The sequence below is a fragment of the Macrotis lagotis genome, chromosome X, assembly GCF_037893015.1.
Source record: "Macrotis lagotis isolate mMagLag1 chromosome X, bilby.v1.9.chrom.fasta, whole genome shotgun sequence".
NCBI lineage: Eukaryota > Metazoa > Chordata > Mammalia > Peramelemorphia > Peramelidae > Macrotis > Macrotis lagotis.
Window position 1 is genome coordinate 175,605,276 of NC_133666.1, and position 144,179 is coordinate 175,749,454.

The window sequence follows — 144,179 nt, forward strand, 5'->3', positions numbered from 1 at the left end:
GCAACATGGGGATGATGATCAAATTTGATGGACTTGCTTATTGCATCAGTGCAACAATTAGGGAAAATTTTAGGCTATCTGTAATGAAAAATACCATCTGTATCTAGAGAAAGAACTGTGGAGTTTGAACAAAGACTATTACATTTACTTAAAAAAATATCTTATTATGTAATTTTGATATCTCAAATACTTTATGTTTCTTCCTTGTGGATATAATTTCTCTTTCATTACATTCAACTTAGATCAGTGCATACCATGGAAACAATATAATGACTTAACAGACTTCCTTCCATGGGAGGTGGAGGGAGGGAAGCAAAAGTAGGAGGAAAATTATAAAACTCAAAATAAAATCTTTCTAAAATGAAAAAAAAAACAAACTAGATAATTTTGATTAAATTAAATTAAAAAGCTTTTATACAGACCAAACCACTGTAACAAAATCAAAAGAAATGTTGTAAATTGGGAAACAATTTTTACAACTAGTATTTCTGACAAAGGACTCATTTCTAAAATATACAGAGAACTAAGTCAAATTTTCAAAAAAAAAAAGCCATTCCCAAATTGAAAAATGGTCAAATGATATGCAAAGGCAATTCACAGATAAGAAAATCAAAGTGATCCATAGTCATATGAAAAACTGCTCTAAATAACTACTTATAAGAGAAATGCAAATTAAAACATTTGTGAGGTACCACCTCACACCTCTCAGACTGGCCAATATTACCAGAAGGGACAATGATCAATGTTGGAAGGGATGTGGGAAATCTGGAACACTAATACATTGTTGGTGGAGCTGTGAACTCATTCAACCTTTCTGGAGAGCAGTTTAGAATTATGCCCAAAGGGTAACAAAAATGAGCATACCCTTTGATCCAGCAATACCACCACTGGGTCTATACTCTGAAGAGATGATGAAAAAGGATAAAAACATCACTTGTACAAAAATATTCTGTTTGTGGTGGCAAAGAATTAGAATTAGAATTAGAAATTAAGTAAATGTCCTTCAAATGGGGAATGGCTTAACAAACTGTGGTATATATATATGTAATGGAACACTATTGTTCTATTAGAAACTGGGAGAGATGGCAATTCAGGGAAGCCTGGAAGAATTTGCATGAACTGATGCTGAGCGAGGTGAGCAGAACTAGAAAAACATTGTACACCCTAACAGCAACATGGGGGTGATGATCAACCTTGATGAACTTGCTCATTCCATCAGTGTGACAATCTGAAACAATTTGGGGCTATTTGTGATGGAGAATACCATCTGTATCCTGAGAAAGAATTGTGAAGTTTAAACAAAAATCAAAGACTATTATCTTTAACTTAGAAAAAAACCCTATTATCTCTTTTTTGTAATTTTGCTATCTCATACTTTATTTTTCTTCCTTAAGGATATGATTTCACTGTTATCACATTCAACTTAGATCAATGTATACCATGGAAACAATGTAAAGACTAATGGACTGGGACTCCCAGCCAAGATGGTGGAGAGAAGACAGACACAATTCTAAAGTCTCCTGATCTTTCCCCATCTATCATATGAAACAAACCTCTTAAAAGAAATCTGACCCACAAAACCCAGAAAGAAAAGCCAGAAGAAAGAGCATCTACCTCAGGATTTGTGTCCTCCAGCCGCACTGGATGAATTCCGGCGGGTGAGTCTGGGCTCAGAGGAAGGATCAGCCCTGGATCAACCAGATTAACAACTGAATTGGAGCCCAGAGTCTGAGGGCCTGAGAGCCAGACCTGCTGGATCAGTGGTGGGGCTAGATGGCAGGGGCTTGAGTCAACTAGGGAGCAGAGGCACTGGTGTGGTGCTGTCCCCCAGAAGCTTGCAGACAGGGCTGGGGGGAGAGTTCTGGTGCAGGAGAACTGCAGACACCATCCCTGGGCTCCTCTGCTCTAAGGAACTCAGAGTCCATGCCTCCATCACAGCTCAGACTACTTCTGCCTCAGGTCCAGGTGTGTGAGCAGAAAAACCAGCCCAGCTGACAAATGACCTCAGGCCAGGGTAAAGAGCACCATTGATTGAAGGCAAAGGAATTCAATAGCTCCAACTCCTCCCTTCAAGCAAAGGGAGAAGGCCTCAATCAAGGTCACAGACACTCCAGAGAAAGCAACCAACACCTCCTACTGGCCAGCCAGAGAAATTGCACTCAGTGAGTAAAGCTTTTAGGGATCCCAAACCCCTGTGAACCAGCCCCTCCCCAACTCAAGGTCTTAGCAAAATGAAGAAGGGTCAGCGGAAAGGTGGATCCATAGAAAAATTCTTGGAAGGGAAAGACCCTAACTCAGAAAGACCTAGAACCTCTGAGGAGAATATGATCTGGTCTTCAGCACAGAAAGACTTCCTTGAAAGAAATAAGGAAGGAGCTTAAAATTTTGGGAGAGACAATTAATACCTTGCAGCAAGAAAACAAATCCTTTGAAAGTACAATTGGACAAATACAAAAGGAGAATAAATCTCTCAGATCCTCAATTGGACAAATACAAAATGAGAATAAATCTCTCAGTCATCAAAACTGTTTGGTATTGGCCAAGAAATAGAGTGGTAGACCAGTGGAATAGACTAGGTGTAAAAGCAAGAGATGATTATAGTAACCCAAAGAGTCCAGCAATTGGGATAAAAACTTCCTCTTTGATAAAAACTGCTGGGATAATTGGAAGTTAGTATGGAAGAAACTTAGATTAGATCAACACCTAACACCCTTTACCAAGATAAGATCCAAATGGTTACAGGACTTAGACATAAAAAACAATGCTATAAGCAAATTAGAAGATCAAGGACTAATTTACCTGTCAGATCTATGGAAAGGGGATCAGTTTATGACTAAGGAAGAGTTGGAAGAGTTGGAGAACATCACCAAAAACCAATTAGATGATTTTGATTACATTAAATTAAAAAGCTTTTGCACAGATAAAACCACTATAACCAAGATCAAAAGAAATGTAGTAAATTGGGAAACAATCTTTACAACTAATGATTCTGACAAAGGACTCATTTCTAAAATATACAGAGAACTGAATCATATTTTTAAAACAAAAAGCCATTCCCCAATTGACAAATGGTCAAAGGATATGCAAAGGCAATTTATAGATGAGGAGATCAAAGCAATCCATAGCCATATGAAAAAATGCTCTAAATCATTATTAGAGAAATGCAAATTAAAGCTTCTTTGAGGTATCACCTCACACCTCTCAGACTTGCCAATATGACCAGAAAGGATAATGATCATTGTTGGAAGGGTTGTGGGAAATCTGGGACACTATTACACTGTTGATGGAGCTGTGAACTCATCCAACCTTTCTTGAGAGCTATTTGGAACTACACCCAAAGGGCTACACAAATCTGTATACCCTATGACTCAGCAATACCACTACTGGGTCCATATCCTGAAGAGATGATGAAAAAAGGTAAAAACATTACTTGTACAAAAATATTTATAGCAGCCCTGTTTGTGGTGGCAAAGAATTGGAAATCAAGTAAATGTCCTTCAATTGGGGAATGGCTTAGCAAACTGTGATATATGTATGTCATAGAATATTATTGTTCTATTAGAAGCCAGGAGGGACAGGATTTCAGAGAAGCCTGGAGGGATTTGCCATGAACTGATGCTGAGTGAGATGAGCAGAACCAGAAAAACACTATATACCCTAACAGCAACATGGGAGTGATGATCAACCTTGAAGGACTTGCTCTTTCCATCAGTGCAACAGTCAGGGACAATTTTGGGCAGTCTGCAAAGGAGAGTACCATCTGTATCCAGATAAGGAGCTATGGAGTTTGAACAAAGTTCAAGGACTATTTCCTTTAACTTAGAAAAGAACAGATATCTTATTGTCTGATCTTGTTACCTCTTAGACTTCTTGTCTCTTCTTTAAGGATATGATTTCTCTCTTATCACACCCAATTTGATTTTTACCTTTCCTTTTTTTGATAATGATAGTGGATTTTCTGACCACATCTGATAATGATAGTGGACTTTTTGGCCACAACTGCACTCAGCACAATGTCTGCAAACATAATAGGTCTTTAATAAATGTTTCACTTAATAAATGACTCACTGACTGATCTGCAGCTACTCTAACAATCCCTTTTCTCTATTTTCACAAGACTCAGGATATATGTATAAATATACATTAATACCAAAAATGGACAAGAAAAATAGAAGAAATTCACCAATTAACAAACTACATCATTTTATTGGCTAAAATATAACATTCAGAAAATATATGCCAAATATGAAATAAACTAACATTCATCATTAAGTCAATCAGTAGTGATTACTAATTTTTAGTTAGAAAAAGGATCATTTTTACTTGTTTTTCAGTCATGTCCCACTCTCTGCAATCCCATTTGGGGGGCTTTTTCTTGGCAATGTTAATGGAGTAACTTGCCATTTCCTTCTCCAGATCATTTTACAGATAAAGAAAAGGCAAACACATTAAATGGCTTTTCCTGGAACACACAGCTAGTGAGTATCTAAGGCTGTATTTGACCTCATGAAGTTGAGTCTTCTTGAGTCCATGCTCAATGCTTTATCCACTGAACTACCTATATAATTTACTCAAACTGTCAACACTTCCTTCTCCAAATACTCAGATTTCCCTCCTTTCCTCTAGAGCAATCTTCCCACCCGCTCTCAAAAAAGGAGTAACACACACACACACACACACACACACACATTCATGTTCATGTTCCAGACTTCATAAAACATACATGAATAACAAGGGGCAGACATTCTAATGAAAAGCTTTGAAACTTGGTACTTTGCCTCCACCAACTGGACAAGTCAATGGTACCAAATAAAACTTTGTCTAAACAGGAGATAGCTAAGATGCTCTTAGAGTGACCTCTGCTGGTCAATATATAGAAGTTTTAAAATACTAACCCTATTCATGAGTAGGTTTGCCAAATAAAAGAAATTAAAAAGCAAAACAAAAAAAACAGTCACTGGGATCACTGAAGTAGGCAAAGAATTTCAATTTACAAGAGCTTTGGAATGCAAAAATCATCCTGAACATTTTAAGAAATTTAATTTAAAATACTTTTATAGGATCAGAGATGTCCCAAAATGTTAGAACCCTTTAAAAATTATATAGTCTAAGAGTATTCTTAACCTATTTTGTGTCATGGACACCATTGACAGTCTAGTGAAGCCTAAGGACCCTTCTCAAAGCAATATTTTTAAGTGCATAAAATGAATATAGGATTACAAAGGAAAATAATTGTATTGAAATCCAATTATTAAAATATTAAAAAAACCAAGTTCCTGGAATGCAAAGCAAGAACCACCAATCTTCTCAAACCACTTTTCCCATTTTCTCTTTTCTTCTCTTTCCCTCATCCTTTTGTCTCTGAAACTGAGATCCAAAGAAGTTAAGTGATTTTTCTAAGATCACCTAACTAGTTAAGGCTATCACTCAGGTTTCCAAATTGGCAAATATTTCAATAGATTTCTCTTCATTTGTTTATAGAACAGTCAAGAAATTCAAAAGGATGTATGTATTTGGTAAAAATCAAAATAATCTTAATTTTTAAAAAACTCTGGGAAGACCTTTAAGGAGATGAGTAGAGCTAATAAGCTATTAAATCTGACAGTTCAAACCTTGAGTATATTTTTCTACCAAATTATTTTCTATTTTTTTAAAAGTCTGGAAAATGAGGATAATACATATAAAGTACTTCCTACTGAACATGATTGTCAGACTATGCCTTCTTTTTCTTTCTCTGCAATAATATGTAGCATTAAAGTCTTTCTTTTCTTTCTATTTTTAAAGAAAAGAAAGACATCCTGCCAGGTAGGCTTACACATACACACAAAATTAATTGGATTCCAAAGGGTAATTCATTTGCTAATTTTGGTGATCACTCTTAGAAAATATTTCCATTAAAACAGATTTCTTTTTATGGGTACCTTCTCAAGGATCCCTGTAATAAAAGGCAAATTGCCTAGTACCAAAACCTTTACCCGTCTTTTTTTATCTGTTCTTAGATGAAATACAGGCAATGATGGCAATGAAGCTGATGTCTCTATCCAAAGATCTGAAGTTATAGAATGAAGAAAATCTTTTAGGCAAGAAAACATACCAGGTTCAGCAACCTACATATTTTCTCTTAGAAATACTTTCCCTTTGAAACCAAAATTTTATTTTATGCTCGTTATTTTGAAAAAATCTACTTTCAGATAGTTTTCCACACAGTGATAGGTGAGGTAGATTTTCTTTTCATTCAATAAACCTTCTGTCATATGCTTTACATGAAAAGGTTTATTTTCCCCTTTTGTGAATTTCTATCCTCTGCTCCGTCAATCCATCAGGCAACCGCAGATTCCAGCTTTGCATCAGAAGGTATTTCTTCTTCATCCACTCGATGTTTAGGATGCTCTGAGCCTTGTAATGTTAAAAATGTATACATCACTCCTCCTCCCATACTAAAAAGAAAGGGAGAAAATGTAAATAAATATCTGAATAAATGTAATCAGAACCAACAAAAATCCTGAAAATTTTTATATGTGTGCTGAACTCCATGGTTCCAGAATTTAACAGTTTGGTTTGTGTACCATTGCAGGTTTTTTCTCTCCTCAAATATCTTTTTGAGAATTTCATTGTAAATTTTCAGCTTTATTAGGGGAAAAAATGCTATTTTTGTTAAGAGGTATAATGAGTTAAACAGCTGATTACATACTCATTACACCATTATTTGAAATAGCAAAGTACTTTCCAGAATTAATAATAGCAGCATAAAGGAAAAAGTGTAGATTTGTGATTTCATTTAGTATTGGGTACTTTCAAAAAAGAAAATTTCTTCAGTCATCTTACAACCTTAAGAGAGTTGCTTACAATACAGAGAGGATAAGTGACTCATCAATTGTGAGATATCAGTCCAGATTTTTATAGCTCCAAAGTCAACTGTTATCTATTGGGCCACAGTGTTTTATATTTATATGCTTTATAGCTACAAAGCACTGGCCTCAGCAGCATGCCCAAAGTAACTGAGTCCATATGTGGCAGAAATAAGGTGCCAGATCTTCTAAGAGTAACTTTAGTGTTCTTTTCATTATAAGAGGCCATTCTGCCTCTTATTGGCAAGAGGTAAACCAGAGAACTCAATCATTCACTTAAAAAAAGGAGAGGCATACACAAAAATTAAATAATTTGCCTATAATTATTTGCAAAGAGAAGAGAAAGTAATTCAGATCCCAACTCCTCAGCTTCAGATGTACACTATTCTCCAAATGAAACACACAGAAGACTACAGATGCAGATAACTTGAGTAACAAACAAAATGATTGTATCTGGAGAAAGCAAAGGTTTGGTTATATTATGAAATTAAATTAAGTTATAGAAACTAGTTCAGGGTCAACAACTATAATAAACACACCCAAACCTAGCCTACAGTTGCCCAGTTTCTGTCTTTCCCTTCAATTTGCTAAGCAGCCTAGTAACCAAAGGAACTCCTTCCCATTCTGTCTTTGCTTGAGTTTTCCTCCTTTCTTGGCCTTTCCACATTAGAACTACCACTGAAAACATTTTGCTATTCCAACTTCTCAACTTGCCCAGGAGATGCAGTTCAGTATCTGAGACTGCCTAGATGAGAAGGTCCAAGGAAAGCACCAGAGGATGCCACTCTACCCCCCCCGCCATGCTCTGCCCCACCCCATCCCAGATTTTACCCAACAGTTTTCTTGACCTAACTCCTTAACATTTTTGTTGTTCTTTGTGACTCCATTTGGGGTTTTCTTGACAAAGATATTGTTTTATCTTTCCACCAGCTCAGTTTACAGGTAAGGAAACTATGGCAAACAGGTTCAAATGTATTGCCAGGTTCACACAACTACTAAATATCTGGAGGTTGGATAAATAAATCTTGATGACTCCTGACCTGACACTCTGATCCACTGTACCACTGTACCCTACTTCTCACTCTACCCTCTCACAAAGTCCCCTTCTTGATTTTTACCTCAGAATCTTCACTCATTGCACTATTTCAATTTCCATCCCAGGTCTTAGAGTTGCCAACAGTGGATTGGAACTAGGAAAGCTTCTGATTCCACTATCAAGCAATTTAGGAAGGAGATAAAGAAGAGAAAATTTTCCTCTACCTCACAGCCAGGATATATCCCTTGCATGAGGTGCAACTTTAAATGTATTTCCCAGAGACATACAGTTACAATTGGTAATGATGTAATTACTAGCTACATTATTGGTTAAATAGTGTTTTGGCGGGGCAAGCCTGGGAACTAATATGTAATTAAAAGGGAAGAAAATTTTTTTCAAATTTCCAAATAACCATTTTATATACAAACTACCAATAGAATGTAAATTCACAAAAGACAAGAATTATCTTCTTTTTTGTATTTGCATCTTCAGTGCCTAGCACAATGCCTTATATATACATATGTGTGTGTGTATGCATATGTGTATAACTTGGCAAATGCTTTTTCATTCAATTATCATTTATACCCCACATTCATGTTTCTTCTTATCCCTGCTTGTCATTTCTCCTTCTCTACTCATATACTTTTACCATTATAAGTCCACCTAATATTATACTCACCAAATATTAAGTCCTATAAAGTTTAGCACAGAGAAAATGTAGTCTCCACCAAATAACATCCCAATATAAGCAATGGATATATTCTGAAAGCAAGATAGAGAGGATTGGTGCACATTAATAATAATGGACATACACAATTCTTAAGAAACAATGAATTTAAGAAAAGACAAAATTCATTTTTTATAAATCCTGAAATTGAAAATATTTTTATTATCTTTTCCCCCTATCACTTATGGCTTAATTACATTCAAAAGCATATATTAGGCATATAAGGCACTAGACTAGGCAATGGGAATAAAAGACAAAACAAAAACTGTCCCTGTCCTCAAGGAGTTTACATTATACTTGTGAACCAAAGATGGAAACAAATTAAGGGTCGTGTTGTCAACTGGAAGAGAAATTAATTGATAATTATAAAATATTATTGATAAGTATAGAGAGGGCTAAAAGATCTCAGAAATAATGGCTTCTATCTTCTCAGTGAAGAAAAATGTGACATTATCTGTTGAAAGGATAGGGAATACTACTAAATCTATAACCCAAAGAAGGCAAAGAAGAGGGAAAAGACTCACATGCATAAATATATAATATGCATGTACACATACATAAATATGTACACAATATATCAGCTCTTGTGGTGGCAAAGAATTGGAAACTCAAGGGATGCTCATCAATTAAAGAATGGTTGAACAAGTGGAATGCTATTATGCTAGAAGTAATAATAAAGGATAAATGGGGATCCTAGGAAGACTGTATAAACTGATAAAAAATAAAGCAAGCAGGACCAGGAGTTTAACACTTTATACTTAATTTTAAGATAAGGTGATTGAATGAAATAATCAATCCAGTTATACTCCTAAGACTTTTGTTTTGTTTTTTTAGGGTTTTTTTTTTTTTTGCAAGGCAATGGGGTTAAATGGCTTGCCCAAGGCCACACAGCTAGGTAATTATTAAGTGTCTAAGGCCGGATTTGAACTCAGGTACTCCTGACTCCAGGGCTGGTGCTCTATCCACTGAACCACCTAGCTGCCCCTCTCCTAAAACTTTTAAGAAAAATCAAGCAAAGAAACAAAAACAAGCCATTTGAGATTACTACTCTTGTGTGTGTGTGTGTATGTACTAGAAAAAGTCTTTAATATCTCCCTTATTCTTTGCTTTAAAAGTTTTATTGGTTTTGTGTTTACATTACAAACATTTCCAGATTATTCCCTCTCTGTGTAACAAAGAAAAATATTTAAGGAAAATTAGTGATACAGTAGTCCAAGCAAATATAGTGATCTCACCTGAAAGGAGATGCAACATTCCACATCTGTTGCATGCTCTAACTCCCTTAATTAAAAATTGTTTTAAAAGAATAACAGGAAGCTATAGTCAAGCAAAACAAATTCTCATATTGGCTGTATTTTAAATATATATCTATATCCATATTTATATCTGTATTTTAATCTGAATCTGTGTTTCTGTCTATCTATATTCATACCTATATCTGTTTATGTCTTATTCTATATTCTTAATTGATCACTTCCTTGTCAAGAGCTGAAATAATATATTTCGTGATTGGTCATCTGGAATCATGAATGGTCATCATGTTGACCATAATTCTTGCAACTTTCAAATTTATTTGTCATAATGTTATCATATAAATTGTTCTGATTCTGCTCATTTAATTCTTCACAAATTTATTAAATATTTCATAATTTTTAATAATTTTAAAATAGTTATATTTTATCAGATAAATTGTCATTCTGATTTCTACTTCTTTATGAGGTGTCCCATAATCACATTCCTGTAATCCTCTCAAGCTGACTAAGGAATTTTCTCACATGTTGTTTGGGGAAGGAGGGTTAAAGGAAAATTCTTCAACAACCAAAACTTTCTTAGCTCACTTCAATATTTTCTAGAAATAATTTCAGTCTCTAGCTCAAAATTCCTAGGGTCACCACCAAATGAGCTAATCTATTTAATTCTTCATTCCAAGATTTTTTTAGTATCTTCACTTACCTTAACAGCACCCACCACTGTAGTTGTTAGGGCAGAATTGTAATAGCTACAGAGCACCGTGGAATACATCAACAGAAACCTGAAACAAGAAAAAAGTAAATACATGCCTGGAACTCAAAGTCAAGAATATATTCAACAATGACTTATCATCTTATCACTGCTTTGGAGGAAAAAAGTTCATGTCCTGAGATGTTTAAGATCCATTTATAAAAACAACTTAAGTAAATTCTGAATTTTTCAGGAACAATTTTTCTGTTATGTATTGTCTATATCCTCTCTTGAAAATGTTGCCTATCTTCTAAACATACAATTTCCATTAGCCCATCTACTGACAGTAGGAAAGGGATTTAAAAAAACAGAGAAGATCCTAAAAATCATTTGGAGCAGATTAAGGATGGGGTGATTTTGTTTCCTAAAAAGTGACTCCTTTTTTGGTTATTGGGAAAGTAGAGAAAGTGGAGAAGACTAAGCTAAAAACGTATGATTAAAAATGAGATCCTTATTTTAGAAGATTTATTTTGTCCACAATATGTGCCCTACATTTTCATTATCTTGTAAAATGCTGGACTGCAAGGGTACCTACCCATTCCTGTTAGCCATGATCCTGAATAAAACAAAGACAGTGATCTATACTCCAGACTTACTGATGTGATAGAACTACAATCCTAGATCTCATTGACCCATAGTTAGAATGTATGGACACTTGTTTTGAGCTAGGCCACAGAGAGATGGAAAGAATCCATCCATCATCAGAATGCACTGGAAACTATCTAGTCATTATTTCTTCTAACAAAAGAAATGTTTATGGACAAATAGAACTAGAATAGGAAATTTCAACATATATAAATGTCCTATCAAGGATGAAATCAGGTTCTTCCAGACACTCTTAGAAAGGGGAAATATATTTCCATAATGGATGAATTATTTAGGCAATTAGTGGTTAAGATTTTAGATAAGTTCTTTCAATTCCCAAACTAGTGCTCTTTCCAGAAAACAAAAACCATTAAAGAACATATTTTACATTGACAAGAAATATCATCGTGCAAACTATGCCCACACATTTACCCTCATCTATTTTAATTAGCATTATTTTTACTCTGGGCCTGAAGTGATCTTCGTGATGATGATACAGAGATAAAGAGACTGCTGGCATTGCAGGTCAGATAATTGCTCTTCCCTTTAAGTGTCAGAGAGAGAGCACATCCAGGATAGGCAGGAAGCCAGGTGACAATAGTTAGAACATCCTAAACAACTGCATGTGAGTTTGGCTGCCTTTCACTTCCTTCCACCTGTCCTATTTCTCTGACTTAGTAATCACCAGACAGGGTAGAGGGGAAATGCACAGCCACTGTTGTCTGAGAATTCTGGGTTTTCAGAAGTAGGAGACCTGCAATTTGGAGGTGTCCTTATGTCAATACCAAGTTCCTTCACTAGAACCTACTATGACTCCCATTAGGATAGGGAACAGGAGGAAAATACTGATTTTCTTACTATTCTTTGGTATAGTTTTCTCTGGTATAGTTCCCGATCAAGAATTGGGGTCCCAGATACCACCTACTCTTTTCCATGATTCCGAGGCAAGTATGGTACACAATTTTCCTGGCTACCTCTGAAGAATTGAGAGGGGTAAGCAGAAAGAATATGAGGAGGTAGATGGTTCTGTATATGTGCATTTAACTTTTTCCTTTCATGTTCTCTATATTCAACAAATTGTTTGATCATAAGTAAGTTGAACATCTGAACCCATAAAAGGGGGGAAAGGTAAAGAAGAAAATAGAGCAAGGGATTCTAGAGCTATAGATAACATTTTTTCGGTATTTTGGGAAATAATGTTTTTCATCTCAAGATATTTCTAAACCCAGCTAGTGTCACTACTTGAAACTAAGGTATCTGTGATGATAGAAAAGCAGTCTAGATATTCACAAGTAAAGGACTTTTTGGTGGTCAATGAATATACTGCAGTCTTTATAAATATTATCTCATGTATCCATCAGGGAGAAAGTGGATGGCAAGTAGGCTGCTGACCCAGGAAGAGGACTATCTTATAGGCAACTCAGATTCTCTCACTGGACAAGTAAAACATTGATACAATACTCTCATTTCGTAGTCATAAAGGCAGCATTTGAGTAAATTTGAACTATTTAGATCAAAGACTGCTACAAGTACTGTAGTATTATATACAGTGTACAAAGGTGGAAGGAGAGAAAGGGTGAATTTACTTAACTGAGAAAAGAATTAGATAACTAAAAGGAAGAAATAATAAATCATTAATAAATTGGAAAATAAAGGAGTGGTAAATTGAAGATGAAATTTGAGGATGGAGGGGAAAGAAAGTCTATGAAAATCAGGTTGTCAAGTATATTAAGTAAAAATGACTGGAGGTATATAATACAGTCTTTAAAGACAAAGAGTAATCAAAAACTGTCAAATTAACAAAAAAAGACAACTGAAGGAAAATAGAAACATAATCTCATAACTTTAAATGTCAATGGATTAATCAGTCCAATAAAATGAAAGACTGTAATAGATTCAATGAGAGAATCATGTTCATATAGAATCATGAGCTGAAAGGAACATTAGAGATCATCATTAAGATTTCTACTAAAAATTTCCTATATATATATATATATTTTTTTTCCCTTGGAAGATTGTGCTGACTAAATCAACTCTCCAAACAGCTGGAATAGCTTGTTCACTTTAGAATATAGGTTCCTTGACAATAAAGAATTTTTTTTTGCTTTTTATTTTTATCATCAACACTTGAAACAGCATGAATTTGTCAGATTGTAAGATCTTAATACATTTTTTGGTTGATTGATTGGGCCCCAGTTTCATCTATATTTATGAAGGGTTTGGGGTTAAGATCCCCTCTGACTCAAAAATTCTATTGTTTTAAATGAAGGAGAAGATTAAGCAATTTTTTCAAGGTTATGTTGAAAGCCTTTAGCAATCAAGAATAGAAGCCAAGTGTCATCTCTTACAATCTGTGATTACTGGATCATACAGTGGCATATACTGAGATTCAATTCACAAACCAAATACTAAAACTCCATTCTTTTCATCTCTCTTATGACTATAATTATACCTAAATTCATTTTTTCTACAAATATAAATTTCAGAAATTCTCCTGGTCTTCACAAGCTAAAATTTCTACTAAATGTTTTCTCTTAAGATTATTTATAAAGGAGCAGCTAAGGTGGTGAAGTGGATGGAACACTGACTCTGGAGTCAGAAAATTTGAATTCAAATCTGGTCTCAGACACTTGATACTAGCTGTGTGACCCTGGGCAAGTTAATTGACCCCAACTGACTCACAACCTCCCCCCACCAAAGGTAATTACAAAAAAAAAGACCAGGGGCAGCTAGGTGGTGTAGTGGATAGAGCACTGGTCCTGGAGTCAGGAGGACCTGAGTTCAAATCTGACCTCAGACACTTGATAATTACCTAGCAAGTCACTTAACCCCATTGCCTTGCAAAAAAACCCCAAATAAATGAAAAAAAGACCAATCAGAAAAGATAAAAATTATATGCTGTTTTCTTATTTCTGACACCTAACCCACTCTAAAAATGTGTTTTCCAGCATAATCTTGTATTTTCATTTAAATTAAAGTACTCCAAAAATACCAAGTGAGGCCTTCTTTGGCTTCTTACCCCAGCAAACAGGAAAGAAGAAACTGCACGATAAATAAAATGTTCCTCCACTGGCTGAACTCAGTAGCCTAATGTTTAGAAAGTAGACAAAAGTGATGGTTAGATGAATAAGATTATATTATAGATTATATAGATTATATTAAATAGAATATATAAATTATAGATTATATTTAAAAGGGGCAGCTACTATAAAAATTTATTCAATGTAATTATAAAATAACCATTCTGAAATGCGAAGATGTTTATATTCAGAATTATGGGTATAGCATTAAACCTTAATATGCTTTTCTACATTAACTAGAAAATGAGAGACTGTCTTGACAAAAATGATAGGAAAAACTAGAAAGTGGTTTGTCAGAAATTAGATTTATGTTGCTATTTTATTGTCTGATCTTGTTATCTCTTATACTTTATGTTTCTTCTTTAAGGCTATAATTTCTCTCTCATCACAATCAATTTGGATCAATGTACAACATGGAAACAATGTAAAGACTGACAAATTGCTTTCTGTGGGGGTGTTGGGGGGAGGGAAGTGAGATTGGAGGAAAACTGTAAAACTCAAAATAAATAAAATCTTAAATTAAAAATTAAAAAAAGAAATTAGATTTACAAACATTAAATGTCATAAACTTCACATGGTCTACACATAAAAGTTTTGAGGAAAAAGGAAGCAGTTGTTTTTCATATAACTAGAGCTTTTGTGTTGGAAAAGAAATGGAAACTTGGGAAATGTCAAGTTATGATATATGAATGCAATAGAGTACTATTATGCTATAATACAGGATGAGCAGCATTTTTCAGAAAAAAACAGAAAAGACTTACATAAATTGATACTGAGTAAAGTGAACAGAATCAGAAGAACATTGTAAACAGTAATGGTGACACTGCAATAATCAACTATGAAGTTGTTCTCAGTACTTCAATGATCTAAGATAGTTTCAAAAGACTCGTGATAGAAAATGTCATTCATATCCAGAGAAAGAAAAATGTTGTATTAATTCAGATCAAAGCATATATTTTCACTATTTTTTTCACTGTGAATTTTCCCTTTTGTTCTGTTTCTTTCTTCATAACATGACTAAGGTGGAAATATGCTTAAATTGCCATCTTGAAGAGGGAAAAAGGAAGGAATGGAGGGAGGGAGAAAAATTTGAAACTCAACATCTTATTAAAATGAATGTTAAAAAAACTATCTTTACATGTAATTGAAAAAATAAAATTCAAATATTTTAAAAACAAAAAACCTATAAAAATAAAATAAAAAGAATAGCAAATTATACATAAAAACTTTAGGGCTGGGAGCAGGGATAACTTTGATTTAAAAAAGGATAAAGATTATCATAAAAGACAAAATAGACATCAATTACATAAAAATGAAAAATTTCTACATAAACAAAATAAATGCAGTTGAGCTGAAAGGAAAAATTAATTAGGAAAATTCACAGCAAATTTCTCTGATAGAAGTCTAATACTCAAGATTTATAAACAATCTAAAGCCAGAAAGCTGTAAAACAAAAGTCATCCCCTATACATAAGTGGTCAAGGTATATGAATGGGCAATTTTCAGATGCAGAAATGTAAACTATTAATAAGGAAATGAAAGAATATTTCTAACAACTAATAAGACAAATGCAAATTAAAATTGCTGTGACTTTCCATTATATACTCAGCAGATTATCAAAATGATAAAAGAGGAAAATAAAAATAGAGGGTTTGTGGCATAACAGGGATAGAAATTCACTATTGATGTAGTTGTAAATTGGTTCTGTCCTGCAGAGTAAAATCATTCTCCTAAATATATTAGAACTTTAGAGTTATACTTGTAGCATCAATAAATTGCACATTATCTTTTGACCCTAGGATAGAGTCATTAGGCAGATATTCCAAGAAGGTTAAGGACAAAAAGGGAGGATTCACATATATAAAGAAATTTATAATAGCACTTTTATTTGTAGCAGAGAACTAGAAGTTAAATAGGCATCAAATGTGGAATAACTGAATAAATTGAAGTAAATGAAAAGAGCAGAATTTTATTATATCTTAAGAAATTATTAACATGATATGCTTAAATAAATACAGAAAAAACATATGAACTGATGCAAAGTAAAATTATCAGAAGCAAGAGAATTATTCAATGTCCAATTCTAGTTTTTAAGAAATTATTTTCTTTATTGGACTTTTGTACTATTTTTCAATCTATTTGGTCTATTTTTAAGGACTTCTATTCAGTGGATGTTTTGTGCTTCGTTTTTATCAGGCTGTTGACATTTTTATGATTTTCTTGCATTATTCCCATTTCTTTTCCCAATTTTTTTACCTCTATTACTTTATTTTTAAAATATTTTTGATTTCTTGACCAATTCACATTTTTCTTTTTTTATAAAGGTTTTATTTATTTTGAATTTTACAATTTTTCCCCTAATCTTGCTTCCCTCTCCTCACACCACCACAAAAGGTAATCTGTTAGTCTTTACATTGTTTTCATAGCATGCATTGATCTAAGTTGAATGTAATGACAGAGAAATCACATCCTTAAGGAAGAAATATAAAGTATAAGAGAGCAAAATTACATAAAAAGATAACTTTTTAAAAATTAAAATAGTCTATGGTCTTTGTTCAAACTCCACAATTCTTTCTCTGGTTATGGATGGTATTCTCCATCACAGATAGCCCCAAATTGTCCCTGATTGTTGCACTGATGGAATGATCAAGGTTGATCATCACCCCCTATGTAGATGTTAGGGTATACAATGTTCTTCTGGTTCTGCTCATCTTGTTCAGCATCAGTTCATGCAAATCCTTCCAGGCTTCCCCAAATTACCATCCCTCCTGGTTTCTAATAGAATAATAGTGTTCCATCACATACTTATACCACAGTTTATTCAGCCATTCCCCAATAAAAGGACATTAACTTAATTTCCAATTCTTTGCCACCACAAACAGGGATACTATGAATATTTTTGTACAAGTTATATTTTTACCCTTTTCTATAATCTTTTCAGGGTATAGACACACTAATGGTATTGCTGGATCAAAGGGTAAGCATATTTTTGATGCACTTTGGGCATAATTCCAAATTGCTCTCCAGAAAGGTTGGATGAGTTCACAGTTCCACCAACAATGTATTAGTGTCCCAGATGTTTCCACATCCCTTCCAACATTGATCATTGTCCTTTCTGGTCATATTGGCCAGTCTGAGAGGTGTGAAGTGGTACCTCAGAGATGCTTTTATTTGCATTCCTCTAATAAGTAATGATTTAGAGCAATTTTTCATATGACTATGGATAGCTTTGATCTCATCTATAAATTGCCTTTGCATATCTTTGACCATTTATCAACTGGGGGATTGCTTTTCTTTTGAAAATTTGACTCAGTTCTCTGTATATTTTAGAAATGAGTCCTTTGTCAGAAATACTACATGTAAAAATTGTTTCCCAATTTACTACATTTCCTTTGATCTTGTTTACAGTGCTTTTATCTGTGCAAAAGCTTTTTAATTTAATGTAGTCAAAATTGTCTGGTTTATTTTTAATGGTGTTCTCCATTTCTTCCTTGGTCATAAACTGCTTCCCTTTCCATTGATCTACATTTTGTCATAGGTAAAGTATTCCTTGATTTCCTAGCTTGCACATATTTTTTTTAATATCTAAATCCTGTGTCCATTTTGATCTTATCTTGGTATAGGGTATGAGGTGTTGGTCTAATCCAACTTTCTGCCATACTAACTTCCAATTTTCCCAACAAATTTTATCAAAGAGAGAGTTTATATCCCAATAGCTGGACTCTTTGGTTTTATCAAACAGCAGATAACTATAATCAATTCCTGCTATTGCACCTAGTCTATTCCACTGATCTACCACTCTATTTCTTAGCCAATACCAGACAGTTCTGATGACTGATGCTTTATAGTATAATTTTAGAACTGGTAGGGTTTAGCCACCTTCTTTTGCACCTTTTTTTATTAAATCCCTAGAGATTCTCAACTTTTTAATTCTCCATATGAATATACAAACAGCTTTTTCTAGCTCATTAAAGTAATTTATTGGAATTTTGATTGGTAAACAAGTAAATTTTGGTAGAACTGTCATTTTTATTATATTATCTCAGCCTATCCATGAGCAGTTAATACTTGCCCAGTTATTAAATCTGATCTTATTTTAGTAAGAAGTGTTTTGTAATTGTTTTCAAAAAAGTCTCTGAGTCTACCTTGGCAGGTAGATGTGGGAACACAGGCTATTCTAACAGACCACCACCTGGCAGGAGCTGGCAAGCCGCCCTGAGAGATAAGGTATGCCGGAGTCCTAGGGAGCTGGACATTCCACCCCACAGACCAAGGGCACAAGACACAGCTGTGTTTTACCACCTCCCCCCTAATGTACCCCCTTATCCTGTAACACAAGATGCTGCACATACACACCACTTGGGCATCCCCATTCCATTAGTCTTTGTTCTGACCTGGAAGACCTAACAGTATATATGTAATAGCTAAGCAGTAATAAAATTGAGCTGGAGGCATAAGGCAGTGGTGGCTTGACTCCTTATTCTCAGCTCCCCTCCGGGAGGGAGGTCATCACTGTGGGCCCCAAGGTGAAGCAAGCTACAACAGGTAGACTCCCAGGTATTTTATATTGTCTGAAGTTACTTTGATTGGTATTTCTCTTTCTAGTTCTTTCTTCTGCATCTTGCTAGTCATATATAGAAATTTTAGGGATTTTTGAGTGTTTATTTTATATCCTGTGACTTTGCTAAAGTTGCTAATTATTTCCAGTAGTTTTTTAGATGATTATTTTGGATTTTCTAGGCATACCATCATGTATCTGCAAAGAGTGAGAGTTTTGTCTCTTCCTTCCCAAATCTAATTCCTTCAATTTTTTTTCTTCTCTCATTGCTGAAACTAACATTTCTAATATGATATTGAATAGTAGTGGTAATAATGGGCATACTTGTTTTACCCCTAATCTTATTGGGAATGCCTCAAGCCTATACCCATAGCATATAATGCTTATTGATGATATCAGATAGATACTGTTTATTATTCTAAGGATCAAACCATTTATTCCTAGTGTTTTTAGCAGGAATGGATGCTATATTTTGTCAAAAGCTTTTTCAGCAACTATTGATATAATCATATGATTTCTGATAGGTTTGTTATTGATATAATTAATTATGCTAACAATTTTCCTAATATTGCACCAACCCTGCATTCCTGGGATAAATCCTACTTTTCATAATGTATTATCATAGTGATAACTTGCTGTAGCCGTTTTGCTATGATTTTAAGATTTTTGCATCTATATTCATCAGGGAAATAGGTCTCTAATTTTCTTTCTGTTTTAACTCTTCCTGACTTAGATATCAGCACTATACTGATGTCATAGAAAGAGTTAGGCAGAGTTCTGTCTTCACCTATTTTTCCAAAGAGTTGATATAGAATTGGAACCAGTTGTTCATTAAGTGTTTGATAGAATTTACTTGTGAATCCATCTGGCCCTGGAGATTTTTTCTTAGGGAGTTCAATAATGGATTGTTGAATTTCTTTACCTGAGATAGGGTTCTTTACGTATTTAATTTCCTCTTCATTTAACCTGGGCAACTTATGTTTTTGTAAATGTTCATCTATTTCACTTAGATTATCAAATTTATTGGATAGAGTTGGGCAAAACAATTCCAAATTATTATTTTAATTTCCTTCTCATTGGTGATGAGTTCATCTTTTTCATTTATGATACTAGCAATTTGGTTTTCTTCTTAATTTTTTTATCAAATTGACCAGAGGTTTATCAATTTTATGTTTTTTTTTCATAAAACCAACTCTTGGTTTATTAGTTCAATAGTTTTTTTGATTTCAATTTTATTTTTTCCTTTAATTTCTAGAATTTGGTATTTAATTGGGGGATTTTAATTTGTTCTTTCTCTAATTTTTTTAGTTGCGTATTTAGTTCATTGATTTCCTTTCTCTAATTTATTCAAGTAAACATTTAAAGATATAATATATCCCCTGACAGTTACCTTGAGTGAATCCCATAGGTTTTGGTATGTTGTTTTATTATTTGTCATAATCTAGGATGAAATCATTAATTCTTTCTATAATTTGTTGTTTGAGCCACTCATTCTTTAAAATTAGGTTATTCAGTATCCAATTAGTTTTGGGTCTGTATCTCCCTGGCCCAATATTGCATATGATTTTTATTGCATTATGATCTGAGAAAGATGTATTCACTATTTCTGCCTTTCTGCAATTGATCATTAGGGTTTTATGCCCTAGTACATGGTCAATTTTTGTGCAAGTACCATGTACTGCAGAAAAAAGTATATCCAATTTCCTCCATAAGTCTATCATATCTAGGTTTTCTATTAATCTATTTACCTCCTTAACTTCCTTCTTGTTAATTTTATGATCAGATTTATCTAAATATGAAAGTGGGAGGTTGAGGTCTCCCACTAGTAGAGTTTTGCTGTCTATATCTTCCTGTTGCTCCTTCAACTTCTCCCTTAAGAATATGGATACTATAGCATTGAGTACATACATACTTAGTGCTTAAATTACTTTGTCTAGGGTACCTTTTAGAAGGATATAGCTTCCTTCCTTATCTCTTTTAAAGCTATCTATTTTTGCAGGTGCTTTGTCTGAGATACAGATTGCTACCCCTGCTTTTGTCACTTCAGTTGAAGCAAAATATATTTTGCTCTAACTTTTTACCTTTAGTCTATATGTATCTCTCTGCTTCAATAAGTTTCTTATAAGCAGCATATTGTAGGATTCTGGTTTTTAATCCAGTCTGCTACCTGCATACATTTTATGTGAGAGTTCATCCTTGCCCTCCATGCTATCTTCCCTGTTTGTATTTCCCCCTTTTTTCACTGTATCCACATTCCCCAGTATTTTGTTTCTGAATACCACCACCTTCAATGTGTTTGCCTTCCTATATCAATCCCCTCCACTTTCTTTCCCCTTTCCCTTTTCACCTTCTTCCTTCCTTTCCTTCCTTCTGTTAATTCCCCTTTTCCTCCCCCCCTACCCTATCCCCCTCCCCTTTTCCCCTTTTAATACTTGAAAGGTAAGATAAGTTTCTTAATTTAACTGCGTGTGTGTAAGTTAACTTTAAGCCAAATCTGATGAGAGGAAGATTCAGGTGTTTCTCACCTCCTCCCTTCTTCCCCTCTATTGCAACAGATCCTTTGTAGCTCTTAATGTAATGAGATTTACCCCATTTAATCTCCTCCATCCTCCCATCTCTTTACTGCCCCCCCCTTTTGAAGGAGGTATTGTTTTAAATCATTCTATCTAAGACACAAAAAAGTTATGAGTGTCCCTCACTTCTGGCTAAGTATCTTCTCTCTAATAGAGTTACAGTTCTTGAGAGTTATTAAAGTCTTTCTCCCAGGTAAGGAGATAGACAGTTCATCTTATTGGATAGTAGTTCTTTTCTTCTTTTTTACTCCCCCCTTTTACTAACCTTTTCATGTATTTCTTGTGTCTCCTGTTTGAAGTGCAAATTTTCTATTAAGCTCTGGTCTTTTCATCAGGAAAAGTTGGAAGTTTCCTATTTCATTAAATGTCAATCTTTTGCCCTGGAAGAGAAGGCTCAGCTATGCCGGATAATGAATTCCTGGCTGCATTCCAAGCTCCCTTGTTTTTCACAATATTACATTCCAGGCCCTTCAGTCTCTTAATGTTGATACATCCAGTTCCTGTATAATCCTTACTGTGGCTGCTTTGTATCTAAATTGTTTCTTTCTGGATGTTTGAAGGATTTTTTTTATCTGATAGTTCTGGAATTTGACCACAAAATTCCTTGGTGTTTTCAATTTTGGGATCTCTTTCTGGAGGAGATTGATGTATTCTTTCAATAAATATTTTGACCTCTGTTTCTATGATATCAGGGCAATTTTCCATCACTAAATTCTGTAATATTATATCCAGGCTTTTTTTTCCTCCTCAAATATTTCAGGAAAACTAATAATTCTTAGTTTATCTCTCCTCAATTTCTTCTCAAGGTCAGTGGTTTTGCTGATGAGGTATTTTACATTTTCTTCTATTTTGTTCGATATTTTTGGTTTTGTTTAACAGAATCTTATTGTCTTATGAAGTCATTAGTTTCTGCAGACTCCTTTTTTTAGAGAAGAATTTTTTTCATTTACCTTTTGCAATTCCTTTTCCAGTTGGTCAATTCTATTTTTGAAAGAGTTTTCCATTTGATCAATTGAGCTTTTGAGAGAATTGTTTTCTTTTTGCATTTGTCCAATTGTATTTTCCAAGGATTTGTTTTCTTGTCAATTTTCTCTCCCAAATTTTCCAATTTATTTTTTAAACTCCTTTCTGATTTCTTCAAGGAAGTCTTTCTGTGCTGGAGACAAAATCATATTCTCCTCAGAGATTCTAGATCTCTCTGAGTTAGGCTCTTTTCCTTCTAGGAATTTTTCTATGGACCCTCCTTTCTGCTGACCTTTCTTCATTTCCCTAAGATCTTGTGTTGGGGGGGAAAGGGTTGGTTCACAGAGGTTTGGTGTTGAGATCCTTAAAGGCTTTACTCACTGGTTTTAGTAACTCCAAGTGGGCCAGCCAATAGGGGGTGCTGGTTGCTTTCTCTGGAGTGTCTGTGACCTTGATTTGAGGGCCCTCTCCCTTGACCTGGAGGGAGGTAGTTGAAGCTGCTGAATATTTTTATCTTTGAACAATGGTGGGCTATGCCCTGGTGCAAGGTAATTACTTTCCCTATTCACCATGGAGGAAGCTCTGCTGCTCATACCTGAGCCTGGGGGCGGGGTGGGGAGGTGGGCTGTAATTATGTTTGTTCTGGGAAGAGGCTTCAGCTGAAATGATGATATGGACTCTGAGTTCCTCCAGACCAGAGGAACCCAGGAATCAATGCTTGCAACTCTCCCACACTGGAACTCACCCTCCAGTCCTGCTGGTAAGCCCCAGACTGTCAGACCCACAGCCAATGCCTCTACTCCCCACTTGGCTCACAACTCTGCAACTGATCAACTAGTCCTTCTGTCAGGCTCTCACCTGGTACTGTGATCCTGGCAGAGTCTCTTCTTTCTGGGCCCAGCTCACCCACAATCCCAGAAGACAAAATTTGAGGTAGATGTTCTTCTCCTAGCTTCTCTTTCTGGGTTTTGTCGATCAGATTTCTGTTAAGAGGTTTGTTTCATATTATATATGAGGGAAGATCAAGAGAACTTAATGTAGTGCCTATCTTCTCTCTGCCATCTTGGCCAGAAGTCATTCACATTTTTCTTCGAGGTTTTTGATGAAGCTATTTTGACTTTGTTGTCTTCTGAGCTTGTTTTGATTTACCCTGCAGGTGGTGGTCAGAATCATTTTTTGTTGTTCGCTCATTTTTCCATTAACTTTTATGTTAATTTTTGACTCTGCTACCAAGAAGGAAAGGGAACTGTCCCAAGCTTTGGGTTTTTCATGCTGCCATTTTCAGAGCTAACTCTGGGGGTTTATAAGTTTTTTAGTTCTGCCAAAGTGATCTAAGAAAAGGTATGGTTACTGCTCTCCTGATCTGTGGCCTAGTCTGTGAGCAATCATAAGTACTCCTTTTCACCCTGCCACTATGACAAGATCTCCACTTTTCTGTAGTCACACACTCTAGTGTGCTAGTACTCTTCTTCACTCTAGGACTACAACTTGGACCTCTTATGGGCAACACAACAGAATCCTGTAACAATAGCTACAGAGGCATGCCTTTAGACCAGGTGTACAATCCTCTTACTATCTGTGGGAAGCTACAGCAGCCAATTCATTCATTCCCACAGCCTGCTACTAGCTTACCCCATGGGACATGGCCTACTCTAGGCTGCACTCCACTCTTACCCTAGTGAGTGAGACAAGCCTTTCTTGGTAACTTTTTAAATTGTCTTGGGCTAGAAAATTGTTTCATCCCATCTTTTTTCTTGGATCTGATTCAAAATTCATTTTTAAGTATTATTTTAAACTTATTTGGAGGAGAATTTGGGAGAGGTTCAGGTTATTCCCAGCCTTTACTCCTCCTTGGGTTAAATTTTAAACTATATTGTACATACATCACCACCTCACACCTAGTTTGTTGTTAAGCATTTCCCAGCATATCCTGGTTATAAATAACAACAGCCAGCTTTTTTGAAAGAACTGTCTACACATGTTTTCCTCTCAAATCTCTTAAATTCTCTGCAGTTTGCTTTCTGAATTTATCATTTAAATGAAACTGAAATACACATATATACCCACATAAAAATTTATTTATATCTATACATATATGTAAAATTATTCTGTACATACTTTTATTTATCAATTCTTTCCTCTAGATGCAGGTAGTGATTTTCTTCATATGTCCACTATATTAATTTGGGTATTTATAATAGTAAAAATAACCTATTCACTCAAAATCCTTCTTAAAACAACATTGCTGTTATTATATACAGTGTTCTCTTGGTTTTGTTCATTTCTCTCTTCATTATTGCATGCAAGTCTTTCAATATTTTTTGAAGATCAATGAGTTTATCATTTCTTATAGAATAATAGTATTTCATCACAATCATGTACCACAATTTGTTTAGTAATTCCCTAACTCAAGGAATAGACAATATATTTTGATTTGCCATTTTACTGAGAGCTCTGTGGTAGCTCAACTTCATTTACTAAAATATTTAGTAAACCTACAGGGGGCCACATAAAATCATACTATGGGATGCATGAGCCCTCAAGTCGCATTTTGGACAGCCCTGCAATTTCCAGTTCTTTTCCACTACAAAAAAAAGAGCTGCTATAAACATTTTAGAACATATAAGTTCTTTTTCTTTTTCCCTAACCATCTTTGGAAATAGACCTTGTAGTGGTATTGTTGGATCAAAGGGCAGAGGCAGTTTAGGACATTGGTAGCTTAATAATTCTTTGGGTATAAATGCAGATTGTTCTCCAAAATAGGATCAGTTCCCAATTCCAATAATGAATTAATGTCTCAATTTTTCTACATCCCCTCCAGCATTTGCCACTTTACCCTTCAGTCATTTTAATCAATATGGTATCATTTGATTCTATTATTCATTCTCTCCTCTTGGATTTTTTTCATTCTTGAGGTTTGCTTAACACCTTTTTCAACAATTCTAACAAATCAATAATTCTGACTGTCAGAATTTCTACTTCCATCCCAACTGCCTTCCCATGCTAGAGATACCTCTAACCCAGTGGTATCTTTCTCCAACTGGTAAGTTTCTCCCCAGAAAGGAAATGAAGAGTACCCAATACTCACTTCTAAGCTGCCTCAGCTCTTGCTCATGGATTTTTCCACCTTTCCCTCCACAATGGGCTATCTCTTTTGTATTGTCCTTCTCTATTACAATATAAACTCCTAGAGAGAAGAGCATGTGTTTCTTTTGGCTTGCATTGTCATCATTTAGTACAATGCCTAGCACAGTCAACCTAAGTAAAAGCTTTATTTAATCTGCTTCATCTCATCTCTTGTGACTGTTCTCTTGATTCTACTCTGAGCTGTCTGGCAAGTACTTCTTAAGAGTCTGTGTTGAATTATCCTTCTCTAACATGTCCTGGTACTTCCCTTTCCTCTTCAAACATTCTTACTTTGTGATCTAATCAGTTCCCAAGAGTTCAATTACCATGTCTATACTTATGACTCCCAGATTTCTATATACACTTCAATTCTCACTCCTGAGGTCTATTCCTGAATCACTGTCTATTGGATATTTCCATCTGGAGGTTCTCAGAATAAATCAAATTCAATGTATCCCATAATAAACTTAAAATATTTCCTACAAAACCCCACCCACTTCCAAACCTTTTGATATCTGTTAAGGGTACCAATACCCTTCTAGTCACTCAGGTTTACAAATTCTACTCTTCATTAATCTTTATACCACACATCCACTCACTTGCCAAATCATGTTGTCTAACTCCAAAATATCTCATATTCATCTCCTCTTTTTCAACACAATCATATCCTAGTTCAAATCCTCCTCAGCTAAACTACTGAAATGGTGTCCTTAATTAGAATCCATATCTGAAAATTTCCCCTCTGCTATCTACCCCTCACACAGCTGAAAAATTTTCCTGAATTGAAGATCTGACAATTTATTGTAGTCATTAAATTCTTATTGTTACCTATAACTTTTATTATTAAATATATATTCATCTATTAGCTTTTAAAGTTCCTCTCAACATGAAGAGAATATATATTTCCAAACTTGCTTTTCATCATTCCTCTTCTCAGCCAAACTGGCCATCCTGTTCTTCCTCAATGATAACATCCAAACTCCCATCTCTGAATCTTTGTACTGCCTATATCCAATACCAAGAATCCACTCTCCTTTCTCCTCTCTTAGAATTCATTATTTCATTTAAAACTATGATAAAATTACATTTAAAAAAATTCTTAGTTCCACCAGCCATTACTGTTCTCATCACACACATAAAAGTTTTATCTTGTATTTATCATGAATATACATATTTATCTACATGGTGTGTTTCCCATAGGATGTAAGCTCCTTGAAGGCATGAACTATTTCAACTATTTCATTTTTTCTTTGTAATCCTATTGCCTAGCAGAATATAAGAACATAAGAAATATTTAATAAATGTTTATTATAGGATGTAACAGCAAGGGTGACAGATAAGAAATTAGATGGGAAAAAAGAACATAATTGGGTCTAGAGCAATGAACTATAGTGTAGACTCCCCCCATTAGGTTGGCAGTATCATAGATAGAATGCTGGAATTGAAGTCTGTAAGTTCCAAATTCAAATCCAGACATTTACCAGCTCTATTACCCATAGTAAGTAATTTAACCTGCTTGCCTCAGTTTCCTCAACTGTAAAGTTGGGATTGAAACATGTACCTTGCAGTGGTGTTGTGAGGATCAAATTAGATATTTGTAAATCATTTAGCACATCCCTTGGGACACAGAGATATATAAATGCTCCATCCCCTCCATCAGCACATCCCATCTCATAGTTCCTAAACTCCTACAGAGATTGACTCTGGAGGACCAATCAGAAGATGTAGCAGTAGTGGCAAAAAAGTCAAAAAATAGTTGGTGACCTTGGGTTTGTCATCTTCTATACTTTAAGTTTTTCAACAAAATGTTTGGTACCACTTTATCATTTAATTTAAGCTCTGGCACTACTGGGTTCCCTTGTTTCATAATTTTATTGGTGAGGTTATCAATGATTTTCCCAAAGATTCTCAACTTTTTCTTCTTCCAAATGAATTTTTTATTTCATCATTATTTCATTTTATTATTTTATTATTATTTCATCATCATCATTTTTATTATTTCATCTAATAGTTCTATAAAGTAAACTTTTGTGGTTTGTTCATCAAGGAAATGAATAAATAAATTAATTAAAGTAACAATCACTTTTATTAACCAACACAGATCAGTTTTGAGCAATCACTTTCTCTCCAATTATGTATGATGTATTTTTATATTATGTAATTGTTTTCATATGATTCCTTAAAGTCATCTTTAAAGTAAAAGGATTGAACTTAACTGAGTTCCAAATCTAAATACATATCTAAATCTTGGTCATATTTTGGTAGGGGGATTCTCATGTATTTTATTCATCCTACAATTATTCTGAAGAGAATTTTTCTGTTTTATATATTCCTACTCATATTTGCTGGTAATATAAAGAAAGACATAATTTTGTAGGTTTGTTTCATATCTTGCCATTTAAATGAAATTATTAATGATACAAATTACTTAGTTGAATATTTAAAGTTTTCTAAGTAAATTGCAGTTTCTACAAATAATAATTTTGTTTCTTCTTTTTCAACATCATGCCTTCAATTTCTGTCTCAATCAATAAACAAGAATTTTAAAGCATATATGTGTTAGACCCTGTGCTAAGTGTTGGGAAAATAAAGAAAAGACAAAACCGCTGTCCCTGTACTCAAGGAGCTCACATTCAAATGAAGGAAAAAACATGACAAGAATTGTACATAGGACATAGATATAATGTAACTGAAAGAGATGATACCAAGAGGCATAGATAAGAAAGGAACTATTATGTGTAAAGAGTTTTATAAATGTAAAGTGTTGCATGATGGTGACTCATCATTATTGCAATAATTATTATTGTTATAATTCAAAAAGGAAAGAAGCAGCTTGGTAAAGCAGATAAGAGTGCTAGATTTGGAAGCAAAAATATCTGAGTTCAAATCTCATTTCTGGAATATAGTAGTTGTGTGGTCATGAAAAATTCACTTTACTTCTAAGGAAACTCACCAAGAAAAGTGATAAACAGGTTGTGATTTGTATTATTGGAAGAAATTCTACATAGAGAAGTCCTGAATCCTTGATGGATCAATGTATTCAAAAAGAAATGAGAAGAATTTGATATATGGTTAAGGCATTATTTAGATATGTGTAGGTTTTATTTGTATATTAATAAAGTCTGCTAATTGAATAATATTTACTTAAAGGAATATCATACATTTAAATATTCAAAAATTAAAGACTCAAGTTGCTCAATTGAGGAAAATTTATTTGCTTCAAATGATACTATAAGCTGTGATCAGTATCCATCTGCTTACCTGTTGAAGGTCTCCAGTGAAAATACTAAGAGCAAATGTTGGAATGATCATAAAACAGGCATTGTAGAAAAGCACTCCATATTTTCCTAGCTCCTGTGAACAAAAACACATGTTCAATTCTAGAAGCAACCTACTTCAAGACTCCCCAGTCTTATCACTTAACAAGTTATTTATTCAAAAATAAAATAGCATTTTCTTCATAATAACTGCTTTCTTTTCTTGTTGTTGTTATTGGCTTTTTTTTGGAAAGGAAATGGGGTTATATGACTTGCCCAAGGTCATACAGCTAAGTAATTATGAAGTGTCTGAGGTTGTATTTGAACTCAGGTTCTTCTGACTCCAGGACCAGTGCTCTATCCACTGTACCACCTAGCTGCCCCAATAACTGCTTCCTTACTATAATTTAAAGTTCTGACATTTCTATCATGAATTAGTTGCAAGCATATTGTCATTTCAAAATAAATATGATTTTAAACATAATTTCAAAATAAAAATCTACATCAAGATCCCAAAGGATAAGATTGTTGAAATAATGGGGGAGGGAAAGAAAAAACTAACTTTAATTAAGGGAAGGAAATTGTGTAGATGATTTATTTTCAGGGGGTTTGGATTAGTGAAGAAAATCAGTGGTTGAATTTGGGAGGTATAATTTAGAAGAAAATGGGAAAAATTTAAAGAACAATCCCCAGTTACAGATACTAGTTTAGATTCTATTTTGGTATTCTGTGAAAGGGTGAAAGAGAAAAAGCAGGAAGAAGGCAAATTAAGAACTAAGAACTTCAAAAGGAAGACTCAGGAAGGCAAGGCAAGGCAAATAGTGAAACATTTGGAGGGTCAGGCAAGTTGATAGAGCTAATTGAAGAGAGGTACCAGTCAATGCAAAGAAGATTAGTGTAAAGCAAAATAGGAGGGCGGGTGGCTGTGGAGTTGTTCCAACTAAATAAAGAAAATTGAGTGAATTGTCAAGTAATTAAGAGATAACAAATGTTGTTAAAATTATAATAATAATCTTGTGCTTAAGGAACAAATACCCAAAAATATTCTTTAAAGGTTGAAAATCTCCACAAGTATGATGAGGAAGGAATATTGTGTAATGACTTGTATTTAGTTTGTGATGTTTGTACTTCTACCAAAGCCAGGTACATGTTATCTGTGTTCTGTGAGTTGATCTTCCTGGAGAAGAGGTGAATGCCTTTCTATCAGCCACACTTAATTTTTTTCCAGACAATGAAACATTTTTAACAGGAAAAGAAGCAAGGTCTTTGGGGGATGGGAATCTGAAGTAGAAGAGGAAACAGGAGATCTTGTATTTACATTAAGTAGAAAGGATGGGAAAGGACAGTTATACAATGAGAATTCAAAAACAGATTTGAGGTTCTTTTTTTCCACAGATAATTCACATCCTATTTATTTGTAAGTTCTTAGAACAGATATAGCAGAAGTTGAGTAACAAATACCATGATCATGTCACATGCTTCTCCTTTGTTACAATAATTATTATTATTATAATTCAAAAAGAAGAGAAGCAGCTGCTGAGCACTGCTGTCCATGGAGAGCATGGATAGGTTCTCTTGTCCTTGAGTCCAGATCTGGTGCCAGTTGTTACTCCTCCTCATATTGGTTCTTTTTTTTAGGTTATTTTTGCAAGGCAAATGGGGTTTAAGTGGCCTTCCCAAGGCCACACACAGCTAGGTAATCACTAAGTGTCTGAGAGTGGATTTGAACCCAGGTACTCCTGACTCCAGGGCCAGTGCCTTATCCACTACACCACCTAGCCGCCCCTCATATTGGTTCTTTATCAGCTTCCATGTCATGCCATCATAGATGGCATTACTACCCTCATTGAAGGCACATTTGAAGAACAAAACACCCATGGCAATGGTGAGAGTAAAAGTGGACATCCTGTGTAAGAAGAGTGAGTATACTTGCCCCAGCACTGTCAGGGATGCCACCTTTCACTAGTCTAACTTGCCTGCTGAGGCTCTTCTTAAGGAAGAGGGAACAGGATAACTCCTCAGAGAAGAGAAAACAACTGCTACTTTCCTAAAGTATGATATAGAAGAACCACAGAACCTATCATCTGACAATAGCAACAGGATTGTTTATTTTCTTCTCAGAGCATATGTCTTGGACGTAATGGAGAATCTCCCAAGATTTGTCATGGTTGAAGAACTGCTCAAACCTGGTAATTCACATGGACAAGAATGATTCTTCAAGCTAGATGGAACTTTTTCTAAAAAGTATTGCTAGAGATTACAAAGTCTTCAGAGAAGATGAAGACCATCAAGGTGTAGGTTCTTTTTACCTTTATCCAGATTAGAATAGCTAAGAATTTAATAATTCACTTTAATGATAATTCCTTCATTGAAAAGGTGAAAGAGGGGCAGCTAGGTGGTGCAGTGGATAGAGCACTGGCCCTGGAGTCAGGAGGACCTGAGTTTAAATCTGGCCTCAGACACTTAATAATTGTCTAGCCTTGGGCAAGTCACTTAACCCCACTGCCTTGCCAAAAAAAAAGAAAGAAAAGAAAAAGTGAAGGAGCCAACAAGGGTAAGTTCTATTCTGATATGATTTCTCACTGAACATGGAGGAAAATGGTTGTGAAATTGGATGGAAGTGATGGAAACTTTGGGGAGAAATGACCACTCTCTTTTTTGGTTTGAAATAAAAAAAAGAAACTCTAGGTTCTATTGGACCTGCACTCTAGATTTTGGGAAAAAAAGTTTCAAGAATTTCCAAGGGAAAAAAATAAAGTCTTACACACTAAAATTCTACAGGGGAAGTCAGACTGAGAGGAATGAGAGATTCTTAAGAATTCAACTCTGAAGACAAAAACAAATAATTCTAATAAGGGAAATGGAATTTGGGAAAAAACCAATGTAGAAGCATAGGGAACTAACTGACCAGTTTAAATGATTAAACCAAAATGTACAGAGGATGGAAGTAAGGCCATATGAACTGATATGATAACATGGCATAGTAGTGTAAACATACCATCAGGAGTGCTAAAGTTCAATATGAGCATGCAAGGAAAGCTAAAAGCAATAACAAAAAAGTGTTGGATTTTTAAAATTTATATCCCTGACTCCTCTCAAACTAACTAGTTAGATTTCCCTATGGTTGGCTACCTCTTCAGATTCTAAGGGTAACCCTTTAGATTAGTGCTACTACAATTGTAGCTCTCAAGCCTTCAACAAGATGCTACCCATTACCTATCAGTTGGTAATCTCAATTCACCCTTATCAAAAGTATCTACTCAAATGACATAGCAATCCCAATTGATTCAAAACATATTTCCCCCAAAAATCCTGGGGATGCACTTTCTCACAAATACACAGTCTGTGGTGGTGGTGGTGAAACTGGTTACAAAAGAAGTAAAATGGGAAGCGAGGCATATATGTGGGGAAAACATATGACAAATGAACTTCACAACTCTAAAACTTTAGCCCCTAAATGTCTTTTCTGTCTCCAGATAGTACATACAATGTTCAATGTGAAAAGAGGCATTAGTAATGGATAGGTCACACTGCTGTTAGGACTTACCTTCCAGGATTGTTGTGAGGATCAAATGAAATGCTATTTCTCAAGTACTTAATACAGTACCTGGACAATAGAAGGAAGCAATATAAATATTTATTCCCTTCCCCCACCCTCTCCCTCTGCTAGGCTGCAAAGTATCAGTCAATGAGTTTGACTTTTATTCCTGAGACAATAATAGAACAGTTTTGTAGCTTTCTGGGTTACAGTTTCAAATTGTTTTCTAAATACTGTGCTGTATGAAATGACGACCAGGTTGATTTTAGAAATATATGTAAAGATTAGCATGAAACAAGGAAGAATGAAATGAGCAGAACTAAGAACATTGTAGACAGTAACAGCAATTTTGTTTGATGAAAAACTGTAAATGAATAAGTTATTCTTAGTATTATAAATACATAAAATACAAAGAACCTATGAAGAAGAAACTATCTACCTCTAAAAAAGGAACTTATAAATAGAAGTATGCATAGTATAATTTAGATAATAGATAGATAGGCTTATATATGTATGCCAATATAGATTTAGATATGTCTATGATAAATGGTGGCCTTTAGTGTGGGGTGGGAAGAGAAGGAAGGGGATGGTTCAAAATTTAAAATGTAACCAAGAAAATAAATTAAATTAAATTTTAGAAAGAATTATTAGACTCTATAACAATATAATTTTTAAAAGTCTGGAAAATATATTTCAATAAATCTTCAATAAAGAAATAATTGTTTTCTAAAGTAGATTGAGTTTGACTTTTATTCCTGGGAAAATATAAGAACAGTTTTGTAACTTTCTGGATTACAGTTTTAAATTGTTTTCTAGATACTGTGCTCATAGTATGCCTATTTTTCCATAGTACCTCCAATATTTATCATTTTCATTTATTGTCATCTTTGCTTATAATCACACTACTTATCTTAAGTGAGATTCAAATCTAAATTTCTTGCTTCAAGTTCAATACTTTTTACTGAATTGCAGTATCCCTCATTGATCACGATGTGGAAAATTAATGCCCCCAAAGGAATGTATCTAGCAGAGGAGTATACAAATGCAAAATTAAATAAAAGTAATTGTGTGCTATAAATATAATATTATGACTATAATTGGAAAATCTATAATGCAAATAGTAATGATATCATCAAAATATGCAAGGCTTAAAATTTTGTCTCCTTTATTCATATAAGTTCAGCTACCAGGCTATGATACTTAAGATCTAAGTAAATTAAGGTCATGTTATTACCTTTGGATCCATTTTTTGCTTGGTGTAAACTCCATTTGCTGCTGTGAAGATATCATTAAGGAATACAAAAATGTATCCTTCCAAATTAAAACTTAGATCAGAGCTGGTAGAAGAATAAAAGGAGATTATTATTATTTTTAAAAACCTTAAACTGTCCCTTCAAAGCCTTTTTAAAATTTCTATGTTTCCTCTAATGATCAACAATCAATGTTTCCTACTTTTCATTATTTTAGTGTGTAATATGCTTGTCCAAAAATTAAACTTAGATTAAATAGATAAAATTAAATTTTATATAATCTAATGACTAAAACTATTTCAAATGCAAGTGAGTTGTCCAGTTATATAAGAGCTTTGCATAACATCATTAGCAAATTCACCGTTGGATTACTAATAACTAGAAAGTTTTGCTTCTTTCTCAACCCACTGTGGAAACTACATGAAAACTCAAAAAAGGAAATGGACTCTAACTCACAATATTTTGTGAATTCTGAAAAAAAAGAAGACACATATTAAATATGATTAGCCTATGAAACACTCATATCATTCTACTCTCTTTCATTAGCCTATAAAACACTCATATCATTCTCTCTTTCAAAAGCATTAAATGTATCTTTTTTCACTTTTAAGGCAACTTTTAATATCCATATTTTGGCCAATTTCAGCTTTTTAAAAATGTACATTGTAATGAATAGAGTGATGTGTTCTGGCATGAGATCCACTACCAATGATGGTTAGAGAGTCAGAATCAATTAAAAATTAATAGAATCATATACAAGTTAAGATCTAACAAGATGACAAGCACTTCATAGAGAATCATGCAAAGTTAGAGGTAGAAGTTATCTTAAAAATTATTTAAGGCAGTTCTTTCAGTTAATAGTATTTAAGAAATAAGAAGTCCAGAAAAATTTGACTTTTCCCAGTCAAAAGTGACAGAGAAAGACCTAAAACTCAGTTCTCTTGAATACTAGGTCATTGTTGCTTCCATTATACCAAAGCAGATTTTGTTTTTATCATTTTGTTATTCATTCAGTTAGTCATGTATGATTATTCATGACCTCATGGACCATACCTGTCCATGGTATTTTCTTGATAAAGATGCTAGAATTATTTGTCATTTCTTTCCCCAATGAATTCAGGCAAAAAGAGGTTAAACAAATTGCCCAGGATCACACAACTACTGAAGTTCTGAGGTTGGATTTCAACTCAAGTCTTCTTGACTCTAGACTCAATGTTCTAGCCACTAAGCCATCTAGATACCTCAATGCTTTTTCTGATAGGCACTGCCAATAATTTGATCTTTTAAAAAAAAAGGATATTCGTAGACATTCACATCAACCTAAATTTGAATAAATAATTTAAAAGTTTCTGTTTGGGGGGCAGTTAGATGGCACAGTGGATAGAGCACTGTCACTGGAGTCAGGAGGACCTGAGTTCAAATCCGACCTCAGACACTTAATAATTACCTAGCTGTGTAATCTTAGGCAAGTCACTTAACCCCACTGCCTTGCAAAAAACAACAAAGAAGTTTCTGTTTGGAATTTATTGTAAACAACTGCAAATATTTATCTTCAAATATTGGAAACCCTCTCAATTTTCATGTGGAAGGAGAATGCGCATACTGTAATTCACTGGAAGCATCAACCATTATTTTTTTTGAAAGATTTTATTTATTTTGTTTTACAATTTCCCCTCATTCTTGCTTCCCTCCCCCACCCCCACAGAAGCCATTCTGTTAGTCTTTACATTGGTTCCATGTTGTACATTGATCTCAGATCAACAATTGTTTTTGCCTGTGAGAGCATAAAAGTTCAGAGTTCCAGAAAAAGAGAAAAGCAGTATGAAAATACTAAATCCTTTGGAATACCTGCCTTCATAGTTATCAAGATACTGTTGTTATCAAATGACTAGTAGAATGCCAAGAGGCAGAGATCCTCACCATGTCCCACTAACCCTCCCACCCACATCATATGCTTTTTTTAAAAGTGCTTCAGCTACTTCCTCCAAATTCAATTTGCCAGAAGTTCCCTTGTGGAAAAGTTTAGTCAGGATTTTTTTTTCAAGTATATATCAATGCTATTTTGAGGGGAAGAGTAGGAGAATGGATAACACAATATCTGAGTATGGCTTCTACCATGACACAGCTCAATTACAAGTGCTAAGATGCCAGGCCTGGGGTGGGGGCAGTGCCTTGAATTTGCTTCAAAATATGAGCAAGAATGAGATTTGTTATTGCTATTCAGTCATGTCTCACTCTTGGTAATCCCAATTGGGGTATTCTTGGCAAGAATACTGGCATTTTCCATTTCCTTCTCCACTTCATTTTACAGATGAGGAAATAGAGGCAGAGTAAAGTGACTTGCCCAGGGCCACACGGTTAATAAGTGTCTGAGGTCAGATCTTAATTCCTGAAAATGAGTCTGACTCCAAAGCTGGCCCTCTATCTATTGTGCCAGTTAGCTGCCCTAAGCATGAGATAAAACAGAATTAAAGAATATGAGAACTAGAGAAAACTGAATATTATTTAATCCAATTCCTTCATTCTATCCATAGGGAAGTCAAAGTCCAGAGAGGTTGTTTGATTTGTTCAGTCCACACAGCTAATTGTTGAAACAGGACTAAAGTCAAGATAATGAATTGGAATTCTTCTATCTTGGTCTCCACTACTGATATCTACTCTTTAAAACTGTATTCTGTTGGGAACACTATTCACCCAAACTGGCAGCTAAGTGTTTTATAAAAGAGATGCATTTCTTCTCAGTCCTCTCAAGAATCTGTGAACACACAGCTAAAAAAAGGAAGACATACTTTATCATAAAATCATAACCATTGTTATACTTTAGTTTTAAAAATCTGGGAAAATTGTAATTCAATTTAATTCAACAAAGGCTTATTAATTGCCTACTTCTGAGAAACATTATGGGTAGCAAAGGGACAGACTTTGAATAATAAGTTACTTAATAAGTATATGTCTTTGGGAAAGTCAAAACTTAATAAGTATATGTCTTTGGGAAAGTCAAATAACCTCTCTGGGTTTCAGTTTCTTCATCTGTAAAATGATGACAAAGAGATAGACCTATCTCACAGGGTTGCTGTAAAGAGTAAATGAGATAATGGATGTAAAAGGATTTTATTTGCCTTAAAGAACTATGTAAAATGCCAGCTATTATTATTACTTGTGAAAGACACTGTGCTAGGTATTACAGATACAAAGAGAAATATAAGACCAACCCTGCTCTTGAGGAAGTTATACTCTAAAAAGTGTACATACATTTGGACCATTGCATTAAACACACTAGAGAAGAATATAGTACTGTACTGAAAGTGAAGGTGCCCAAACTCCTCAGAAGGGAGCAATCAAGTTGAAGATAAAGACCACAAATAAACAATGGGCCTCTTGCTAGGCTTCTAGTCAAGTTCTCCTCCAGAGCCTCATTGGGACTCAGAGGTGATCATGGAAACCTTGAAGGTTATGCCAACAGATGACAAGTTCTGCCAGATCCTACGAAGTTGGAAAGACTTCAAGTGCTGTTTTAGGAATGGAAAATATCTGTCAGTCAAAAAGTGGAATAGTTAATCCTACTATAAAATGGGGATTATAGCACCTACCTCAGAAGAGAGGTGTGAGACTCATTTAGAAAACATTTAGATAAAGCTTAGCAGAGTGCTTGTCACACAGTGGGCTCTTAATAAATGCTTGTTCTCTCTTACTTCTCTCATCCCTCCCTCTTCCCTGAGCTTGAAAAGGCTCATCATCAGAATGTTGGTCACTGGGTGAAGAATGTTTTGGTCTCAGTAGTTCACCAAGAGCTTGAAATATTATGGATATCATGGAAGGAGTGCTCATTCTGATGGTTTCATTGATCACTGAAAAGTTGGAATCATTATTTATTAAATACTCTAATTGATACCTAAAGGAATCAATTTATCTAGTTGTAACTAAACTTTGTGCTCAACCTTTTGTTGGTAGTATGTTGCTAGTAGGAGTTTTGACTTTCAAAAGAGAATGTGGGGAATAAAACCATACATAACCTTTGATCCGGCAATACCACTACTATGTCTTTATCCTAAAAAGATTTTAAGACAGGGTAAAAAAACTCACATGTACAAAGATATAGCAGTTCTTTTTCTAGTGGCAAAGAATTGGGAACTGAGGGAATGTTCATCAATTGGGGAATGGATAAACAAATTGTAGTATATGAATGTGATGGAATAGTGTTGTTCTGTAAGAAATCATGAGGGACTGGACTTCAGAAAAGCCTGGACTTTCAAAAACTGATGTTGAGTGAAGTGAGTAGAATGAGAAGAACATTGTACACATTAACAGCAACACTGGTGATAATCAACTATGACTTTCTCAGCCCAGCAGTACAATAATCAGAGTCAATTCTAATGGATTTGTAATGGAAAATACCCTCTGTGTCCAGAGAACTATGGAAATTGAATGCTAAATTGGATAATCTGTAGACATCTTAAATGAAAGCTTGCTGCTTTCAATTTTTTGTTCTGATTCTTCTTTCACATGATAAATATGACAATATCATAGTTATTCATGTATAGTTTATATTCAATTGCTCTTTATCAGGAGAGGGAGAAAGGAAGAGGGGGAAAGAAAAATGTCAACCTCAAAACCTTACCAAAAATGACTGTTGAAAACTATCTTGGCATGTAGTTGGAAAAAAATTATTTTTTAAGAAAGAGAGAATGTGAGTATAATATCTTGACTTAAAAAAAGAAACAAAAACTAAGAATTTGAATAACTGGCTTCAATTTATAAGGTTCACTGTCTTCATCTTCACTTCTTAAAAATCTCTATTTTCTTCAAAGCTCCATCATATGCTACTTCTTACATTCAAACCTTTCCTGAACCTCTCAGATGATAATGCACCTCCCTACTAAAATTATTTCATTTTTAGTTACATATATTCTTGTATAATTTTATATGTAAAAGTTTGAAAGTAAAATTTTTGCAAGTAAATTCTAGGGCAGGGATGGTATCTTTTTTTCTTTATTCTTCTATCTATTTCCTAGTACTGGGGACTAAGCCTGTGATTTCTTTGATATATGGAACTCTAGGAAGAAGAAATATGTGTTAGTGATTAAATTTGACAACTTTTCAGAAACTTAAGTTTAAGAGAGCTTCTTGTGGTACTTGAAAGATGAAATTATTAGCCCAATATTTGCCAGAGGTCTCACTCTGACCTCAGGCCTTCATAGCTCCAAAGATAGCTCTCTGGTTATTATACCACATAAAACTCTAACCTGGATGGTAATAATTAATTAATAATAATGGCTGTTTGATTCTTTCTGGACCAATAATTATGATTTGAATATTCAGTATTAGACTTTCTCCTAAGCATCAGCTATATTTCAAAATTATTTAATCACACTATTTCACATAGTGACCTCATCAACTCTCATGGATTTAATTATGTCTATGCTTATGATTCTCAAATCTGTTTATCCTACCCAAAATTCTGCTGACCTGCAGTCTCATATCTCCAATTGCCTGATATCTCAAATTGGATAATCTGTAGATATCTTAAATTCAACATGTCCAAACCTGAACACATTGTCTTTTATGTCATAATGCCTACCTCCCCTTCCTCCCCCTCTAAACTTCACCATCACCCTTTAGTGTACTACCATCCTCCTAGTCCCCCAAGCTCAAAACCTAGGAGTCATCCTCAACACCCTACTCTCTCACCCCTCTTATTCAATCTGTCATAAAACCTATAAATTTCACTTTTACAGCTTTTCTCAAATATACCCCCTTCTTTCCTCAGCTATGCCATCACAAACCCTCATCACCTCAGGTCAGGGCTACTACAAAAAAACCTATTGATTGATCTACCTTTCTCAAGTCTCTCCTCACTTTATTTTATTCTCCATTCAGTGATATCTCCCAAATTTAAGTTCAACCATTTCAAACTTACCCCCACTCAATAAACTCCAGTGGCTCCCTATTACCTTCAGGATTAAATATAAAATTCTATTTGGCATTCAAATCCCTTTATAACCTATCCCTGACTTCATCTTTTGAGTTCTTATACTTTATATCATCTCTCCCATCATCTTTGATACAATGATACTGACCTCATTGCTGTTCCTCTAATAAGATATTCATTCATCTTTCAGCTCTCACTAGTTATCTACCATGACTCTCCCTCCTCATCTCTACCTATTGCCTCCTTTGGTTTCCTTCAGAGTCCCCCCAAAATCCCACCTTCTACAGGAAGTCTTTCCCAATCTCTCTTAATTCTAGTGCCTTCTTTCTGTTGATTATTTCCTATTTATCCTGTCTATGAATAGTTTGTATATGTTAATTACATAATGTGCCCCCCCCCCCGCCATGAGATCATAAGTTTTTAAAGGTTAGGAATTGTTTTTTGCCTTTCTTTGCATCCCAGAGGTTTAACACAGTGGCTGATAGGTAACATATTCTTTTTTTTTTTTTTAAGGTTTTTGCAAGGCAATGGGGTTAAGTGGCTTGCCCAAGGTCACACAGCTAGGTAATTATTAAGTGTCTGAAGCTGGATTTGAACTCAGATACTCCTGACTCCAGGGCCAGTGCTCTATCCACTGCCACCTAGCTGCCCCAGTATATTCTTTATAAATGCTTAATTATTTACTGAAGCTGACTGTAGGAATGTCATACTCCATACCTCATCAAATTAGCATGGGATAAAAATATATTCATAAATCCTGAATGTTCTTTAAATTTTTCTTAATTCCAAAAAGAAAATCAAGAACTTTTCAAGTAAAATTATCGAGACATTCTCATATGGAAACCCACAATTTATTCTGTTTATAAAGAAAAACTATTAATATCCTAGAACAGGGATTCTTAACCTTTTTTGTGTCATGAACCACTTAATTTAGTTGGTAAATCCTATATATTCCTTCTTAAGATAAAATATAAATATATGAGATAAATATAAAAAATATAAGATTTCAAAAGAAACCAATTGTAATGAAATAGTTAACAAGTTTTTTTAAAAAAAATTCATGGGCCCCAAATTAAGAATCTCAGATCTATAATATCCCTCAGATAACAGTGACTCAATTACAGCACAAATCTGACATTTTACTTAATTGCTTATTTATCTGAGCAGATATTTGGACAGTTACATGTAAAAATATTTTGGTAATTAGGAACAATGTAGCTTCAACAGACTTCATTAGATTTAAAGCTGTAAATGATCTTAGAGGACATCTAACTCAAATCTCTGAATTTTCAGGTTAAGAAACTGAGGCTAGGGTTTTTTAGTGACTCCAGCAAAGTCACTAAGATAAAGATAGTTAGAATTTGAATCCAAGTCTTCTAGAATCAAATCTACCCCCCCCTCTTTTTTATTCTTATATATGTCTATCTCTTTCTCAATTCAGCTGTGGCTTTTTTAAATGCACATTCGGCTGGAGTATTTGTATTGTAAATTATCCTCCTTTAGGTAACCATAAGATGTTCTATTTTTCCATGCCCAGGAAAATAACGGTTCAATTATAGAAGGTGGATCAACCTAAATGATGCTTGCAACAGCCTGCTTTTTATTTTTGCTTCAGCAACCACAGGTCCCAATTTTAGTATTAAGGAAAATATTGACCTCAGTGAGCATCCTGATACAGATTACTATCATTTGTGGTTCTTATTTCCCTTTTTACATAAGTAAAATAGTATTTATGGTACTGAAACACATTGAATAGCTTTGTAGAAGCTGATTTTCCAATAAGTCCGTTATCTAAGCAATCTTATCCATCAACCATAAAATCTCTTTATTCTACAAGACAAACAATGAATTTAATATTGTCCCTCAATGTCAAAGGAAAAAATTATATTACTGAATGAGAAAACTGAAAGTCTTACCTAGCAGCTATAAAAGCCCCAAGAATGATGGCAAAGACACTAACTATGATGTTCAATGAGTATTTTTTTCTGTAAAATAAAAGAAAAAAAAGAAACATGTATTACTTTTAGAAGAAATGTCTCAGAAGAAAATGCTAAATATAGAAGGCTAGATGATGGATAATTCCCACTACACCAAACAAACTCATCTTCTACCATATGCAGTCTTCTGAAAGAAGATCTTTGTTCATACTCAACAGATGCTGTAATAGAGCTTATCAATGGTGGGTCTAGGTGGCATGTATCTAAAATAAAGGTCCAAAGGAAAGTATTACTGTTTCAGTTCTGCTGAGTAGCAGAAATTTTTTAAATGATCAATATCAAATTAATGATCCAAAATTAATCTACACAGTAAAAATCAAGAAATATATGTTGGATATTACCTGATTATTACAATGCAAATTTTATTGCAATTATTTTAGCTTTACTTTGGGATTAATATAGCATGAATTCCTGCTACTGTGGAATTAATATATATTCTAATAGGCGTAGAAGACTGACTCACTGAATTCTGTCTCAGGTAATGCAGTTTAGTGTTGTAGTATAGGTTTTTAAAATTTTGTGAATAAATTAATTCTTCGATTAACAAATTGCATATTCAGAGGAATGGTATTGATTCTACTAGATAAAACATAATAATAACAGTATCATTCTACTTTCTTTTACATAGAGAGGGACTATGAGTGCAGAATATTTGTTATTTATGGTTACTATATTTGTTGGCTATGCTGAACAGCTTTGTTAACTTTTTTGCATTGTTACAGTGGGTGACTTGCTAGGTAGTTGAGAGGGAGGGGTATATATTCATAAATATTCATATGCACATACATATATATGTATGGAGGTTCTAAGAAAGAGGAAGAAAGAAAAAAGAAAAGAAATAATATAAAAATCACCTGAGTATGATAACTTCCAGGAACAGTGTAAGTGGAATGGTAAACTTCCTGAGAACTGTAAACATGGGCAAGCTGTGAGTAAAAGATTCAAGTATATCATGAGATACAAAACATTTGTATTTGTTTTACATCTAATTTAACTATTCACAGGAAATTAATGAATGAACTGCAAAGAATTAACAACTTTAACTTTTAATACTACCTTTAATATTTATGAATCTTTATTTGGGACTGAGCAAAATATTTGAACAGAGATTCTATGACAGTTCAATATAGTGGGAACTAAGCTCTTAGGACCACAGGACGGAGGTTAAATTTCTCCAAAAAAATGGACAGGAAATATTGATTACCAGTTGAGAACAAACCAAAGCACCAAAGTAAAGACCAACCAGTTTTTCCTCACCAGGAATGAATGTGTATTATGAACAGAATTGGAATTTGGATTCTGTTTACAAGGCAACTCTATTTAATTAGAGATTTTGGATTTTTAATGAAAATTAGCTCAATTCAATTTCAGTTTGGCAAACAATTATTAAACATTTTCAATGATCTAAGTATTATGTGTGTACTTTCATTCTATAAAAGCAACAGGGAAGAAAACTAGTTATCAAAGAGGTGGAAAATAATTATAAAACACTCTCTTTTAAAAGTCAGTGCTTTAGGAGACCAACCATGGTTGATTTCTTTCCTCTACAAAGTATTTGAAATACATTTTTTAGGTTTTTTTGTAAGGCAACAGAGTTAAGTGGCTTGCCCAAGGCCACACATCTAATTATTAAGTGTCTGAAGCTGCATTTGAACTCAGGTACTCTTGACTCCAGGGCCAATGCCCTATCCACTGTGCCACCTAGCCATCCCCTATTTGCAATATTTTTTAAAAAGCAGCAACTAAGAAGGCAAAAAATAAAGATTCTAAAATTAAGCTTCTTTTTATGTGAATTATTTTAAAACATGTTCTTTATTTCATTAAAATATAATTTTTAAATATTTTAATTCTTGAGAAATGAAGTTTCAAATTTTAAAATTTGTTAACAAAAGACCAAGTCTGTGATACTGCTAAAAGTCAGATCAACATTATCACTGGAAACACATATATTCGTGTTTGACTACAGAGATAGATGTCTCAATTATTTGAACTACCTCTATCATAAGGGATCAGGGCCATGGACAGACAAGAATAATATTTATTTGGTTTTTGAATGTATTAGATTGCATTTTTCTTTCAATTATGTTGTGTTTAGCATATTGAATTTCTTAGACATGGTGTTATAAAGACTAGAGACAAACAGAAAAGAAAGGGAAGATAATAAGAGAAAGTTAGGCACTGTGTAAGAGCTTTGCAAATATATTTTTTCATTATTGCTGTTATTAAATATATGCTGATATTATCCCCCTTTTACAGTTGAAGAAACTAAGGCAAACAGAGGTTAAAGGGCTTTTCCAGGATCATACAACTAGTAGGTTTCTGAGGTCAGATTTGAACTCAGGTTTTTCTCACTCCAGGGCCAATACTTTATCCATTGTACCATTTAGAAATAAATTGGGTGACTAGGAAAGTGGTTTTTAGCATCAAAATTCTACCACAAAGTGAATAACTCATGTCTTTCCCTTCTTAGTAAAGAATTATTCTGAACTTTATTTCATAAGGATGCCCTATTCATTAATTAATTTTTGTTTTTGCTCAAAAAAGATACAACCTTTGAATGCTCAGGATTTTGTTTTCTATTGAGTTGAGTCTGACAAAATATTAGTCTTACTTTGTAAAAGTCCTTTGGAGAACTCACACAAATACATCAAACCAAAAGTTCTTTTACAATGGATGTTAGAAACAAATAATAAAGAACAAAAAGGTATGAACACTTCATTCTCAAAAGAACTGTAAACAATTAACAACATATGAAACCTGCTCCAAATAACTAATAAGAAAAATAGTTAATCAAAACAACTTTGAGATTTCCTTTAACACCCAGAAAAACTATCAAAGTTAACAACAAACTTGAAATGATCACTTTACAACAGTTTATAGGGAAACAGGTACAGTAGTCTGGAATTATGAAAATGTTGATAAACCATGATACATAGCTTCCACTAATAGGCCTATGCCTTAACAAAGTCCAGTGTAGACTAAGCATTTACATCAGTATGTTCTGTTATAATAGAAAACCAGAAGCAAAGTGGATACCCACAGATTAGGGAAATGGCTCAATAAATCTTGAGATATCAATGTCTTCACTGTGTCATCTCTCAACAAAGAATGCAAAGAATTTTGAGATGCATGGAAATGTAAATATAAAGACATACACATATAAAGAGTGGAATAAGAAGAACCAGAAAAACAATATGTAAAATGATCAAAACAGTAAAAATGGAAAGAATAAACAACAAAACTAAAAATCAATTACAATGACCAGGTATGATCCAGAAAGAGATAAAAATTCACCTCTTTCTTTGAAGAGATGGGGGACCTCTTAAATATGAAATACTGCATTACTGGCTTGGCAGGTATGTTGCTTAGTTTTGATTAATTGCTTCTTTTTATTTTTAGTTATGAAGTATGGTTTTCTAGGAATGACAGAGGAGGATATATGCAGAAATAAAGATGATATAAAAACATCACTCAGAGATAGAATCAAGATGTCAGAGTAGTCAAGAAAATTACACCTGATCTCTCTCCTATAATTTCTTTACAATGATTTAGAATATATGCCAAACTAAATCCTAATTAGAAAAATCCAAAGGAAAAAAATCAAAGAAAAAAATTCCAGCCAAAAGGAAATAGACTTAGGGATCTAGAAATATAGGAAAGGGGTCTGGGCAGAAATGGCCAATGTGTGACTTCTGGCTAAGATGGTGGAGAGAAGACAGGCACTGTTCTAAGGTCTCCTGGTTTTCCTTCATATATGATATGAAAGAAAGCTCTTAACAGAAATTCGATTGACAAAACCCAGAAAAAGAAGCTAGGAGAAGAACATCTACCTCAAGGTCTGTCTCTAGGGATTATGGATGAGCTAGGGGCAGAGAGCAGAGAGCCAGTGGAGGCAGGGTGAGAGCTGGAATAGCCTAGGATCATCCAAGGAGGCTTTGACTATGGGACCCGGGGTCTGAGGCCACAGAGTCTTTAGCCTTGGGAAAAGAGGAAGGGTTGGGGTGGGGGGGGAGTGCCAGCTGGACTGGATGGTGAGTTCCAGCACTGAGAATTGTATATTTTGGCTGGACGTTGATCTGCTGGGTTCTGTGGCCTGGAGGACCCTGGACTCCTTACATTTCATCCAGGTAATCTTCCCAGAACAAACACAGTAACAAAAAATAGCCCCTCCACACCACCCCCCCCAGGCTCAGACAAGGGCAGCAGAGCTCCCTCAGTTGAACAGGGAGATTAACATTCTCACCCCTGGGACAAGTACACATTGTTCAAGGATAAAAGTATACAGCAGAAGTCATCCATCCCCTCCAGACCTAGGGAGAGGGCCTCAAAGCAAGGTCACAGACACTCGAGAGAAAGCAACCAGCACCCCCTACTGGCCAGCCCACTTGGAGCTACTAAGTTAAGTGAGCAAAGCCTCTAGCACCCCCTACTGGCCAGTCCACTTGGAGCTACTAAATTCAGTGAGCAAAGCCTCTAGGAATCGCAACACCAAACCTCTGTGAAACAGCCCCTCCCCCAAACCCAAGATCTTAGGAAAATGAAGAAAGGCCAGCGGGAGAGGGGAGGGGGTCCATACAAAACAACCTAGAAGGTAAAGACCCTAACTCAGAAAGATCTAGAACTTCTGAGGAGATTATGATTTTGTCTCCATCCCAGAAAGGGTTCCTTGAAGAAATCAGAAAGGAGTTTAAAAATCATTTGGAAAATGATTTGGAAACTCAAGGGAAAATGAACACCTTGCAACAAGAAAACAAATCTGTGGAAAATACAATTGGACAAATGCAAAAAGGGAATAATTCTCTCAAAACCTCAATTGGACAAATGGAAAACTCCTTCAAAAACTCCTTCCAAAAATGGAAAAGGAGTTGCAAAAGAGAAATGAAGAAAATTGTTCTCTGATAAAAAAGAATGGAGTCTGCAGAAACTAATAACTTCATGAGACAATAAGATTCTGTTAAACAAAACCAAAATATCAAAAAAAAGAAGACAATGTAAAACATCTCATCAGCAAAACCACTGACCTTGAGAATAGAACCAGGAGAGACAACTAAAGAATCATTGATCTTCCTGAAAATAATGAAGAGAAAAAAAGCCTGGACTTAATATTACAGGATTTAGAGATGGAAAATTGTCTTGACATAATGGAACCACAGGGCAAAATAGTTATTGAAAGAATACATCATTCCCTTCCAAAAAGATATCCCCAAAATGAAAACACCAAGGAATATTGCAGTCAAATTCCAGAACTATCAGATAAAAGAAAAAATTCTACAAGCAGTAAGAAAGAAACAATTTAGATATCATGGAATCACAGTTAAGATTACACAGGACCTGGCTGCAACAACATTAAGGGAACAAAGTGCCTGGAAAGAGATATTCTGAAGAGCAAGGGAGCTTGGAATGCAACCAAGAATTCACTATCCAGCAAAATTGAACCTACTCTTCCAGGGGAAAAGATGGATGTTTAATAAAATAGGAGACTTCCAACTTTTCCTGATGAAAACTTGGACTTCAAACAGGAGACTCAGGAGACACATGAAAAGTTAAAAATGGGGGGGGGGGCAAAGAAAAAAAGCTGTTATCCAATAAGATGAAACTGGCTATATTGCCATCTGGGAGAAAAACTCTCAAAACTCTCAAGAATTGTAACTCTATTAGAGAGAATATACCTAGCCAGCAATAATGGGCACTCAGGACTTAACCATGACTCTGAAAGAATGATTTAAAAACAATATCTCCTTGGGGGGGGGGTGGAACATTAAAGAGACAGAAAGATGGAGGCGATTGAATGGGCTAAATCACATTGCATAAAGAGGTACAAAGGACCTATTGTAATAGAGGTGAAGAAGGGAGGAGGTGAGAACTGCCTGAATCTTACTCTCAAAAGATTTGGCTTAAAGTTAACATACATACACTCAATTAAGTTAAGAAACTTATCCTACCTTTCAAGTATTAAAAGGGGAAGGGGGAGGGGGAGGAAAAGAGGAACAGAAGGAAGGGAAAGAAGAAGAGGAAAAGGGAAAGAAGAAGCAGAAAGGAAAAGGGGAAAGAAAGGGGAGGGGGGTTGATATAGGACAAACATATTGAAGGTGGTAGTATTCAGAAACAAAATACTGGGGGAATATGGATACAGTAAAAAAAAGGGGGAAAATACAAACAGAGGGAAGATAGCATGGAGGGCAATAAAGACTTAATAATTATAATTTTGAATGTGAATGGGATGAACTCTCTCATAAAATGCAAGTGAATAGCAGACTGGATTAAAAACCCAAATCCTACAATATGCTGCTTACAAAAACTCATTTGAAGAAGAGAGGTACATATAGAATAAAGGTAAAAGATTGTAGCAAAATTTATCTTGCTTCAGCTTAAGTGACAAAAAGCAGGGGTAGCAATCCTTATCTCAGACAAAGCAGCTGCAAAAATAAATCTCATTAAAAAAGATAAGGAAGGAAACCATATCCTCCTAAGAGGTACCATAGACAATGAAGCAATTTCAATACTAAATATGTATGCACCAAGTGACATAGCATCCAAATTCTTAGAGGAGAAGTTGAATGAGTTACAGGAAGACACAGACAGGAAAACTCCACTGGTGGGAGACCTCAATCTCCTGCTCTCTGATTTAGATAAATCTAACCATAAAATAAACAAGAAGGAAGTTAAAGAGGTAAAAAGACTGCTAGAAAACCTAGATATGATAGACCTTTGGAGAAAACTGAATGGGGATAGAAGGGAATATAGTGTTTTTTCCTGCAGTAAATTGCATTTACACAAAAACTGACCATGCATAAAAAACCTAAAAATCAAGTGCAAAAAGGCAGAAATAGTGAATACATCCTTCTCGGATCATAATGCAATAAAAATCACATGCAATAATGGCCCAGGGAGAGATAGAACTAAAACTAATTTTAAAGAATGAGTGGCTTAAACAACAAATTATAGAAAGAATTAATGATTCCATCCTAGATAATGACAATATTTTTTTTAGGTTTTTGCAATGCAAATGGGGTTAAGTGGCTTGCCCAAGACCACACAGCTACATAATTATTAAGTGTCTGAGGTCAGATTTGAGCTCAGGTACTCCTGACTCCAGGGCCAGTGCTCTATCCAATGTGCCACCTAGCCACCCCAATAATGACAATATTGAAACAAAATACCAAAACTTATGGGATACAGCTAAGGCAGTTATCAGGGGATATATTATATCTCTATATGCTTACATGAATAAAATAGAGAAATAGGAAATCAACAAACTAAACATGCAACTAAAAAAACAGAGAAAGAACAAATTAAAAACCCCCAATTAAATATGAAATTAGAAATTCTCAAAATTAAAGAAGAAAATTGAAAGCAAGGAAACTATTGAACTAATAAATAAAACCAATAGTTTGTTTTATGAAAAAACCAATAAAATTGATAAACCTGATGTTAATTTCATTTAAAAAATTAAGAAGAAAATCAAATTGCTAGTATCATAAATGAAACAGATGAACTTAACACCAATGAGAAAGAAATTAAAGTAATAATTTGGAAATATTTGGTCGAACTGCATGCCAATAAATTTGATAATCTAAGTGAAATGGATGAATATTTACAAAAAATATAAGTTGCCCAGGTTAAATGAAAAGGAAATTAAATACCTAAATAACCCTACCTCAGAAGAAGAAATCCAACAAGCCATTATTGAACTCCCTAAGAAAAATCTCCATGGCCAGATAGATTCACAAGTGAATTTTATCAAACATTTAAGGAACAATTCATTCCAATTCTTATATAAACTCTTTGGAAAAATAGGTGAAGATGGAACTCTGCCAACTCTTTCTATGACACCAATATGGGGCTGATACTTAAAGCAGTAAAAGTTAAAACAGAGAAAGAAAATCATAGATCTATCTCCCTGATGAATACAGATGCAAAAATCTTAAATAAAATCATAGCAAAATGATTACAGCAAGTTATTACTAGAATAATACACTATGACCAAGGAGGATTTATCCCAGGAATGCAAGGTTGGTTCAATATAGGAAAACTGTTAGTATAATTGACTATATCAATAATAAATCTAACAAAAATCATATGATTATATCAATAGATGCTGAAAAAGCCCATGACAAAATACAGTACCCATTCCTACTAAAAACAATAGAGAGTTTAGGAATAAATGGATTGTTCCTTAGAATTATAAGCAGTATCTATCTGAAACCATCAACAAGCATTATATGCAATGGGGATAAACTAGATGCATTCCCAATAAGATCTGGGGTGAAACAAAGATGCCCATTATTACCACTGCTATTCAATATTGTATTAGAAATGTTAGCTTCAGCAATAAGAGAAGAAAGAGAAATTGAAGGAATTAGAATTGGGAAGGAAGAGACAAAACTCTCACTCTTTGCAGATGATATGATAGTATACCTAGAAAATCCAAAAAAAATCAACTAAAAAAAACTACTAGAAGCAATTATCAACTTTAACAAAGCCACAGGATATAAAATAAACCCTAATAAATCCTCGCTAGATACAGCAGGAAGAGCTAGAAAGAGAAATACCATTCAAAGTAACTTCAGACAATATAAAATACCTGGGAATCTACCTGCCAAGGCAGACTCAGAAACTTTTTGAAAACAATTACAAAACACTTTTCACACAAATAAAATAAGATAAAAATAACTGATCAAATATCAACTGCTCATGGATAGGCCAAACCAATATAATAAAAATGAAAATTCTACCAAAATTTAACTACTTATTTAGTGCCCTACCAATCAAAATTCCAAAAAATTAGTTTAATGAGTTAGAAAAAATTGTAAGTAAATTCATATTGAGAACTAAAAAGTCAAAAATTTCCAGAGATTTAATGAAAAATGTACAAAAGAAGGTGGTTTAGCCCTATCAGATCTCAAATTATATTATAAAGCTTCAGTCATCAAAACTATCTGGTATTGGTTAAGAAATACAGTGGTGAATCAGTGGAATAGACTAGGTGCTGTTGAATCCCCCTTCTGGACTCCCTCAGCCTTTCCCCAGGCAAGTGGGGGGGGGGGAGACAAGGAAGACAACTTCTCCCTTTGTACACCAAGGTCTCCATTTATCAAACCAAATACAAGTGCTTAAATATCCTTCCCATTCCCTTAATCCATTCCCACTCCCATGGCATTTAGTAAAACAAGGCTCTAGTATTCAAAGACATCAGATGATGATGATTTACAGTATTCCCACACACAACAGTCCCTAACATATCCCCCTTCTTTTATTTAAACAAAATTTTTACATAATGAATGCCACATAAGTTGCAAACAAAAGTTCAAAAATAATATAAACAAGTCAATTAAAAATAGTAAAAACAAATATTCCTAAATTCCTTGTAATACATTTTATCCCCAACTTAGATCACGAAGTTTTTTCTTTTACCAACAAAAAACCTTTCAAAGCAATCAAATTCAAAACTCAAACTAGGAGGAGTAACTTTTAACTTTAACCATTTCAGAGTTTAGACACTAACACAGACACAGAAAACAATTCTCTTTTGTCACATTTACCAAGCTGAGACTGATACACTGATAAATACCAGATCTCAATATATAGAAATATTTTCCCACCTCTCCAGGCCAGTAGAGAGATGAAAATATCCTATAGCTGTTTAAATACATATATACACACATAACACACCAAAATATTAGCCATAAGCACAGACTTCATTTGAAAGACAAAATCTAAATTTCCCAATCCCAGAACAAAAAAGTTGCCTTCCCCTTTCTCTAACTCATTGAACCATGAAGCTTCCCAATCAATAACCTATTGAAAAACATAGTCACTGCCTACCCACCCCCCTCCCCAAACCAGGAAGAAGGAGAAAATTTCCCCGTTCATGTGCTTTACTAAAGGTATAATGTGAGTATACTCTGAATTAGGTGGAGCCAAAATTGTTGTAAACTCCTCACATGTTATTCATAAAAAGTGACTAGGTACTTCAGTAGAAGCATATGAAGGCACCCTAAGCTTCCCAGCACTTTTGACCATCAATAGTTTGATATGGGTCAGCTTACTGCCAAAGCTGCATACTGGGTTTTCCATTCCATCTCCTGCTGGTCCTGAACTGTCATACCCCATGATTGCTTTTGAGGGGGGCCTGGGGGGGCCCTTTCCCCATTTAAATTTCCCTGTCTATATTCTAATGCCCAGTGTCATGACTTTTCATACTTTAGGCAAGGCATTTTTGGATGATGTGCCCTGACCTTTCTGGGTTTTGCTCCTTGGGCACTCCAATAATCTTTCTTTAAATGCCCAGTTTTGGGGGGGCTGGGTGGTACAGTGGATAGAGCACCAGCCCTGGAGTCAGGAGTCTCAGAGTTCAAATTTGGCCTCAGACACTTAATAATTACCTGGCTATGTGGCCTTTGGCAAGCCACTTAACTCCATTTGCCTTGCAAAAACCTAAAAAAAAAAGTCTGAGCTTTCCACAAACAAAGCAAGTCCATTTCTCTTAATTTTTCATGTATATATTAGCAAATGCCTCTGCCATTAGTTCCGTATGATATACTTATGACCCTAATCTGTAACATCTTTGAATCACTTCCTCAATGGTGGCATCCCTTCCTAAACCAACCCTTGCTTTCTGACAATCAGCATTTGCATTAGCTAATTGTTTTATTACTACATCTGTTCCTGCTACATCTCCTAAAGTTCTTCCTACTGCCTCCTATAACCAGGTCAAGAAATCTACAAAAGCCTCATCGTTTCTTTGTTTAATAAGTGCAAATGGTACTTTCTTATCATTTTTGTATTAGAATACAACCCCAAGCATTCTTTACACAGGTAGCAATTGTTTCATATGTCTCTAACCCATAATATAGTTGGTCTGCATTGTTGAAAAATTGACTTGTGCCACTTAATTGTTCATAATATGCGGTGGCATTGGGACCTTGTGCATGCTTCAAAGCCATCTGTCTACATTGTTCTATAAACTCCATCATCCAAAAAACAGATTGTCTGGGTGACAAACATGCTCTAACTTTCTGCTTCCAATCATTAGGTGTTAATATGGAGCATGCAAGAGTATCCAATTGTAGCTCAACAAAAGGTGATCTTGGCCCATATTACCCCAAAGCCTTCTTTAAATCTCTGACTGCTTTTATATCTAGTGGCTCATGTCTTTGCCTAAGGTTTCCTAGATTAAAAAGATCTGGCTCCTCAATAACAGAGTATTTGACTGAAACTCAGTTCCTAGATCCATCAAACTGTCTCCCTGATCTTTTGCTTCTTTGATGGTCTTTTGTTCTGCTGAAGTCTCTTCCCTAGGTGCTGTATTCTGATCCCAGGCTTTTCTTGATAATATTTCTTTATTTCTTCTGCTTCATGCTATGCATGTGAATACACTTTCTCTTTACCTTCGCTTTCCTCCACACCTCCTTGTACCAACTTCCTGAACATCAGCCCCATGGTAAACTTGTTACTTTCTCCAAAGTCTTTTGGATGTTCCCTGGAATTTTTCCTTGCTTGTATCTGCTGGTTCTTATCCCAGACTTAACTCAAATAACTCTGCCTTCTTGTCCCTGTACAGGTGCCATATGTTGAATCCCTTTCTGGACTCCCCCAATCTTTCCTCAGAGGAGCACTGAAGGGGCAGGAGACAAGGAAGACAAGTTTTCGATTTATTGAACCAAATACAAGTGTTTAAATATCCTTCCCAGTCCCTTAATCCATTCCCACTCCCATGGCACTTAGTTAAAAAAAGGCTCTGGTGCTCAAGGACACCAGGTGATGATGATTTACAGTATTCCCACACACAACAGTCCCTAACAAGGTACAAAAGAGATAGCAGAAAATTATTATAGTAATCTGCTGTTTGATAAACCCAAAGACTCCACACTTTGGGGGATAAAAGCTCTCTCTTAAATAAAATCTGTTGGGAAAGTTGTAAGTTAGTATGGCAGAAACTTGAATTAGAGCAACACTTCGCACCCTATACCATGATTAGGTCAAAATGGATACAGGATTTAGACATTAAAGATAATATAAGCAAACTAGGAGATGAAAAAATAGTTTACCTGTCAGACCTATGAAAAGGGAAGCATTTTCTGACCAAGGAAGAAATGGATAACATCATTAAAAAAACTAGATAATATTGATTACATTAAATTTAAAAGCTTTTGCACAGACAAAACCATTGTAACAAGATCAAAAGAAATGTAGTAAATTGGGAAAAAAATTTACAACTAGTATTTCTGACAAAGGACTCATTTCTAAAATATACAGAGAACTGAGTCAAATTTAAAAAAAGCCATTCCCCAATTGACAAATGGTCAAATGATATGCAAAGGCAATTTACAGATGAGGAAATCAAAGTGATCCATAGTCATATGAAAAATTGAGCTAAATCACTACTTATAAGAGAAATGCAAATTAAAACATCTCTGAAGTACCACCTCACACCTCTCAGACTGGCCAATATGACCAGAAGGGACAATGATCAATGTTGGAAGAGATGTGGGAAATCTGGACACTGGTACATTGTTGGTGGAACTGTGAATTCATTCAACTCTTCTGGAGAGCAGTTTGGGATTATGCTCAAAGGGCAAAAAAATGTGCATACCCTTTAATCCAGCAATACCACTACTGGGTCTATACCCTGAAGAGATCATGACAAGAAGTAAAAACATCACTTGTACAAAAAATATTCATAGCACCTCTATTTGTGGTGGCAAAGAATTGGAAATTGAGTGAACGTTCATCAAGTGGGGAATGGCTTAACAAACTGTGGTATATGTATGTGATGGAACACCATTGTTCCATTAGAGACCAGGAGGGATGGGAATTCAGAAAAGCTTGGAAGGATTTGTATGAACTGTTGCTGAGTGAGATGAGCAGAACCAGAAGAACATTGTACACTATTATAGCATCATTGGGTTGATGATCAGTCTTAATGGATTTTTCTCATTCCATCAGTTTCACAGAAAATTTGGGGGTATCTGAAATGGAGAATACCATCTGTATCCAGAGAAAGAATTGTGGAGCTTGAACCTAGACCAAAGAGTATTACCTTTAATGTTTTTTTTAAAAAGTTATCTTATGTAACGTTGCCATATGTTATATTGCTTCCTTAAGAATATGATATCTCAATGAAGAAGAGATTAAATACCTAAACAACCCTATCTCAGAAAAAGAAATTCAACAAGCCATTACTGAACTCCTTAAAAAAAATCTCCAGGGCCTGATGGATTCACAAGTGAATTCTACCAAACATTCAAGGAACAATTGTTCCCAATCCTATATAAACTTTTTGGAAAAATAGGGAAATATGGAACTCTGCCTAACTCTTTCTATGAAACCAATATGGTACTGTTACCTAAACCAGGAAGAGTTAAAACAGAGAAAGAAAATTATAAACCTATCTCCCTGATGAATATAGATGCAAAAATCCTAAATAAAATCTTAGCAAAACGATTACAACAAGTCATCACTAGGATAATACATTCTGATCAAGTAGGATTTATTCCAGGAATGCAGGGTTGGTTCAATATTAGGAAAATTTAATTATACTTAATTATATCAACAACAAACCTATCAGAAAACATATGATCAATAGATGCTGAAAAAGCTTTTGACAAAATACAGCATCCATTCCTATTAAAAACACTAGAGAGTGTAGGAATAAATGGACTGTTCCTTAAAATTATTAGCAGTATCTACCTGAAACCATCAACAAGCATTATACTCAATGGGGAGAGGCTAGAGGCATTCCCAATAAGATCAGGGGTAAAACAAGGGTGCCCATTATCACCACTACTATTCAATATTGTATTAGAAATGTTAGCATCAGCAATTAGAGAAGAAAAAGAAATTAAAGGAATTAGAATTGGGAAAGGAAGAGACAAAACTCTCACTCTTTGCAGATGACATGATGGTCTACCTAGAAAATCCCAAGAAATCATCTAAAAAACTACTGGAAACAATTAGCAATTTTAGCAAAGTTGCAGGTTATAAAATAAAGCCTCATAAATCCTCAACTTTTCTATATATGTCTAGCAAGAAACAGCAGGAAGAGCTAGAAAGAGAAATCCCATTCAAAGTAACCTCAGACAATATAAAATATTTGGGAGTCTATTTGCCAAGACAGACTCAGAATCTTTTTGAAAACAATTATAAAACACTTCTCACACAAATTAAATTAGATTTAAAAAACTGGGCAAATATCAACTGCTCATGGATAGGTAGAGCTAATATAATAAAAATGACAATTCTACCAAAACTAAACTATCTGTTTAGTGCCCTACCAATCAAAATTCCAAAAAATTACTTTAATGAGTTATAAAAAATTGTAAGTAAATTCATATGGAGAAATAAAAAGTCAAGAATTGCCAGGAGCTTAATAAAAAAAAAGTGCAAAAGAAGGTGGCTTAGCCCTACCCGATCTAAAATTATATTATAAAGCATCAGTCATGAAAACTGTTTGGTATTGGCTAAGAAATAGAGTGGTGGACCAATGGAATAGACTAGGTGTAAAAGCAGGAGATGATTATAGTAATCTGCTGTTTGATAAACCCAAAGAGTCTGGCCATTGGGATAAAAACTCGCTCTTTGATAAAAATTGCTGGGAAAATTGGAAGTTAGTATGGAAGAAACTTAGATTAGACCAACACCTCACACCCTTTACCAAGATAAGATCCAAATGGTTACAGGACATAGACATAAAAAACAATACTATAAGCAAATTAGAAGATCAAGGACTAGTCTACCTGTCAGATCTATGGAAAGGGGAACAGTTTATGACTAAGGAAGAGTTGGAGAATATCACCAAAAACCAATTAGATGATTTCAATTACATTAAATTAAAAAGCTTTTGTACAGATAAAACCAATGTAACCAAGATCAAAAGAAATGTAGTAAATTGGGAAACAATCTTTACAACTAATGATTCTGACAAAAGGACTCATTTCTAAAATATACAGAGAACTGAGTCATATTTTTAAAACAAAAAGCCATTCCCCAATTGACAAATGTTCAAAGGATATGCAAAGGCAATTTACAGATGAGGAGATCAAAGTAATCTGTAGCCATATGAAAAAATGTTCTAAATCATTAATTATTAGAGAAATGCAAATTAAAGCTTCTCTGAGGTACCACCTCACACCTCTCAGATTGGCCAGTATGACCAGGAAGGATAATGATCATTGTTGGAAGGGATGTGGGAAATCTGGGACACTATTACACTGTTGATGGAGCTGTAAACTCATCCAACCCTTCTGGAGAGCTATTTGGAACTATGCACAAAGGGCAAAAAAAATGTGCATACCCTTTGACCCAGCAATACTACTATTGGGTCTATACCCTGAAGAGATGAGGAAAAAGGGTAAAAACATTACTTGTACAAAAATATTTATAGCAGCCCTGTTTGTGGTGGCAAAGAATTGGAAATCCAGTAAATGTCCTTCAATTGGGGAATGGCTTAGCAAACTGTGGTATATGTATATCATGGAACACTATTGTTCTATTAGAAACCAGGAGGGATGGGATTTCAGGGAAACCTGGAGGGATTTGCATGAACTAATGCTGAGTAAGATGAGCAGAACCAGAAAAACACTGTATACCCTAACAGTAACATGAGAGTGATGTTCAACCTTGAAGGACCTGCTCATTCCATCAGTGCAACAATTGGGAACAATTTCGGGCTGTCTGCAAAGGAGAGTACCATCTGTATCCAGATAAGGAGCTGTGGAGTTTGAACAAAGTGCAAGGACTATTCCCTTTAATTTAGAAAAAAACCAGGTAACTTATTGTCTGATCTTGTTACCTCTTAGACTTCTCTTCTCTTTAAGGATATGATTTCTCTCTCATCACACCCAATTTGGAACAAGGTACAACATGGAAACAAAGTAAAGACTGACAGAGTGCTTTCTGTGGGGGGGGAGGGGGGAGGGAAGCAAGATTGGGGGGGAAATGTAAAACTCAAATAATATCTTTAATAAAAATAAATTTAAAAAAATAAATTCATTAAAAAAAGAATATGATATCTCTCTCAACACATTCAACTTAGATCATTGTATAGCATTGAAACAATGTAAAGACTAACAGGCTGCCTTCTGTGGGGGAGGAGGGAAGTGAGATTAGGGGAAAAATTGTAAAATTCAAAAAGAAATTAAAAAAATGAAATGGTTAATGTGATCTAGTACAAGGTACATCATGCAAAAAAGTAGTCCCAAATCCAAAACTTGAATAGAGTTCTGTAGTTGGAGCCTATTAGCAGCTCTGTTGCTCATCGGAAAGTTCTAGATCTGTCAGAGCAGAACAAAAAGAAATTCTATAACTAAAGCTAACATTCCAAAAAGAGGAGTTGTGGTCTATAGATTGTGCATTGTGCAAGACAGGAATAATCAGGGCAAGAATCCTGGCCCACAGGGAAGCCTGCAATTCTATGATGTTGTACCAGCAGAGACTTTCAGCTGGCTGATTGTGCCTGAGTCCAGCAGCAGTCTACTAGAACTCCAATCTGAGCAAGCCCGAAGTTTTGTTGCTTAGACCCAGAAATTTGCTGACAAGGAGGTCATAAATCAGACTTTGTCCTGGACCAGACAACTTTGGGAGCACTGAATGCTTATAGATCCCCAGCATGACTGGTTCCTGAGATCCTGGAATAAAAACATTCAATACCTCAAGAAAGCAGTGAAAAGATTAGTGCACACATTTTCCAAGCCAGATATAAACAGTCAGGTCCTAATATAAAAGAACAAAGTAAAGATGAAAGTTGAAGAACTAAACAGAATTTTTTTTGCAACGCAATTGGGTTAAGTTACTTGCCCAAGGTCACACAGTTAGGTAATAATTAAGTGTCTGAGGCTGGATTTGAACTCTTGACTCCAGGGCTGGTGCTCTATCTACTGTGCTGCCCCTAGCCACCCCAAACAGAATTTTTTTTAAAAAAATACACCATTAAGGGGCAGCTAGGTGGTGCAGTGGATAAAGCACCAGCCCTGGAGTCAGGAGTCCCTGGGTTCAAATCCGGTCTCAAAAACTTAATAATTGCCTAGCTGTGTGGCCTTGGGCAAGCCGCTTAACCCCATTTGCCTTGCAAAAAGACTAAAAAAAAATACACCATTAAAAAGTTTTTGTGGGACTATTCCCTTTAATTTAGGGGGAAAACTGCTATCTTATTGTCTGATCTTGTTATCTCTTATATTTTATGTTTCTTCTTTAAGGATATGATTTCTCTCTCATCACACTCAATTTGGATCAATGTACAACATGGAAACAATATAAAGACTGACAAATTGCTTTCTGTGTGGGGGTGAGAGGAGGGAAGCGAGATTGGGGGGAAAATTGTAAAACTCAAAATAAATAAAATCTTTAATTAAAAAAAAGCTTTTTGTGGTGACAAGGACACCAAAGATACAAACCCAGAAGAAAAGAAAGATGTTTTAAATAGCTATAAACAAAACTTCAAAGAAAAATGGAATTTGAGTAAAAGTTCAACTAGAATTCCTGGAAGAGAAGAATCAAGCATTTTTTAAATGAGTTTAAAATATTTCTTAGAGATTACATGAAAGTGCTAATGGGACAAAATTGGAAAATTAATGACAGCCATGGAAAATTAACAAGGAATTAATGACTTGGAACAAGAAGTGTAAAACCTTTTCAAGTAACAAAATCACTGAAAACTAGAATGGACCAAATAGAAGATAACTCCATGAAACAACAAGAAATATTAAAACAAATTCAAAAGACTTTAAAAACAAAGAAAATAAAATACAAGATATCTAATAAGAAAAAATAACTGACCTGAAAAATAGTTCAAAAAGAAAGAACTTAAGAACTACACACAACCTGAAAGCCATGAACTGCACCCTGCAAAAGAGTATGGGCATATTTAAAAACTCTTACAAGAAAACTGCCTAAATCTCATAGAACCAGAAGGCAAAAATGGAAATAGAAATAATCTACCGGTACACATCCTGAAAGTTATCTCAAACCAAAATCTCCTAAGAACTGTATTTCACTTTATGTATATGTATTTTTCCATCTTCTGAATGGTTTAGAAGAATATGAGGATCATCAACTCTTCCTTCTCTTTGTGCATATGGACTGCTACATGTCCACTCTGAGTGTGTGATTCCCAAGAACAACATAACCAAAATCCAGAGTTTCCAGATCAAAGGAAAAAACTGTAAGAAGTCAAAAAATTTAAGTAATGAGAAACCACAGTCAGTATCACACATTATTATATAGTAATCACCTCTGTAAAGGAGAGAACGTATTAGACTATAATGTTCCAAAAGGAAAAGAATATGAAAATATATTCAAGAACACCTTACCCAGTAAAAATTTGCATATACTTAAGAAGGAAGAAATAGACTTTTAAAGAAAAAGAACTTCCAAGTATTCCTGAAGAAAAAGTTCAGAGATGAATAGAAACTTTTAAGTGCAAACACAGATAAGGGAGGGATTAATCCTAAACCAAACAAACTCTAACAAAGGATGTTCAAAAAATATTTACTGCAGTTCTTTTTGTGATGGCAAAGAATTGGAAACTGAGGGGATACTTGCAAACTGAAGAATGGTTGGACAAGTTACAACATATAAATGTTATATTTATTTTATTATTATATACATCAAAAACATATAACAATTACATCATTAAGACATGAAGGTAATGGTTTCAGAGAAAGTGGGAAAAATTTGCCTCCACACCTCTTAAAGATAGAACACCTTGTGATTTGCATCACATAGCCACTTACATGTGGGGATCTCATCCTTGGAAATTCATTTTTGAATGGCTAATTTCCCTGTTGTTTTCTTGCCTGTTACTGGGATTTTTGTTTTTATTATTTTTGAAAAGTTATTTCAATCTTTTATTTGTTAAAGAGTTTGAACTTTTATTGTTATTTTGAACTTTTACTTGTTAGTAAAGAATTTGAACTTTTATTGATGCTATCTGGAAGACATTTTGTTCCATTTACTTTTATTGTACTTTTATTTCTCAGTTATTTAATTTCAAATGTTTCTAAATTTAACATTTTAATTTTTTCCATCCTGAAATTTAAAATACTGTTTTAGTTTTTTGCTTTGTTTCATATTTTGTATTTTTTTGCTTCCAATTAGATTTTCACCTCTCCACACCAAAAATTTTATTTTTTTTTCTTTGCTATAAAAAAGCTATTATTACTATACAGCTCCTTTTGTTTACAATTGCCATTCATTGTGTTTTCCTTTTGGGAATGCACACATTTCCCATGCTTTTTATTGATCTATTATATTTCCACTATATATTTATTTTAGAAAAATTCTACTTCATTACTAATTTCATTTCCAATTTTATTGGATGTTGTTCCTAGCCTCTTATGGATAATCATTTCTCCTTTAACTTTATAAAATTGATGTGAAAACTACCATATGCTATTGATGCTACTACTGTTAATATATGTATTATATTATGTTAAGATATGTATTATATTATATTAATATATGTGTTATATTATATTAATGTATTATATTAATAAGCCTTCAGGTTCATATGACTAAAAATGAGCAAGTGTTGTGATTTATAACAATGTTTGGATGGTTATTTGCTACATTTGGATACCATGTTACTAAGTTTCTGGTGGTTTTTGTTTGGAGATTTTGGGGGTTTTGTATGAACTGGCTCATAGAGCTATTTCAACTTTGACACTATAAATTTGAGTAAGTTACAAAATACTTTCCAAATGTACCTTCTTCACTCTTTTGGTCACATATCTCCAATTCTTCAAATTTTAGATCAATATTTGTTTGCTTTTATGTTCACTAGAGTTATTCTGTACCTTTTTAATTCCATTTTCTGTATCCTTGTTCTACATTTCTATTTTCTTTCTTTTTCTTTTTCTTTTTTTAAAGGTTTTTTTGCAAGGCAAATGGGGTTAAGTGGCTTGCCCAAGGCCACACAGCTAGGTAATTATTAAGCGTCTGAGACGGGATTTGAACCCAGGTACTCCTGACTCCAAGGCCGGTGCTTTATCCACTGCTCCACCTAGCTGCCCCTACATTTCTATTTTCACATTTTCTTTCCTTTATTCTTTCTACCACTATCATTTTCACATATAGAAAATAGTCTGACATAGTGGATAGTGCACTTATCTTAGACTCAGGAGACCTGGGTTTAAATACGGTCTCAAACAATAATTGTTTAATCATGAGCAAATCACTTAATTTCTTAATACCTCAGTTTCCTCATTTTATACTCCCTACACCTTACCAACTTCCTAGGAGATCAATACTTTTTAAATCATAGTTTAAGAGTTGTAAGACCCTTATCATGCCTCAGTCATTTTCTAAGATTATAATCTATAGTTTATCTTTTTCAGTAGAGGAAACTAATATAACAGCTATTTCCTATGCCACTGAAATCATAAGTCTATATCCCCCCCACCATGCAACTCAAATAGAATTGAATTTTGATTATTTTTCCTCCATATCTAAAAAAAACACATAAAGCAATCTCAACTACATTTAATCTTAACTGTACCTTAATTTTCTTGTACTTGACAATCCACTTATGTGATTTCCAACATAAAGAAGAGGCAGAGGAAACAGCTGCAATTTTAAAAATATGAAAATGTGGTGGTTATTACAGCTCTAACACTTTTACAAATATAAATATGATTTCATGACACACCTCACCAGTGGAGAAGTTGTTTTTCCAGGAATGAGGATGGATTTTCATTAGTCCATCTTATTCTCTTTCCCACACTTTGCTAGTCAGTCAAGGATGTGCATCTGTGAAATTGCTAGCTAGAGTTAAACTTGCAACCAATGGGGAAAAAACTAACTACAAATTGAAGCCATGTCCTTAGTCACCTTAGCACAATGTCTAGACAACTCAGTCTTCCAAATCTGAATATTTATCCTTGCAAGGTAAACAATGAGGTATATCCTCGAAACACTCATTTACAGTTTATGATTTGCCACATTTTTGAGATGGGGACAAAAGGTTCTAACCATATTAAATGATATAAGCAAGGTCAAATAGACAACTAGAAGCACTCTTCTGACACACTAGGCTTCAGTCTTCTAAATCCACTAAGTAGTGCATAAAACTTTTATTTAAAAGGTACTAAAATGTGATGTATAATAAATCATGGACAGTTTTTTGAAGACTAAATATTTAGGCTTTCTTTTGTCACAAAAAGCCAATATTAGAAATAATGAGGCAATATGAAGCTTAATGGTATGGAGGACAGAATATCAAATTCAAGATATGGTTTCAAACCCTGATTCTAAATAGCTACTAGCTGTCTGCAAGGCAATTCTTATACCTACAGGTATGTGACTGTGGGCAAGCCACTTGAGCCATCTAAACTCTTGTTTCTCTGTAGAATGAGGATAATCACACCTGTAGGCCCAAGTCTACAGGTTACTGTAAGACTCAAATGAGATAATGTATATAAAGCTTTTTGAAAATTTTGAGGCTCTATACAGGGTGTTCTAAATATCTTAAAGCAGCTCTAATAGCATAACATTTCCCCAAGACAGGAGCTGAAGGCAACAGAGACAACATAATCCTTCCTTTGCAATTCATTAAACAATGTCCTACAATTTATGGAAGATATTTTACTCTAGAATAATAAATATAATCACTAGAACATGTTGCTAGCCTTATTTGAAAATAATTAATGATTACAACAAAGAGTGATAATTTTGCAAAAAAGATTGCCTTTAAGATTTGAGTATTAAAAGAAATTAGAACTAAGAATTCTATTATCATCAATAGTCTAGTTATTATTACACAAATCAATTTAGCACAATATCATCTAGATTCCAACTGCAAAAGAGTACCAAGCTCACCCCCAGGCATAACAACTAGAAGTAGAGTACTGAGACTTAATATACACAAGCTGAAGGGAGATTCAGTCATGATATCATGAACTCTGTCCAAAGTACTTTTTTAATCAAAAAAAAAGAAAATTCACATTCTATGGGACAGAGGAAAACAGGTGGTACATTTTTTTAATGCAAGAATGCAGAAATTTGTTGATAAAATGAATCTGTCAAATTAATAGAGACATTACAATGCAAAATGACAATTAATATCAATGAAAATCAAAATCCTTCCATAATTACAAATAAAAACATTCTACACAAAATAAATGAATTTCAATGGATTATTCATTTATATGCTAAGCTCCAGATTTCCCTTCTTCACTTTCCACAGTGTTAGTGGTTTGAATAGAAACTGGTCTAGACCCCAGGAATCTGTTTTCACCATTACATAACTTAAGGAAGTCTGCTTTTGTTTGTGTCTGATCTTTAGAGATTCCCAGAATTCCCATGTGAGTGAAGTGATTCCACTGAAAAATAAAATTAAGGAATAGGGACAGGGACAAGATCTATGATTTCATTGATATGAGGAACTCTCAAATGATGAAACTTCCTATACCACTACAGGCTAGCCACAACTCTGCAACTTGAAGTCTTAGGGACTTACCTAGAACATTGAGAGACTGAGTAATTTGCCAGGATCAGACTGTCAGTATGTATCACAAAATGGGATTTTAAACCAGGTCTTTCCATCTGTGAAACCAAGCTTTCTATCCTCTATCAAAGACTTCCATTCCACTCCCAGGTTCATTCCCCCCCCGCCAGTCCCTCTCCTCTAATTCATTTTATATTCTCTGACATTTTCACATGTGTCCACAATAATTATATGTATTTTTAATACATACCTTCACAGGGATGTTTTTGTTAAAATCAGGGAACTGAATGATTTTATTTAGCTTAGATACATATAGTATCAATATGGTGGTTGCCATCTAAAGAGAGAGAAATACCAGTAACATGTACAGAACTTTTAAGAATTAAAAATCATTAAAGTAGATGTCATAATAAACAAACATTATAACAATTCTGAGATGCAGAAGAATAATGAATTAATTATTGAGATTTTTTTGGTTCTGATGATGCCATTGTTACTATAAATCATTTGATAGAAAATAGAAAATATTTTTTAAAATCCTTTATTTCAAGCAGCTTGTTTTATATCAAATAGAAAGCATGGTTTTTGCCCTTAAGAAAAACTATATTATTGCCATTTATTATCCAGGGAGGTGATACTTGAAAGACTTGCTCATTAATAAACAGAAAATCAATATACTTTTTTAAAATACTAAATACTAAAAAATTTCCCTCCAAATAGTGTGTGTGTATATATGTGTGTGTGTGCATATATATATATATATATATATATATAATTTCTTTTACTGTGCTCATCTTAGCCTAAAGAGAATTGTTTTCAAATCCAGAGTGCACAATGTTTAAAAAAACTATTGACATATTAGTATGATAGGTTTCCATCAATAAAAACATGTGCTTATTTAGCACTTTAAAATTTATAAAGTGATCTATCCCTACACCCTCTCATTCCTTTTTTTCTTGCAGAGTTGTGAGAGTAAGAATCTAGAAAACTGCATATAATGTCAGATTTATTTGATCTGTTGATTAAGTTTGAGAAACTTCTCCCCCTTCCCTTTTTTATTTTCTGTCATAAGGGATCATTTTTGTTGAAAGGAAGCAGGAAGACATATGGTGGGAAGAATATGTGATGTAAAAACAAACAAAAAATCAATAAAATGTTTTTTAAAAAATTAAGTGATTTCCTAATAATTAATTAACTTGTGAGATAGATCTTAGAACTAAAAGAGATATTAAAGTTAATTATAATTTTGAATATTATATGACATTCTAGAGTTTGAATATGCTTTTTTTAGAAAAATTATTTCATTTTAATGCCAACAAGAACCTTGTGAGACAAGTACTACAGATAAGATTCATATTTAACCAATTAAAAAAAACAGAATAGAAGTCATGAAGAACCTTGTTTCAGTTCATAGCTAGTAAGAATCTGAAGTGGGATGTTAAAGTCTGCCTGACTCCAAAGTCAACACCTTCTATATTCACTGTGTCTCAAGATAGACTGTTCATGGAAAATGAGATCTCCATAAAAGAAAAAGAAGTACATATAAATTTTTCCCTTTTAAAGAAATCTCTTTAAATAAGTGGATGAAAGAAAACTATTAAGTGCTATTAATGTACCATGTTGTAACAATGCTATGGCTAGAAAATAGGAATTGAAATCTCACCTTAAGGTAGCTTTTTGTTCTATGGAATAAAATGCTTTTTAAAATAATAAAGGAAAAGAATGGTAGGATTCTGTATTTTCTCTCCCTCTATATCTTTCAATCAATTGTGTGAGGATAAAGATATGGTCTATTGTAGAATGTCACTTGTGAAAATCTGCTTGCTCTCACAAAGGATGCTCTTGATCCCTATACATTATAATGGATTGGAGAATAAGGACTAAAAGCAAAGAGGCTAATGTGGTGACAATTGTTATTGTCCCTGCAAGAGGTGATGAGGACTTGAAGGATTGGGACTGTGTTAGTAGAGGGACAGGGATATATGTGAAAGATGTTATAGAGATTGAAAGTAAAATATCTGGCAATAAATTGGATATAAAGGGTGATTCTGAATGAGAACTTGAGCACAACAGGAAGATTGCAAATGTGGATATATGGAAGGATGATAGTGGTAATAGGGAAAATCAGAAGAATGGTGGGTTTAAGAAATATGTCTTCTGTACTTAGTTCTTTTTCTCTTTGTATTATTTTTGTTCTTTTGCTTTGAGAGGGGTTAAATGACTTGTGCAAGATTATACAGTTCATAAATATCAAGTGTCTGAGATCACATTTGAATTCATGAGTTTAAAATGCCAAGTCATTTAACATTGCATTGTCTCAGACAATTTTCTAGGAAAAGCTGTAAAGAAGATGGTGCTCTATTTTGATAGAGGAAGTTCTTCGCCAGGATCTAACTCCCTATATATTATTAAAATCACAATGTCTACTCCAAAATAAAGTTCCTGATAACATAACCCTCCTAACTCCAGGGTCTGTGCTCCATCCACTGTGTCATTAGCTATCCCCATATTTAGTTCTACTGGTCCTTGGAGTTCAAGCTCAGACTACTGTCAGGACTATATAAGATGGATTTATAAGACATATACATATATATATATGTATATATATATATATACATATATATATATATATGACAAAAGTTATAGTTAACATAGTACTGGACTTGGAGTAATGGAAAACCTGGGTCCAAATACTGCTTCTGATTCTAGTTGTGATCATGAGTAAGTCACAACTCCTCTGAACATCAGTTTTCTCATCTGTAAAATGAGAACAATAATAACTAACTTATCTCAAATTTGATGTGAAGCCCAAAAGAGAAAATGTGAGTTAAGTATGTTGTAAACTTTAAAAAAACTATTAAAATCTTATTATCATTGTGCTTTGAAAGTGAAGTAAAGACTATCAGACTGCCTTTGTGGGGGGTGGGGGCAGGAAAATGAGATTGAGGGAAATTGTAAAATTCAAAAAGTAAAAAAGTGGAATTAAAAGAATTAAGAAAAACAGATACTTTATTCAATTTTATCATTACTTTCATTAGTGTCTTTATTACTAAGTAATAAGGACACAATTCTAGGATATAATCAAGTTTTGTCTAAGTCAGATTCTCAGAGGAAAATACAACTGAGGATTCAGCACAACTATTTTATTTGTGTATAACTGGTTTATGGCTATTTTTATGCCAGCTAGTATAGCAAATGAGTAGTCTCACTCAGACCTAGTTAATATGCAATCCTGAGATTTAGATGTAGGGGAAAGGGGGAGACTAAGATAATAAAAGTTTTATCTGGGACTCAGATAAAAAAGTTCTTGAATATCTTAAGATTTTACAACAAATTCTATTTTAAAGATTTTTATTTAAATGGATTGCATTTTAATTGTTTATATTATAATTGCTTGTCATAGAGAGACAGTATAGTATAGTGGAGAGAGGAAGATAGACTCAGAGTCAGGAAGACCTAAATGATCATGGACAAGTCATTTAACATTGCATTGTCTCGGACAATTTTCTAGGAAAAACTATAAGAAGATGGTGCTCTACATTGATAAAGGAAGTTCATCACCAGGATCTAACTCCCTATACTATTAAAATTACCATGTCTACTCCAAAATAAAGTTCCTGGTAACATAGGCATATCAGGATTTAAGTATATTGAATAGTGTTGGTATTAAAGGCAATATAGAAAATGGAATTCCAATTTATCCATTAGGACACTTTCAAAAAAATGGTTCCAGGGTGGCTAGGTGGTGCAGTGAATAGAGCACTGGCCTTGGAGTCAGGAGTACCTGGGTTCAAATCCGATCTCAGACACTTAATAATTACCTAGCTGTGTGACCTTGGGCAAGCCACTTAACCCTATTACCTTGAAAAATCCAAAAAAAATGGTTCCTCTGCCTAATATTTATTTATGATTTTATCCCAGAATTTTAGGAGTAGAAGACACTTAAAAACCATCTATTCCAAATGCTCCATTTCAAAATTCACTCTAAAATCAAATACTTGTTTTTTTATTATCCTATAAACAAAAGAATTTAAGATTTTGTCAGTAATAATACCAATAAATAAGAAATTGTTTTGTTTCACTTACCTGTCCAATTCCAAGTACTAAAGGTGATGGGAAACTATAAAGAACACAGAACAATAAATACACTTAGCAAATAATAAAAAATTGGTGAAATGACAAAATATGCATAATGAAAATAATGTGAATGTAGCTAGTATTTTTCAGTCAATGTAAATGCAAATATTTAAGGGTATCAATTAATTTTCAAATTGAGAAGACTAATATGTTCAATATTTTAATGCTATTTATACAAGTCTCAATATTTGGTTAGATATAAAATTATGTTTCCTTTTTTCCAAAAAGAATTTTGCTCTTGCTCAAAAAAATTCAGAGCCCCTTATACTCAGATTTATAAGGGATCTCAAAGGGCAGCTAATACAGCCCAAATCACTGGAAAACCATTTGTGAAAAGTATATTATGGAAGGCCTTTTAGGTAAGGGTCAGTGTATGTAGGTGATAAGGTCCCATCTAAATGTAAAACTGTGATTCTATGATACTCAATAGCTAAAAATAACAATAAATAGCAATAAAATAGTTAACATTTACATAAGGCTCTAAAGTTTGCAAAACACTGTGAATATTAACTCATTTAATTCTCCCAACAATTTTGGGAGATAGGTGCTAATTTCATTCTCATTTTGCAGAAGAGGAAACTGAGAGAGAGTAGTCCAAAGATTTAGCCAGGGTCACACAGCTAATATGAGGTTAGATTTTAACTCAGGTCTTCCTGACTCTAACTAGGTCTAGGATGCTATCCACTTCTCTATCTAGCTGCCTCATTAAATACATCACTGCGGGGAGTGGGGGGGGGCGGGGAGCCTCTAGGTGGCTCAGTGGACAGAGAACCGGCCCTGGAGTCAGGAGTACTTGAGTTCAAATCTGGCCTCAAACACTTAATAATTACCAAGCTGTGTGGCCTTGGCAAGCCACTTAACCCCATTGCCTTGCAAAAGCTAAAACACAAATACATATATATATATATACATATATATATATATATGTATATATATATATATGTATATATATATATACACATATATATGCATATATCACTATGAATGTGGTCTGATAATTCCCAGTGTTAGATAAAATGCCTTTCTTAATGCAAGCTCAATACCACATTATTTACTTAATATTGAATTTTCAGTTTATCAAAACTCCTAAATCTTCTTTAAAAAATAAAAAATAAAAATGAAGTTGAGATTTTTAAAACACAAGTATAAAACATCACTTAAAAGTCTTATTTTTATTCTGTTAAATCTGGACCAACATTCTAGCCTATTAGAATCTTTTGTGTTCCTGAATCTGTCATCCAATACATTAGTTACTCCTCTCAACTTTGAATGATCTACAAAAGTAATATTTTCATATATTTAATAAAGTCAATAATACCCATAGGTAACTGTGACCCCACTAAGTTGAGTATTCCTCCAATGATCACAGTGTCTGGCACATAATAAGAGTTTAATGACTGTTTAAGTATTCATTCATTCAGTGATATAGCCTTTGAGGTAAGTCATACATGTCCAATTTGTACAACTCTTATCCATGTCCTCTCATAAATTAGTCACAGTAGATCTATTCAATATGCTAAAAGCTTTCCTATACTTTTTCCTTCACATTTTGAGAATGCCAAGAGTATGCAAGTTGTTGGTTCACTGTCACTAATTCTCATTAAGTTTTTTTATTTCCTGGTCATGCCTTTCCTTTACATTTTTTACATCATTCCTTCTGAGCAATATCTTACTTGTGATTTGCTGTTAATTCTTTGGAAACTATACCATTCCATGAATCAGGCATATAACATGATCAGAATAACACTGAAATTTTAAAAATGAAATTTTATTTCAAAGATAAGATTGAGATCACTAATTTCCCTCAGTCTAGTCTATATAATCTTCCTCTTGGTCAATTCTGAGCTCATCTTATTGTCCATCTCCAGTTTCTGTCCATGATATGTGTGCCGATGGGTGATCTTTGTAGGTTAGGTTGTACATCCAACTGTATATCATAATCCTAAACAGTCATTCTTCAGCTAATAATCTTCATTCCTGTGTGGTTAGTTAAACAAAACTCCCTTGAATGATCAGGGATTTCATTTAAGATTTGAAATGTTCTAGGGGGTTTGATACAATCAGCATGATATCATCTACAAATATAGGCATCTGAAGGATGTCACCATCTATAAAATATCCTTATTTAACTTGGACTCTGCATTAAATTTCCTAAATAATCAGCATATATCTCTCTGGATTATGCCTTGTTTGATATTAATAGTCAGAGGATCAAATATAACTCTCATTAAATCTTTCCAGGTATTTAAAATGATACATACATACATACATATATACATACATATATATTTTTTTTTCCATGGGAAACCACATGTTGGAGGAGAACCTTAAAAAGCATTTTGCTTCGCTTTTTAATAGCCAACAAAAAATAAGCACAGTAGGGATCTTATATTCTCCAAAGCTTTCATGGGTTATAGAATATGTTCAAGGAATTCTAGTGCCTCTGGTATGAAGACTGCTGAACCCCTTTTCAGGGCTGCTTTCCACCTTTGATGTTCATCTGAGCCACCTAACTCTCCCTGGTGGCTCCAAGAAGCTGTTAGCAGACAGAGGTCACACCCAGTAAAACATTTCAACAGGCAGTCAGGTGAAGGATAACTGAGGGAGTCTCAAATCATCAGTGAGTTGTGAGAAGAAGGGTATCTACCCAAATATGTGAAGTCTTCCACTGATGAAATGGTCAAATGAAAATACTTCATTCCAATGGCCATGAAGGCAGATAAAGCAGGCATTGTGTAGTGCTTAGACTTGGTTAGACATCGAAGACACCAAGAGCATCTGCATCTAGAACCCTGCATCATCATGTGTCTTGACTCTGTCTTGCCACTGAATCATGAAGACTTTGGAAAAGATAGAGGTAGAGGTAGAGCAGTAAGAAAGAAAAAATGCTTATAAGTTGGAAAAAAATAAAATTTAGGAAAAAAAAGCATGAATTTTTTTCAAATGCTCTAAGATCTAGCTCCACTTGATTTGTATTTCCTTGATCTACCACTCTGATAACAATATAAAAATGATATGAGCTTAAGCTTATTTGGTTTAATAAAGACATTGTGATCACTTTTTTCTTACATGTTTCCTCAATTTTGCCTTAATTGTACATTCTAGAATTTTGTCTGGAATCACAATCTTATAGTTTGAAAATTCTATTCTCTTAATTTTCTACAAACTGGGACAATATTTGCCTTCCTCTTTACTTTCTTGCCTTCCATCATCTTCCTAAGATGGATGACTACAACTAAAATCTTTAAAATAGTTTAAGACTAGTAGAGTTCATATATCTTTCCCTAGAACTTGCCAAATTGCTAAATCAGCTCTAGATATACATAATAATATCCTAACATTTACAATAAAACTATTGTTTTAAAGTAATTTTTAAACATGATTCATCGGTATCCAATATCTTGAATTCATCAAGGATAACTAGATGCTGTTTTCTTATTTCCCTACTTATCTAAGTTGAAAATAATCTAAATAAACTAAGCTGTCTATACTGATCAGAATGATAAGATTTAGTAATCAAAGTTCTTTTTTTTGGAGGGGGGGAGTTCTACATTTAAGAACTCAATAGTAAAGACAGTTATCTTGGTCTCCATTTTATGTCCTCTTGGATTATAGCATTTATGTACTTAGTGAAGAGATGCGTATCCAAACCTATCCTGTATATCCAAGCCAAGAAGAGTCAATTCTGGTAGACTACAAATCAAAAAAAGAGTCACAGCTGAGAGAAAAGACATTCTAAGATAGTTCATATGAGTATTGTGCAAGTTGAAGGAAATATCTTGGAAGAAGATTCAAAAATAAACAAGCAAGTTTCCTACCTAAGGAATCAAATGATGATACCCTGAAACATGCAAAAGACAGGGGTCAAGAAGAGCAGAGCCAGAAGATGATGAAAGGAATGGTTTCAGAACACCGTAAAAGGATTTATGTGAACTGATTCAGAGTGGAATGAACAAAACCAGAGGAACAATGAACATGACAATGTACACAAATGACAAGATTGCTTTAAAAATTGTTTTAAAAGATTTAAGAACACTGAAAAACAAACTGACCGATCATGAATATAAAGGATGGATAATGGAGCATGTTAATTACATTCTGAGGGAAAAATTGATGGAGCTGAGGTGCAGAAAGTGATATATGCTCTTTGATCATGACTAATTTGGGATTTTTCTTGCTTGATTTTGAATATTTAGTGTTAGGAATTTTTTGTCTAATTGTGAAGGAAGAGAAAATCAATTTAATTTTAAAAATAAAATTACATTATAAAAGATAAAATTTTAATATACTTATCATGTTCCTATTATGTCTTTGCACACTTTGTATGGCTCTGGACAAATCATTTAAATGCCCACTTTTCTAGGCAACATTCTGGCATTATAAATTCAGGGAAGGTGTAGACCTGTGTTGGTAGTTTCTCATCAAGGATTTCTCTGTTCCAATGAAATTAAAAGCCCAGTCCCTGTATCTTTCCCTACATAATTCTCTTAAATCACTTTAAAAAAAAAGGGGGGGTCTGATTTATTTCCATGATACAGATTTTTGAACAGCAAAGTTATATCGATAATTCTTTGGACATAAAAGGAGGAAAAACTGTGTGTCTTTGTGGTGTGTGTGTGTGTGTGTGTGCGTGCGTGCATGCACATAAGATAAAATTGTTTAATAGAACTGGCATCAGAGTTAGAAAGACCTCGGTTCAAGACCTGACATTATTTAATGAAAAGGGCTTTCTCTAAAGTTACAAATGATCTCAACTGCCAAATCTGGTTCTTTCTCAAGTCATACTTCTTGATCTCTCTGCAGCATTTAACACTGTTGGCCACTTTTCCCCACTTACTTTTGTTTCTCTCCCTGGAGGTGTTTGTGACTGTTCTTTTAGTTCTCCTCCTTCCTGCATGACTACTCCTTGGTTTCATTTGCTTATTATCCATTAAGTGTTGGTATATCTGTAAAGCTTTATCCTAGAATCTCTTCTCTTCTCACTCTGTAATCTTTCTTGGTGACTTCATCAAGGATAAAGCATCAGATCTAGAATCAGGAAGATCCAAGTTCAAATCCAGTCTCAGACAGTTTGGTCAAGACACTAGACATTTGCCTCAATTTCCTTATCTCTAAAATGAAGAAATTAGAATTTATCTTTGAAGGTGAATATGAGGATAAAATGAGATAATATTTATAAGCACATTGTTAACCTTAGAGAATAACATAAATGTTATTTTTATCTCTAGGCTGATGATTCCCAGTTCTTTACATTTAGCCCTACTCTCCCACTTGATCTCCACTTCCAAATCACAAAAATTTTGTTGAACATTTCCAATTGGATGTCCTAAAAGCGTCTCAAACTTTCAGCTTTATTGTACATTACTCCCTTTTTATATATGCAATCCTGTCCAACTGATATTACTGTTCCTCATAAAGCATTTCGTCTCTATCTCTGTACCTTGAGAATGATTGTCCTCCATGCCTGACACCTTCTCTTTACCTCCATCTCTTAAAATCCCTAATTTCTTTTGAGACTTCACTCAAGCATCATCTTATACCTGAAACTTTTCCATTCCCACAGCCACTAGTGAGTTCTCCCACACATTATCTAGTATCTGTTTTGTTTCTATCTATAACATGTCTCCTCCAGCTACAATATAATCTCCTTAAGGAAAAAGACTGTTTCATTTTTGTCTCTATATTTCAAAAGTCTAGCACAATGTCTGACACATTACAGTAAGGGCTAAATTAATGCTTATTGATTGACTGTTTCTGACAGATAATAGCTGTTTTACCTTGACAAAGTCATGTAATTTCTCAGTACTGAGGACCTAGGTTAACTAGGTAACTCTCCGAATCTACTCCACAGAGTATGTCAAAACCAGTATGAATTCTTTTCCCAAAGCAATAAAATTATAGACTCAGTACACGTATGCATGCACACACACAAACATATTATATATATACATACACAAAACATAAGTATTATATTTATGTATATGTGGACATATATGTATATTTATATATAAACAAATATATATATTCTTGAAAATAAGTACACACAAATCCTCACCAAAATAGCATCAATTCATGTTTTTCCTCTCATTTATTCTGACACCCTAGGCTCTGATTAGTATGCATTAGTATGCATTTATCCTTATTAACCTGCCCTGGTCTCAGGCCTATTTCCAGGCTATCTCCATGTTATAGGGCTTATAACCTGATTTGGTCCCTTCTATCTCCACATCTAGGAAAGTTATGAAATCACCACTACTATTCTTGGGAAAGAACAAGTCAGTCAAATGCCCCCATCATAACAATCACTGCTCTCTGACTCCCCAGTCCTAAACATTCACCTCCACACCTATAAGTGCTATTTTCTACTATTAGAATGTAAGCTCCTTGAGAGCAGGGGTTATCTTACTTGCTTACAACTATATCACCAGTGCTGATATAGAGTGGAATGAACAATGTATATAATGTACATGATAATGTACACAAATTTCCCAGACTTGGCATAAATTAAGAGTAGAAAAATGCTTTATTTATTCATTTATTCATTCCTGACTACAAAATATCAAATCATGATAATTTATATCTGCTAAATTCCTTTTTTTGAGAAAAAATGACTTTTTACAAATTTCAGTATAATATTATATACTTTTAATGTTTAAAATATCACATACTTTTAAAAAGTGAATAGAAGGAAAAAAGCAGAAAATGACATAAAGCAACCTTGTTACTATTTTGTTAAAAATTAAATACATATAGATATTTTAAAACACTGTAACAGAAATCCAGTTTCGTATACAATCATCTCTGTCCATATTTTTTTTTAGGTTTTTGCAAGGCAAATGGGGTTAAGTGCCTTGCCCAAGGCCACACAGCTAGGTAATTATTAAGTGTCTGAGACCAGATTTGAACCCAGGTACTCCTGACTCCAGGACCAGTGCTTTATCCACTACGCCACCTAGCTGCCCCTCTGTCCATATTTTAAAAAGGTTTTATTTGTTGATGATAAAATAAATGTTAAATAGGTAGAGCTCATTCAAGTTTTTAATGTCTACAGACCCATAAGTCATTCTACTCCAAAAATTAATTAAGATTTGAAAGTTCTCTCAATTAGGAAACAGAAACTTAAAGGGAAGCTCAGGGATTTTGAAGCAATAGACTTAGAGGGAGGATAGTTCATAGAATCACGGAATTTAAGAGTTAGAAGGCAATAGCATTTAATCCAATGGAAAGGAATCCCCACTAAGTGATCATTTAGCCTCTTCCTGAAGACCTAGAAAGAGAGAGAACCCACCCCCCACTTGAGGCAGCTCATTCCAGGTTTCAAAACTTCTAATTATTAAAAAAATTAATCTCCTCCCCTCCCTCCTAAAGAAAAAGCAGAAAGAATATTATGCATAATAGAGACAACAGTGAAGATAACACTAAATGATATCAGAGTTTGGGTTAAGTACAACAACCAAAGATTTCATCTGCCTGATATGAAAATTCATTTTCTTCTTTTCTGGTAAGAAAAGACAAACTAAAAGAACGCATGGGGAATGCATAAGAGAATTTATATACACTGATGCAAAGTGAAGTAGATCCAGGAAAACAATAAACACATGATGAAAATAATATAAATGGAAAAAGAAAGCAAAAATCCCTGGATGTTGTTTGATTAAAACATCAAAACTTGATTCTGAAAAGATAAGAATATGGACCTCCCTTGCTTCTTTAAATAGTTAGGGAATGATGAATATGGACTACTGTTGCTTCAGTTAATGCATTCATTAATTGAGCTAAACTGTCTTTTTTTACCCTCTTTTTTATTTTGTTATAGAAGGGAAATGGCCTTTTTAAAGAAAACTCTAGGAAGGACAGTCCCTAAACTTTGGTAAACTAATTCAATGTTAAAAACAACCAAAAAAAACCCCATCACTGCTAGAATATTCTTCTTTATAACCTGCTCCAAGGTCAAAAACTTCTGAGTACCAGAAAACTAACCAACCTGGGGAACACTGAAAAAAACTAAAATAATCAGGGAAGGAGGAAATGGAAAAAGGAAAGTAATGAAAGGGTAGCAAGAAAAGAGAATAGGGAATGACATTTTAAATAGCTAATTACTCCAAAAAATGTGTTCCTATAAGTCACATACATTTCTTTCCCAATTACCCTGTGCGGTTGATAGTACAATATTTGTATTTTTATTTTAGAGAAAAGGAACTTGAGGCCCAAGGAAGTTAAATAACTTACCCAAGGTCACACATGTAGTAAAAAATCACAAGTAGAATTTGAATCCAAGTCCTCCAGATCCAAAGATCCTTTATCAGTCTTCCTTCTCAATATGTTCAAATAATGTTTTTATTAGGCAGAAAAATTTATCTAGAAGACCTAGAAGAGTGCTGGTATACTCAAATTTTATGGTCTAGTCAATCATAAACAAATATAAAATAAGACTTAGATCTTAGGAGTCTCATCTATGACATGAACAGCCATGCAGGAAAATCCATCCAGTGAAACTTATTGAAGAAGAGTATCACTGGTCACATCCAATGATGATGAAAGAAGGTGTCAAAGTATCAGATTTATTAATTATCCACTATGTGCCAGAAACCGTGTTAAATGGCAAGAAAGTAGACAAGAAAAGAAAAAACCACAATTCCTTCCTTAAGCATCTCACATTCTAACAGGAGAGATGTGTAAATAACTATTTCATACAAAACACATATTCACACAAACACACACACACACACACACACACACACACACACACACACATTCACTAGCTTCAAAATAATCTTAGAAAGAAGGCATTAGTTGGACCATGGAAAGCCTCCTGTAGAAGTTGGAGTTTGAGCTGAGTAAGGTAGTAATTCCAGGAAGCTAATGGAGGACATAAGGGTCTGAATAAACCAAGCAAGGCAAACAGCCAGTACAAAGGTAAGGTGCATGAGTACAAAGGCCAGGGATCAGGAGGTTACACCTCCTTATCTTTCCCCTGCTTCAACACTGCGAATATTTTTTTCTAATTAAAAAAAGTTCTTATTTTGACACAATAATTTTGCAGTAATGAATTGTCTTGTGAGAAGAACAGTGAATAGGCTGGTGAATTGCATCATGTATAGAGGGGAGGGAGCTAAGTGTAAGACCAGAAAGGGGTAAGTCAGCAAAGGGCTTTCAGAGATTTCATATTTGATCCTGGAGGTAGCAGGACTCCACTAGTGATTTCTGAATAATGAGTAAAGTGGAATGTTCAGTCCTACAGTTTGGACTATTTGGTAGCTAAGTGGAGGATGTATCAGAGAGAAGAGGCTCAGAAGACAATAGTCTTGAGTAAGAGGAGATAAGTGCCTTTATTAGGATTGTGGTTGAGTAAGTAGAATGAAGAGGACATGTAAAAGAAGAAATAACAAGATACAACAACAAAATGACTATGTAAATGAGTTTGAATAATGAGTTGAGAATGATACTGAGGCAAAAATGAGTAACTAGGAAGATGGTAGTGCCCTCAATAGTAATAAAAGGTTGAAAAGAAAAGAGGGGTTTGGGGAAAAATATGAGATATGCTGAAGACATTGATCACCTAACACATGTTTAATAAAGTCTTATTTCTCCAAAATGTCTGGGAAAAAATGAACAGATTGAGGAGGTGACTTGAAACAATGCCAAGATTATAATTTAAGGAAAGATAAGAAATCTCAGCTAGTTAAAAAAGACTGAAGAAAGATGATGGTTATTTTTCAAATTTTGGAAGGTTGTCATGCAAAAGAGAAATTTTAGGAATGCATTTTCCTTGACCCAGAAGGATAGAAATAGGAACAGTGAAAGATATTACAGAGGGATTTTTGGTTGTTTTGTGTTTTGCTTTGGATAGAGAAAAACTTCCTATCAATTAGTCTCATCCAAAAGTGGAAAAGGGTACCCTGAGCAGAAGTTTCCCCATTGATAGATTAAACAGAGACCAGGAAACAACTATTTAAAATATGTTTTAGAGGGTGTTCTTGTTCTATTGTGTCCAGGACAAGATGGTCAGAGATTTCTTTATCTGGCTTTAAAATTTTATGATCCTGATCGAATTAAAATCTGGCTAAGAGATTATTTGAACTGTTATAATTCCTGGTTCACTCAATTGTCAGTTACTTTTTCTTGTCTCAACCAGAGTTCCTTGGTGGAAATGGGTTATTCAATTGTCAGTTACTTTTCCTTGTCTCAGTCATGAATCTTAGTAGCCATGGGACACCCAAGGCTGTTGCCATCATTATCTAGAACTGTTCACAATTACATAATAGTATTTCAATACCCAGAAAATGAAGTTTGGGCTACATCTATGGAGGTCATTGTATTTTGTATTCTAGTAAACCAAAACTCCAGTTTTGTTTTGTTTTTTTCCTCTCACCTTACCAGTATTAGGGACTGGGTTATTAACAACATCAAATACTCCACAAAGATTAAGATGGATGAGGACTGGGTTTAGCAATAAATCACTAGCAATCTTCATGGGAACAACTTTCAATGGTGTGGTGGAATTGAGAGAACTTGATAGTAAAAGCAGAGCCTCATCTTTTCAACTCCTTTTTGTCTATCTGAAAGTAAATGAACTAAACCTAATAAACAGAAAAACTGCATATAACCTTATACCTTAATCTCTACTAATATGCCATAAAGAGAACAAGGAGAGAAATATTTCTCTTGGATTGGGTTTCCATGATACTTGTCAAGGGTAGACAGTTTAGAAAGGTCATTCTATCCTATAACAAAGTTTTGTTGAACACAATAGGAAACTAAAATCTCTCAAGCAGCTAAGATGAGGATCACATTTCTCTAAATAAGCTTTCCTTTATAACTTATAATAACCAATTGCTCAACAAAAATAAAATGTGGTTCCAAAAGAAACCCAACCTTCTCAAACAAGACAAATTATGATTAAGATATCTTAAACATGTTATACAATTATGATATATCAATATATTATATATTTTGATTTATTACATGAAAATTCTAATTTTATTTCCATTAGCTTACTTTCTTTTTTTTTTTTTAGGTTTTTAGGGGGGGGTTTTTTTTTGGTAAGGCAAATGGGATTAAGTGGCTTGCCCAAGGCCACGCAGCTAGGTAATTATTAAGTGTCTGAGACCAGATTTGAACCCAGGTACTCCTGACTCCAGGGTCGGTGCTTTATCCACTATGCCACCTAGCTGCCCCCCATTAGCTTACTTTCTTGAGGCACAGTGCTAATTTCTACAATTTAATTTTAATTTTTAAATTATTTAGTTTTTATTATTATTTTAATTTATTTTAATTTAATTTAAAAATTTTTTCCTATTACATGCCAAGATAATTTTCCACATTTGCCCTTTTGTAAGCTTTTATAGAGAAGGTCCTGTTCCTTTCTCTCTTAGAATTCTTTCATGCTTAGATATCTAAGGTACTTTTCCTTATCAAAATTTATGATTCTGTGTACCACATGATCACCTTTTTGCCTTCAGAACATAATTGGTATTAACTTTGAAATACCTACTGTAAGAAGTAAAATGTGTATAAGACAGTGCCAATTTATTTGGCCAAATAAGCAGAGACTATAGAAAATTTTCACAAAGGAACAAGCTTTACTTTCTTCAAAGCACAAATAAGGATCCTTCTTGATCCCCCTACTCCTTCTAAACCTAGAAGTTTCATTACAAATGGGGAATGCACAAATTAAGTATACACTAAATAATACAAAGTGAGTTCCTTGAGGGAAGATACTCTTTGGTTTTTAATTTGCAACTGTAGCATCTTCCACAGAGACTGAACAAAATTACTAATAATTCTTAAAGGGATGCATGTTATTTCACTTATTGATTTTTTTTTTACAATGAATTTGCTACTTAAGATTCAGGCTTGAGGGTAAATTAGCTTATATTCTTCCTAAAGGCATACATGGCACATGTTACCTTTCAACGAAGGATCATGGAATCTAGAAGCCAGAACTGGAAGGGATCATAAAGACTATATAGTTAGTTCAGTCTTTACAAATAAGAAAACTTGGGTCTAGAAGTCTGACCCTTGCCTAAAAGTCACGAATATAGGATCTGATACTCTACTTTTTACCTAGAGGATTTCAGATTAAAAACTCACACTATTTCACTATGCAACACTTCAGTTTATCTTACTTTGCCAAGGGGATGTTCCTTTGAAAACTTTTTAGACTGGAAACTTTGTATCTAATGCCAACCTCCTCAATGAGAACCGCTGGGGAGGGAGGAAAGGAGAGAATTTGGAATTTGTACACATTAACAACAACATTGTGACGATCTACTATGATAGATGTCACTGTTGTTAATAATACAGTGATCAAAGATGATTCTAAAACTTGTGATAGAAAATGCCATCCTTATCCAGTGGAAAAAAAATCTATTACTTCTGAATGTAGATCACAGAATACTATTTTTCTTAAATTGGCAATTTTTTTTCTCCTTTTATTCTGATTCTTCTTTCACAACATGATTAATATGGAATTATGTTTAACTTAGAGAAAAAAAGACTGGAAATTTTTAATCTTTTGGGGGGGTCATGGATCCCTTTGCCAGTGTGATGAAGCCTATTAGAATCCTTCTCAAAATAATATTTTTGAATGCATGACATAAAAATGCATAGTATTGCAAAGGAAATTATATTGAATTATATTATATTGAAATAAAGACGTATTTTTTTCTTCAAGTTGACAATTTCACTATAGATAATTCTAAGACAGCTCTCAAACTTTGTATGGTATATGTGTGATAGGAGTACAAAAGGTTCATTAAAAATGTTCACATCATAAACCAAAAGAAGCCTGGTTTCTTTAATTCTGTGCCTCATAGAACCCAATTTGGGGCAGAAATTCAAACTGTCCATGCCCCTCAGGGGATCCTGTCTGAAATTTTAGTTCACTGTTTTACTGGACTTCTTTAGTGACTAGAGAAAGAGAAGGAAACCACTTGGTTTAATATGCTGATGCTAATTATATCAGAATAAGTCAGAAACACAATAGGGAAGGAAAACTGAGGAAAAAATGTCTCCAAAACTTTTGATCCTAGAATCAAGGATTGGCAAATTTGTTTGGACCACACTAATCAAAAAAAAAAAAGACTTATGTGCCAATGTGGTTATCTTTCTCAAGATTTCAGTGAATATGCTGGTAACATGAGAAAAGTACATTGATACCATTTTCCCTAGCTATCCACTTTTAGAGATCATATTTATATGGAGGCAAGTGCTTCAGCTATTTTTTTCCTTTTTAAAATTTCAAAGAGGCTGAAATTGAGAAAACCATCTTAGAGAGATTAAGTGACTTCCTGTGGTCATATAGATGGGGGGGGAGGAAGGATTTAAACTCTGATTTTCCTGATTCCAAGTCTATCAACCACATACCCTACATCAATAAAATATGACTTATTATCACACAAAAGTTATGAATGAGGATTCAAAGTACAAAAGTATGTGTGATTGCAATCCTGTGAAATGTCCAATTAGTACATTTTAAATATAAATGTAACTGGATGAATTTTCTCCATACAATTTTTAGGACACACCTGCTTCATAAAGGGACAAGTGATATTGATTGCATTCACTAAGCATTCAGTTCTTTTGCATGGTTAAGGATTTTTTCATTTTTTATTAAGGATAAACAGAGATTCTAGTCTGAATAATTCTATAAAGTGTCTAGCATAAAGTCAAACATACAAAGACACTGAACAAATACTTTAAAATGTCAAGGACTTTCCCCTCAACTATTTTGAATAATAGGGAAAGGATCCAACATCACTTTAAGCCAAAGAATGTGAACAAAGGTTTCAATTAGCCTCTTTGGCTCCCTGGTATTACATTTTTTTCTCCACCTCCCTCCCCCAACCCCCCACATTCATTCTAAAATCCAGCTAAGAGAATTTTTTAAAACCTAGTAAGTCGGTATCAAGTCACTGGGAAATGACTAGATAAACTATAGTACGTAACTGTAACTGAATATTATTGTGAGGGGAAATAAGCATTATTAATTATTTGCTATGTGCTAAGCAAAAGCAGCTTAACTTCTCAATTCCCCAAGTTTATATTCAAGACTATAAATTGTAAAAATAGTTGCTGTACTGAACTGCAGGAATAGAGTGAATTCTCTCACCAGAAAAAAGGTTCCTCACAAAGTTGAAAGCATAGATAAACTGTTCAACAATCATTTTTAGTGCCTACTACATTCCAAATGCATTCTAGGCAGTGACTGGGACCCCCTTCCCAACCCTCCAAACAGAAAAAAAAAGATAAAAACTATCTAAATAATTTGATGGAACATAGGAAGATTTGTATAATGTTATGGTTCTGCCGAATCAGAACAATATACCCAACAATTATAACAATGAAAAAAGGAAACACTGAAAGACAACCTTGAAAATCACCTTTTCAGAATTGGGAAGGATCTCAAAGTCATCTATCTAGTTTAACTACCTCATTTTATGGAGGAGGAAACTGAATCATAAAGAGATTGAGTAACTTACCCAAGGTCAGATAAGTGGTGGAGCTAAAGTTTGAACTTAGTTACTTTGATGCCAAAAGCACACCCTCTCCACTGAACTACATTAAAGCTGTTTCTGAAAAGACCCAATCTCGGTCGGAGAGAACTGATGATGAAATACACCTCCCTTCCTGGGATAGGAAGTTCCAGTTGGGAGATGTTGGATGTTGTGTACAGTCAGACTATTTCTGCCCAGTAGCTGAGACTCGTATTAGTTTTGTTTGTTTTCTCATTGAGGGTAGGACTGAGGGGTAGAGAAGGCTAAGAGGAAATGACAGATGTGCAAACAAAACGTGGTTAAAAAAAAAGAAAACTTGAAAATAAAAATCTAGCTAACAGCCAGCCCATCACTTCCACGAATAGGGTGCCTTATAGATGGCATCAACCCCCCCCCCCCAGTGGGGGAAAGGATCTCCTGGGCCAGCGGCAAGTCAATTTCTTGTGGGTGGAAAGTTGTGGAGATTCATCAAAGATTAACTACACCACTGTCCCGCCTGGCACACCTGCCAGCTTCCCTCGTGGTTACCATGACAACCCCAGAGGAAGGAGTAAGAAGGTCGAAAGTTTAGTCTAAGGTTCTGGAGCGTCCCAAAGAGACAGGGGAAGTAGGATGGGGTTGTGTTAAGTCCCCCGGAAAGGAGACTGCCGATCCCCATCCCCTGGGTCCCCTGAAGCCCCGGGGCCGTGGACACGGGCTCACGCCCGCATGCTCCCACTGCTTCCAGTCTCGCCTCACCTGTAAGTGGTCAGCACGGTCTTGTTTACCAGAACGATGAAAAAAGAGCAGGTCCCGTAGAAGAGGGCGGACAGGAGCTTGACCAGCCGCGAGTGCACGGAGGAGATAGGCTCCCCCTCCTCCGCCTTGGAGGCGAGAGGCATCCTCCTTCATGGACCCCAACGCTTGCCAGCCGGTCTGAGACGCGAGAGCCCAGAGCAGCACCGCCGAAGCTTGCTCTGAGGATCCGGCCACATGCCCCAGGCGGTAGCGGGAGGGTGCGGAGAACCCACCCAGCCAGGAATCCCAGAGCCGGGGAGCGAGTGCAACCCAAGCTCCAGTTCCGTCTCCGCCTCCTATCCGTAAAGGGGGTGTAACGAGCAAAACAGGAAGAGACAGAGTGTGGACGACTGGAGTTCCCCTCCCTCTCTGCCCACAACAGCAGCGGCCGCAGCAGCACTAGATTCCTGCCTGCTGCTGAGAAGACTGAAATTAATTGCCTTACGTTCTCAGTTACCAGGTTGAATTTCTTTCCCTTCAAACAACTCCTCCCCACCCCCACCTTCTACCACCTTTCAATCCAGGATCCCCAGTCGCCCTACAGAGTAGAGTGAGTGGGGTGATTTAGGGCGGGGCCGAGGGACAAGGGCTCCACCTCTCAGGACAGAACCCCGTCCTCTCCTCCACCTCCACCTCCACCTCCACCACCACCACCACCACCACCACCACCCCACCCTCATCCCCAACGTAAGGGTGGTAGAGTCTATTTTTAAAGCGCAAAAAATCTAGAAACGGAGTGAATACTCAGTCTTTGGCAATGGCTGAACAAATTGTAGGCACATAAATGTAATTAAATATTATGGTGGATTATAAGTCTGGGCAAGTTACATCATCTCAATGCACCCACTGAAAAGATGCATCCTGTCCTCTTCTATATCTCACAATGTAAACTGTAGCTGGGAAAGGGGGAGGGAGGGAAGATGGGACGGATGTCCAGCTCTGAAAGCATTTTGAGTCCGAATTCTTCCTGGGAAAAGCGTCCTCCATAAGGAGGGAAGTCTCTAAGGGAAACAGAAAAAATAATTAAAACAAAGTTTAGCTTTGGTTCATGTCTAGGTTCTTCCAAAAAGAGATTAAGGAGGATATGATTTCTCTCTCATCACATTCAGCTTAGATCAAAGTATACCATGGAAACAATGTAAAGACTAACAGACTGCCTTCTTTGGGGATGAGGGGAGGGAAGCAAGATTAGGGAGAAAATTGTAATATTCAAAATAAATAAAATCTTTCTTTTACTAAAAAAGAGATTAAGGGGTCCCTCTAGAAAACATACTCAGTTTTCAAAATAAGTATTGGGTAAAGCTTTTTATTTCCTTCACCACAAAAGAAAGCCTTAAATACAAAAGACTCAAACTCTCAGAAGAAATACTTAAAAGACAAAGCAATAATCCATCTGACCTATTATATTCTTCCAGAAACGTAAAGGCAACTTTGTAGGACTGCTAAAGAAATACATCACCTACACCCTAAATGTGGGTCCAGATCTCCTGGTCAGTCAGGGTATAGCTTGGGCTTTATTAGTCTTGCAGGTTCAGGTTGATCCTGTCAGGATCTCCTTGGAATAACAATGTATTTGCAGGAAGCACCTCCCTAGGGGCAGCTGCATCTCCTTATGGGCGCCTGCCCCTTCTCAAGTACGCAAGATCTCCCAAACTCAGCCACGTAATCTAGAAGTTTACTCTCAGCATTGAAATCAGAAGATATTCAAAGACTCTGGCTTAGCTAGGAAAGTACATATTCAATATACTAGTAAGCTGCCACTGTTGTTAGGGCGGCAGGAGAGATTTCCCTTCCTCTTTCCAAAAGCCAAGCTAGAGCAATGAGAAGGAAGGAAAGAAGAAAGGGAAAAGGGGAGAAAAGGAAGAGGGAGGGAGGGGTGGTATTTATTCTTTAGCAACACAGCTGAGTGTATTCTCACCAAAAGGGGCACAACTCTGTAGGAAAAGTCCTGTGGCATATCATTTATCACCTGACTTTTCTCACCATTAAAATGAGATGATCACTTCTAGCTCTAGCTCTAGATTATCTAATCTAAGCACAAGGAAAGAATATTTCCAATTAGAAAAAGTGGTTGATATTGTTTGGGGGATATTATTTGTTGTAATATTCTGTATAATACATAAACTTTGGTTCTCCATTGCTACTAAATTTATTTTCTATTAAAAAAACAGGCAGTTATTGGTACAGCTCTATGACACACAGAAAGGAGAAAGAAATTACTCAGGTAAATTAAGGAAAAACTAGTTCTTATAAAAACTTGGACCATCATTTTTGAGACTTTTTGATTTGTCATCCTTAATTCCTCAGTCCCATTCATCCCTATTTTTCAATCTGGTGTCAAGTCCTTATTCTCATATTATCTCATATATGTTCTCCTCTGACACTGACACCAATCTGGTACAGGCTTCTATCATTTTATGCCTAAACTATTGGAATACCCTGCTAATGCGTATGCCTGTCTCAAGACTCTCCCCAGTCCAGTACATCCACCATTCAGATGTCAAATTAATCTTCCTAAAATACAGGTCTGATGATTCAAAATTTACATGACTCCCTATCACTTTCAGGATCAAATATAAAATACTCTGGTGGTGAATGCTATTTAAAATCTGGGCCACTCCTACCTTTACAGTCTTCTAACATCGTTCTCACTCACATATTCAATCCATGGATGCTGGCCTTGTTGCAATTCTTTGAACAAAAACTTTTCCCAGTCCCCCTTAATGTCTTCCCTCTTATCTCCATTTTATTCTATAGGTATCTTTTTGCACATAGATTGCACTTTTTATTTCACTAGACTGTGGGCTCCTTGGTAGCAGGTTTACTTGCATTCCTAGCCCTCATCAGCCTGGCATGCATAACCCCTTAATAAATGCTTTGTTAACTCAAGTGCCAGTGCCATCTCTGGGACATGTGACTCTTGACTAGTGCCCGAGTTAATATCTTAGTGCCTGGATAATTAAGACTGAATTTCAGGGCAGTTGCTAATCTGTATTGGCAGAGGTAATCTCTCCTCCAGGAGTCTCTTATACTAAGGAAATCTCAAGTTGGGACACCCTACTACCTCCATAAAAGACATTAGGCTTATGGCAACTTATTTCTTTAAAATTGGGGCTTGGAGGGGAACTTTTGAAATTGTAAACTTAATGATACCTCTTCTTTCAAATTGTGGAAGTATGTCTACCTTTTAAATCCTTTTTAATCATCCTTGTATTTGCTCAAATAGAGAAGAGGTGTGGGTCAGTGGAAAGAATGCCTTGATTCAAATCCCATCTTGATATTTATTAGGTGTGTGATGGTAAGCAAATTACTCAATCTGTCTGAGCTCCAGTTACCTCATCTATAAAATGGGGTAATTGTTACAATATTTATCTTACATGGTCATTGTGATGATCAGATGAGATAATGTGAATGAAGTATTTTAAAACCATAAAGCTTTCTATAATGATCAGCTAGGATTTATGGATGACCAGGAAGGAAAATAAAGTAAAAGGAAAATAAACAGTTTATGAATTTTTTTGAGAGGCCAAAAATGAATAAATACATTGTGTATTTTTCCAGTTGAGGAAATATGGGTTATACACCAAAAAGTCTTTTCTAAAAATTTATAGTTGAGCAGTTTTTTAATCCATTTGGCTTTTCTAAATTACTTTTAATGATACTTTCAAGCATTGCTAGAATAGTGTTAACATAGTAAACAAAAGTCAGCTTAATAAGTTTTAATAATAAACCATAGAGGAAAACCTACCTAGCTCAAACTAGATAAGAATGGCCATATGCTTTAAATTTAAAGTGAAAATGAATTTTTATTCGAACACCTATTAAAATTACAGCATATTTTTATGCTGTTAACTCATGCTAAAATAAACTTTGCCATGTGAAGCATAAAAAAACTTCAAAAAGTTTTAATGTAAACCATATTTTAAAACAAAAAAGCAGACTTAATACACTTCCAATTTTAGACCTCAATTTAATTTTGTGCCAAAGAATATAGCTTATATCAAAAAAAGGAAGATTTTAATGTTATTGTAGTCAAGTGCTTAAAATAATTTATTAAAATGTTCCAATTATACAATTAAAATATAGTTGCCAATTAACTATTCAAATTAGCAAGAACTGATTGGAGAAACTATAGAACAAAAAAAGTTTAATTTTGAAGGCTTTAAATGTTATTTTCCTATGCAATGTCAGATACTGGCACCAGGGTTTAAATTACTACCCATGCTCTGCCAGATAAATGTGTTGTAGTTTAAATGTCCCAAAATAAACAAGAGTGTTGCTCTTCAGTTCTTTTAAAACTTATTCTCAATTGGCCAATTTTAATTTTTTACTTTGAGGGGAAAATTCCAGAGGTAACATTTGAGACAACAATCTTCATGACTTAGATGATACAGCCTCTCTTATTACTACTTAGGTTAAGTGCTCCAACAAGTTAAAATTCTATGTACCAGATTACAAACAAAATCTCATACCATTACAAATATAAATTTCTCTATTACAAAAAACCCCCACAACCTCAAGATTTGCAATCTACTGTACAGAGGAATTACATTTTCAAAATATGTCCTCATCATAAACATTATTTGCTACTATCACAACTCCTTTTGTATTCTTTAGCTACATGTCTTAACAATTAAATGCATCCCCTTCCCCATGGCCACATGTCAGGATGTCTGTGTACTGCAACACAATGGGATTTTTGAAAAAAAGAAGCCTAAAATGTTTAAACTACAGTTGCAAGATATAGCATTTCAATTAAGAAAAAAAAAAGCTGAAATAGCCCAACTTTATCTATTATTCTGATGCTTACTCTGTTAACCAGTTAAAGCAATCTACAAATTATGGTGCTATACTTGTTAGTCACTGCTTAAAAACAAAAGCTAAAGTGATCAGACTTATACAAGAGATGGACTGCTTAGCTTTAGTTTTTTTTCTCTTTAGCTTAAAGTGATGTTTCATAGCCTAATCTATTTGGGGAAACGGCATAAAATCACTATATAATTTTAATACACTTGCAGTAATGATTATCCCTGGAAGCCTACTTATTTGAGAAATTAATATTTTTCTGCAGTGTTTAACTGGTAGCTAAATTTAGTGAACACAAGATAACTTGGCATGTTATTCTGAAGTAAAGCAATAAGGTGACTTAATGCACTGAAAATGTAAATATGGAGGCTTCTATTTACTAATATCTCTAAATAAGCAGTACAGTTAACATTTAGTGTTTGCTAACAGATCTAAATAGTTCACTATGAATCAAAATAACCCTGTAAATATTCCCTTTTATTAACAAAAGCCAAGTGCCAAATCTTATTACAGGGCCTATAATATGAAAAATATTACCAATTGTTTTCACATCACCTAGACTTTGCAAGACTAATCATTCAGTTTTAGCAAATGAGAATTCTGGTAATGTGCAAAAGTTCCCAACTTAACAAGTGCTTTTCATGCCTAGAAATATGACTGAGTTCTAAAGCCCCAGACAAAGCCAGACTGATTTTGTTATTACAGTGAAGATCCTGAACTGTTAATCCCACCCCCTCAAATAACTAGTTGTTTCCTAGCAGATAAATTAGAACACTTTTTTCAAAATGGCCCAATTTTTCTTCCCCTAATAGGCACACTATCTTTCAATTAAAAATATATCTTACATGTATATATAAGTATATATATATATATATATATATGCATACATATGTGCATATATATGGTACTATCTTGTCTGTTTCATTGTTTACAGTATTTTTTAAAAATACTAATATACATTTTTAAATGTTTTGATAAATAATCTATTTCGACCTTCTTTGGCTATGTGTACCATTTTGTTCTTCAGACAAGTGTCATACTTGGAAAGTGCTTTTTGTGAGAACTGCTTAAAATGAATGCATTAAACTTGCAAAATCTAGCTTCCCACACTATGTGGTTTTTAACACTGCACTGTGCAGTCCCATATTTACAAAATACTTTAAAACTTTACATCTAATTCATTTCCATACAAAAAAGTGCAATTCTCTCTCACCCCATGTTCTGGGGCAATAACATTCTTCATAAATTCTACGGAATAGCAGCCTATGATAAGCAAATTAAGGTGCTTAGCTTATGCCCAAGGATCTACTTGTTAAGTAAGCTGGGCAGTAGATTTTGTACATTGAATGATTTAAGTTCTTGATGCTACTGACGAAGCGGTGCTCCAGTCAGATTTGCAAGCTCTATGAGAGCAAGAGCTCCATGCAGGCGTTCCCGCTGCTCTTGAAGGAGTCGGCGAGCCCCATTTTTCTCATCATCCTCTTCATCAGACTGAATGTATTCCAAGGGATCTTGCTGTTCTTGATCTGCTTTCTGAATGGGCTTTCCTTTCAAGGTTGGGGTACGCTGTTCTCTTGTTTCCCAATACCTTAAAAAAAGAGTATATATATTGATTTCCCAGGATACCTTCAAGATGCTTAATTTATTTTAAACATATTTAAAGTTGTAATCAACATTCACTCAATACTCTCAATGCCTACTACAAAGAAAGACTAGTTCTTGGCACTGGAGGAAAACAGGTACTGTTTTTCTTTTTAATCTTTCTTATACCCCAAGTGCTTAGCATAGTACTTGATAGAAAGTATTTCCTCTTTATTATCTGTACACTAGGTTTCAGTCTGTGTTATGAGGGGCAAAATATGATATATACACAAATAGAGAAATAAATTATAAATACTATGAGTGAATTGTGTTATGTGTTGAATAGCAAAAACTCCTGAATGAGATGATTCACTCCATTAACTCATCAGCCATTAATTAAAAATACCTCTAGTAAAGTCATCATATTAGACCCTCTGGAGTATCTATACTAAAAAACCTTAAAATGTAGCTGTTTAAGGTATCATGGAAAGGTTATTTCAACTATATTTGAAAGATGAAACAGGATACTGATCATCTAAGGTTAGTGAACAATTTTAATAAAGCTATGTTTAGAAAATAGTGAGCAGATCAATTTAATTAAAGCAGAGGGTAATATAGGGAATTGGTAAATAACACTAAAAAGGTTGATCTTATTATCTTGTAGCTAGAAGCAACTTAAGAGATCTACTCTGGGGGTGGCTAGGTGGCGCAGTGGATAAAGCACCGGCCTTGAAGTCAGGAGTACCTGGGTTCAAATCCGGTCTCAGACACTTAATAATTACCTAGCTGTGTGGCCTTGGGCAAGCCACTTGGGCAAGCCCATTGCCTTGCAAAAACCTTAAAAAAAAGCAATTTACTCTATTTCCTTCACAGATGAGGAAATTCAGTTGTCTGGAGGGATGAAGTGACTTGCCTGAGACTAGAACCCAGTCTCCTAATTCCTATAGGGTTCAGTTATCTAGACAAGAGAAGTCTAGGCTAGTGACTCAATTATCATCATTGTGGATAATTCTAAATACCAAGCTATAGAGTTTGAACTACCTTCAAGGTCTATTACATAATTAAAACAATGTTGTAAGAAATGTTTGATATGTAAAGCAGATTTTTTTGGTCTGATTTCTGTGATTTCTTTTTAAAAAATTCCCTTCTACATTTTTCATGTGAGCAATGATGTAGAATCTTAGAGTTGGGAAAAAAAAGATTAAAGTTTAAAAGACAAATTTTCCAACTTTTGTATTTCCTTCCACCCCAATTTTAAGATTTGAGCATAGTTGGTCAACTACCAAAACTGCACTGACATTATGTGTGTAATCCCTGTGACTGGGGAGGCCAAGGCTGGTGGAACTCATGAGCTCATGACATTTGGGGATGAGTAGACTAAAGCCAATCAGAAATCCAAATTTAAGTCTGACAACAATATGATGAACAAAGAAGAGGGATACCAAGTTGGCCTAAAGAAAGGCAAACTGATTCAGTTCAGAAACAAGTCAAAGTTTCTATGCCATTTAGTAGTGAGATTGTATACATAAGTGGCTGCTGCACTTCTAATCTGAGAAAAATATGGAGACCAATCTCAAAAAGACAAAAGACAAAAAAAACACAAAAATTCTAGTATCAGACTAATAAAAACTACTATCAGACAAAAATGGTGAGTCAATTCATGTAAGAAAAATAGAGATAACTACAAAGTCCCATAGAAAGGATCAACTTTTTAAGCAGTTATGGCTTCTACGTCTCGATTTTTGGTTTTGATAAATCAATGGTTGGCATAAGAAATTAAACATGACTTTTGGGGGAGTTTTTCAGACACTGTGGATAACAATGAAAATATATATAGTATTGTTTAATATCAACATATTTAATTCTTTAATACCATAATAATTCATATTTCTTCTCTGATATGAAAGACCAAAAAATTTTATGTGGATTATCCAAATGTTGAGGGTGCCACACCCCTAATCCATGAGATGTGAAAGGGATAATTCTATAAGGAAGAGAGGAGAAGTAGCTAGGTGGCAAAGCAGATAGAGGACATGAGTTCAAATTCAGCCTCAGATACTTGCTAGCTGTATGACCCTGGGCAAATCAATTAAACCCAATTACCTTCAAAAGCAAACAAATAAACAAAAAATATAGAGAGGTGAGTTAGACAATATGAAAAAAAAATCATAGGAATTTTAAGAGCACTTTAGGTTCAATGTGTCAGTGGAGCAAACTACATCTTCTATACAATATTTGATTCTGTGTACTGTGTTTTAGAAGAGACATTGACAAATTTGTAGAGCATCCAGAATGGTGACCCAGGATAACCAGGAATCTCAATATCATGTTTTGTCCTCATATTTCTAATACTGGTTTAAGGTACAAGGGATATTTAAACTAAAAAAAAGATGAGATAGAAAAGAAGAAATGTCATCAAATAATTTAAAAGTTTGTACTATGGAAAAGTCACTTGACAGGGATGAGAAGACAGTAACAGGAACAACGGGTAGAAGTTAATCAAAAGTAGAATGTGCTGTCTCTTCCTCCTAATGATCATAAAGGAATAGCTACAAGACAAGACCACTTCTAAGAGTTGTTATAAAGGGGATTTCTGGAAGGTATAACTTGGACAAAATGATCACTTATATCCCTTTCAACTCTTTAATTAAAAAAAACTGATAGGATACAATGAACTGATCACTAATTTTTCAGACTTTCTATTACATTGAAATTTTAGATAACAAAGCATAAGAGAAGTCAATATAAGATTTTTAAAAGAAACGATTATTGATGAATTAATGATATTAATGTTACATACCTAATTTCCAAGGGTGCTACCATTAAAGGGAAACTACCATAGAATCCTACCTCAAAACATCAATGACACCATCAGAAACAAAGGACTTTTTAAAAATGTTCTTAAGAAAAGGTACCTAACCTTTAGAACCAAAAACTGATGTTTAAAATCTTTAATTTGCCAGATAATCAGGAGTTTCTCTCTACAAAAGGAGGATTGTTAATCTTGTAATAATATGTTAAGATTCTTTTTTGCTATAAAATAAGTTCTGAGAAGGTGCAGTTCAATTTTAACACTAGTTAGATATTAGAGAGAATAGTGTGTTATCATTACAGTAAAAAGAGTATTAAATGTGGAGTGACAGGACCCAAATTTGTGTGAATTTGGACGAGACATTTATCTTTCTTTGAGAGTTTTGTTTTCTCAGATATAAAATATGGGGGATGGGATTAGATAACCTCATCTTTTTCAGCACCAGAGTAGTGTTCTGATGAATATTTATACTATATCCTTCATAAAAAATAACTTTCTATTTTATCTGTTAATACCTGATATTTCAGTTAACTTAAATAGCATTCAGATATCTATTCATACATATTTACCCAATTAGAATATAAAATCGTTACATGTCAATATTTTTGGATCTCATTATTTTAAATTTTATAAACTTCAATATTCAATAGTAATTTGACATACTTGTTTTCCAATTATTTAAGTTAAATTATTATAAATAATGCTTTTAATAAAGATCTTTACAGTTGTTTTTCAGAGCATATTTCCAAAAATGGAATTGTACAATATCTAGCACATAGATATTTTTGAAGTATGTGTTAATGCTTTTGAAATCGACAAATATAAATTCATTTAAGCATTATTGAATTCATAGGAATCTTTTGTCATTATATATTTTCTCAATTAGTGGAGACCAATGGCATAGATATTATCAAATAAAATGTTTTTTGAAATTTTTTGATATTAAAAATGGGCCTTCATATACAAAAAGTTATGAACTGTTGTTCTAAAGTATGAATTTTTGCTGTTACTTAAAAAGGAAAATATTTCTTTTACCATACACTTTATTGTACATTATGTTGAATTTTAGGTAACTTACTTTGCTAGCCACTCAGCCACAGCCTTGTTGTCAGCAGTCTGATTTTTACTTAGTCCATCTGTTGGTTCTTCTCTCTTCAGTCTTGCATAAGGATGCTTAGGACAATGGCGATTTGCATGTGTAAATCGACTTAAGCATCCTTAAAAAACAAGTTTAGGGAAAAGTTGTCAGAACCAGAATTATGCAAATTCAAACTTCGAGAAATGAGAAGAAAAAGAAATCTTTAGCACCCTGTTTTTGTCAGAATTTTCCTATATTGGATTACATAAAATTTAGTAATAGAATACTGAACTTGCAATCAGAGGGACCCAAGTTGAAATCCAGCTAAAATGTATAATAGGTTTTATAACTGAGGAAAAGCAAGTAAACCCCTTTCAGCTTCACTTTCCTTGGCTGTAAAATGTATACGACATATAACTATTCTACATAACTCACAAGGTTGTTATACATATCATAATAAATATGCTTATATAAAGAGTGATTTGATAATTTAATGTTTTCCTTTAATATCAGCTATGATTATTATTATAATCACCTACAATTGAACAGTTTTATAAAAAGGAATTATAAGCTTAATTTTAAATATTTTAAAACCAAACATTCCACAGAAAATATGCACATATTAAAATGAAATGAAAACCAACATGTTTTTTTTTAATGTTATTTATTTAAGGCAATGGGGTTAAGTGACTTGCTGAAGGTCACACAACTAGGTAATTATTAAGTGACTGAGGTCAAATTTGAACTCAGATCCTCCTGACTCCAGGGCCAGTGCTCTTGCGCCACCTAGCTGCTCCACAATGTTTTTGATAAAGCTAATAAAGACTATAAAAACTACTTTCTTTTAAATGAGAAATGTTTTAAACCTTAACTCGCATGTAATCCTACCCACTCCCATGAACATTCTACCAATTTAAGATCTAAGAATATAACATACCATTTTCAGAACAAACAAAAGGTTTTTCTCCTGTGTGAAGACGCTGATGTGTTTTGAGCTGTCCACTTTGAACAAAAGCTTTCCCACAGTCTGGGTAGTCACACAGATAAGGTCTTTCACCTATAAAACAAAGAAAACTTTTAAACAAATAATTGCTAAATAAGCATAAACAATATTGATTCTTTTCAGCCTAAACAGACACCAGAAGCAGAAGTCCAAAGCAATTTTGTAATGTCAGGTATCTACCTATGAACATAGCAATATTTTGATTAGGGCTTAATCTTCAAATCACCAAGACTCAAAGTCATGAGTCATCTTTTCTTTGTTCTTCATCCATTCTCTGTATCTGTCAGCCAATACATATTGGATTGAACCTTCCTAATGTATTTTTTCTCTATCCATCCCTGTCATCACCCTCTTCTAAATCCTCAACATCTCACATGAAAATTTTAGCAACACACTTGCTTCTGTGTCTCTCTATACTCACTTCTCAAACTCATCCTGCATAATCATGCCAGGAAAATGTTTCTACATCACCAATCATATTATATGCCTTGAATATCCAAACATACTTTCTCTTCTCAATTCTAATCTCACACATTTCCAACTGTGTATTGGACATTGTCATTTGGATATCTGATAGACATCTCAAACTTTCTGACACAAAAGTAATTCTTGTTTGTCCTTTGACACCCACCCCCCACTCCCATCCTCTGTCCCTGAACTTGCCCTTCCTCCAAATAAGTTTGTTTTCAACTTCATCTCCCAGCATCCAGGCTCAAAACCTTATAATCATCTTTAACTCTTCTTTCTCCTTCAAACCTCATGTTCAATCAGTTGCAGATTCTAAAACCCCACTTTATAACTTCCATCTTCTCTCCACTAATAGTCTGTATCATACCAATTAATGCTTTCACTATTTTCAATTATTTAATGTCTTAGTCTTTACCTCCTTAAGCATATCATAAGCCCTTAAAGGAAAAGACCCCATCATTTACTTTTTTACAATTTGTTGTTACATAGTATTTATAATTGTTGTTACACAGTAGATCTTTCATAAATACTTATTATTTGAGTATACTAGCGTCATTTCAAAAAGAATAATGTTTAGATGGAATAGTGTATCAAATAAAACTGGTACTTTTATTGTTTCATTGGTCATGCATTTTTTTAAAATCATTTTAAAAGTCATTAATAATACTTCTTAAAATCTTTGATAACTCAAGAGCAAAAAATCCTTTTACCTAAAATCTGTGTGTGTGTGTATATATATATATATATATATATATATGTATATATATATATATATATACACACACACATAATGAAAATAAGGTTATGTAGAAATGTTCAAATTGTTGAGAGAACAACTTTTATAAAATTAGTCTTACCTATTTAACAAGAGAAATGGTATAGTGGAATAAGCACTGGATTTGGACTCAGGATATGGATGGGTCCTGGCTATACTACTTTACCACCTACTAGCTAATGCCTGAGTAAGTTGCTCAACCTATCTATGCCTTAGTTTCTTCATCTCTAAAATTAAACTAGCAATATCTGTACTATTTGTTTCATAGGATTATTATGTCAAAATGCTTTGTAAGCTGTAAATGCTACATAAATGATTATTACAAAAGAATGAACTTAGCTTACTTTCTTGTATTTGCCTCAAAAGAGTGACTATTCATTTTAAAATATGATATAACTGGCCTTTTAATTAGTGATGTTTTTACTGGAAAGTACTTGTATACTTCGAGAATCTGGTCCTTGCTCTCAAGAAACTTTCCTTCTATTGAGGAAAACAAGATGTACAATATAAGAAGGTAACAAAATATATACAAATACTTATAGCTAATATTCATACAGAGCTTTAAGGTTTACAAAATACTTTACATATATTAGCTAATATAATCCCTACTTGAACCCCTATGTAGGTTCCATTAGTATCCATATTTTGTAGATGATGAATCTTAAGTCAAACCCAAAGTCTTATAATTAGAAAGGATGTGTGGTAGGACTTGAACCCAAGTCTTCCTGACTATAAATCCAGAATTCTATTTACTATTCCACGCTAGCTCTAAATCTGTGCTTTGATAGCAGCCAATGGTAAACAGAAAAGATGTCATGCTAGGCAGTAGCATTGGTGCAAAGTTTTAAAGGAAGCTGGGTATTCTACAAAAGTGAAGTGAGAGAAGTGACTAGTACCTAGAGGTAATGGGGAACCATTGTAATTTTCTGCAAAGGGGCAAAATGCTTAGACCTGTATTTTAGCAACATTATTTTGGCAGTTACATAGAACTTAGAAGGAGAGATTTGAAAAAGGAGATCAATTAGAAGACCATAAAAATAGTCCAGGTGAGAGAGGATGAGGCCCAAAACCATGATAGCAGCCATGTGATTGGACAGAAGAGAATGGATAAAAAATACATAAAAGGAGAATTAATCAAATTTGGCACCTAAGGTGAAAGAAACACTCCACTGTCACAATCTGCATGACTGGAATGGTTATGACTGACAAAAATAGGAGAATTGGAGTTTGGGGAAGAGTATATGGATGTTTTAAATTTGAGAGCCTAGGGGACATCCAATTTGAAAGATTCAAAAGGCAATTGAAGAGAAGAGACTATAGCTCAAAAGGAAGAAGAGGGTTTAGAAACTACAGCTAGGAAACATTTGTTTAGAGATGTTAACTGAATCCATGGAAACTGAAAGAGTTCGATAAGTACAGATAGACAAAAGGGTCCATAACACCTCAGGGTATACGCACTGTTAGAGGATAAGGTATGAATGACAACCCAGTAATGAAGACAGAAAAGAAATAGTAAGAAAGATATGAGGAGAACCAAAAAAGGTTCTCAAAAACCCAAAGAGCCTCTTCAAGAGGCAGAGTGGTAAAAAACTGCCAAGAAGTTTGAGTATATTTGAGGTTTGAGAAAAGACCATTAGGTTAGACAGCTAAAAGTTCACTGGTAAACTTAGAACATGTAGTTTCAGTTAAGGAATAAAGAATACCAAAATAGAAGAGTTTAAGATACCAGTGAGTAAAGAGTGGAAATTATAACTTCTTTTTTTAAAAATTATACATGTCCTGAATTAGAGAGAAGTGTACCATGTAATACTTTTAATTTTGACCCTACAAATTGACATACAATAAATGAATTCTTTCCTGTGGTACTGAGAGCTCTCTCTCTCAAAATGACATTTTCAGAAGGACTATCCAACTTGTTATCCATTTTCTTATTTTAATCACAAATAAATAAGTCTCTGTAACAAGCACAAACAGATGAATTTAACATAAATACATCTTTCCCTACTCCCATATTTGTAAAAGCTTTACAGTTTTGAACTGGATATGCAGTTTTGTTGTAGTAGGGAGTTGTCTAGGGAAAATAAGAGGTTAAATCACTTACCCATGGTCACAGAGTTAATGTACATCAAAGACTAGACCTAAATTCAAATTTCCAAAACTGGTCCTTTGGTCATCTGAACATACTATCCTTCACTTAACACACCAATATAATGGTAATAAATACAAGAAAGATGTAGTTTTCAATAAAAAGTTTATTCATATGCCTAAACATTTTTTAAGAATTTCAGCTAAAATATATTTACTACTTTACAAACTGTTTTACATACCAGTATGAGTCCTTTTATGTGCCTGTAGAGATTTTTCCCTTGGAAATACTCTATTACAGATGTTACAACGGATTCTGCTAGAAGAATGTTCTCCCTCATTTATCAAATCCCGGACCGTATCTGCTCTGGGTCGACCACGTCTGATCCCATCCTACATTTAGAAAAGGGGAAAAAGTCTTGTAAACATCATTGTTTTATGCAACTTATATGGAATCTCCTACCAGGAAAGCCAACACTCCTCCCTATCTCCCACAAAAAAAAATAACATGAGGCGTTAAATGATTATACGTAATACTGCAATGATAAACCCTTCAATCACAATGCAATATCATAAAACACTTAGGTGATTTCAAAAAATGGTTAATTCAAATAACAAGTTTGGTTAAAGCCCAAAGTTACTAAAACTGGTTCACATATAATCACAATTGTGATCACAGTAAACTTGTGGAACATATAATTTTTCTATGATAAAGGATTTCAATTATCTATTTAATCCTAGGACAATTAAATTGACTGTATATTTTTGATTACTGATTGAGTCTATCTACAACAATCCACAAAAAGTTTTTGAGTATTTTTTCTCATGTCTAATTTATAAATGGTCAATATCTAAAAATCTATTTAATTGAGATAATTTATTAACTGAGAATGGGGGTTAAAAATGACAATATAAATCATCGTCAGCTCTGGGAAAGGATAAAGAAATCATCAACTCATTGTGTATACCCAACTTCCCTACTAGACAAGTTACATAAATGGTACATCGGTGGTTTGTTAGGAGTAAGAATTTTTTTTTAGGTTTTTTTTTGGCAAGACAATGGGGCTAAGTGACTTGCCCAAGGCCACACAGCTAGGTAATTATTAAGTGTCTGAGACCGGATTTGAACTCAGGTACTCCTGACTCCAGGGCTGGTGCTTTATCCACTGCACCACCTAGCTGCCCCAGGAGTAAGCATTTTTAAAAATTATTTTTAACATTAAAAACTTTTTGAATTCCAGATTCTTTTCCTCACTACGCCCTCCCCACTCATTGAGAAGGCAAGTTGAGAAGGCAAGTAGAATATCACTCATGCATGTGAAATCATACAAAACCTTTCTATATTAGTCAAGTTGCAACCTAAAATAAAAGAGAAGAAATATAAAATGAAAAGATTCAGTTTTCACTCAGATCATCAGTTCTCTGATTGAATAGCGTTTTTCATAATGAATCTTTTGGAATTGCCTTCAATCATGGTGATGATCACAGTAACTAAATCCCTCACAATTTATCTGCATCACAATATTGCTGTTATGGAACAAAATGATTTCCTTGATCTTCTCACTTCATTCCACATCGATTCATCTGAGTCTTCCCAGGTTCTTCTGACAGGATCCCTCTCAACATTTGTTGTAGGAAATTAACATACTATCACAATTATATACCACAACTTGCTCAGCCATTCCCCAAATGATAAACATACTTTCAATTTCCAATTCTTTGCCACCACAGAGTTACTAAAATATCTTTTCTAGATCTCTTCCTTTTTCTTTGATCTCTTTTTGGATGCATACCTGGTAGCAGTATTTCTGGGTCAAAAGATATGTACAATTTAAAAGTCTTTCAGCATAGTTCCAAATTGTTCTTCAGAATGGTTGATCTAGTACACAGCGACAATTCACAATAACTAATTCAGAACAGTGCATTAGTGTCCCTATTTTTTCCACATACCTTCCAACATTTGTCATTTTCCTTTTCTGTCATATTAGACAATCTGATTGGTTTTAATTTGAATTTCTTTTAATTTGCAGAATTGTTCTAATTTTTCTAATAGTGATTTAAAGTGATTCATGAGTGCAGATAGCTTTGATTTCTACTGAAAACTGTTCATATCCTTTTGACCATTTATCTATTGGGAGATACTCTTTTTAGAAATTTGGTTCTCTATAAATTTGAAAAATGAGGCCTTATCAGAGAAACAATGTAAAATTCCTCCCCACACCCATTTCCTGCTTTCCATCTAATTTTGGCTGCATTGGTTTTGCTTGTGCAAAAAATTTAACTTCAGGTATTCAAAATTATCCATGGGGATCCTCTTCCTTTGATTCTCTTTTCTTTGATCATAACCTCTTCTCTCCTTAGATCTGACAAGCAGCATTTTCCATGCTTGCCTTATCTGCTTATGCTATCACCCTGTATTTTTAAAACATGTACCCACTGTGATTTTATCTTGGCAAACTATGTGAGATGTTTGTCTATGCCTACTTTATTTCAACCTTCTTTCCAATTCTCCTAGCAATTTTTGTCAAATAGTGAAGCCCCAAAAGTTTGGATCTTTGGATTTATCAAACACTAGTTTACTATGGTCACACACTGTGTGACTAATCTATTCCACTATCTACCACTATCTCTTTAGCCAGTACCAGTGTTTTGATGGTTCGCCACTTTGTAACAGAGATTTAAATGTGATATTACCTTGCTTCTTCACATTTTTTATTGATTCTATTGCTATTTTGAATTTGTTATTCTAGATGAATTATTTTTTTTCTAGCTGTATAAAATAATTCTTTGGTAGTTTGATTAGTATTATACTAAACAAGTAAATTAATTTTGGTAGAATTGTCATTTTTATTATATTGACTCATCCTTCATAGGCAATTAACATTTCTTCAGTTGTTTAGATCTATATTTGTGTGAAAATCGTTTTGTAATTGTGTCCATATAGTCCCTGGTTTTGTCTTGGCAGATAAAACTCACAAAAATTTTATATTGTCTATAATATAAAATGGCATTTTTTAAAAAATGGTAGTTATTTTAAATGGCATTTATCTCTTCCTTTTGGGTTTTTTGGTAATATACAGAAATGCTGATGATTTATGTGGGTTTATTTTATATACTGTAACTGTGGTGATTTTTTCCAACTTTTTTTTAGTTGGTTCCCTTGGAATCTCTAAATATACATTCATATCTGAAAAATGGCAGTTTTTTGTTTTATCATTGACTATTCTTATACTTTCAATTTCTTTTTGTCTCATTGCTGTAACTAGCATTTCTAGCACAATACTGAATAGTGGTGACACTGGACATCCTTGCTTCATCACTAATCTTACTGAGAAGCTTTTAACTTATCCCCATTACAGATAATGTGTGCTCTTGGTTTTATATAGACACCACTTGTTTTAAGGTAAGCTCCATTTTTTAATAGGAATGGGTGCTATTTTGTCAAAAATTTTCTCTTCATCTATTGGGTAATCATGATTTTTGTTGTTTTTGTTACTGCTTGTTACATATAATCAATTATATGATTATACTTTACCTAATATTGAACCAGGCCTGCATTCCTGGTTTAAATTCCACTTGATCATAGTGTGTGATCTCTGTGATATATTGCTATAATTTATTTGCTGATATTTTATTTTGATTTTTGTATCAACATCCATTAGAGAAATTGGCCTACTGTGTTGTTTTGTTTTTTTCTGTTCTCCCTTGGTTTAGGCATCAAAAACATTTTGGTATTATAGAAGGAATTTGCTAGGACTCCTTTTTATCTATTTTTGCAAATAGCTTAAATAGTATTGAAATAAATCATTCTTTAAATGCTTGGTAGAATTAATTTGTAAATCCATCTTATCTTAGGAATTTTTCTTAGGGAGTTTGGGCTTCTTCAAATTCTTCTAAGATGGGGTTATTTAAATATTCTATTTATTCTCTTGTTAAGCTGGAAAATTTACATTTTTGCAAATATTTCATCTATTTCACTTAATTTAGCAGTTTTATTGGCATATAATTGGGCAAAATAACTCCTAATAATTTCCTTAATTTTAACTTTATTAGTGATATATTCCTTTTTCACTTTTGATACTGCTAAGTTAGTATTTTCTTTAAATTAAAAAATCACCTATGGGTTACCTATTTTATAGATTTATATAAGGGGCTGCTAGGTGGTACAGTGGATAAAGCACCAGCCCTGGAGTCAGGAGTACCTGAGTTCAAATCCGGTCTCAGACACTTAATAATTACCTAGCTGTGTGGCCTTGGGCAAGCCACTTAACCCTAATTGCCTTGCCAAAACATATACATATATATAGATATATATCTATATCTATATATATAGATATATATCTATATATATATAAAATCAGTTCCAGGTTTTATTTATTAGTTCAACCTTTTTTTATTTCAATTTTATTCATCTCTCCTTTGATTTTTCAGGATTTCTTTTCTTTTTTTTTAAAGTTTTTTTTGCAAGGCAAATGGGGTTAAGTGGCTTGCCCAAGGCCACACAGCTAGGTAATTATTAAGTGTCTGAGACCGGATTTGAACCTAGGTACTCCTGACTCCAAGGACGGTGCTTTATTCACTACACCACCTAGCCGCCCCTACCCCACCTAGCCGCCCCCAGGATTTCTATTTTGATGTTTAAATGAGGATTTTTAATTTTTTCCTAGTTTTTTAACTGCATGCCCAGATTCATTAATCTGCTCTTTTTAAAAATTGTTATAAATATTGAAATTTAAATATTCCCTAAGCACCATTTTGACTGCATCCCACAAATTTTGATATTTTGTCATATTGTTGCTACTATCTTAATGAAACTATTGTTTCTTTTACTTCTTTGACCTGCTAATTCTTTAGGATCATTTAATTTCCAATTGATTTTTTTAATCTGTGCTTCCAAGACCCTTTATGGAATGCAATTTTTAATGCATTACAGTCCTAAAGGGGTACATTTAATATTTCTGCCTTTCTCCATTTATGAGGTTTTTAAGACCTTACTACATTGTCAATTTTTGTGAAGTTGTCATGCACACCTGAAGAAAAGCTTTACTCTTTTCTACTTCCATTTATTTTTTTCCAGAGGTGTACCTCTAACTTTTCTAAAATTAAATGCATCTTCTTAAATTTGTCATCATTTATTTTGTTGGATTTATCTAATTCAGAAAAAGTAAAGTTGAAGTCCCCCCCAGTGTAGTTTTATTTTCTTTTTCCTCCTGTAACTCATTTAACTTTTCCTTTAAGAATTTAGATGCCATGCCATCTGGTGCATATATGTGACCCGCTGTCAAATTTCCTTTTAGCCTCTGGGCTGAGACTCCCAAAGGTATTCAAAGTCCACTGCTGGTGTTGCCACTATAAGCAAATAAGTGTCACAGAGTTCTCCTGATAACCTTCTAAGGTATCTTGGCCTAGAAAAATATCTCACCTTGATATTTTGTTGGCTATGGAACTCCAGGACAAGATTTGACAAATTATTTTAAAGTTATTCAGAAAAGAATGTTAAGAGAGCTCTACTCTTCCATTTTGAATTCATTTTTAAAATTCAAATAATCCCTCATTTTGCTAAGGATGGGAGAAATTAAAATCTTAACTGGTCCTGTAATTAAATCAGTGTTGATAAGAACTCTTTTTTTAGCTTTGACACAATTTGGAATGTGCTTGATTTTTTTCAACTGCTTATTATATAAAATTTCACAGTGAAAAGGTATAAATTTTCCAGTGATTTGATAATTTTAAACAGAATCTAATACTCATTGGTATAAGCATTCTTAAAAATCAAATGTTGAAATTACTTAGCAGTCTAAAAATATCTATCTTGTCTAGATGCTTGTACACATGTGATAAATATGTATAGTAAAAGGGCAGCTAGGTGGTGCAGTAGATAGAGCACTGGCCTTGAAGTCAGAAGTTCAAATCCAGCCTCAAGACATTTGCCACTTACTAGCTGGGCAAGTCACTTAACCCCAATTTCCTCAAATCCAGGAACATCTCCAGTTGCCTTGTTTTTTAATCTGGTCACTGGACCAAGATGGCTCTAAAGGAGAAAGTGAGGATGGTGACTTAGCACAGCACCCCCCCAACTCAAATCCAATTCATGTGTTTGTCATGGCATTCCCTGATGTCATGGTGCTCTTCAATAATGAAAGACAAATATCATCATGTATAGTAAAAATTCTCATCAGGAGTGCAGATATATATAGTTCAAAGGACTTTAATGTTTTTATGAAGCTTCTCAAAATTTCCCAACAAAAAGGAGAAAGACATATCCTTACAGTAGGGAAGTCATGTCATGCTTTCACAACATGAAACATTGTCAGTTCATTGTATCAAAAAAATAAGTACAGTATCACTTAATGAATTTTTTCCTTTTTAGTTAGAATAACAAAGCTGACAATTACATAGTATCAAATAGGACAACTGGATTCATTATAGTATAGAGGGCTCTCCAAAGAGATGCCAGTCAAGTACAAGTTCTGACAGTTCCTAACAAGATGTAAAGGTTTTTAATATGGGCCTAGTACTAGACCATATTTGAGGCTTTCCCTAGCAAGGTTTAAACACTTAATTTCACTAAGTTGGCTGAGGTTTGAGAAATTTTCCCTTCAGTGAATATTCTGAAATATGAAAAGGCAACCATGATTTTATGCTATATGGCCTCTATAAGGGATGGGGGGGAGAAATCTAGATTGAAATATAAAGACAGACACATTAGGAAAGGGAAGAAATCAGTCCTAATTGGTTTAACAACAGAAAAAAGGAGACATTCATTCATAGGTACAACCAGATCCTAAGTTTTTGTTACTATTTTGTCATTTTTTTAAACAATGCCAAAAGCCACCACCATCCATATCAAACACAGAACCCTCTTCCAGTCTCCAACCTCTACCCTTGTGCCAAAGTCTGAATTCTCATGTTTATTTTGTTTTTTTTGGAGGAGCCTGAGGAATTAGTGGGTCACTACAGAATGGCTAATCAATCAAATCTACTATTTATTGAAGTTGATTTTAACTAAACACCAATCTGAATAAAAGCAATTTACTAAATTATGGATGATTCAGAGGCTTTACCCAACCAAAGTGTTTGTATACCTAAGGGAAAGCATTTAAACCAAAAGAATATAAATTGCATCTTCTATCAAGAATTTGAGATGATAGTATAGTGAAGGGGCAGTTAAGTGGCAGGAGGACAGGAGTTCAAATCCAGCCTCAGATACTTGCCACTTACTAGCTAAATGACTTTGAGCAAGTCTCTTAATCCCTATTGCCTCACATCAAGGGTCATCTTCAGTCATCCTGATTCATATCTGGCCACAAAGATTTTCCAATCTCTCCAAATAATAGTTTTCCTAAACTTAAAATTTTTGCCACCTTTACATGTAAATTTATATGCCTTTTCAATTCTCAATTCAACAAATATTGAACAAAACCTTTTTCTATTTTTATCTACTATACTGCTGTTTCATGTGTATGTGCTTATCTCTGTTAAGATAATATTCTCAAGGCGGCTAGGTGGTGCAGTTGACAGAGCACTCACTGGCTCTGGAGTCAGGAGTACCTGAGTTCAAATCCGACCTCAGACATTTAATAATTACCTAGTTGTGTGGCCCTGGGCAAGCCACTTTTAACCCCATTGCCTTGCAAAAAACAAACAAAACCTAACATAATATTCTCCTATGAAGTGTTATACCCCCCAAAAGTATTATATTCATTAAAGACTATGTTGATAAAAATAAATATACATAGTTACAAGGCAAAGCACATATCCTTAAGAAGTAAAGCACAACATACAGAACTTCAATGAACAATACTAAACTATATTAAGTTTTTAAAGGATGGATTTCACTCATAGAAAAGTTTAAATGGACTTTCACCTGTTACCTTCTTGGAGATTTATTCACCAGATCTTTTAGTTTGCTTTTAACTACTCTGGAAATATAATCAATACTCCCCAAAATAACTCCATTGCTATACTTATCCTGAATTTTAAATTAGTTTTATGCTTGAAATAAGTTATTCCTAGGCTGAAAAAAAAAGCAGGTAGTACCAGAGATAGAACTTAACCAATTAAACAATAGTCTTTTAAAAATATGAGTAGGAGCTCATAGTCATAAGATTCTTCAGGGACTGGGTGACAGAGGAAGGGGGAAAAATAATGACTCTCATTACTGCAATTTCCATTGCTTGCTCCAATCATCTTGATAACAAAGGACACTAGGTTACAATGGCAAGGGATTAAGCTGAGGGAAATTTATTTTCTGCTATTATTAATATTTACAGTTATATATAGTCAATGCTGTAAGTCATAGTTTCTTCTGAATTCCAGTGATAAGTGAATAAACACTGATAAAGTGACAGGTAAACCAAAATAAATTGCTTCCTGGCAAAGAAGAGGAAAACTAAGAGTGGGAAGCAGATCTGTTTCATAGCTGAAGAGAGATAAAATAGTGTGGACCATTGATTTTTGAAAAACCCATCTCCTTTCAAGAGGCCTTTCTGATACCCTCCCCCTACCTTGTTAGTACCATCCCCCACCCCATCACTGTATATTTTGTATATATTCTGATCCTTTAACAATGAAAATGTTATCTATCTCTAGTAAAATATAAGTGCCTTAAGGACAGGAACCATCCTTTTTCTATCTGTATCCCCAGCACCTTGTCCAGTGCCTGCCACAGAACAGGAACTTAATAAAGCCTAGGTAATGAATTTTATTAATTAATTGTTTGTTTTTATTATACTTGAGGTGGTTTAAAAAGAATTGAGTTTAGCTGGAAGCTTTCAAATCACCAGGACATCATCTTTATTCCTAAGGAAGTAAGAGAAAGGGGGAAATTTAAACTTTATTATGGATATTTAATAGAAGCACATTTTACATCAAAGAACTAGAAACAAAGTGAATACCTGTCAATTGAGAAATGGTTGAACAAATTGTTGTATGTGAACATATAGAATATTACTGTGCCTTAAGATTCCAGAGAACTTGGGAATGCTGAATGAAATGAACAAATTAAAATGAAATACTTAACATAATAACCACAATAATGTAAAGGAAAATAAGATATTAGATCTCTTATCAATGCAATGACTAATGGTGATAAAGGTGGTGTATTTGCTTTTCTTGTCTCAACAGGGAACTAGTGGACAAAAGTAAGAAATGGTAAAACGGAAGAAAGAAATGAAGTGTGGACATTAAACATAGCATGTATGTTGGTGTTTTATTTAACTGCACTCAATTGCATTGATAGATTGGATCACTGAGCTTAACATCAGAGGGGGGAAAAAAGAAAAAGTACTGATAAAACTTATTTTTTGAAGGAAAGTTTTGTAGAAACTAAAGTATAATTGGTATTTGAGGGCTAATCACCTTCCTTTTTGAAATAATGAAACAAAATGTTAAAAGTAATATATTAAGCAGTCACTTAAGGTGTTTAATGTACATGAAATGGGTTGCTCTGACAGTTTATCAGGAAAATTGTTTTTACATCAGTCTTTATGAAAACTTCAGGCTTGTATCCTTTGAGCCTTGTTCCCAAAGATTTCCATGTAGACTAGAAAACCTCCTAGGACCCTTCTAATACTGAGTTTTATTATTCTAAAGGATTGTATTTTTGTAAATGAGCTTGTAAAAATGTTTTTAAAGTATATGTTCTGGGGGGGGGGGGCGGCTAGGTGGCGTAGTGAATAAAGCACCAAGCATCGGCCTTGTACCTGGGTTCAAATGCGGTCTCAGACAATAATTACCTAGCTGTGTGGCCTTGGGCAAGCCACTTAACCCCATTTGCCTTGCAAAAAAAAAAAACCTAAAAAAAATTAAAAAAGTATATGTTCTGTTTTTCTGATACAATGTCAAATAGCTTTCAAAGTTCTCTCCTTTAACTCTCCACATGAGATACCATAGATGAACTTATATGCCCAGCAACAAAAATTTACGTGTCCCTGACCTAACCCAACATCTCCCTAAAAATATTCTTCTGTCACCACACCACAACTCACGAAAGTCACCCAGACTTGAAACGTTTCATTTTTCCCTTTCCTATAACATGCATCCAATAAAAGAGCTGCCCTATACACTCTGAAATCTTTCTCCAATCCCTCAACTCCCACTCATCACTTGTCACCTCAATTACTTGTTGAAATTACCCTCCTTTCCTCAAATCTTCAGGTTGCTGCCAGACTAATATCTCTAACAGTTTATATCATGCTATTTTCTTGAATGAATCTCCGGAGTGGCTTCCTGACATTATAAGATAAAATCCTAAGTGCTTAGCCTGGGATTTAATGTCTTTCACATTTGATCCTAATATGCTGTTTCAGCCTTATCTTCCCATTTCCCCCCCTCCAAAACAACCTTTTCAGGAAACTGCAGGATATTCTTTCCCAAGCCCCACACTTTTTCAGTTATTCCCTTGCTCAGTTCCATGTTTTAAAAAACCCTACCCATTTTGTTTTAAAGAAGCTAAATATTATCCCATCCTGAAGCATGGTTGGATAATCCTTTCCTTCCTCCACGGCCACAGCTACCACGTCATTTCTCCTGCTTTTGAAATTCCCCAGAATTGATTATCTTTCCTTGCACTTCATTCCAGAAAGTGTAATCTAGACCGTGTTTCCTACAGCATCTAGCGCTTAACACATAGTCTTCTCTGAACAAGTTATTTCCGGAAAACAACTAGTAAATCTAAAATAACTGTTACACTCTGAAAAAAAATGTTGCGTTTTAAAAGTGCTACTTTTGAATATCCCATCCGACCCGGCAAACATTGCCACCATGTGGCAACATAGTAGCCCGAGTGAGTCCTTTAGTTTCAAGATCACATTTCACTTCTTAATTGTAACGGAGAATCCGAAATCCCAAAGCTCCGGTGCGTCTCGCCTCCAGCAGTCGGGAGACCTGTGTTTTCCAGGATAAAAGCGGCGAAACGAAAGCTAAGAGAGCCCGCGGGGGAGGCGCCTTCAGGAGTCGGTGGAGCTGGAGAGAGCAAGGCAGCGGGGCCCTCCCTCGCGGCCCTGCGCTGCGCTCCCAGGCCTGCCTCGGGGTCTGCTCGGGCGCAGCAGGCCGAGCCTGGGCAGCCTGCTGACCGCGGCGGTCCGGAAGGGAGGGCCCGGGCCGGAGCCCGGGGCGGCCGGCCAGCTCCACCCGGCGCCGCGGCCCCGCCCCGCCCCCGCGCTCCCGCGGCGCGCCCGGCCCCGGGCCGGCCCCCTCCCTCCCCGCCCCCAGGGGCTGGGGGCGCGCGGCGGCCAGGCCCGTTTTTTGGCGCGCGGCTGTGACGTGGGCGCCCCTGACAGCCGCCGGGGCAGCTGCCGCCGGCCCGGGAAGCGAGCCCAGCATTTTAAACTCCTCCCCGCCCCGCCCTGTTCCATTCCCGCGGTGGCGGGCGCTGGGAGGAGACTCGGCCCCGCTCCGCCCGGGCCTCCGCCTCCCGGCCCCAGGTGCGGGCCAGTGTCACCCCGCGCCCGCCCGCTCCTCCCTCCGCTTCTCCGCCGCCCCGGCCGCTCCTCCCCTGGGCCGGCAGGCATCGGTTGCCCGTTAACGGGCCCGAAGCCGCCCCCGTTCGTTCCTCCTTGCGACGCCCCCCCGCTTCCTCCCGGCCGCTCTCGGGGGGGGGGGGGGACTCACCCTCAGGTGGCTGCTGTCCGGACTGCCCGCCTCCTCCTCCTCTTCTCCCCCGGACACGGCGGAGGCCGGGAGGCCCCGGCCCCGGAGCGGCTGCTGGGCGCTGCTCGAGTTAGAGGCGGGGGAGACGGCGCCCCCGGGGGCCCCGCAGCAGCCGCCCCCGCCGGGCCCCCCGGGGCTCAGCGTCACGTTGTGCGCGTTTTCCCCCCAGCGCCAAGGGTACACCATGAAGTCACTGAAGCCCGGGCTGGTGGGGATGAGCGGCGGCGGCGCCTCCTGCTCGCTGCTCCGCTTGGGCTTGATCGGGGTCGTCTTGATGACTGACACTAGGACCCGCTTGGGGGAATCGTGGCAAAAGATGACGGGGGGCGGCGGCGGCTGCTGCGGCTGGAGCAGCGGGGACGGGTTCTCCGCCATGGCCGCCTCGATCCCCCGAATCATCCCCTCCTCTCCGGCCAGCCCCCCGAGTCCCCGCGACGCGCACACACGCCCGCCCGGGGCCCACTAGCCGGCCGGCCGAGCTCAGCAGCCGCGGCGGGGACTGCGGGCCACGACGGCGCGGGCTTTGCTTCCCCGGCTGCGGAGAGTCGGGGGAGGGCTCGGAGGCGTCCGGGCTCCGGCCCCAGCAGCACCGTCCGCGCCGAATCTGTCACTCCAACAGCCGCAGACTCATCGCAGCCGAGGCCGCGGCGCCGATTCCCCGGATCCCTCCGGTAGCTGTCGGGAGCGGGGGGCGGGGGGGGGGGAGCAGAGTTTACCGCTCAGGAGGTTCGGGATCCTGAAGAAGCCGAGGCGAGGAGAGACCCCCCCACCCCCGCCAGGACGGACCTCCTCCTCCTCCTCCTCCTCCTCCCCGATGTCCCCCCGCGACGGCGGGGTGGAAAGGAAGCGCAGTCGGCTCGGACCTCTCACGCTGCCCCGAAGTGACAATGAAGCCAAACTCCCAAGCCCCGGAAAATAACAACCTGCTGCTACCACCGAGGTCCCTGCTCCGGCTTTTCCCGCGTTACATTTCGCGCCTGGGCGGAACCAATCACCGCAATGTTCCAGGACCCAATCGGCTTTCGGCTGAGTGACAGGCCCTTCCAACCAATAGACAATCCCCGAAGCTTTTCCTGCTGGAGCGAGGCGAGGCTAGAGGAGGGCCTGGGGGAGCGCGCGCGATTGCTTTGCGCTTTGCTATTGGCTACTGCTCTTAATTTTGTCCTCTGCCTCGGGCCAACAAGGTTCGAAACTTTGGGGGAGCGCGCGGCCCTCGGAGACCCGCCCCTAGGCAAGCCCCACCCTCTTCTTTCCTCTGGTTCTGTTTGTCTGGTTTTTGGGCCGCGCGAGCGAAGAGGGGCCGGGCCAGGACCGGGGAGGTGATTGGTTAGTGCTGATGGGAAAAGGTGGAGTCCGGGTGGAAAGAGCGAGGCGGTTGTACCCGGTTGGCTCTAACCCGCGCGCCGGGGACCCCGCCCAGTCTAGAGCTCGCTGCTGTTGTGCGTGGGAGCCGTTCCCGCGCGAACCGTCTGCGTCACGTGCTGTTTAAAGGGACAGAGGCAATAATGGTGATGGAATCCTCCTTTCATCTGGCTTCGGTCCTTGTCCCCGCCCCGCTTCCCCACCCCCTTCCGCAGCCTGCCAGAGGAATCGCTTCCTCCTGAATCTCTGGAGGAGAGCGGATTTTAAGCCTTAAAGAAATTGCCGGGCTGCAGTCACGGCAGAATTCATGGCCGGGAGCCCATCCGTTTGCTTTGGAATCTCTCCCGGGTTCACCTGGCTGGTTCTGGCCTCGAGAGCGCGCTCGAAGCCCCTTTCCATCCCTAGCGTCTCCCCGAGTTTTCCCTTCATTAGCCAAACCTTAGAGAACACGGGCTCAGCACCGAGGACAAATCCTTCATTTTCAAACTGGGACCAAACTGTCTAACCGTGGGATTTCGCCTGCATTCGCCAAATTTCCAGCATTTTACTTTACTTCACAAATCACACCTTCTATATGTCCACTAACTCGAATCCATGATTTATAATCTTTCCCCCTCAGGTATTGGAATAATTTCCTAACTGGAATTTCTCTTCCCTCTCTAATCCGTTCTTCACACGGCAATCAAACTAATAACCTAAAACACAGATCTTACCTGTCACTTTCTCGTTTAAAAAAACCCGTGATTCCCATTTGCCTAAATTAAAATTCAAAATCCTAAACCTGGCACAATCTGGCTTCAACCTTGAAATGACACTGAACTCCTGACTGTTTTCTGCATATGACATCACCTACATCTATGCCTTTGCACAGGTTGTCCTCAGTTCTGGAATGTATACACACCGCTATGCCTAGCAGTAGAATCCCTTTCTTCTAAAATCAAGCTCGGATACTTTCTGAGACCTTTCTGGATTGGCTTCGGTTTTCAGTTTTCTCTTTCTGCCTCTACTGTATATTTGTCTTTCTGTATGTGTGTGTGTGTGTGTGTGTGTGTGTGTGTGTGTGTGTCTGTGTCTGTGTGTCTGTGTGCGTGTAAATGAATGTACTTTGTTTATTTCTCTATATAATTGTATCTACCACCATTCCCCCCCCCCACACACACACACACACTCTCAGTAGAAAGCCAACCAGCAAAATTCAGGGAATGTTTTTGTATACCTTAGTGTCTAGAAAGGATGCCTAATGAGAGAATTGTGGGCAGTCAGAAGGATCTAGGTTCAAGAACCTAAAAGACTGTGGACCGTGGACAAAGCACTTAACCCCTAAATGTATTCTAGGTCTAGGCTCTTACTACCAGAGTAGCAATAAGAGACCTGAATACTTAAGGAATGTTTATTGAATTGAAATGTTGCAATTATACAACTTCTGTCAGAAATGTTATTGCTGAAGAATTGGAAATCAAGTAAATGGCCTTCAATTGGAGAATGGCTTAGCAAACTGTGGTATATGTATGTCATGGAACACTATTGTTCTATTAGAAACCAGGAAGGGTGGGAATTCAGGGAAGCCTGGAGAGATTTGCATGAACTGATGCTGAATGAGATGAGCAGAACCAGAAAAATATTGTACACCCTAACAGCAATATGGGGGCAATGATCAACCTTGATGGACTCACTCATTCTATCAGTGCAACAATCAGGGACAATTTGAGGCTGTCTGCAATGGAGAAAATCATCTGTATCCGGAGAAAGAACTGTGGAATTTGAACAAAAACCAAGGACTATTACCTTTAATTTAGAAAAAAAAACACCCATATCTCATTGTCTGATCTTGCTATCTCTTATACTTTATGTTTCTTCCTTAAGAATATGATTTCTCAAGAGTGGCTAGGTGGCACAGTAGATAAAGCACCGGCCCTGGAGTCAGGAGTACCTGGGTTCAAATCCTGTCTCAGACACTTAATAATTACCTAGCTGTGTGGCCTTGGGCAAGCCATTTAACCCCATTTGCCTTGCAAAAAAAAACCTAAAAAAATATGATTTCTCTCTCATCACATTCAATTTGGATCAATGTACGCCATGGAAACAATGTAAAGACGGGCAAATTGCCTTCTGGAGGGTGGGGATGGGGAAGTAAGATTGGGGGAAGGGAATTGTAAAACTCAAAATAAAATCTTTAAAAAAAGACACCAAAAAAATAGAAATGTTATTGCTAGAGGTGGAAATACTAAAAGAGAAATTGTTATAAAGTCAAGAAATTATCATTGCATCTGTGGAATATTCCATCCACCAAGGTTAATGGCACTCTGTATTAACACTGTACATTAATGATATTTGCCTGAATCTCAGAGAAATTGTTATGTGACCATCACATAGCTAGCAAATATAAGTAATTTTTGAACCCTTGATTTCTTAACTCCAACTTCAGTAAGCTTTTCACACTATTCTACTCTGCCCACTCATGAATGCATTACAGGTCATGAATTCTAGTGCCACCAAAACTACAGAGTGAATTCTCTTAAGTTCTGTTTTATCCTTCATTTTCAAAGAAGACCATGATTTCAGGGAAGGGATACCATGACAAACTTGTGAATTGGATTTGAGTGAGGGGGATACTGTATTAAGTCACCAGTCTCACTTTCTCCTCCAGAGCCACCAGGATCCAGTTGGTGACTTGTCCAAGGTCAAGTAAGTGGCAAGTGTCTGAGGCTGATTTTGAACTTCTATCCTCCTGAATCCAAGGCCAGTGCTCTATCCACTGTGCCATCTAGCTGCTTCTCTAATTGACCTATTTGGGGACACCTTGGTATTGTCAAATGGATATGGTTTTAGTAACAGAAATAATAGTTAAAAAAATAAGGACCATGGGGTACTTCCATCTGACTTATAGCAGAAATCTCCTGTAGGTATCCTTTGTTTCAAGATGAGTTGCTGGAGAGCAGGCACTATTTTGGTTTTCTATTTGTATTTCCAATGCTCAATACAGGTTTGATAAATTTTTTCATTTAGGCAGTTAACAAAAGACTGTTTCCAGACAAACTCCAAGAGGCAACTCTCCCCCTCATTGTAACCAATTAATCAACAATCGTTTATTTATGCTGTAACTAGTGATTAGATACAAAGACAACTAAGAAGACAAGTCAATAGAAAGGCATATTCAAAATATTTGTAAAGCAAATACAAAGTAACCTTGGAGAAAAAGGCAATGGTAACTTGGGAACCAAAAAATATCTTCTACATTTATTATCTGAAGGAAACCAGGGTTTTCAAAAGACAGAAATAAGGCAGGAGACCATTCCAGGAAAAAGGGACAGCTGATGCAAAAGTATGGTGTCATTTGTGAGGAACTCTAAGAATACCAGCATGACTGGATTGTAAATAATTTGGAGAAGAGTAATATGTAAAAAAAGCTAGAATACAGTTGTAGAAGATTACTTTGGTGGCTGGGGATGGATTGAAGTGAGGAGACACCAATTAGGATTCTGATGCAACAGTCCAGGTTATTATTCTTGGTTTGTCCTTTATTCTCAAAGAATTGAGATAGCATTGACAACAGGAAGTTGATGCCATGACTTGCAAATGATTTAAGTGAGGAATGGCTGAAAAAGTCCAGGTGAAAGATCAGAGACAACTGATAATATATATAATACAAATTAATATATGCATGTTATATATGTGTATGTATATATGCATATGTATATGTATTATATATATATATTGTATGCATATGTATACTTATATGTATATAAACACACATATGGTGAGAGAGCTTAAGGAATCAAAGATGATACAAAGGTCTCAAACCTGGGAATTGGAAGAATGTTGGGGTTAGTATCAGTTATGTCTGGCTCTCCAAAACACTATTTTAAGGGTTTTCTTAGTAAAATACTGGAGTGGTTGCCATTTATTTCTCTGGATCATTTTACAGAGCAGAAACTAAAACAAACAGGGTTAAGTGATTTATCCAGGATTATAGAGCTAGTAAGTTTCTGAGGCTAGATTGAAACACAAGAAGATGAGTGTTCTTGATTTCAAGTCCAGTGCTTTATCCATTATGCCACCTGGCTGTCAAGGATGGTGCTACCCTCAACCATCGTTCAGAGTTTTGAAGAGAGTTAGGTTCTGTTTTGGTCATGTGAAACTATAAAAATAATGAGTTCTATTTGAAACAAGTTGAATTAGAGGTGCTTATTGGAGCTATTGCCTTGGGAGACATCTGTATAGAAATAGCAATTGTACCATGGGAGCTGATGAGGTCATTAAATAAGAGAGTAAAAAAAAGAAAAGAGAAAGGTCATGTTATGGATGATGACTAGAAATGAGGATTTGGTCTCTGGTCTCTTTTTTCAAGTCTAATCCCTCTTTTTAAGTGCATGTATTGTTAGTCTTATACTAGTTTTATACCAATGTTTTATCAGGTTATAGAGATAATCTTTGTTCTAAAAGGCTACCATTGCAGTTAAGATTCTAGCAGCAAATGGAAAAAGCTAGAAAGATTTGGAGTACTGTCTCAATGGAGAAGTATATGTCTATTTTCTTTTTTTATATATTTTTCATTTGATATTTATTCTCATTTTGTACAAATAATGTTTTTTACATTAATAAAATATTCTTGTTTAAGAGTAAATGAAATACCCCCTCCCCCCCATAAATAATAGACTTTCTTGAGTGATAAAGGGGAGAGAAAAAATTAACATTAAAAAAATAATAGTAATAATTGTAGGTATGGCCATGTAGTGCAAATGGATGGAGCACCAGCCCTGGAGCCATGAGCACCCAAGCCCACATCTGGCCCTGTACACCCAACTATCACCCAGCCATGTGACATGCAAGCCACCTGAACCTCACTGCCCTGTAAAAACCAAAAAAAAAGAAGAAAAAAGACCCAAAATAAAATAAAATAGTAATAGTAGGCTGGGTGGTGGACAGAGCATTGGCCCTTGAGCCAGGAGCACCTGGGTCCAAATCCAGCCTCAGACACCGAATGATCACCCTGCTATGTGGTCCCAGGCAGGCCACCCAGCCCCATTTGCCCTGCAACCCCCCAAAAATAATAATAAAAAATTTCCTTGAGTCTTTGTTCCAACACCAACAAATCTGTTGCGGGTGGATCACATTCTTTATGATAAGTCCATGGCAAAACTTACTTCCATATTTTTCCACCATTGCCATTGCTGATTGCAAGTCCCTCCTTTCGTATTTCTCCACTACCATGTACTATATTTTCTATCTCCTTTCACTCTGACTCTGCTGTAGGGTAGCTAAGTGGTGCAGCAGACAGATCCCTGGCTCTGGGGCCAAGAGGCCCCGAGCCTCCACACCACCCCTTAGGCCCAGCATCCACCTGGCCCTATGGTCCTGGACAGGCCATCCAATCCCAGCCCCTTGCAAGAAGTAAAAAAGAAAATGTGTTATATCTGACCACTCTCCCCCCATGGTCCATCCTCTCCTCCATCACTCACATCCCCCCCTTCCCTCTGTCCCCCCCTCCTTACTCCAGATGCCTATACCCCACTGAAGATATATGCTGTTTCCTCTCCTAGCCACCTCTGATGAGAGCAAAGATGTCCTCATTCCCCTTTGCCTTCCCCCTTCCATATCATTGCAATAGCTCATTGTAATAAAGAAAAATCTTATTATATGAAATATCTTTGCCTATTCCTCCTCTCCTTTTTCTTTCTCCCATTACATTTCCCTTTTTTTCTATTGACTCCATTTTTACTCCATATTTTATCTTCAAACTCAGCTTTCTCCTGTGCTTCAACTATAAAAGCTCCCTCTACCTGCTCTATTAACTGAGAAGGTTTATATGAGTATTATCAGTGCCATTTTTCTATGCAGGAATACATGCAGTTCATCCTCATTAAGTCCCTCATATTTCCCCCCCCTCCTCCAATCTCCATGCTTCACCTGAGTCCTGTATATGAAGATCAAACCTTCTGTTCAGCTCTGGCCATTCCAAAAGGAACATTTGAAATTCCCCTGGTTCATTGAAAATCCATCTTTTTCCCTGGAAGAGGACATTCAGCCTTTCTGGGTAGTTCATTCTTGGCTGCATTCTAAGCTCTTTTGCCTTCTGGTATATTGTATTCCAAGCCCTACAAGCTTCCAATGTAGTTGCTGCTAAGTCCTGTGTGATCCTGACTGCAGTTCCATGATATTTGATCTGTGTCCTTCTGGCTGCTTATAATATTTTTCTCTTTGACTTGGGAGTTCTGGAACTTGGCTGTAATATTCCTAGGGGTTGGTTTTTTGGGATCTCTTGCTTGGGGGTATCAGTAGATTCTCTCCATTTCTATTTTGCCTTCTGCTTCTAGAATATCAGGCAATTTTCCTGTAGTAATTCTTTGAAAATGATGTCAAGGCTCTTTTCCTGATCATGACTTTCAGGCATTCCAATAATTTTTAAATTATCTTTCCTAAGTCTGTTTTCCATATCAGTTGTTTTTTCAATGAGATATTTCACATCTTCTTCTAATTTTTCATTTTTTGGGTTTTGAAGTATTGATTCCTGATTTCTGGTAAATTCATCAATCTCCCTGAATTCTATTCTTTGTCTGAAGGATTTGTTCTCCTCAGAGAGTTTTCTTACCTCTTTTTCCATCTGGCCAATTTTGCTTTTTAAAGCATTCTTCTCCTCAATAGCTTTTTTGAACTGTTTTATCCATTTGACCTAAGCTGAGTTTTAGCATGCTATTTTCTTCAGCATTTTTTTGGATTGCCTTGACTAGGTTGCTGACTTCATTTTCATGTTTTTCTGTATCTCATTTCTTTTCCCAGTTTTTCTTCTAACTCCCTCATTTGATTTTTCAAAGTCTTTTTTGAGCTCTGTCATAGCCTGAGCCCCATTTCTGTTTTTCTTAGAGTCTTTAGATGCAGGAGCTTGTGCTTCCTCATCTTCAGGCTGAGTGTTTTGATCCTGCTTGGGCTCACAGGCAAATATTTCTCAATGGCGTTCCTCTTTTTTCCTCTGCTTGCTCATTTTCCCAGCCTAAGCCTGTTTTGGGGGAGCTTCCTGAGCTTTTAGGACACTCCCACAAGGGTCTCAGTGTGTGAGGCTCTGTCTTCCCTCCTGGTCTGTGAATGACCATATGTACCCCCCTCTGCCGTGGGGCTGAGGTGGGGGGGGCTGCTGTTCTATGGTGGGGCCTAGACTATGATCAGGATGTGAATGTGTTCAGAAGCCCAGAGTCCTGTTCCAGGGACAGAGGACAGAACTCTGCAGTTTCTCTCTCTTCACTCCCCTTCCTCAGCTCAATGGGCTCATGCCCTGGGGGCTCCTGCTTTGGGGCTTAGCTTGCTTCTGTTCCTGGATCTATACTGTGGTGGCCATGCTGCTTGCTGTGTTCCCTGAGGGCTGGGCTCCACGTGCTCGTGCTCGCTCTGGCAGAGTCCCCCCACCCTTCCCCCAATTTGTGCCCAGTGCTCCCCAGGGTGTTGCTCAGGAAACTCCCCCACTGCTGTGAGCCATGGCTCCCAGCACCCTGGGGCTGCCTCTGGGAGGCTGAAGTTCTTTCTCTCTGGTGGGCCACCCCTCTGGCCAGCCGCCCTGGGGAGCAGAGCCTTTCTGCTCTTTTCCAGGTTACCTTGAGTAGGAGAACTGCTTCATTGGGTGTCTCTGTGGGTTCTGTCTCTCGAAAATTTAGTTAGAGTCCTTAGCTTATGAGTTTTATGAGAGAGTATATAAGACATGATCCTTTCTTGTCGCTATCTTGGCTTCACCCCCAGCCCCATGTATGTCTATTTTCCAGAAACTCTCTAGTCAAATTAGGAAGAGCTGAACACCAAGTTGGCTGCAATCTTATTGATGTGATGGAATAGAATCCAAAATACTCTTTAATCTATCATATAATCACTATTACTCCTCTCTTCATGCTCTTCATGACCCTGTTTTTGGGGTTTGCTTGACAAAGTTAATGGAATGACTTGCCATTTTCTTCTCCAGTTCATTTTCCAGATACGAAAACTAAGGCAAATAGTCTCAATTCAATTACCCAGAGTCACATAGTAAGGACTGTTTGATTTAAACTCAGGCCTTGCTGGCTCCAGGTCTGGTTCACTACCTACTAGACCATCTAGCTGCAATATAATCTATTAAATCATGGAGGGTTTGTGTTTGCACTGGTAGAGTATCCAAAAGAGGAAGGAAATAAGTGGTACATAGGAAAATTCCCCCCCTTTCCTTTTTTTTAGCGCTGATGATGGTTATCTTGTACCACTATTTATTTGTCATACTTTATGTATTAAAAATAAGAACATAAAAATAAGTATACTTCTAGTCACATATAGTGTTATGAACTATGATCCATATATGTTTTGTGCTTCCCTCTTCTCCTACTTCCCTTGGAGATGTACTCTGCACTTAGAGTGAGAACACCTGAGGTTAACTACTGACTTTATGACTTTGGCCATTTTATTTCATATTGAATGTTTTCTTACAGTCATGTAAAATGAGAATTATGATTATAAACAGGATTTGTAGTGAATAGAGCATTTCTGTATACTATAAAGTTTACAAGATTTTATTACAGCAGTTCAGTACTTCAGAATTTTATAGCTTCATGTGTATAGATATTTTGTCTCCTAAGGAAAAAAATCCACTGTGACTAAGTGAACAACAATAAAGAGAAAAAAAATTATTTAGTGGCCAACTTTCAATCATGAACCTCTTCAAATTTATTTAAAATAGTCCTTATGTAATAATATTAATAATAGAAAAGGATTATAATAATAATAGCTGATAATTATATAATGCTTTGAGATTTGCAAAGTTTTGACCATATTTTTTTCTCATTGAATCCAACTATAAACCTATAAGGTAGTTACTATAAGGTAAATATTATTATACTGATTTTATAGGCTTATGGGAATTGTGACTTGTCCATGGTCATCTAGTGTCAGAGGAAAGATTGTTATTCATGTCTTTCTGAAATCAAGTCTATTACTCCATTATGCCCTGATGATCTAATAGACTGGGGGTGGGGGAATTTTTTTTTTCTGCCAAGGGTTATTTGGATATTTATAACATCATTCAAGGTCTATATTTGATCAACCATTTAATTAATTTCCACTTAAAAAGCTCCCGTATTTATTGAATTTTGAGTTCAAATTGCAGAATTTACAGTTGCTTTGGCACCAGTCAGACCCTCAGGTCCAGAGGTTTCCTTTCCTTGTAATAGGCATAGTCACTAGGCCCATACTTAACTTGATGGAACATGCTAGACTTTGTGTCCCTTTGGCATAGCTTCTGAGGATCCACAGTAAGTAATAAGACTTTGGTAGAGGGAACTATTATTGTAACTGTAATTTATATGATCTGAAAACATGCTTGTTTTCTCCTAATACCAAAGTCTTTAATCTCCTCCATTCAATGAGCCAATAAGAAATATTCAATTTTCCAACATGTTCCCTGCTAACTCATCTTTTCTAAATGTGACTTCTTATGTTTGGGATATCATGGTAACATCCTACCCATTCCCACCTGTTAACATTTACCCTTCCTCTAAGATAAAGCTCAGATTTCACTTCCTTCATGAAGCTTTCCTTTATTTCCTCTTAATTAGAACAAATTCCTTCCACATCTGATCTCAGCACATTTTACTCCTCATACAGCTACCATACTATAATTTGTATTGCACTCGTTTCTGTGCTGAAAACCAACTTTGTTTCCTCTTCTCCTATTAAATTAAAAACTTAAGTAGGGACTCAATTATCTATTATGCCACCTGACTGTCAAGGATGGTGCTATCGTCAACCATAATTCAGAAGTTTTGAAGAGGGCTAAGTTCTGTTTTGGTCATGTGGAACATATAAAAATAATGAGTTGTTGAAACAGCTTCCTGCTTTGAATGAGTTCAAAAAGCTATAAGGAGTTGTAGCAGAGCCTTGGAGGCTTCCAAATAGCAGATCAGCAGGAAGCTGTGCTTAATAGAATTTTCTGTACCCTTGATCCTTCCCCTATTCTAAATGTCCTTTCATGCTATAGCTAAGTAAAATTGCCTTTGCTTAACTATTAAATGGATTACTGAATGCCTCATTTTTTTACAATCTCAAACCTAAAATGCCATTTTGATCTAGTCAGTTGCAACTTAGGACAGTACCTCTATATCACCAAAAGTCCAACATAGATCATTTATATTCTGGAAAGAAATATTGACATATATGAGTTACTACAGAGATAAGCTACCAAATAGCCACATGTTTACTTCTGGAAAGAACACACTCTTCCAAATCCCATAGTGGTTTTTTTCCTGATCCTATACAAGTACCATGAAGATGTTTCTTTGTCTACTCAGTAATGTGAAATTAGATTGTTCCTATAGTCATAATCAGAAACTTTTCTTTTGAACATTCCTTATTGGTGAGGTCTCTATCCTTCAAATGTTCTTGATCATCTAAAAGCAATAAATAGTCATACAGTACATTCCTGAGCTGTAAGATATTCTTAGTGTCAATTGACCAGAATGCACCAACCTAGCTCATAGACAATCAATTCTATACTCTTGATTGATGATTTTCCATACAGTCATGACTGGTCATTGGGGTAACAGATTTGACTAATTATCTCAGCAGTTCATAGGCACAGAAAGCTTATGATGAACTAGTTCTCTTAAGTTAGCCAAAGAAGAAATTGGTAGGTAACACAGTAGATGTCAATTATTTCAGGATAAGCAATCTATTCAGCTTGCATAACTCAGAAATAAGCTGAGGGTGATCTTGATAGAAGCTACAGAGGGGAAGGATATAAAGCATTTTGCTGAAATTCAAGGAAAAAAATCTGTTAAATTTTGTAGCAAGCAAATTGATGTGGTTGATATCAGCCATACTTCAAAGAATACTACTAACCTGATATGTATGCAAATAGGATTACAATAGATCTTGATACATAGAAAATTATTTTTCTTTTTTAAAATTTATTTATTTCAGGGGTGGCTAGGTGGTGCAGTCAATAGAGCACCAGCCCTGGAGTCAGGAGTACCTGGGTTCAAATCCAGTCTCAGACACTTAATAATTACCTAGCCGTATGGCCTTGGGCAAGCCACTTAACCCCATTTGCCTTGCAAAAACCTAAAAAAAAAATTATTTATTTCACATTACTACAATATTCTTATTGCAAAAGTAAACATAATCATCTCCCCCACACACACAAAGATAGAGGAACTTCAAGAAAAATAAAGTGAGAGAGAAAAAAGTATATATACTTCAGTCTGTTTTCAGATACTACTGATTCTGTCCCTGGGATGGGCTGTATTCTTTATAATAAGTCTATCAGAGAAATTGCTTCAATGTTTTTCTTCCCACAGTTGCTATTGCTAACTATATTTCTCTCCATTCTATTCCTCCCCATTCACATTTATTCTACTCTCTCTCACCTTTCACTCTGTCCCTTCTCAAAGGTGTGTTGAATCTGACTACCCTCTCCCACGATCTTCCCTTTCTTCTATCACCTACATTCTCCCTTCCTCTCCCTCTCTGCCCTTTCTCCCATCCCTTTCCTCTCCTTTTTCCTCTAGGTAAGATAGATTTCTATAGCCTATTAAGTATGTATACTATTTACTCTCTGAGTTACTTCTGTTTAGTTTTTTTTAAGGTTTTTGCAAGGCAATGGGCTTAAGTGGCTTGCTCAAGGCCACACAGTTAGTTAATTATTAAGTGTCTGAGGCCCGATTTGAACTCAAGTACTCCAGGGCCAGTACTCTATCCACTGTGCCACCTAGCTGCCCCCTTCTGAGTCACCCCTGATGAGAATAAGGGATCCCTCATTTCCCCTTTTCCACTCCATTACAAAAGCTTTTTCTTGACTCTTTTATGTAAAATATCTTAGCTCATTCCACTTTTCCTTTCCCTTTCTCCCAGTTCATTCCTTTTCACCTATTGACTCCACCTTTATATATATATTTCCTGTGCCTTGTCTATATATGTTCCTTTTAACTGCTCTAATAAATGAGAAGGTTCATATAAGTTATCAATACCTTCTTTCCATGCAGGAATACATGGAGTTCAACATCATTAAATTCTCATATTTTGCCCTTCCTATCAACCTTCTCTATGCTTCACTTGAGTCTTATACTTGAAGACAAACTTTCTGTTCAGTTCTGGTCATTTCAACAGGAAAGTTTGAAAGTTTTCTATTTCATTGCATTTTCACCTTTTCCCCTAAAAGAAAATTTTCAGTTTTGCTGGAGAGCTATTTCTCAGTTATAATCCAAATTCTTTTGCCTTCTGGAATATCATTTTCCAAGCCTTTTGAGTCCTTAATGTAGATCCTGCTAAATCCTATGTAATCCTGACTGTAACACCAAGATAATTTAATTGCTTCTTTATGGGTGTTTGTAATATTTTTGCTTTGACTTGGGAGTTCTGGATTTTGGCTATAATATTCAGGACAATTTTTCCTGCAGAATTTCTTTAAAAATAAAGTCTGGGGCAGTGGATAGAACACCATCCCTGGATTCAGGAGGACCTGAGTTCAAATCTGACCTCAGATATTTAATAATTAACTAGCTGTGTGATCTTGGGAAAGTCACTTTAACCCCCACTGCCTTGCAAAAATTTTTAAAAAATGAATTCTGGGCTATTTTCCTGGTCATGACTTTCAGGTAGCCCTGAAAATTATCTCTTCTGAATCTGTTTTCAAATCAGATGTTTTTCCAATGAGATATTTCACATTTTCTCCTAGTTTTTGGTTTTGTTTTATTGTTTCTTGATTTCTCACAAAGTCATCAGCTTCCCTTAACTTCCTTCTACATTTGAAGGAGTTATTTTCTTCCAAGAGTTTTTTTATCTCCTTTTCAATCTGACTAATTCTGCTTTTTAAAGTATTCTACTTCTCACTGACCTTTTGAACTCCTTTTTCCATTTGACCTAAATATATTATTTTCTCCAGTTGTTTTTTTTTTGGTATCTCCTTTACCAAGCTGCTGGCTTGATTTTCACGATTTTCCTCCATCACTCTCATTTTTTCCCAATTTTTCCTCTATCTCCCTTATTTGCTCCTCAAAGTCTTTTTTTGAGCTCTTCCATAGCCTGAGATCAATTCCTGTTTTTCTTGGAGGCTTTGGATATAGAAGCTTTGACTTTGTCATCTTTTTAGTGTATATTTTGATCCTCCATGAGGACCAAAGTAATGTTCTATAGTCAGATTCTTTTTCTTCCATTGTTGACTCCTTCCCCCAGCTTATGGCCTGGTTTTATCACACTTCCTACGCTTTTGAGGGCTTTTGGGACAACCCCCACCCCAGACCTTAATTCCTTCAAGGTGTTATGAGAGGTTCTCACTGCTCACCAGCCCTGTGCTCTAGCCTGTGGATGATCAGAAGCACTCCCCTCTGCCCTGGAGCTGTAAGGAGGGTCCCTGCTCCATTATGGCATCATGGACCCCAGACTGCAACCTGTAGCTGAATATGGACAAAAGTAGCAGAGTTCTGCCCCAGAGGTAGCAGAGAGACATCTGCAATCTCTCCTGACCACCTTACTGTCTATGGAATGAGTTCTCTGCAGAGCTAGGCAGCTCTGCAGTTTCCCAGGGAGGGGCTGTGCTGAGGCTCTGCTGAGGCCTATGAGCTCACTCTGGTACAGTAGAGTTTTCCTGCTGACCTTTTGTCCTTGGAAATCCCTGGACTGCGAGGTCTGAAAACTGCTCCCATTGCCACAGACCCGGGTTCCCCCAGGGACTCAAGAACCCTACAGGTTGTTCCTGGAAGGCTGTAGCCCAGGCTGCTCTGTGGTTCTTTCCAACCCTGGTAGAATAGGCCTTTCTCATGGATCTTCCAAGTTTTCTTGGGCTGGAAAATTGTTTTACTCAGTCTTTCAGTGAATTTTGACACTAGAATTAGGTTAGAATCATAAGTTTATGGCATTTGGAGTGTCCTGGGGAAGAACTTCCTGCCAACATGCAATCATCTTGGCTCCACCTCCCCAAAATTTATTTTTCTTAGCAAAGGAGGCTCTGAAATTAAAGGAAGCACAGCCAGTTTCCTTCTTTTTTTTTAGGATTTTGCTAGGCAAATGGGGTTAAGTGGCTTGCTCAAGGCCACACAGCTAGGTAATTATTAAAGTGTCTGAGGCCAGATTTGAACTCAGATACTCCTGACTCCAGGGTCGGTACTTTACCCACTGTGCAACCTAGCCACCCCTCACATCCAGTTTCAATATACAAAAGATAAAAATTATAACAATAACATTAACAACAATTGTAATTTTGTTGGCTTGATCCATCACTTTACTTCACTTTTTTAGTTAAAATTCTTAACTCATTAGCGCCTTGAACACTGATGTAGATCTCAGAGTCAAAATAAGGCACTGACTAATGAAAAAAAAATCCAGGTCAGTTGTATGGATAACTGCTGTAACTGAAATAGGGATTCAAAAAAAGGAGATATATCTATGTCTACTGGAGGATTCTAGGAAGACTTCATGGAGAATACAATATGCCCGTGTATCTTGCATTCTCAAAAAACCCTCACTTAGTCTCATCCTATATTTCTTTCTTCCTTTGTGGCTAAATTCCTCAAATAAGCTATCTACAGTGGATTCCTCCCTCCACTTTCTACAACAGGCACCTTCACTTTCTCTCCTCTCATTTTCATGTTAACCGCCTATAATTCAGCTTCTGACTTCATCATTCTATGAAAAATGGCACTCTCCAAAGTTACCAATGATCTTCCAAATTTAATGGCAATTTCTCATCCTCTTCTCCCCCTCTCTACAGCTTTTTATACTAATAATCACCCTTTATACTAATAATCACACTTTTTTTTCTAATTTTTTTTGAAGGGAAGATGCCACTCTCTCCTGATTCTCTTATCTCCTTTGCTAGATCCTTATCTAGAAGATACCCCTAACTCTAGTATCTAGAATTCTATACTTGGTCCTCATCTCTTTCTATATAACTTCACTTGATGATCTTGTCATTTAATCAACTCCCATGCCATCTCTATGCAGCTAAGTCTCAAATATCTTGCCATAATCTCTCTCTGTTGATCTCCAATTTTACATTTCCAACTCCTTTTCATACATCTCAAACCAGATGCCCAGTAAGCTCAACATATTCAAAACTTAACTCATTATCTTCCCCCCTAAGTAGTCCCTCCCTCCTTAGCTCCCTATAAACTAAAAAGAATATCATCCTCTCAATCCCTTGGGTTTATAACTTAAGAATTATCCTCTCTGCACCAATCTGTTGCCAAGGACTGTTGATAATCAATCTTATATCATCTTTCAAATATGCCTCCTCCTTTTCTCTGCCACTGCACTTTTGGTGTAGGTCCTCATCACCTCATTGCAATAGCTTGCTGGTGGGTTGACCTGCATCAACACTCTTCCAGTCTAGTCCATCCTTCCATTGAAACACAAAAATGATTTTCCTAATACAGGTTATCTCCCTCTTCCCCAATACTCAAAATCCAGGAGCTTGCAAACATCTCCAAGTTTATATAGAATTATAGAATCCTCTGACAGTCCTTCAGAGGCAATTATCACCTAGCTCTCTCTCTCTCTCTCCTATCTTTTTTTAAAGCTTTTTGCAAGGCAATGGAGTTAAGTGGCTTGCCTAAGGCCACACAGCTAGGTAATTCGAATTTGAACTCAGGTCCTCCTGACTCCAAGGCCTGCTCTATCCACTGCACCACCTAGCCGCCCCCTAGCTCTCTCCTATCTTTCCAGCACTTTATACCATATTCTCTGATCCAGTGTGATTCTGGAATCCTTGCTGTTTCCTAAGCATTGCAATCCATCTTTCAGCTCTGGACATTTTCTCTGGCTGTCCCCCATGCCTGAAATGCTCTACCTGCTCATCTTTGCCTACTGAGTTCCCTGGCTTCCTTTAAGTCACACCTGATAGCCCATCTTTTACATGACACCTCTCCCAAACCCTTTTAATTCTACTGCCTTCCCTCTTTATTTCCTATTTACCCTATATGTAGCTTGCTTGTACATATTTGTTTTCTTCTAGTCTCTCCTGTTAGATTGAGTTCCTTTTGTGAGCTATCATTTACTTTTTGCTGTAGTGTTTCACATAGTTCCTATTACATGGAATAGTTCTACAGCCTCTACATTAATTTCTAGTTAAAATTCAAAGTTGCCTGTAATTTAAATTATTGGAAAAAGATTTTTTAAAAGACATGACTAATTTTAAAGGTAGCTAGATATTAATATCAGCAGGGTGTAAAGCAATTCTTGTCATCTAAACATCAAAATATTAACTTGATTTTTGGGAATGGATTATAGCTAAATATTTTGATATTTAGAGTATGACCAGTTCATTCAAATTTTTGATTTGTCAAATGCAATAATTAAAAAAGACATGAATACTTTACTGTTGGGAGGAAAAGGGATGAGGAAAGAATGATATCATCCCTTTGAACAAACTTAACCAGACATTACTCCTTTCTATATATCAGTATGAATACAGAGATAAGAAGCTGAATTGCATGTCACTTCATTGAGCCTCTTTCCTACTAAAATCTATATAGCAGGCAGTTTCCTCCCTTGAATTAGTTACTACTTGAAGAGGCTTGAGTCTCTTAGGCAATTTTCACAGGAGTCCCATCAGTGGGTTGACCCTCTGTTATCTGGGTTCTGTACTTCTCTGGCAGAGGAAAGACCTCACAGGGTCTTTCCCATATCTTCATGGATTTTAAAGTCTTTAAAATTGCAATTAGCTCTTATCATCATCATCATCATACTTTCTATATGCCAGGCACTGTGATAAATGCATTATATATTTCTTCATTACTATTATTAGCCCCACTTTGTGTTGAGGAAACTGAGGCAGAAATAAGTAAATTGTCTAAAGTCACATAGCTAATGAATGTCTGAGGCTAAATTTGAATTCAGTTTTTCTTATTCTAAAGCCAGTATTCTATCCACTGTAGCATCTTATCTAGCTCTCTGTGTTACAGAGGTCTAGTTAAACCAAGTTAGGCCAAATATTCCAACACTAAAGATAGGAAAAGGAAAAAAAAGTTCGAAATGGAAAATTTTCACACATATACCCACAACTACTTTTTAAACTTTTTGTTCCTTAACTATGTTAGATATATCCTCCAGTGTGTATGTATTTGACTTTCAACAGGCTTCAGGCATCTCTCTTCCTTTCATTTTTAGATTTGTTTGCCCTTCTTTTGGCTTATTTTTATATTTGACTAATGAGTATTGTCCTACAGGTTTGGGAGTTTGGATATAAATTTCTACTACAGACTATAAAGGTCTACTGAGATAAACTAAAGATCCTCCTATAAAATTTTAGCTAAATCTCTTGTATTGAAGGATTAAATTAAAATTGACAATACACAAACTATTATTACAAAATATGCAACCTTAAAGAGAACTTTAAGATGAAAATTAGATCAAAGAATTCACAAGGGAAATATTAGCAATACAAACTATTATTATGGGAATCGTCTGTTATTTAATCCCAAACACATCATAAGTCAAATTTATGTATCTGAGAAGACACTACAACAATTTTAATTTATAAAAGGGGACTTTAATGTCAAAATACTATATTATAATCTAAAAAATTTAATCTGAATCTAAATAAAACTATAATAAGCAAATATTTTTAAAAGGAATTACTTAATATATCTATTCTGGTTTAGAATGAGAAATATTTTATTTAAAGTAATATTTTGAAAGCACAATTCTATGTAATTATATGGTAGTGAGGAGTCATAGTGGAGCAGTAGGCCTGGAATAAGGAAAACATGAGTTCAAATTGGACTTCAGGTACTTTCTAACAGTGTGACCCTGGGCAAATCATTTAATCCTGTTTGCCTCATTTCCCTCATCTAGAGAAGGAAATGGAAAACTAATCCTTTATCTTTGCCAAGAAAACACCAAATGGTGTCAAAAAAATTCACATAAAGCTAAGACAACTGAATAACCACAAAATAGGAAATCTGATTTTTTCAAAATAATATTAACCTTATTTTATTTTAATCCTGCATATTATTTCTAGCAACATAGAATTACTATTCTTTAAAAAAAATGACAATATTTCAGTGAACTGGTCTCACAGAATACAAACATTTCCATTAATGACTCATCTAGTATATTACCCTGATAAAAACTCTAAATCCATTGCAAACTATGTGATACTATTTCTTGGAAGAAATATTTTCTGACCAATTAATGCCTGAAAGAGGAAACAATAGGCCTTGACAATTTTTTTTTCTTTCTAAAATCATTGCAAACTACAACATCAATAGCTTCTCCTGAAGAGAGATCATAGATACTGTTGTTATACATGTAGAAATCAATGGAATCTTAGATAGTTACGGTTTAACTGTCATTATTGAGGAGTCTATTTGGGAGACTAACAATTTAACTGTGATTCTGTACAGAATGTCAATTGTGATACATTGAAACTGAAAGAATAGAAAGAAAGGAATTAAGAGAACTTTGTTCTTAAGAAAACTGTTTTAAACATCTTGTAAAGAAGCTTGGAGAGGATACTGAAGAGACTTTGCTTGCTCTCTTGAGAAAACTGAATGGTAGGAATGTGTTTCCAGAATCAAGAAGTGAATAATAATAATAAAGATGGTTAGAAATGATGTTGAAAATAATCTTTCTCACAAAAAATACTATTTATTTGTGTCTCTTATTATTTGTCATGTTATTAATAAAGTGTATAGCCACTTTATTGTTTATTTAAACCTAGTTGATGAGGACAGAGTCAAAATAGTAGAGGGAAAGATCACAGCTACCAAAGTTTTCCCAAAACTTCTGCTACAAAATGTCTACAGAAAACAGTAATCACAATTCTGACTGGGAAAGATTAAAGAAAAGTCACAATGGGTCTTTTTTTCTGGTGCAAAAGAGTTTAGAAAGACAGAGAGATCTGCAAACACTGAAGTGGGGGCTGCTTGGAGCAGAAGCATCTAACTATGGGCTATGGGGCAGCAGCACCCAGGGATAGAAGAAGGATTAAGCACTAGACCAGAAAGAGATCCCATGGTAACCATTGTACTAGCACTGAGTGCCATTTAGGAGCTCTGTCACTTATTACCTTGTTGCTGGTCACAGTTCTAGGGCAAAGTGGAATAATCACAGTTAAAGGGAGCAGAGGCCCTACCAGAGAAGACCAGGACACAGTGACCAGACCTCTCCCTAGATCACACCATATTAAAAGGACCAAAAATTTTTAGGACCCCAGATTAAATGTGAAAAATTTCACTAAAAAATGAGGTGAGGTGAGTAGTGCCTATCTCTAATGTAAAGTCCATCATCAAGAAGTAGACTAGCCAAAAGAGCAATAATAACTGCAACAACAGAATTTTATCATAAAAAGCTACTATGGCAACAGGGAAGATAAAAAATACAAACTCAGAAGAAAATGATTTCTTGAACACATCTAAATGAAAAACCTCAAAGAAAAATGCATATTGGGTACAAATCCAACAAGCATTCCTAGAAGCACTTCAAAAATCAAATGAGTGGTAAAGGAAAATTTGGGAAAAGAAATGAGAGCCATGAAAGAAAATTATGAAATGGGAATTAATAGCTTGGAAAAAGAGATACAAAAAAATACTAAATAAACTAACTACTTAAAAATAAGAACTAATTAAATGGTGAAAGAGGTGTGAAAAAATACTGAAGAAAATAACTTCTTACACCTAAAAGATTAGAGAAGTTGAGATTTACAAACACATATGGGTTCAAATTAAATATATGTTTGTATGTGGGTTCTATAATAAATTGGGGTCTCAGCTGATTAATGAGAGAAATTGCATTTTAGTCATTAATAGAGAAGTATAAAAACCTAACTTTTAATTGCCTGTATAAGAAATCAATAAGAAAACTAAACTGCTAGCAATTAAATCAAGGTAAAATGGAACTTAAAACTCTGCCTAATAAGAACAAATCTTATGAATCATATTGGAGGGAGGGGGAGAGAAAGCTCATTTGGCATTTTACTTGGCTGGTTAGCATATCGTAATGTATAAGTAATGAGTTTCTTAACTTAATTATATATTACATTAGAAAGTATTTCCTTTCATCTCCTTAAATCTGAGGTCACTAAATTTCACTAAGTATACGAAAGATAAAAATAGAGGAAATGATTTTTAGGATTGAATCAATTTTTCAGGTAAGAACTCTGTATCTTAACTTAGAAGATTAATTTTATAGAGAGACATTTCTTCAGCAGCATAAAGCATAAAGTCTCTTTTTTACATATGCCATTTAGTATTATGGTACAGAGGGATAATGTGATATAATAAAAAGAGTGTTGTACTTGAAGTCACAGACCTTAAGGTAGAATCTCACATCTGCCATCTGCATGACTTTGGACAAATCATTTAAAAGAATCCAGAATAGGAGGAGCCAATATGAGAGTACAAACAACAAGGAAGGGAGTTTCCACTGTCTGTACTAGAATAGTTTATAGCTATTCTCTTTACTTCTAAAAAAAATACTGTTCTATGAGCTAATTGTGTTTAACAGCTGTTAATGCTAATGGGGTTCAAGAACTGTATAGGACTAAGTGTTTAAACATAGGATTCCCCTTGACCCTCAAAGTCATAGCTAATCTATATGTACAATAAATAGGTAGTATTATCATATGTCATGTCAACTGGCCTTTAACCTGAATGACCAGAATTGAATTAAGCAGGTTCAACATAGGAGAGTCAGGAACCAAACAGAATTTTAATTTCAAAGTGAGGAAAAATGCTTGCAAGTGGAAGTCTACCTTCCTGGAGCAGGAGAGAGATTTATATGCATGAAAAGTACAAAGAACTTGGACCATAACACAATCATCTCAGTCTTGAGCAAACAGTTCCCATAGCAAACCCATGCATGGACAATGCAGACATTTCTGGATCCTAAGTGAACAGTCTTCAAGTTGATTGAATCAAATCTTAAGGGTCATTGAGCCTTGTGATCAGTCAGCAAAGTAACCAAAGTCAGTGTAGCAAAAACAGGAGTGCAATACCTAATTTGGTTCATTTAGCAGTAATAAGAAACAGGAATTTATGAATGTATCACAAGATCTGATAGATTGTTTTCTCTTGCAGCATGTTGGCTGCTTCTGGCTATCAGGTCCCTAGGAAACAGAGAGAACTCTTGGTACAGGTCAAAGCAGTACATTTTGCTAGATTCACGGGGTAAGTGCAAAAGACTGTTGTTATATCAAACTGATGGCACAGTCTGATTGCTGGGTCTTAGTTCTAGAAACAGGAAATCTAATATCTTAACAGTAATAATAATAATAAATTATATTATTCTTTTTTTTTAGATTTTTTAAGGCGATGGGGTTAAGTGGCTTGCTCACGGCCACACAGCTAGGTAATTATTAAGTGTCTGAGGGCAGATTTGAACTCAGGTACTCCTGTTTCCAAGGCCAGTGCTCTATCCACAATTATATTATTCTTAATATGATTTATTTTGCTCATTGGTTTCCTAATGTTGAACCATCCTTGCATTACTCATTAAATGAAATTTTTTGTTACTGTATATACTCACTTTAACCAAGAAAATATTTTTAACACCAATTATTTGCCAGTTATTGCACTAAGGTGAGAAATCAAAAACAAAAAACAAAAAAGTCCCTGTCCTAGGGAGCATTATTCAATTGGAATAAAACAACATCTACACAGATAAATAAATACAACATATATACATAGTAATTTCTGGGATGAAGGGAGAACAGTAACAATTAGGAGGCTAGGAATGGAACTTATGTAAAAAAGTGATACTTGAGTTAAGCTTTGAAGGACTTGGAGTCAGGAAGATTTTTCTTCCTGAATTCAAATTTATACAAGCTGTATAACCCTGGGAAAATCACTTAATCCTGTTTGCCTCAGTTTTCTCATCTATAAAATGAACTGGAGAAGGAATTGGCAAGTCATTCCAATATCTTTGTTAAGAAAGCTCCAAATGGGGTCACCAAGAGTTGGACATGATTGAAATGACTCAACAATAACAACAAAAAGGACTAAGGGGTAGTAATTAAGAGAAAATGCATTCCAGGCATGAAGAACAATTTTATCTTTACAACACTAGGAGAAGGAGGGTGGACCATTATGAGTAGAAAACAGCACTTAAATCAGTTTGAGTAGAACAGAAAGTGGGAAAGTAAGAGAAATGTGAGTAAAGCTCAGAAAGGTAGGCTGGAGGCATACTGAAAAATTTCAAATGCCTAACAAAGGCATTAACATTTCATTCTAAAGTCAATTAAGAGTCACTGTAGCTTCTTGAACAATGGGCTGATATGCTACTTTAAGAATATCAATTTGGCAGTTGTATAGAAGATGGATAGAGAGGAGGAAATTTCATGGGTAGGCAATTTCAATATTCAGGTTGACAGGTGTATATTGCTTGAATTAGGCTGGTGGTCCTGGGAGTGGAATATAGTGACTAGTCTGGGGCACAATATCATCAGAGTAAAATGCAATATAATGCTGCATAAATGATTCAAATTTATGTATTAATGGTGATAACAGATTATAAATGCAGTATATAAGGGTGTTCAAGAAGGGCTAGTACTTCTGGTAAAAGGGTTTGCAAGCCTTTTCAGGGTTGCTCATCCATATTTGGTGATTACCTTTCACTCCTCACTTGTGGCACCAATGTATAGCAGTCACACCCCCAGTAAGACCATTCCAGCAAATGGGCTAAACTAGGTTGAAGGTAGCCATCAAGTCTCAAACCCATGGATGAGTAAGGGAGATGTCTACTCCAGGTATGTGAAAACTTCCTCTGGCACAAAGGAAGAATGGAAACAATTTGTTCCAACTTCCATGAAGGTGGTCAAAGCAGGTACTGTGGAGTACTTAGAGCATGGAAGGACATCTGAAATACTGTCATTCACTGCATCTGGGCCCATCTCCACTTGTCCTGACTTTTGTCTTGCCACTGGTCTTTGTTGGTGTCTCTGGGAGAGAGAATGAAGCTGATGACTGTACAACTTTGTCTTACTTAAATCCAATTCACACACAAGTCGAGACATCCTGTGATATCATAGGTTCTCTTAAAAGAAAAGCAACAAGGGACGGCTAGGTGGTGCAGTGGATAAAGCATCAGCCTTGGAGTCAGGAGTACCTGGGTTCAAATCTGGTCTCAGACACTTAATAATTACCTAGCTGTGTGGCCTTGGGCAAGCCACTTAACCCCATTTGCCTTGCAAAAAAACCTAAAAAAAACAACTATAAAGTATAAACAACAGATTAAAAATGTAAAGTAATAAGATTTAATTTTGATATACTAGTTTTTATATACCATTATTTAGTTGGAATTGTGGGATTCAAATCATTATGCAAGAAAAGAGCTACATTGTTACTACTTCTTTCAATATTGAATTTTCTTTATTCAACATATTCTGAATGAAATATACAGCTTACAAATGTGACAGGTTCTTGAAACACACAAGAATGAACTAAGAGTGGTGGCTAGGTGGCACAATGGATTGATCATTGGCCCTGGAGTCAGGAGTACCTGAGTTCAAATCCAGCCTCAGACACTTAATAATTACCTACCTGTGTGGCCTTGGGCAAGCCACTTAACCCCATTTGCCTTTCAAAAAAAAGTAAAAAAAAAAAGTAAAGGGGAGAGAAAAAAATTAAAATGAAAATGAAAAAAAAGTAATAATTGTAGGTATGGCCAGGTGGTACAGTGGACAGAGCACCAGCCCTGGAGCCAGGAGCATCCAAGCCCACATCCAGCCCCGTACACCCAACAATTAGCCAGCTGTGTGACGTGCAAGCCACCCCAACCCCACTTCCCTGCAAAAACCAAAAAAAAAAAAAAAAAGACCTAAAATAAAATAAAATAGTAATAATAGTAGGGGCAGCTGGGTGGCAGACAGAGCACTGGCCCTTGAGCCAGGAGCACCCAGGTCCAAATCCAGCCTCAGGCACCCAATGATCACCCTGCTATATGGCTCTAGGCAGGCCACCCAGACCCATTTGCCCTGCAACCCCCCCAAAATAATAATAATAATAATAATAAATGTGCTTGAGTCTTTGTTCCAACACCATCAACTCTGTTGTGGGTGGATCACATTCTTTATGTTAAGTCCATCACAAAAGTTACTTCCGTGTTTTTCCACTGTTGCCATTGCTGATCACAACTCCCTCCTTTCATATTTCTCCACTACTATGTACTATATTTTCTATCTCCTTTCACTCTGACTCTGCTGTAAGGTAGCTGAGTGGTACAGTAGACAGATCCCCAAGCCCACATACCACCCCTTAGGCCCAGCATCCACCTGGCCCTATGGTCCCAGACAGGCCATCCAATCCCAGCCCCTTGAAAGAAGTAAAAAAGAAAATGTGTTACATCTGACCACTCTCCCCCCATGGTCCATCCTCTCCTCCTTCATTCACATCCCCACTCCTTCCCCAACACCCCCTCCTTCTTAACCCAGATGTCTATACCCCATTGACCCCATTGAGTATATATGCTGTTTCCTCTCCTAGTCAGCTCTGATGAGAGCAAAGATTCCTTCATTCACCCTTGCTTCCCCTTCCATATCATTGCAATAGCTCATTGTAATAAAGAAAAATTTTATTATATGAAATATCTTTGCCTATTCCCCCCTCTCCTTTTTCTTTCTCCCATTACATTTCCCTTTTTTCTATTGACTCCATTTTTACACCATATTTTATCTTCAAATTCAGCTTTCTCCTGTGCTTCAACTATAAAAGCTCCTTCTACCTGCTCTGTTAATTGAGAAGATTCATATGAGTATTATCACTGTCATTTTTCTATACAAGAATACATGCAGTTCATCATCATTAAGTCTCTCATATTTTCCTCTTCTCCTCAAATCTCTATGCTTCACCTGAATCCTGTATTTGAAGATCAAACTTTCTGTTCAGCTCTGGCCATTCCAACAGGAACATTTGAAATTCCCCTGGTTCATTGAAAGTCCATCTTTTGCCCTGGAAGAAGACATTCAGTTTTGCTGGATAGTTGATTCTTGGTTGCATTCTAAGCTCTTTTGCCTTCCAGTAAATTATATTCCAAGCCCTATGAGCTTTTAATGTAGTTGCTGCTAAGTCCTGTAAGATCCTTATTACAGATACACAGTATTTGAATTGAGTCCTTCTGGCTATTTGTAATATTTTCTCTTTGACTTGGGAGTTCTGGAACTTGGCTATAATATTCCTGGGGGTTGGTTTTTTGGGATCTCCTTCTTAGGGGGATTGGTGGATTCTCTCCATTTCTATTTTGCCTTCTGCTTCTAGGATATCAGGGCAATTTTCCTGTAGTAATTCTTTGAAAATGATGTCAAGGCTCTTTTCCTGATCATGACTTTCAGGTATTCCAATAATTTTTAAATTATCTTTCCTAAATTTGTTTTCCAGATCAGTTGTTTTTTCAATGAGATGTTTCACATTTTCTTCTAATTTTTCATTCTTTTGGTTTTGAAGTATTGAGTCCTGATTTCTTGTAAAATCAGCAATCTCCCTGAGTTCTATTCTTTGTCTGAAGGATTTGTTTTCCTCAGAGAGCTTTCTTATCTCTTTGTTCCATCTGACCAATTCTTCTTTTTAAAGCATTCTTCTCCTCAGTAACTTTTTGAACTGTTTTATCCATTTGACCTAAGCTGGTTTTTAGCATGCTATTTTCTTCAGCATTTTTTTTGGATCTCCTTGACTAGGCTGCTGACTTCATTTTCATGTTTTTCCTGCAGCTCTCTCAATTTCTTTTCCCAGTTTTTCTTCTAACTCCTTCATTTGATTTTCAAAGTCTTTTTTGAGCTCTGTCATAGCCTGAGCCCAATTTCTGTTTTTTCTTGGAGTCTTTAGATGCAGAAGCTTGTGCTTCCTTGTCTTCAGACTGTTTTCATCCTTTTTGGGCTCATATGCAAAATATTTCTCAAAGGTGTTCCTCTTGTTTCTTTGCTTGCTCATGTTCCCAGCCTAAGCCTGTTTTGGGGGTGCTTCCTGAGCTTTTGGGACACTCCCACAAGGATCTCAGTGTGTGAGGCTCTGTCTTCCCTCCTGGTCTGTGAATGACCATAAGCTCAGCCCTCTGCCATGGGGCTGAGGTGGGGGTGGGGTGCTGTTCTATGGTGGGGCCTAGACTGTGATCAGGATCTGAATGTGTTCAGAACCCCAGCATCCTGTTTCAGGCACAGAGTTCAGCAGTCTCTCTTCACTCCCCTCCCTCTGTTCAATGGGATCATGCCCTGGGGGCTCCTGCTTACCAGCTCTGCCTGCTTCTGTTTCCTGGATCTGGACTGCCTTGGCCACTGCTGCTTGCTGTGTGCCCTAAGGGCTGGGCTTCACATGATTGCTCTGGCAAAGGTCCTCCCACTGTTTCCCCCAAGTCGTGCCTGCTTCTCCCTGGGGTGCGAGTCAGAAAACTCCCCCACTGCTGTGAGCTGGGCTCCTAGTGCCCTGGGACTGCCTCTGGGAGGCTGAAGTTCTTTTTCTCTGGCTGGCCACCCTTCTGGCAGCCACCCCTCTGACCGGGGGAGCAGAGCCTTTCTGCTCTTTTCCAGGTTACCTTGAATAGGAGAACTGCCTCACTGGGTCCCTCTGTGGGTTCTGTCTCTCAAAAATTTAGTTAGAGTCCTTAGTTTATAAGTTTTATGAGAGAGCGCCTAAGAGAGGATCTTCTCTTCTCATCATCTTGGCTCCACCCCCCCCAGAAATTCATTTCAGTAGATATGTGATGGATAAGTTAAGGGGAATAACCTGGCAACAGGAAGATCACTAGGGAGATCACCTAAATGAAAAACAATGGAGGTCTAACCTAAGATAGTTTCATTGGGTATAGAAAAAAGAAGACTAGGGCGGCTAGGTGGCACAGTGGATAGAGCACTGGCCCTGGAGTCAGGAGTACCTGAGTTCAAATTTGGCCTCAGACATTGATAATTACCTAGCTGTGTGGCCTTGGGCAAGCCACTTAACCCCATTGCCTTGCAAAAAATAAAAAAAATAAAAAAATAAAAAGAAGACTAATATGAGAAATGTTTTTGAGGAGTTGGAAATGTTTTGGTGTGAAATGAGAGGGCAACAAGAGATTAAAAGATGACTCCAATGTTAAGTGTCTTCAATAATTAAAGGATAGGATAATGTCACTATCATCAGAATGGAAAGGGGGGGAGAAGGGAGAGTTGAAGAAATTTTTGGTTAATTACAGTTTAAACATTGAGTTTTGAAGGAGTTAAAAAGAATATCCATCAGGAAATTTAAAATAAGAAATTAGAATTCTGAGGAGAGATAATAATTGAAGTAAATAGAATTTGATAAAATTTCTAAATAAGAGGATGTAGAGATAAAAGGATGGTTATGGAAAGAACTTAAGGTACCAGTCTTTAAGGAGATGAGAGCAAAGGATATAGAGAAGGACAAAAGATGTGGGAGAACTAGAGATGAGCATGTCATGGAATCCTGTGGAGGAGAATATGTCTAAAAGAAGATCATTAGTGACCTTGGGAAAAGTCTTTTTTAGGTATAAATGAAAGCTAAATTGAAAAGCTTTGAGTAGCAAATGACTAGGAAATCAAAGCTTTGGATGTAGTTACACTGACTAGAAGAATATTTGTAAAGGAGAAGAAAAGGCTAGGACTATATTTTGTTATTATTGGAAGCAAAGGAAGTGTTTTGTTAAATTTTTTAAGGACCTACTTGCTTTGGCAAGAAATTAAGGCACTATTTCTTTCAGATGAAAGGGAAAAGATAGATAATGTAGTTGATTTGCTTTGTGTGTGTGTGTGTGTGTGTGTGTGTGTGTGTGTGTGTGTGTGTTAAGCTCATCTTTTCTTAGTAGATAAGAAAGATAAACCAGGTGATAATGACAGTTCAGAGAAAGAAATCCTTTCTAGCTTCAGGGCCATCAGGTGAAAAACTCATGGAAAAGTAGCTTATGAATTGGGCTTAGAAAGATTGTAGGATTTGCTTGATGCTCTGAAGTCCCATGTTCTAATGGATGTTAATGCTTCTTCCAATGTTGAGAATGGAAGCTCAAGAGAACCTTCTAATCCTGTGAAATTCTTGACTAAATCTTTCCAAATTCCCCCACAGAGGACCTATCCAATGTCCTGGATGCCTTGTTATTATCTTTTAGCATTCCTTGGATACTGTTTCAGCTCAATCCTTTTAAGCCATTTGCTGACTAAATCAATAATGAATAAGCAAAGAAGTGGAAGACACGATATCCCTGTTGTGGGAGTTTGGCATCATCTTTGTGTCATGCCCCTATCTACTCATCTATATGGGAAAACAAAACAAGGCTTGGGGTTTGAAAACTGATGGACCTTAAATCTCAGAGCTATTTGGAAGATTGGTCTAAGACACAGAGGTGAAAAAGGGAGCACTAGCAACTGAGCAGAATCTTGAATTTAAATCACTGCCACCACTTTAACCAATACTTCATCTTGTGAAGATAGCTCAGGATACTCGAGTCAAAGACTTTTTTGAAGGAGCACTTGCCTGACTTCCAGTTCAGTTCTCCACATCCAACTCTTTGGAGAAAAGGTTGCATTCCTCACCACCATCAAAAGAAATTATTCTACAACTGCCACTAATATTCAGGCAAATCCTAGCCTTGTTGGTTAACTGTGTATATGGCTTCATTTCCTTACTTCAGACTAAATCTAATACCTAAGTATGGCAGGGAGATGGAGAAGTACACACATTTTGTACTTTTATCATGTTACAAAGTCAATTTATATACTATCAAAAAATTCTGTAATCCAATCATTTCAGTACAGGCTCTATAAACCTTAAAATCCAATCAACTTAATGTGATGATTTTTCAATATCCCTTGAAATCTCAAACCAGACTAGCACAAAACATATATGGCTAACACCATTTGGAAATTAGACAGAACTACCTTGGATTGGATGGGCCCTTAATGAAGAATAGTCATTCATAGGAAGGAATTATGGACAATTCAATGTAGAATTTATGGAGAGGTTTGATTATCCTCAGAAGACTCAGGACAACAGTTAAACACTTATCTTTCTAAGGTCATACAAACTAGTAAGTGGCAAAGCAGGCCTCTGAAATTAGATCTTTTTATTATAAATCTTTTGACTTATAGAATACCATTCTGACAAACAGATTCAGTCTCTGCCATCAAGTCATTTGATCTAGTGACATGATGAATTCACTCAGAAAGACTTGGGTTCAGATCCCAATTCTGACATACATGGGCTGCATGGTCTTGAACAGAGCCTTTAACTTCTTAGTCTCCCAGATAATAAATTACACAAGAGTTGCTAATCTGCATTGGTAGAGCAATTCCTTCACTAAGATTTCACTCCACAAGTGAATCAAGATGCTGTGTACCAAACATGCTGGACCCACAACACTACTGAGTGCTGCCCAAACTAGATTAACAACTAGAAAAGCTTTAACAACAAAAAAAATACAGAAAAATCTTTGATAATGTTATTATGTGATTTTCTAAATCTATATGTGACCCACAGGAATCTTTATGAATAATTTAATGGCACAGTTTCCATTTGAATTTGATATAACTAAACTATTCCAGAGAAATCAAAGGTCTGGAGAAAAAAAAGTTTGAGGAGAAAGATACAAAATATCCCCACAACCTTGTGTCAAGTCTGACAATTTGCATAATCATGGCTAATGTTAGTGAAGGTTAAGGTTAATGAAATTTTTCAAAAGTTTTCAAATTTCTTCCATCTTGTATTAACTGTTGCCTCTCCAATGTTCTCCCATTCAGTTGAGAAGCCCTAGTTTCTGGGAAGTACTTCATAATTTCCAGGTTAAGGTTATACAACTTGGTTGGTGTACATTTCAATTTATTAGAAATAAATCAATAATACATTTTTGGAATTCAGTTAAAAAGCTGGGAGAATTTGTGTAGGTGGGGTGGAAGTAAGGAGGCAAATATATTTCAGGGAGCAAAATACATTTAAAATGGATATTTTCCATTGCATTTTAATGACACACATGATCCTTATCCCTTATTATGACAAATAAAAACCCATATGAAAGTTTCCCCCAATGACATTGCTAACAGCTAACAGCTTTTTCTAAAACTTCTAATCTTTTATTGGAAAGTGATTATTAAAGTAATTTTTGTTTATTTAGAACACTTAGGTAAAAAAAATATTATCATAAGGCAATGGTTTGTGTTTTTTCCTCCAGTGTTAAGATTGATTTTTTTTATATTTAGTACTCTTAAAATACTGAGCAAATGGAAGTCCTAGAGTATGCCTATAGATATTACTTCTTTGTGACAATGCCCTCTGAAATGAAATGAGACTAGAACTTTCCATATACAGTCAAATTTTATTTTAGTTATATTAATTTATTCTGAGTTTGAAAAAAATTAATTTGTATTTATGTCTTTAAAACTATTCATTTAAACATGTAGTTAGCAATAGCACAAGAACTTTTTTTAATAACAGAACTGTGATTTCATTGGTAAATAGGGTTCCTGGTAAGAAACTCACTCTTGCCCATGAAGATCAGTCCCTGTCCTTCAATTTAATAGCCTTAAAGAATTACTGGAGACACTGAGTGATTAAGAAGTTTGCCAGAATAACACAAGTAGCATGTTCCAGAGTCAAGACTTGTACCCAGTGGTCTTCAAAGTCTATGACTTGACCCCTACACTTGCTAACAATGTGTTATTTGTCAATGAAAGAGTAGGAAAATAGTCAACAAACTATATTTTACCTTGAACAAAGGTATACCACTCCCTAAATGCTGCTTCTACATGCTTTCCTCAGTTCGGGTCCTTTCCATGTAACAAAGTATGAACAGTTTAGGGCTGTTATAACTATCCCAATCTAACTATCCTAATCTTCCTCTTGACTTTCCCACTACACTGCATGTATTCTCACACCCTTCCTTCTCTGTCACTTCATGCTTTCGACAGGTACCCCCAATGAACTGATTCTAAGATCAAGGAAGGGACCAGTGAGTTAGCTCCCTTTCTTACTTTGTCCCATTTTGAGGGGGAAAGAGTAAGCAGCACAATATGGGTAGGCATGGATGGATTAGGATTATATGATCTTTCTTTAAAAGACAACTCTTTTCCAACCTTTTCAGTTTCTGTCAGGGGCATCATAATCATCATCTTTCCATTCAGTCATTTTTGTATCCTTGTTTTTATTCTTGACTTCTAATTTCTTATTCAACAAATTCAATCAATTACCAAATTTTGTCTTCCACAACACCTTTCATGTCTATCCCTTCATCTTCACTCATAGTTATAACCCCAAAGTTCAGTTACATACTTATTTAGGAAAACATTTAATCAGTCATCTAATAGGTATGAGAATAACCAATATATTAACCCATATTTTGTATGTTACTTAGGAATATTGATTCAAATGAGAAAAACCTGTTACAGTCCTTAAACCTTCATTACTGCTTGCTCTCTAAACCACAAGAATGCTGACACAAGATATTTACACATTGTTCTGCTCAAATTCCATACTCAAACTACACATGAGTGGTAGCATGGGACAAAAGATCCTCCATCTTCAACATCCCCTTCCTCTCTGTTTGCTCTTGGAACAAAAGCTATAACATCTCCTCTTCCTCAACCATAGGAGTAGCCCATTGTACCATCTCTGGTTGGCAGTGAGCCCAATTGCCTTATGACCACCTAGTCAGTGAAGATATTTTAAGTTTGTCTAACTCATGATCCTGCTGACATTAATTTTTACTTATTCTAATATATGCAACATATATCATACATCAGCCAATGAGATTGTATCATGTTTGACATTTCAGGAACTTCTGAATCATGAAGAACTGCTTCATTAGAGGAGGATTGATCCCTTTAATAAAGTGTTTGGGTGGCAACTATGTGGTGCAGTGGATGGAGCATCGAACCTGGAGTTAGGAGTACCTGAGTTCAAATTCGGCCTCAAACACTTAATAAATCACCTAGCTGTGTGACCTCGAACAAGTCATTTAACCCCTTTGTCATGTAAAAAGAAAATAAAAATAACAATAAAATGTTTGACTTGGAGCCCTGATTCAGTTTCTCTTTTGATCACTTGGGTAAAAATTTCCCCACACTATCAAAGTACTTTTCCTAAAAAAAAAATGCTCTAAGATTTTCCCTGCCCTACAAAAATGTAATAAATGCCTATTGACTATAAGATCAAATATTCTTTATCTATAATTCTTATTTTTTAAATATTTGTGTAATTTTGTAATATCATCATAATTCATATAGTTACAAGTGTATAATTTATAAATAAATAAATATACAAATATTTGGCTGTGCTACTAACTTAGTATTTGTTAAGCACCTTCAATATGCCAATTACTGTGCTCGTGATGCAAAAAAAAAGAAAAGAAGTCTCTTCTCTCAAGGAACTCCCCATCTAATGGGGGAGACAACATGCAAACAATTTCATACAAACAAAATATAGATAGAATGATTTTGGAGGTAGTTCCAGATGAAAGTAAATAAGACTGAGGAGGTTTGAGGTTGTGTGTCTCCAAATTTTTTACTAATATGTATACATGGCAAAAAAAGTTATGATACCCCTGTTTCTCTCTAAATAGTTATTAATCATTTATAACCAGCAGAGGAAATAAGTAAATTCTGTCAACCTAAAATTAATTCCCATCAGTTATACACTCCAGCCAACACCAGAGGATGCTCTAGGGTAATGCCAGATAATTGGTTTTCTCTCTCCCTTTCATATTTCCTTTTACAGATAGCAATAATCACCTGAATAGACTAAGGATTTAATGTATATCTATATTTATCCAGACAGACACTTGACTTACAGTATTCCCCCCATCCAATAGGAAAAAAAATTTCCACCCATTCCATCCTTGCTGCAATTTCAATTGAAATAATTCTCAAAAGCAGTTGAGGACAGTTCTTTTTTTGGTTGTTTTTTTGTGGGACAATGGGGTTAAGTGACTAGCCCAAGGTCACACAGTATCAAGTGTCTGAGGTTGGATTTGAATTTAGGTCTATCCTGACTCCAGGGCTGGTGCTCTATGCATGGCACCACCTAACTTCCAAGCAACAGTTCTTTAATCTTACTTTTCAAAACCAATAAAACCAATACATTAAAACAACCAGCACTGACTTGTAGCCCACAAATTTTTTTCCAGAGTAGGCCGCTGAAATGCCCTCTGTCTATAAACTAGTCAGACTTTAATGATACAAAGAAACAGATGGAACTTCAGAGAAGGAAAGTTGTTAACTATGTACAAAGTTGCACAACTAGTTTAGATTGTACTAAGTCAATTGTACCATTTAATACAATAAAACAATGATGGGATATAGTATCTCTCTCCAATGTTCCTCCCTGTTCTGTAAGTCT

General features: G+C 35.7%; 2 protein-coding genes across 8 annotated transcripts; both read right to left on the reverse strand.

Annotated features, from left to right (window-relative positions):
* Positions 1-690: 690 nt before the first annotated feature.
* Positions 691-83,863, reverse strand: SLC35D2 (solute carrier family 35 member D2). 5 transcript variants are annotated; one of them, XM_074204494.1, is made up of 12 exons: positions 82,530-83,265; positions 67,996-68,029; positions 64,160-64,246; positions 61,963-62,030; positions 42,323-42,394; positions 41,388-41,456; positions 33,527-33,629; positions 28,759-28,851; positions 14,217-14,284; positions 10,565-10,643; positions 8,564-8,646; positions 3,038-6,437 (listed from the first exon to the last, which is right to left on the reverse strand). In XM_074204494.1, exons 3-12 carry the CDS (start codon positions 64,244-64,246, stop codon positions 6,320-6,322), a joined length of 840 nt encoding a protein of 279 aa, XP_074060595.1. In that variant the 5' UTR covers positions 67,996-68,029; positions 82,530-83,265; the 3' UTR covers positions 3,038-6,319. The 5 variants fall into 5 exon arrangements, with proteins under 5 accessions (XP_074060593.1, XP_074060596.1, XP_074060595.1 ...); XM_074204493.1 differs by lacking the exon at positions 82,530-83,265 and adding an exon at positions 72,884-73,073; XM_074204491.1 differs by lacking the exon at positions 82,530-83,265 and adding an exon at positions 83,283-83,861 and having other exon boundaries at positions 3,039-6,437.
* A 3,347-nt stretch (positions 83,864-87,210) lies between these two features.
* On the reverse strand, positions 87,211-111,031 carry ZNF367 (zinc finger protein 367). 3 transcript variants are annotated; one of them, XM_074204489.1, is made up of 6 exons: positions 110,963-111,031; positions 109,543-110,657; positions 98,172-98,322; positions 94,536-94,655; positions 93,599-93,737; positions 87,211-89,715 (listed from the first exon to the last, which is right to left on the reverse strand). In XM_074204489.1, exons 2-6 carry the CDS (start codon positions 109,978-109,980, stop codon positions 89,493-89,495), a joined length of 1,071 nt encoding a protein of 356 aa, XP_074060590.1. In that variant the 5' UTR covers positions 109,981-110,657; positions 110,963-111,031; the 3' UTR covers positions 87,211-89,492. The 3 variants fall into 3 exon arrangements, with proteins under 3 accessions (XP_074060590.1, XP_074060589.1, XP_074060591.1); XM_074204488.1 differs by having other exon boundaries at positions 109,543-110,256; positions 110,505-111,014; XM_074204490.1 differs by having other exon boundaries at positions 109,543-110,654; positions 110,963-110,997.
* Positions 111,032-144,179: the final 33,148 nt, after the last annotated feature.

Excerpts from the sequence above, each read along its gene's own strand:
- SLC35D2 (XM_074204491.1), bottom strand. The coding sequence starts at position 83,425 with ATGCCTCTCGCCTCCAAGGCGGAGGAGGGGGAGCCTATCTCCTCCGTG. Across the intron at positions 64,247-67,995 it reads TAGTACTTGGAATTGGACAG|ATGGCAACCACCATATTGAT; the intron begins GTAAGTGAAACA and ends CTCTCTCTTTAG. Across the intron at positions 28,852-33,526 it reads AGCAAAAAATGGATCCAAAG|GAGCTAGGAAAATATGGAGT; the intron begins GTAATAACATGA and ends TTTTGTTCACAG.
- ZNF367 (XM_074204489.1), bottom strand. The coding sequence starts at position 109,980 with ATGATTCGGGGGATCGAGGCGGCCATGGCGGAGAACCCGTCCCCGCTG. Across the intron at positions 98,323-109,542 it reads CGGACAGCAGCCACCTGAGG|GATGGGATCAGACGTGGTCG; the intron begins GTGAGTCCCCCC and ends TTCTAAATGTAG. Across the intron at positions 93,738-94,535 it reads TTTTGTTTGTTCTGAAAATG|GATGCTTAAGTCGATTTACA; the intron begins GTATGTTATATT and ends TTGTTTTTTAAG.